Source organism: Agelaius phoeniceus, chromosome 1, assembly GCF_051311805.1.
Source record: "Agelaius phoeniceus isolate bAgePho1 chromosome 1, bAgePho1.hap1, whole genome shotgun sequence".
NCBI classification, from domain to species: Eukaryota; Metazoa; Chordata; class Aves; order Passeriformes; family Icteridae; genus Agelaius; species Agelaius phoeniceus.
Genome location: NC_135265.1, coordinates 118,126,373 through 118,270,551, shown reverse-complemented (window position 1 = coordinate 118,270,551; position 144,179 = coordinate 118,126,373). Strand labels below are relative to the sequence as shown.

At 38.5% G+C, this 144,179-nt stretch overlaps 1 long non-coding RNA gene across 1 annotated transcript; it reads right to left on the bottom strand.

The window, feature by feature from the left end:
* Positions 1-55,202: 55,202 nt before the first annotated feature.
* On the bottom strand, positions 55,203-143,595 carry LOC143695215 (uncharacterized). The gene is made up of 5 exons (XR_013184273.1): positions 143,073-143,595; positions 124,195-124,399; positions 109,347-109,440; positions 105,640-105,770; positions 55,203-58,427 (listed from the first exon to the last, which is right to left on the bottom strand). It is a non-coding gene; the product is annotated as an uncharacterized LOC143695215 (long non-coding RNA).
* Positions 143,596-144,179: the final 584 nt, after the last annotated feature.

Below are 144,179 nucleotides of genomic sequence, written 5' to 3'. Positions count from 1 at the left end.
TATTTTTTTTCCATCTAAATATCAGATTCTTCTAAGAAATATAAAAGCTGGTCTCACATTTACACAAATGAAGAATACCTAATAGCCAGTACATCTCTGGCACCAAAGGGACAATGCACGTCATTGCTGCTTAAAGCAGCATTTTTGTGCCATCACAACTTAAAAGAAAATGTCTAGAATCTATGTAATAACTTCCTTTTCAGGAGACTTTCTAGATTTCAAAATATTTCCTACATAATTAAAGAGATACACCTTAAAATTGGTACATACATATGCAAGAACAAAGTAAAGGGAAAAATCAAGGGTAGAAACAAATTGGATAGATTAGTCATAAATGTTAGATTATCACAGCCACTGAGAATTACACAGAATCTCTTGACAGCATATTTACTCTTTTTCAAAGGTGTTGAGTTTACAGACACAAAGTTTGAAGTTGTTTTTAGAAGTTAGCTGAGGCTAGCTAAAGCTACTTATCTGAAATTGCTTTAGCAAAGATTTTTTGCTTATGAATATGTATGGTGTTTTGTTCAAAGTACTTTTCCAACTGCAGGAATATTAGTATGAGCACACTCCCATCACTTCAAGTCTTTAGCTTCAGTAGCTTGTTGAATTGGTTTTGTACTACAAACTCTTCAGGGCAGGAACCTTGTCTGCTGTGATGTCATGTCATAAAGACCATGGCATGACTTTCCCTCTCCTCCCTTATCAGCTGTATTGAATAGAACTCCTAAAGATGATACAGACCTATGGGGGGTTGTCTGGGTTGTTATTCAAAAATTGATTTAGAGAAGCCAATGTTCAAAGTTCAAAGAATGATTTTTTTTTTCCTTAGCTAGGTGGATTCAGTTCAGCTATTATTTTACACCATTCATTATTTGAAAGGATTTCATAATCAAAGGAGGGAAAAGTTCAGCTAAAGAGAGAAGTCCTCTCCTACAAAAAGACATTCAGATAGGAAGCTAATGTTCAAATTTCACCTTCTCTAAATCTTCTGCTGTGTCTGATTAAATCATTAGTCATTTTTATTTTTCTGTGGCCAGCTGCTCTCTTGACCTGCAGTTTTGGAACATGAAAATTTTCTGACTATTGACCCTATAGCTTGGCTGAATACCTAACTGCAACTTTGATGTCTTTGTCAACAGATTCCTTCATTCTGCCAGATTTTGGATAACTCTGAATTCCACTTCAAATTTATATTATGGCAATACAAAGCACAAGAAATTCAACCATTAACTACATTGACTGTGAGTGGGATTTTTAAACCTGTGAACACTGAGATTTTCCTAAACATATACATTATAAAAATACCAGTATTTATATAAGTTTATACTAAGAGTTTTCATGGAAAATAAATTAATTTTTTACTTAGAATTACCCAGTGTATTTGTTCTGGTGAAGTACAGCACTTGCACCAACATCAGTGGCAAGATAAAAATGTGAAAATCAATGAATCACTGTAGTTTTATAATGAGAGTCAAGGAAAAGGGAACAAAATAAAATTCCAAATTTTCACTCTTATTAGAGTAACTAAATAAAGACAGGAGATTTACCCATGAGTCTTGCATCTTGCTGTAATTGGCAATTGACTCAAGATGCAGTGGCTAAGGCTGTAGTTCATTTTGTGCCAGATTTTTTGTGTATGGGGAGGCCTCTGTGTGGGGTGAGGTTTGCATGAGGCTAAAATCATCCTCTTATTTTGTGCAGTACATTAAAAAAAGATGTGTACCTCTGAACAAATTCTCCTTTTTCTGCTGCAAACAAGGAGCCACCGTCTGAGGACAGCCAAAGGGAAAGGAGGGTTCAGGATGCTCAAATGTCTCACCTGTGTGTAGGAAAGTGAGGCAGTCTGCTTGAGTGTGATTAAACTCACATGATGAATGAAATTTTCAGTTTTAGAGCTGTTGGATGTTATTGACCCACTGACAGTTGCCAGGCATAAAATGAGGGAGACATATTTGTCATACAGCCCTTGCACTTCAGATTGGATTTCACCTCTGAGCCTTTAAAACTAAAAACATACAGTAACTTGTATAGTTAATAAGAATTATGATCACTCTCACCCTAACTTCATGTAAAACATCCAAATGAGATTCAAAAACCACCCCTAAAGAAGAGACAACTACTATGAACCTAAGACTAAGGGACAGGCACTTGAGAGGAAGAGAAATAGTGTTCACCAAAAATCCTTTTGGCTCTTCTTTTAAGAGGAAGATAGAAATTGCACTCTTTTGCACGAAGACAGGAACTGCATACACATAGCAGAAGCCTTTGGTATCTCTAAACTGTGCCCATAGATTCATGCTGCCTCTCCAATACACACTGCCCTCTTTTGCAGTGATCACCTGCAGCTGCCCTGCTGCCTCTCTTCTTGCTCCCCCAATGCCTTTACCACGCGAACATTTCCTTGTTTAAGTCTTTTTCCCTGGGACTCTTTGAGGGGCCAAGGCTAACTGCTCCTTTCTAAGCCCTCTATTGTCTGCCACATACCAAACTCCTTCTCCTGCAAGCCCTACAGATCCCTTTCTGCCTTTGTCTCTAGCTATAAGTCTACTTATCTCATTCTTCCAAGTCCCTCTCCCTCTCTCTCTCCCACATCTCTCCCTCTCTCTCTTTCTCATGGCTTCCTTTCAGGCTGTTCTTTGCTTTAGGCCTCATTCTTGCACAGTGTGGTCTCTCTGCCTAATCAGCCATGAGGCTCATTACATTCAGGAGCCCTTTGCTATCTGTTTGGGTTTTTATAAAGTCTCCTGTCACCATGGTATCTTGCTGTATTCTCACAACTGTGTCCGCTTGCTGTTTTTTGTATATTAATACATACACACATATTATAATATTTGGTACAAACAAGCAAGAAGGTTTTGCTTGGGATGTTTGCTCTTCTAGACCCTTCTCAGTTTCTTTTGGTTGTACAGATAAAGCTTTGCCATTCATGCATGCATTTTGAATCTTCATTAATGTCAGTTTTTCATTTCTATTCTCCTTGTCATCAACATTCATCTGTCCTCAGCCAGGAGTTAAGAGAGCATTTTAGAATGAAAGGATTGTAAAACTATTATTATAGCAGCAGGCAGAATGGCAGCATAATTAATAAAGGTGCTCAAGCAAAATATTTAAAATAATTTTTGTTGGAAAATTTGGTCTTTGTTGTTTTGACAAAACACTCTACAGGAGTGCCACTTTACTTGGATTATTATTGCTTCTTAGGTGGATTCATTTCTTACCATCCCCTTGCCCTCCCCCATTTGATTCCTTCCTGTTTGCTCTGCAACCATGGCAACTCTTCACCCCTACTGGAAGTTGGACATTTGACCAGTAGCATTAGGTCTGCACCACTGAGTCAGCAGCTAAAGTCAGGGAAAGGGGGAAGCTCACATTTGGACAGCCTTCCCTTCTGTGTGCATGTGCATCTGCTTTACCAAATTCTGCCATCCCCAGAAGACCAAAAGGGAAAAGATCTCTCTTTTTTCCTTCCATTCTTTCTCTTACTCCCTCCCCTGGACCCAGAGTATCTGGCTTGTGAAAATTCTTTAGGTTGCTTCAAAATTTAGTTGTGTATCAAGTGCCAGTCAAAAAAGAATTGCTTCTTTGGCTTGTGTTGTTTCTATGGGGAGAGAAAGGACAATCATTAGCTTAAAAAGGGTCATGTTTTTGAAAGCATCAATACAACTTTTCACTAAAAGATCTTTAAATAATTTCTATGCAATTAACTAAGTCTCACAACACTGCCCCAGAACTGATGTTATTGTACAGATGGAGAAACTAAAGGAGATTAAGTGACTTATACATTGTTATGGAAATCTGTGACAGACCCAGTCACAGAACCCAACAATTTTCTTTAAAGTCATGTGACATTTTATTTACATTTGGAAATTTATCATTCTTCTGCAGGAGTCCATTCATAAAGTTCAGTTTAAGATTTTACTGCTCTTCTCACAGTAATGGTCTTCCTGTTCAGCATGGCACTTCAGCACATACTTATCTTCAAGCATGAAAATTGGTCTGCTTAAGGGATTTTTGTTCTAGTTATTCTACTAAAACTTTTGGTTTAATGAAAATTGTCTATCTTTAAAAAAAAAAAAAAGTACTTTTTTTCAAAATTTTGCATGGGACATTGATTTTAGTTGATTTACATTCTCAAACTAAAAAGCAAGCACATCTTTCAGAACTTATAAGCAGATATATTGATCTTCTCAGCACAAGATAGGCCATCTACTTAACTCTATTTTTCTCACTTTGGCCTTATGAACCAATAAAGAACAAAGAGCTTCATTCTGTGCTGGTAGCCAAAGGCCAAGAGACAGTATTGTACAGACAGTATTGTGTATGAAGTGAAAGAAAAAGAAAATCACTTTAAATATGCCAAATGCTAAGTTAGTAACAACTGAGAGGATTGAACATCTTTCAGGAAAATTGTTCAGCACCCAGCAGAATTAGAAATAAACCAGGATATGATGCTGTGCTTATTTGACACATTGTACTATTTGAAGTTTATTACCTACGGTGCTTTGAATTTCATATTTAGTAAATTCTTGGATGTACAGTAATGCAGCATGATACTTCTATGCATCCTTCTAAATATTTATTAAAAACGAATGCTCTTGTTCAGCTAATTAATTATTGACTATGTTTTCCACTTTACTCTCTTTAATTTGCCACTATATACACTAGTACAGTATTTGCTGTTTTCACTGTATCATGACACTGGTGACTCATACTCAGTTTGTGACCCATTATGTCTCCCAGGTTTTTTCTACATATCTGAAACCTAGTCTATTGCTTCCTATTTCCTATTCAGTTCATCATGTCTAAGAGCAGATTTATGTATTCCTGCTTACTGAAATGTGTTCATTTCTTTCCAGCTGATTTCTTCAGATCAATTTAAGTTCTAATTCCATCTCTGGCATGCTTGCAGCCACTCCCACAGTAGTGTTCCCTGTAAATTTAATAAGCGAACTGCTATATTATGCATCTTCCAGATTAATAATGAAAATATGGAGTAGTACCAAACTGGTAAGGAGTCAAAATAATTTTTGATCAGTTTTGCACATGTATGGAGTCAAAGAGTTTCATCTAGCTTCCTTATGAGATGCCTGAGACAGCATTTATTTAAGTCAAGAACAGTAATGTCTACTGTTTCTCTTATATCCAGTACACTGCCCAGGACTGTATCACAGCTGAACTTGACATGGTTTGTCTTTGAACCATGCTGACTGCACACCATTTTATATACTTTGATGTGCCCATGAATAATTTGTTTCATTATCTGAGACCATCTCTCACAGAGAAGTGAAGCTGGCTATCGTAGTTTCTTGACTCTCTTTTTACCTTGTTATCATAGTCCTTACATATGGCCTTCTCAATTTTTCTGAACTATCACCTCTGAAAACACTTGTAAAGCATTGCTTCAGCTACATGTATAGTAGGAATTTCATTACACCCAGGCATTTGAAAATGTCTGTGTTATCTTTGTATGTTTCTAAATGGTTGTCTTAGCCCAAGATTTCATAACTTTCCTTGGTGTTAGTACTAACTTCTTGTCTGGTCACAGAATTTATAGTGTAGACATAAGCAGAAATTAACTATGTAAAATAGTTTCACTTTTTCAATCTCTGTGAAGTAATGGTCTTAATTTCCTTGTCTTGCTCCTACTAAAACTGTTTTCTTTTCACCTTTCATGTTTCTTGTGCAAAGTTTCTTTGTTCATCCCTTGACACTTCTGAATTTGTCTCAATACCTTCTGCAATTTTTTCATATTCATCTACAGTCATTTGAATTACTTCATACTTTCTAAATTCTTTATTTTAGATTTTTACTAAAGAGCTGATGATTTTACAAGATTGGTCTCATAGTTTAGTTCCCACTCTTCCTCTGTACTGGAGTAATTAATACTAATTTTTTACAGGAATTTATTTTCTTACAGATTTTTTTTTTCTTTATCTGTACACCTCATCTTTCTCTGCAACTATTAAGGGCTTCCTGTTTGAATTGCACTACTTTTATATTACAGGGTCACATGTCTCCTTTCCTTAATTATCTTGAACTCTTTCATTGCTTTGCCTCTGCCACTTTGCCTTCAGTCTCCACATTTGCAGTTAGGCCTCTTTGAATGATCAGAACCAAATCTAGAGCAGCCAATTCTCCAGAAAACTTTTTTTTCCCATAACTTGCATACAAAAAGATATGTAAAAGACACTTAGGAATTTTTGAACCACCAGAATATGGCTTGGCTTTTAAGAATGATTATGCATTTGAAGGCCACAAATTAACTCTCTCAGCTTCTCCTAAGGAAAATCCAGCTTTCCAGTCAGCTGCTACCATGGCATTGGTCCCTCAAGAATCCTGCTACAACCTGGATTGTTGAGTTAATGAATTTTTAAGCATCTGCACTTGATGATGTAGACCATAATGAAGATGAAATTAATATTGGCATGTCCATGGTCTACCATAGCCCCATGAAATTGGCAAGAAATGCAGATTGTGTGAGGTTAGATATAAATTAATGGGGTTTGTGCTGATAATATAGCAAATATGATACAGATTTTTGTACACTATTCAAGTAAAATAAAACAACCAATTTGCATTCCAGAAGCTAGCTATAGTTGTGGTATGCTTGGCATTCACTTTTACTTAGTGACCAACATTTCTGTGTGTAGAGGCAGTAAAATCAAGGCTTGGGTAGCTAAAAAGTAAACACCAGCAGGCTAACAAGGATCTCTGCCCCAGCCTTCTGTTTGGTACAGTTTGGTAGCAGCTCAGATACCCTCAAAGTCATCTCTTTTATCTCTTTTGAGGCATTAAGTGCAGTTGATAATTTCATGGTGTCACGTCTGTATATTTACCTCAGTTTTTAAGTACCTGAGGTACTTTTCTTAAGGACTTTGCATAGCAACTACATTTTTCATGAATAATTACATCTGCACAGTCCCAGTTTCATTACTTTTTCTTTCAAAATTAGGGACCCAAAGTACCTCTTACCAAATGAAACACCATTTTTCTGTGTTTTCTGTGACATACTGAATAGCAAATTTTGTTTGTACCTGCTCTTCTAGAGGACAAAATAGGTGACCACTGCAGTCATTCTCAAACGTTTTGTCCTAGTAGAGCAGACTTTTGGGTTTGTTATAGGTTCAAGTGAAGACTAGTAAATTATTAGATTTACTTTTTGGAATTGAAAAAACTATTAAAATACTATAGTTCTGTAAGCCACTCTTTTATTCTTTCCAGCCTCACCAATAGCCCATTAGGACCTCAGTTTGGAAACCACATCTAAGATGGAAAGGGAAGATTTTCAAGGTAAGAGAAACACCTAGCTTCTGACTGAGCTACAGTTATCATGGAAAATCTCTTCTAAAACTAGGTAATTCTATAGCTGTCTTTCAACAGTGGGAGGATTAACCCTGGGAAGAAGAACTTGCTGATGCCACTGTGAATAGTGGTAGTACATAAAGAATGGGATGTCAATGCAAGAAAATTAAAGAAAATACTGATTCTGTATTGCATGGAAATGCAGGGTACTATTCCAAGTTAAACTATAATTTATATTCCTCTCCAGAACGCCTAGCTCTTTTCCAGGGTCTGATTTCTGCTGTCTGTTAATTCTTGATAATTTTTTACCTTCTTGACAAGAAGTAGAATAGATATCAAACTCCTATGTATTATGCATCTCAGCATTTTTAAATTCAAATCCAGATACTGTGTGCTGATTTTCCACTTTTGCTGTATAATTGGGTCATCAGGTTTTCCATTAAAATGCTTAACAGAACATTACAATTAAACTCCAAATCTATTACCTTTTGCCTGAGCATGTTTATAATGTTCTTCTTTAGTATCTTGGATGAAAACTTTTCTTTAAATAAAAGATTAATTAAAAGAATATGATTCAGTTTCTATAGTAATTCACTAAAATCATTTTTAAAAGCCATGAACACCATAAAATGAATTAAATTCATCCTGCTACATTTTGAGAAATATACATTAGTCCAAAATGGCTATATTTGCACCATACTTTGAAATTGGTACCCATATATTATTCTTAGAATATTCAAGTTTCTTCATCTTGTTTGGAGTTGACTGATCATTACGATTAATCAGTGGTTTGCTAATTTAAATTTAAAAACTGGTTAGAATGCCATTGCAGGGTTTAAATTATGACTAGCAGATGTGTTTTTTACCTTACAGAGATTATATGTTAGCTGCTGTTGAAAATGTAGGCTGTTAAAGGCTATTATTCTTAGAAAGGAGGAATGCCTTATTAAACAGCTTTGAAATTCACTGACAAAGTTTGTCCTTTCCCACAAGAGGAGTGTGTGGACACCTCGGTAGGATTCTGCTCCAGCCCCCACTGAGTGCTCCAGAGCTGTCCTCAGAAAGGTGCTGGAAATGACAGAAGCAGGTGGCCAGGTGCACAATTATTTCAGCCTGGAATATAGCATAATAATCAGCCCTCATAAGGACATCATTAAAGCTGAACAGATTTGGAGACTGTGAAACAACTTGTGGAAAAACAAATTTCCATCAGTGTGGACTCCCATCTGAAAAATCCAGAGGGTTTACCAGATGACAAAATTAAACAACAAATAATAGTAGATTACACACACCACTCAAAAAACTTCAGGATAAAGTCAAAAACCATGCAGGTGAGAAAAGGCATGTAACCATTCTATGAATCTCTGATGACTTTTGAAAAACATGCATGAGTTTCAGCTGCTGTATTCTTACCTATAGAAATATTGCATAAGCAGAGATGTATGTACATGCAAAACGTGTATACACATATATTTGTACACTGTGTGCATCTGTGTCCAGGCACATGTGCACAAGTAGGTGGGGAGGAGAGGAGAGTTGTAACAGAAAAACACAGAAAGGCTCTTCACGTTGAGTTGTTTGTTCTTGGTAGAATAACCATAGAAATAAATGAGATGTCCATAGTTTTAGCAAGATATAAAAATTGATTTTCAAATTTGTGGTAAAGAGCTGAGGCAATATTTTACAATCAGATTAAAATACAGACACTTCATAGGCCCCAGAAGATTCCAAGGGAAGATGGACATTCACAGGCATTGCCTTAAAATGTGGATATAGAAACACCCCAGAAAAAGCTGTAAGTACCAAGCAGGACCCTTTTTGCTGAAGGCTTTTCACATTAGGTATGCAATTATTGTTTTGTACTATATGCTGTCTGAAATTCTCCCAAAACCTTTTGCTGAAAAACAAACCACTGTTTTTATGCTTAAAACCAGAATTACAAAATGTGATGTAAAAATTACTAATTTTATTTTACTTAAAGTAATAATTTTCCTCCCTATGTTAAGCCCCTGTGAATAGTGTTCTATATAGCTACAGTTTTGAAGAACTAAATAATGGGGGGAAAAAACTACCTGGCATTAACTGACAGTAAATTAGCCTCATTGTCACTTAGGAAAAAAATACTTTGGAAATTTAATCCCTGATGTTCTTGGTATCCCAGTTTCAAAGAGCATCTAGGAAGTAGACAAAATGCATTGACCTTGAGAACAGGAAATAAAGGTAGGTGAATTTTAGGCAGTGGCATTGAATCCCTCTTGCTGTTGCAAGCCCAGCCATAATTGGAAAGCCATTCTGGCTCTTATAAACATTCATTCAGAGAATTCTGATAAGCTTTCTTAATTTACTCAGATCAAACCTTTTTAAAAAACTGCAAACCTCAGGACAATGGTCTTGTGAAAATGCATGTTGCTTAGTGCAGCATTCTTGCCAACTTACATGCTAATTTACTTTTTCATTAACATGTGAACGAAGAAGATAAAATAAAAAAGATATGTCAAACCAGAGAGTTTGTTGAAGGAGACTGACTTCAATCACTCAAAGTTATCAGAACCAATGTCAGAACTATAGAGAGCAGTTCTAGTCAGAATCAGAGCCATAGTCATCAAAAAACATTTTCTGGACCTCAGAAACGGAAGCTATGCAGCGAAAATAGAGCTCATCATACTTAAAGTGACCCTTTTACAATATCTACTACCTGATGCTAAATCAAAAGATAGGCTTGATTTTTCCTGTTAATGGATAACTTCATTTTACAGCAGCATAATGCCATCACATAAACAAATTAACTATATTTTTTAAAATATAGTTTAAGAGGTTGTAGTATATATCAATGGCTGTAGAACCCTGAATCTTGTCAAAGCCTGGTTTGCTCTTAAAGAATGACATGTACAAGCACAACCAGCAGCAATAGAAAATAGAGGTGTGATAGAAGAGAATTCTTCCATGAAATTCCTATGTTATTTGTGGCAAAACTGTACCTTTACTTTCTCTTACTCCCCTCCATAATTTGTTACTTTACGGTAACACTCATGAGGAGAAGATTGACAATTCATTCCTGCATTCAGTGTGTTTGCAACTGTGCACTGCAGTGTCCACTTCACAAAACTACAATAGCATTTTCAAACCAAACTCTCCTTTGGCAGTACATTAACTATGTATTTTGTTTGCTGCCTTTTATCTTAGATTCCCACTCTTTCGTGCTCTGCAGCAGCCTGGGAAAGCACTGGTTCAGCCATCATCATTATTATGTACTTTTATTTATTAATCACATTCATGATGTGTTCGAGCTACATTCCAATCAAAATTGTGAACTTGTCCAGAAGATGCAGCAGTCATGTCATTTTGTATCAGCAGCTTCTCTTTTATTCCAATACCTCTCTGACCTTCAGCAATAGTGTCATATGCTTCTATAATGGTTCTCATTGCCTCCTTTCTCAAGCACCACAGCTCCCTAGAGACCATCTGCATGGAAAGATAACTTTAGGAGCCTCTAGGGGTCTGCTTTCTGTTTGCTCCCACACTGGCTAAAAACCAGTAAAAATCCCATTTGTTCAAATCCATATTTTCTTTTCTTTCTTTTATTTTTATTTTTTTAATTTAAGAGCACAGAGCAACTCAGCCTCTGCTTTAAGTTTCTCAGCAAAGCTACCGCCTAATTACTGCCTGCTGAGCAGTGCAGTTAAACACAATCAGTCAGAAAGCCTTAAAGATACAATATCCTTTTTCATGAACTGTCTGCTTGTCAATTTGAAGTCGCCCTCCTGCTTTAAATCAACCAACCACAGAGCTGTTGTGAACAGCAACTGATTTTCCATGCAGTGCTGCAAAACAAAATCACACCGTATCCTATTTTTAATGGCCACAGTTTTTCAACTGCATAACAAGAGGTAGCTGGCACTGCTGAGCTGAACCATATCAAAAATGGGTTCAAGTAGAAATAGCACAGAATCCTTGAAGAATACAAGTACAGACCCAATTACATGTGCATTGTGATGCTCAAAGCCAATTACAGGCAAATAACAGTGAAGCATTGATTCCACCTTCATAGCTGCATTGTAGACATTGGTTGTTTTTATTTTTTGTATCTACAGGACACAAAGAAATTATTTTTAAGGCTCAAATCCTAAACATTATTTTATTAATACACTGTATATTTATGTACATTGGCTTTTAAAAACACCAGCCTTTATCAAATTCACATCAGTGTGGACAAAGTGCTATAACTTTGTATTTCTGTAGGTATCTTTCTAATTGAACTTCAGACATACAGGTATTAGGAGCACATACATGGACACAGAACATAAGTTTTTAAAGACTTGACAGAATGGGCATTTTCTAACATACTTGGGACATTGGATGCTTGCCAATCTGACCTGTTCTCATCCATGCAGTTAAGCAATAAAGCTCTTGGTATCTAGAATTTTTTTTTTATTAACTTGGTAACAATTTTAAATACGGTCAGTGAAGAAAGTACGAAGTATACCTAGATTGACAAACAACATGCAAAATCACATTTCCACTACAATTTTGACACTTTAGTCACTATCCTCAGTATTGCTATTATTTTCAAGTACACTCTTGGTTTTTACTCCATTCTAGTGATATTGTGTACCAATAAAATGTCATCCTAATTTAAATGATCTGACTTACAAACTTTTTTGTCTTTGTGAAGTATATTTTTGTAATCATTTACTCTCACAACACTGCCACAAGGCAGAGTAAAGAGATTGCCCCATTTAATGGCAACATTTAGAACATTATCTCCACATCTGTAGTAGTGAGTGGGCAGAGATAGGAGGAAATGGAAAGGGGAAATGTGGAACAGACATTCCACCATCAGACTGGATGGAATAAAATATGTACCAGTAGTTCCAGCATGAGCTACTGGAAGTCCTCTCTTGTACTTTACATTATTTGTCATAACCTCACAAAATCTGATTTTCTTCTAAGAAGAACAATGTCCTTCAATTTATTAAATGTGTAACGCCAGATTTAAAGACAGTAAGTCTTTTCCTCTTTAAAATACTGGGGTTTTTATTCTCATATACTACAATCTCAAATTGATTTTTTTTCTCAGTCTCTATCTCAAAAAAAAAATCCCAAAATACTCAGCCTTGCCTACACATTAATATAATCTTTTTTCGGGATACTCCACTTGTTCAAAACTTATTATATATTTAATATTACAAGAAAGACTCACATAAAAATGTAACCCCCTCCATATTTCAAATAATTTGTACTAGCAATAATGCATTGATTACAGATTACAGTTAAACTAGCATTAACAGAAGATCTACTGATAGGAGATATAAAATCCCAAGAAATTAAGAGGAAGGGTTTCACCAAAAAAGCATACAATTTTGGTATACATTAAAATGTGTACATTAATTAATTATCAAAACTAAACTTTAGAAGGACATATATGCAATGAATCATTTAACTTCCACAGAAGTGCTTGACTAAAGTACTTCTCATCTATCACTAAATCTAGCAAAAAGTAAGAACTCTGGATATTATTGATGTATAATTAGTTGGAAAAGTTAATACCAATGTGCAAGCATGGAACTAATATTAAAATGTAGATACAGAAAACTACTATTTTAGAGGAAATAGTAGGAAAACTAATTAGGAAAACTAATGGGATTCCTTACACACTCACAGAAACACACTTATAACAGCACTCTAATAAAGAGCAGTAAAGAGCAGCAGTAAAGAGATTTTTATAAAGGACTCATAATAATCTGATTTTGTGGTTCTGAAATAAAATATCTTTGATTGAAATATCTATTACTTTTAGAAAACATTTCAAAGGACTGAAAGTGATGTTAATATTACACATCCTTCCAAGCAAGAATATATTAATATATTCCATATTTGTTTAAATTTTCCTCCCCAAAATTTTTAACTTTGCAGAAACTATAAAGGATAAAAGGAAATAAAGACAAGTAACCGTCTTGTATAAGTTTCCTAAAATTTTCCTAGGGTGGTTTTGGACATTCACAGGCCTACAGTAAAGGAATGCAGCACAGCCAGAAGACCTTTCCCTACTACACTGAGCCAACAAACGCATCAGGCAGAATAAAAGGATAAAATGCATTGACCAATCTGTCTCTCAGTATGCAGTTAGTCTATATCACAGATTCATAGAATGGCTTGGTTCAGAAGGAATCTTTAAAAACCATTCAGTCCAACCCCCACACGATGAGCAGCGACATCTTTAACTAAATCTGGTTGCTCAGAAGCCCATCCAACCTGAGCTTGAATGTTTCCAGGGATGGGGCATTATGATTTCAAGTGGTGTATTTCAGAGACCAGGACAGTTATGGGAGAAGTGAATAGCTCAATAATTTGGACCATCTCTTGCTTTCTGTGTACGATACCACTTTGGAGATCCTCTGCTTCTTTGGCTACTTTGGATAATCATGGGGTTCACACTAAAAGTTGGGAATAGTTCTCTAGTCATAAGTCTCAAGGGCCAATTTAACTACTAGGAAGAACTCTCAAGATGTTCTGTCAGATTCCTTCAAACCATAGTTGTGGCAACTAATAAAGTCACTATACTCCATTATCCATCTAGAAGTTACTTAAGGATGCCAGTAGCCTACATGAGCATGACAGCTTGATAGAATAATCATTAATTCTTTTAATTGCGATCTGTGTTCCTAAAACAAAGCAATGGAAACATAGTCATTTCAATAGATATGAAAACTCAAGATTTTGAATTATTTTACTGTCACTTGGGAAGAAAAATGAGGAAAGGCTGGAACAAATGTAAAAAATTGCAAAATACCAGATTTTACATGGTAAAATAATTATCGGATTTACTTTTGAAGTCACACTATACTCTTTATTAAGGATGAGGGATGCAATTCAGGGCAATGATACTCTCTTACATTTATTGAATTCTAGCTTAAAGCAAAAACTGAATGTGTCTTTTTAAACTATGAGGGTATGCAGAGGAACCATGTGATAGAAAGGTTTCAGCAGCACATAAAGTAATTTCTAATAAAATATTAGTGAAAGAATATGATAAAAGAAATAGGAACCACAGTGGTTCCCTAAAAAACATATTTTAAAGTTTAGAGAGAAAAGAAGATTAGCAAGCTCTTTCCTTGCCTAAAATTTACACTTCAGTCATGCAAGACACTGAGCAATTTTTTTCTTATCTGTAAAAGCACTTAAGCTGGAGCTTAACCTGAAGCATGTGAGAAATACTACAGCAATCAATAACTGCTTAAGTCCTTGAAGGTAAACAACTATTAATGTGAATTGCTAAATAAAGCCATGGTTCTCATATATTTTTTGAAGAATAAAGTTTCTATGTTATAACTGAAAAAGTCTTTCTAAAGCACTGTCTTGCAGTTATAAAAATAATGGCTCCAGATCAAAATAAATGAATACTTGTCTCTTGGTTGTCAGAGGGCTTTGCTCTCCCTTGGAAGTGCTGTCTGGTGGGCCTATGGACAGAGATTCTGAATCCTGTCATTAGGAAGGCCTTGGATGAGTCCCAAGACCATGAAATATGCCTGTGAAATCATTAACCTTCAATCATGTAACGATACGTCTGTAATAAGAATGATGAGTCAGGTTTACTTTTGAAATTAGTAAAGACAATAAAAGTCTAATAGCTGAGTTCAAAGATTCAGAAGCATTATTTCTCCCTGATCCTAATTTACAGCATCTTCTAGAAATGAGATTTGAAAGGTAGCTGCTCATTTCCTCACTCATGCTATGAACATCCTGGAGCGTGATGGTTGTTTACAACACATTTACTCATCTACATACCAGTAGGAAAAATTATGTAATATGGTGGTAATAATTAGCTTTGACTGCAGGCAAACTCCTGAATAAAAGGCTGTATTCATGGTATTAAATAAATGAAGGGAGCTGTGACCTTTTTTATAACTTTCTGGGGAAATTTTAGCCTTCACAAACAGTTATAGCTATTAAGGAAATATTTCTCATACAATCACTTTTTTCTTCTTATTGTGGGTGTTAGTGCTACTATTTTATTTCATACAGAGCAGCATATTGCTAAGCACATCAAAGAGGACAACACATATTCAGATGAGTATGATTAGTGCCATTATCTTAATGACCTGGTTACAAGATTCATAGAGTTAAAATCAAAGGAATAAAAAAAAGTCAATAATTGTGTGTTTGGAGTTGGTTTAATTTTCTTTTTCATTATTAAATGGGATTTTTGCTTGAAAACACAGAAACTAATGAATATATCTGCAGATAAATATTTATTTTACTTTGAGATTATAAAATTAACTTCCTAAAATTAAGATTATTCTATTTTCTGCAGCTGGGCCATTCTTACTAGGAATTACTTCATTTCATTTAAACTTAAAGGCCAAATATGGTAATATCATGGACTTCTTTTTTTAAACAAAAAGTTTACTTATGTATGTAAAAAAAATGTGACTTGCCATCCTGGGTCAGAATAATTTCCACCTGTTGTAGTATATGATTTGGAAACACTTAGTACTCCAGAGGGAATTTTGAAAATCCTGCAGAGGCTCATGAAAGCTATCTGCCTCATACCCTAAGTCTCTTCCTAATTAATAACAGAACCAAGCCTGCTTTTATCTCAAAGTGTAAGGTTTAACCCTCATTATATCACATGCTTATAGCTAATTAGGCTGACACTGGACTGGACTGCTCTACTTACAAAGTTTGATTCCTTTCTTAATTTTTGTGAATTCTTGATCTTTATAACATTAGTGGCAATGGGTTTCACAGTATTCATATGGTGAAAAAATGCTGTAACTTTAATTTTAACCTTATTGAATGTTCTCTTGTGTATTAGAAAAGAGGCAATGAATTCACATTGTGTCTCCTCTACATGTTTGATATTTTATTCACTGCTTTCATGTGTTGCAGGCTTACAAATCCATCTGTCAACATCTTTGCTACATCAATGCCACAGGAAATTCTAGGTCTGAAACTGCAACATCTTTTTTCTGTGGCATTAGTTGTTACGAATGGATATGAGAGCTTGAATATTTAGCAGTATACTCCTTGTACGTATTCACTCTGTTTTCATAGTTTTAAGAACCCTTTGTAATTCATTTCCACAGATAGAGTCAAGAGTTTCTTACGCAAGGAAGCTTCCAATTGCTGTTGCTTTCAGTCCAAGAAACAAGAATACAGAAAAGCTATATAACAGAAGTAGAAAGAAAAATAAAACTACCAGAGCATTAAACTGTGGGCTGCATTTATGCAGATAATCAAAACTGATATGGAAGTTCCAAGGCTGAAGATAACTCATACCCTGTTTCATGCACTACTTAGTGGCTCATATAAACAGGCCTCTTCAACTGCAATAATGTTGTTGGTTCAGAAACAATTAATAATATTGGCATCCTTTATCTTGGTCACAACCTGACAGATTAAGGTGGATATAAACCAGAAATATTCACACGGTGGCCAAAGGATGTTCACAGCTGTGATGTATGACTGATGTATGTCAGTCTGCTATTACTGACTCGAAGGCTGCTTTCTTTCTAGAGAATATCAGTTCCAGGGCAATAAACCCAGGCTTTCATGAGTTCAATATTCCTTAATGATTTTTTAAAATAATTATTTGAAATGGAAAATAAAAATGGATTGTATTGAATTAATACCATAGCTACAACAGGCTATTTTGTGTGGGCAGGAGTAATAGGTAAAAAATGAAATCTGAACCCTTTGGATCACTTCAGATGAGAATGTATATAGGTAAATAAAGGCATTCCTAGACATGTGATTTCATACAAAAAAAATTCCACTGTGGAAAAACTGTTATATTTTCTCTAAACATTTCAACTCAAATAATGTTTTACAGGTTTTGCATATGAACCAAAACTGGAAAGCTCTTGCCAAAAGCTTTCTGGTCTTTTTACTGGCACTGCAATTGCAGTTCCAATCCTAAAATTCAGAGTGGCTACATGGCACTGAATTTTTGATGTGCTGATTTCAGACTGGCCCTATTTTGAGAAGGATGTCTTTTGTGCAACTTTTGAGATAAAACATATGCAGATAAGCCCTTTTGGAAGATGTATTCAGTGGTGGAGTGATCAGTCAACATTCATTTTGTGGCTGGTTACGGTACTAATTTCTACATTAAGACCAAATTCTTGTTTAAATTCAGTGTTTCAGGCAGCATTCATACACTGACTCACTGAATGTTAAATGAAAGGCTAATTTGAAAGCAAATGATAAATCTTCATAAATTCACTCTCATTCTACATTCTCATCCTACATTTCCTACCAAATCCTTCCTGGGGTTTTATGGCTGTTTGTTTAAAAACATTTCCATACAGAATGTTGCAATTTTCCATTGAATGGAGAAGGTCTTTAGGTCTTCATTCTTGGTGACAGTGGTAACCATCCCCTCCATGTATCACTAGGTGAGAATACAACTTTGGATTGAGACTGTCAGGGAAAAATAAAGTAATTAACTTTCAGTTTATATCCTAACATACATTACCAGTTTATAATTCCAGCTATTTTGGTGAAGTAAAATCATCTTTCTTTTACTTCCTGAGGCTGAATATCCCCAAAACAACTGCTTAAACCCCTGTCTGAAGGATGATTTGCACAGCTCCATTTATGAATCATCTTTATTATCTCTGCTTAATGGGTTTGAGGGTGCCTTGGATTCTCTTATATTGCTTTAAATCCCGTCCATTCTCTTTTTAGACTCAGCAGTGATAAACAGCTGGAGGCAATAATTGGATATTCAGTCCTTTCGTATGCCCTTCCTAACCTTCACATTCCATGGACAGTCTGCATGCACTGCAAATTGCAGCCAAGTGGATGCAGTCAAACTAACAGGCAGGAGACATGTAACTACCCCAGCAGCACCCTGACAAACAAGGGCTGCTCCTTCTCCCAGCAGAGAGAAGTCTCATGCAGTCTCTTTTATTTACAGTTCTTTGTTCCGTTAAAGGTCATTTCTTTTTACACATGATTTGTTATTCCCGTCTGCATGGAGTGTGTTTCCTTTGGAAATGACCTATTTATAATCATAATAATGCATTCCACTTACATGTTATTGTCCAATAACGGGATGCTTTGGGCTTTAACAGCACTGCTTCTTGCACTTCCCGTCCAACAACTATTGAGGCGTGCCGTTGGATTAAACTATAACAGATACTCCTCTTTAATATAGTGTTGTTTGACCAGCTTTAGATAAACTGCATGCATTACCTGATTGCTTATATATTCAAGGATAATCTCATGAAGTCTATGCTGTCTCAGAGTGGAGTGCAGTATCTGCCAGGAAATAGAAACCATGGAAATTATTGACTTGATAACATCCTGATTCCCAGACATTGTGATTTTAAATATTTAGATTTTCTTCTAAACAGCAACAATATGATTTGAAAATAATCCTGGGAATTTCAGCAACTGAAAAAGTGTCAGGAAAATTTGTCTTTAAAATTTTTACTGAAGAGGTGGGAAAGCATATGGATCCAAAAAATTTCTCTAGTGAGAGAACATGCTAGTCTAGTATCTAAAATACTGACTATTGTCTGAGGTATTTGGGTAAGATAGAATATTGTGATAGTTTTGTTTTCTTTTTCTTTCCTAAACCCCTTTTTTAATTTAATATTTTCAAACAGGGGTAGAAATGAAGCCATTGCTCTTGGCAGAGAAAGGAGGAAAAGAGAAGTTATTTACAGGACTCTGAAGTGGTACTGAGAGATACTGAAGCTTCTCAGGTGTTTTTTCAGAATACAAGATTTAAACACATGAGAGTACCAAGATTGGTCACTTGGAATGAGCTGTCATTCTGTTTGTACCATCAGTTCAGAACAAACATGTAAAAAACTCCACAGGTAAATTTTTCCCCCTTTTCATCTATTTTTGAAGAGGAATCAACACATTATACAAGATTTTTATTTTTCTCTTATTGAGCTAACTGTGTTATAAATTTCCAAAAGAAACAGTATTCAAATTACTAAGAATTTTATTTGTTCATCATCTTATTGGCATATTTCTCACTAGATTTATTTCTGTCATTATGGAAATGCTTTTACCTACTGCAGACTCTTTTTATATCTAGTTGTTTATGTACAAGCAGCTAAAAAAACCCAAACAAACAAGCAAACAAAAATAAAAGGGCTTTTGAGATGGAAAGATTTTAGGAAGAGCCCACAGGAAGAAAAGAACCATTAAGATATATTTTACAAAAGTATCATTTGGAATCTAACAAGGATACTTGAGAAAAAAAAAAACAGATGCAAAATATTTTTAAATAGTGAAGAACCTGGACTCCTCAAACTCATTTTAAGTGTTCTCTGTCTGTTCTTCACATAATATAACAAATGGATTGTGTACTGATTTTAGACTACTCTGTTCTTCTGCTTCTTCAGGGTGAATAGGCTACTGAAACAGAGAGGACTTTAGTTTATAAAGTGTCAAGTACTTCCCTCTCCTTGAACATAAAATCCTCAAACAAGATCTTTGAGGCAAGCATAAAGCTCTTGTACAGCTTGTTGGCTCATAATAAAATATTTTCTGAAAATTTCCCCAGTTTTAATTGTGCCTATAAACACTTTTATGCTATGATGGCATTCTTTAGAGTTGGGATATCCTCTGCATTACTAAATACATAGTTATGAGTCTTGGGCTTGCTATCTTCTCAATTCCCAACATCTAAAACCTTCACAGTCTCAACTGTTACTTCCTTTTCATAAAAAAATATAATCTACTCCATTCCCAGTTTTTGTGCATGTTCTCTTGTACATATTTCAAAGACTGGTTCCTTTTGGTAAGATATAGAACCACTGTTTTGCAAATTCTGCTTGCAGTTTTTATTTCCTTTACATGTTTGGATGAAGAGGCCCCATATGGCCTTATACTTCTCTTGTACAGCCCAGAAGAATAGGAATTGTTTATATTCTTGCTTCTTGATCTCCCCATCGTGAGGCTATAAAAAGACCTGGACCTAGAGCCACCCTCCATTTCTACACCCAAGAAATGTACACAAATGAAAAATGAGAATGGATTTGTCATTTTTGTATTGAGCCTTTTTTCCTCTTCCTGTCTTCTCTGGAGTATGTTGTCAAATCATTTGCTTCCATTTTGGGACCTGGAAAAAGACTTTCCTAGTTTGAGCTGCAATCAAAACCTGCAGCTTTCTGAATTTCTGAGGAACATATTATTACCTTAACACTTGCCTATCTCCAAGTTGTCTCCTGGCTCTTAGACTATTCAGCGTCCTTCTCTCCTTTACATTCATCAGCTTGTAAGGTGTAAAATCTGTAGTCAGAAGTTCCCACTTTCAATCTCTTTGCATTCCTCTCTCAACTATTATCCCCCCTATTTAAAGAAGGTAAACTTTTTAGAATTTAAAAATCTATGCCTGAGACCTATTTTGAAAATAAAAGTAAAGTTTAAAAAGTACTTATATTTCTCCAGAATGAGCTAACAAGATATTAATACAGATTCAGCAGTGGAACACCTGCTGCTTTTCAGAGGATATTTATCACATCACCAAAAGAAGAAGAAGGAAATAAGTTCATTCCCAAAGGGAATTGATGCTTAGTGGTGTCAGGAAGAAAAGAAAGTGTTTGAAAAATTTAATGGTATTATTTTCATTTTTTTGCTTTGAGGTTTCTGAACACTAATGACTTATTAATCTGGCTATGTCCCCTACAATGAGTTAAAAGTAAACCTCTAGAAGTTTCACACCAGAAGTTAGAAGTCTCCCAGTGCATGTTTCAGAGATAATTACAGCCCATGATATATTTATAGATTTTTATGGGACATTGGGATAGAAATCATGACCAAAAGGAAATGAAGGATGAAAGAAATATTTTGCTATCAGTAAGACATAATTACCTTGTATGAGGAAGCAAGACACATTGTCTCACATGATTTTCCTACATACCAAGGAGCTCCTAGAAACACTCTACTTTCCTCTACACTTGTGATACAATATTTTGCATTTCCAAAGTCAGAAACAGAGAAATATCTTTATAAAATTACTGAAGTGTGCAAAGGAAAATTTTTTTGGTCTCCGTAAGTCTTGAGCAGCATGACAAGAAATCAATAGAAAGTACAGATAATGCAAAACCAAACTAAAAATGCTACCACTTCCTACAAATCTTGCTACAACTATTATTGTGCTTTGGCTTAGGCTATATACAGATAAGTTATCTGATTTTCCTCCAGAATGCATTGATTTCTCTTAAAGATGTCTTCTAAAAGATGCAGAAAACTTTCCAGCCAGTCATGCTTCAAAAACTCTTATTAAAACCTATGATTTCTATTGCACTGTTAGTCAGCCTTGTCTTCCAGAAAAGGAGCAAATGCCAAACAAGTCCACTTGCTTGCTTACTTGAAGGGAAAAGGGGTTAAGGAGAAGTAAAAATACGCTTGAACCTAACTAAGGTGAAGAAAGCTAACAGCTAATTGGTCCCAAATTGCTGGGATGCATTTATTTACCTAATGATGGTCTTTATAATCTGTTTTGGCTCTAGAATAAAGGACAAAAAGATCTCGGATAATTAGGATTTTTTGTGACTAAAGATTCATACATACTTCTTTCATTTTTTTCCTGTTTGTCTTGTTTCCATTCTCTTTGTCTTCTGGCTTACCTTGTCTGGAAAAGTCAGCAACTTCAAAAAAATACCTAGGGACAGCTGCACTTCCCAAGAAAGTGAAGTACCAGCCTAGGACATATTATGATAAGAATCCTTTACCTTGTGCTTCCTAGACAGCAGGAATTGTAGGAAGCTAATTTTTACTCCTTTCCTCATTACCCTCTAGTTATATTGATATTTCAATCTCTTAGAAATATAATCAGCATTCTAATCATTGTTCTACCTAATAGCTGAAAGAAAAGTTCCCATACTGGCTGTCAGTCCAGAGGGCATTTCTTTTGTTCTCTGAGGCAAGGAATCCTACTGATTCCACTGATAATGTAGGAAGGCATTTCTCTAGAACAATTTGGAATATCCTTTTGTTTTGCAAGGAAAAACAACTCAATGATCTCAAAGGTCTTTTCCAACCTAGTTTATTCTGTGATTATTCTGTGAAAACTTTGCTACTTCTATCCCTCCTAAAAGTTTTTAAGCATACTACATGTAGAATTATATAGTTATTGCTCTGTTCAGGTAGAAGACACAGTTCTACATGTTAGGTACCATTTGACACAAATTATGATGATGATGGCTTCATGCTCAACCTTCATCACAGGTCTTAGCCAAATTACTTCCAGTTATGTAAGTAGACTCAAAGTCAATGGGAAGGCTTCAAAAAATCAAAAAAGTGAGGAAACATACTCGTACTGCCAAAAAAATTTGTAAGACTGCAGAAATAAACCAGAACCGTAGACCTAACTCTTTTGTTGGCTTTTGGCACATTCATTAATTTAACAGGGCTTTGAAACAAATGCTTCTATTGCTGTTTAAACAACTAAATAGTTTTGAAACTTTTTCAGCTTCCTTATACAATCTAGGCTTCTCAGCTGCTTGTCTGAGGCCCATAAGCTATTTTTAAAGCCTAATTCTCCTAGAGTATTCTATATGTTAGCAGAATGATGCATATTACACTTGGAATTAATTCTGAGCTGGCAAAATAGTAGGAAAAAAGTGTCTCATCAAAAAGATAGTAATTGTAAGATCTTAAAGAAGAACATAAGGCTCCCTTGCAAGATTTTTAACTTCTAAATTAAAAATACAGTTACACTTTTGTCCTATTTTTATCCTCAAATGACACTGAAAGATTTTTATTAATAAAAACTAAGACACATAATATCACAGAGCTGTTATTTAAGAATTAACCATTTATTAAACAATAAGCTCCCTTTCAATGCTAGATATGTACATAATTTATTTATATGGGGATTTACCTGAAAAGAATAGTCTTTGAAGATAAGTATTTTTTAATTGATGGTACTTTTAAAGGGATGCAACATTTTAAATTAAATTACATTAAATGCTTTTGTGTTTACTCTGCATTAAACCCTATTTTATTTATTGTCATCTTCCCAGCATGGTCTCATCATGGTTGAAGAGGGCTGCTAATGCTATTTATATTATGCTGCACTGTCCTCTAATTGACCTTGTTTGTGCAACGGAATGGCTGCTTTTCTCAAGCTGCCAGCTCTTTATTGCTGCATTTTGACCATGCACTAGTGGCTCTTTGTGCTGCTTTTGAGTTCAAGAATCAATACTGCATTCCCCACAGCCAATAAAGGAAGCTGACAGCATGAATTAACTGAGTGTAGCCAGTTGCATGGAGGGCCATTGTCTTTAAGGAAAATCCGGACGATTACAAGCCTCCATTGCTTAGTGGAGATTTTAATGCAAAGCGCGAGGTTGCTGTAATTTAATTTTGGCCTGCTGCTCTGACACACTCCTCTTTTCTACTGCTTCATGGAGTCCAAGCTATTAATGGCTGCAGACCAAAACACATAGGGAGACAAAGGCAAATAGTCACAGTCACACAGTAACAGCAGTTACTTCTGATTTAACAGCAATTTTTCATTTGCATTTAGTGGAATTGACAGAAACTATTTTTTTTTCCTTCTCAGACTTTTCTCTGTTGAATTCATACATGTAAAATAAGCCAAATGAAAGCAAAACATTCAAACAACAGAACCACAATGTGGTGGCATGTCTTGAACCAACACTTAAAGGAAGTTTGCACATGGGGCAAAATCGGAAATGTATGCAATGCCCAGGGATTTCTCCCCTCTATTCTTACTGAATCATCTAGTAAGGGATGCTACTTAGCCACAGCTGCTGCAAAGTGTTGCAAAAAGGTATGCACAAAAAAGGCATGGTAAGAAAATGTAAAGTTAACAGTAGGAGTTCTGCTGCTAAGAGCAGAAATGAAATCCCTTTTTATTTTAAAAGGAGTAATGGCTTTTATTCAAGATGCTTTGATATTAAAAACTGTAGTTCCTTATGACAGATAGTATTGTTGATTCAAATGGATTCAAGCTCAGTTATTCAAAAGGACATGTGTTATGTACAAACCATTTAACTCAAGCTTTTAACTTGTTTTCTCTGTTGACAGTAGTATGAGAGATTGTCTGAGGGGTAATCTTTCTAAAGCAACACCTGAAAAGTTTTATCCACTTACAACTTCTATAAAAAAAAAATCCAAAGCTCTTGATTCCTACTGCCTGGTTACCTGCCATATAAATGTCTCAGGAATTTACCTGAAATAAAAAGCTGAGGCTAAGCTTAATTCAAAGGATATTTCTTCTAGACTGTGGGTCATGGAAAAAACCACAATGCTTTTATCTCTTCTGCCATTGGCCATCGTGGCCATCAAAGAGTGAATCACCTTTTTCCTCTACAGCCAGTGTACAGTAAGGAAGCATTTCAGGAGGATGAACGACCCCACCCCAAAGCAGCAGCTAGAGACAGCTGATGGACTGTGATCAGGAAATATCTATTAGCTAAGTTAGCTTTTAGGAGGGCAAAACATGGTGAGTTAAACTCCAGGCTAGCTTTTTTTTAAATTATGCAGTGTGATAGAGGGGGTGAAGAAAATAATAGCCAAGAGCTTGACAAGGTATTTCTTTATTCTTATTGACACTGCTTCAAAGGTGTGTGAACAGAACTACACACAAATAAGGAGGGGTAGGAGGTATTAGGGCTCACAAAAGGCATATTTCCTGCCAAAATGCAAAACCCCAGGGGACTTTTTCCATCAGCAAAGCCAAGAGATAGGAACTTAAAACTACCCTGAAAAGAAGTTATTCTCTTCATCCTGGAGATGGGAGTTAAGGGTTGATCTTACATTTTAGGAGATACTCATGAATGCTCAGGGTAATTTTCCCTGAACCCTCATATTTAAGTGTCTTTTACTAACTACTCTTCAACTGTTCCATGACCTTCTCATCTTGCAGTCATGTGCCACAGCTCTTCCTCTCTGAAAACACAGATAAATTTACCTTTCATGAGATCCTTCTTGAAAGACCATATTTTGCTCATATTCACAGAGCAAGGTACAAATAATACTAAATTGTTTTCCTAATGTGGAAAGTTTAAAAATTACCAACTGTGAACTCAATTTTTCCACCCTATAAACATCTTATATAACCCATAACAGAGATGAAAAACTAACCAAAAAAAAAAAAAAAAAACCAAAAACTAAAAAAACACCAAAAGAACCCACCCAAGGTAATAGTAATTTGGAATGACCCACAAGTGATCATTATCTCTTGTACTGCAAAATGATAAAACCGAAAATCAATGGATCTATGAAAGAAAGGATCAATAGATACAAGGAATAGTTAAGCACTGTAAGGGAAAGTACCAAGGGGACAATAAATATAATCTAGGCAGACAAGCTGACTCATGGGGAGGAACTCAGTTCTGTATGTAACATCGGCCTGACCCAGCTCCAGCCAGCAATAATTAAAATTATATGACTGACACCAGAAGAATCAGATGTGGATCCTAAATGAGTTTTTAAATACTTTGTTGCTCACTGAGAAGGCATGCTGAATTACTAGCCAAGTTCAGCACTAAGGTACCCAAATATATCCCCCCTAGACTAAAAACAAAGCTACTTGTGTTTATTATTGGATGGCAGAACATGGCACCAGCTGTTGAAAAATATCATCAGTCACAAATTATCAAAAGCTACCCCTATTCACAGAAGATTATTTTTCCAGGCTAACTTATTAATAAACTTGCAAGTATGTTTCAGACCCTGTAAAAATGTTGACAGCTAGGAAGTTGGAATCATTAGCAAGACCCAGTTTTCAGGTAGAAACAAGGACAGAGCACACCTCGCTTAACTTTGAAAATAATATATTGTTAGGATTAAAACCAGAAAATGATATGGAACTAAGGTAAACTGAATTTGCATTCTTCAGTTCAAAAGAAGAGTTGCTTTGATACCACTGTGGTGTATTTACAGTATGTACATATGTCCCTGGGAATAAATGTTTATTACAATTTACTTCTCTCTTCTTTTTTTTTTTACTGTGTGCTTTTTCTCACAGTCAGATTTTCAGTAGTGAAGATATTCCAAGTGCACTTTATGTATAAAAATACTGTTGAGATTTCAAAGGGAAAAATTAATATAGAATTTGGCAAAACAGCAATTTTATAAATGCCAGTAGTCATCACTAAATTCTGTACATTTAACAGGACAGTAATTTCTCTTTCTGCCACTAATGAGAATTGAATCAATGACTATGTTTGCATGCACCACAGAATATAGAGTAACTCAAGCAATGTTCATTTTTAAACCCCAAGCAAATTAAAACCTATGTTTTGCAGATGTGTTTATTTGTTACTTCTTGAAACCTTTGAAGTTAATTTTAGCTAATGAGGCTAAAAAGGTATTGCTCCTGCAATTGTTTTAACCTTTTTACCTATCTCACAAATATTGGTTTTGCTTACTATGCTAAATACAGTACTAATAGGAAGAAACAGGTCCCACCACAGATGCTGTGCCATTTTAGTGAGTACAAATAGTACTTACTAGAAAGTTGGAAAAGAATATTGGTACATATAATTACTACACAATCAAAAAAATTTTAAATTGCCAATAGTACCAAGGATCCTTGTCTATCCCTCAAAAAGACATAATTTGTCTAATTTTTGAGAATCAATGCAGCTCATTTTTGTGAAACCTGAAGGGAGTGTGGGGAGCTTTTGGTATGCATGAAAGGGATCCTTCTCTCAATATGTATTATTATTGTTGTTGTTGTTGTTGATGATGATGATGATGATGATGATGATGATGATGATGATGATGATGTTGGACTCTTCTCCCAAGCAAAAGCTTTATCCCTATCAATCCATAGATAAAAGTGATTTCTTATTTAATGATTTCTCTGTCAAGGTAGATGAGAAGCACATGTTATGGATATCACATGGTCTATTTTCTTAAAATAATTTATAGGCTGTATAAAAAGGTTACTCACTTCACTTGCTACCAAAATGGATATGCAAGGTAGCCATATGGTATGAGTAATACTTTCAGAACAGTTTTAGGAAGGGGAAAGAAGAATATCTTAACATATAAAAGCCATGGAGAACCTAGGAAGAGAGAATATGATCAACTCATTTAGAATTTGGAGAGCATATTAGGGTTAACACCTCTAATGATAACTGCCACTTGAGCTTTCATAATCAAATGCTTCAATTTGAGGTCTCATCTGAAAGGCAGATCACACAGAGAATAGTCTGAAACTCTTTAATTGCCTTGTATAACAATACACATTTTTAAGTAAGTGAATGCATTACAGCTTTGACTTTTGTTCTGATCATTTTGTGTTACAAATAGAAGCACACCCATCGTTCTTCTCATCGGTTAGAAATTTTAATGTTGGTGCATAGGATATTCACTCTGCATAATTCCTTTTACTCATAATAGGAAATGTCTGCTTATGCCTTTTACACTGAGAAGAGAACTGAAGCCATTGTCCTTGAAAAGACTGCCTTTGCTTTGGGTAAAGAACTGTGTCAGTGTGAACTGGCATTTGTGTCCTTTGCAAACTACAAAGCAAAATAACGCGTTTGAAAAAAATGTATCTCAATGACCAGTGTCCACTTGTGACATTTTATGTTAATAAAATGTCTTGCACACAGCTCTTATTTACACCTCAGTGGGTTGCTCCAGATGTGTTAATATCAGGAAAGTTGCTCCAGATTTACATCTGCAAAACTGAATTTGGCTCTAGGTGGGGACACATAGCTGGTGTTATGCAGCCTCTCATCAGAGGTTTTGGAGCATGTACAGAAGCAATGTGTAGAAGCAAATGAAGAGGTAGGTGAGCAAAGGCTGTCCTTTTAAAACAGGGGCAAGTCTAGCAAGCTGACACTAACAAAAAAGTTCCAATACTTGTGCTGTTTGTTGACTGGTGCTGTGGAGAGCCAGCCACCTTTTTCTGGCTGTTTCCCATGTGCTAAACGAAAATTCTGCCACCTACTTCTTGAGATGGTGTGAGACTTAATTAATAGTGTTCTAAAGCACCACATGAATCTTATTGCTGCTGGAATTTGTCCACTGCATACATTTGGTATTTTGAATCAGCTACAAGTATCCTGATATCCATGTTTCCAAAGGAAATTAAAGGAAACATATTATTACAGAAAAGGGAGCAAGAAGTAACAGTTTGGGGAGTGTGTCACAGACTCTCATTGATTTATAGAGGTATCATGTGCATTTCCATAGACTTAAAAATCTCTTCCTCCTTACACTGCTTGCATCCATCCAAATAATAATGGGAAGCATGTGGCTTTACTTTTAAACACTGGCACACATTTCAGTCATATAGGTTGTAAGTCACAGATGATATCTAGTTCTAGAATGATGACATCAGCAAACCAAGGATTCCTTTTGGAGGAGCAGGGGAGGGCATGGGAGAGCATGGCCCGGCTGGATCTTACTGGGAGGAATTTTCCAAAGGCAGTGCGCAAGAAACTGTCTGAGGGAGCATTCAATAGTCAAAGTATTAGGGCCATCAAGGGTGTTTGGGGGGACAGAAGATATATTATCTTTTTATCTTGTCAGACAGAAAAACAAAAGCCATAATCATCCCAATCCCAAAGTATAGGGATTTCTACCCCAAGTAGTTCCATTCAGATCAGTCTACAACTCAGGAGAGATGGAAAGGTAGAACTAAACTGGTGCCTGCACTTGGCCAACCAGCCTGGAGAGTCACACACTGCAAGACTGTATGGTTTTGCTTGTGCTAATCAAAGTACATAAACAATAATAAAATAATACATCAGAAACAAGATTACAAACCATTCAGGCTTATAAAATACAATATAACCTTCCCTTCTAAATGCTAATAAAAACTTGATTTCTTCAACAAATTTTCCTTTGTAAAAATGAAACCAACACTTCTATTAAAAGATTAGCTTTCCGGGCAGCAGATAAAATCTGTTATCCAAAAAGCTGATATTAACAATGTGTAGTGGCTTTTTGCCTTGTCTGGTCTTCCAGAAATTATTTTTTGTGTTTTAAAGGAGCCTATTTCCCTTAATGATTTTGATTTGCATTAGATCATGTGGTATTGATTTTAATTTTTTCCTCATGACTTTGAGCCAAATTCTGTAATCTTGCCTTTTTTATTAAACACTTGTGGACATCCCTCTTGAGCTAAAACATCATGTGGTCATTTGGTTTCTGAGATTTTTAATAATGCATTTTAAGCACAGAATATATTTGACTGGAGAATTCTTTTGTGCCACCATTTTGTTATTGCCTTTTGAAGGCAGAAAAAAACCCTATCAATATTTTATTGAATATAATGATCTCTGTGGTTTTTGTCTGTGAATATGCAAGGCAATGAACCAGAGTTGTCTGAGACAGACCAGTGTCAATGCTGTCAAAACCAATGCAGCACCTCCAAATACAGGCAGTGAAATGTAGAGCAGAAAGCTCACTCAAACACTTTTTTATTGAAGAGTGTGCAGTTTTCAGGCTCACCTTAATCCCATGCTGCCTGCCAAGATCACCTGGGAAAAAATGAAAGACATTTTCAAAAACAAAGCAGGTCTTTCTAAAAACATTTTGAAATAAGTTTCCATTATCTGCCAAAGCTGCAGAACAATAGTAAAATCTATTGGATGGAAAGAGCCCAGTGAAATATAATGAATAAATATTTTTGTGCTGTTAATTGAAAGAAAAAAGTGAAATTTTCAGGTTTTTTAAGGCAAAGGTAGAAAAAAATCAGATGATGTTAAATATTGATTTAGAACCTTCACACTCATCATTCAAATCTGAAAACGTAAACCTTCTTTTTTTTTAACCAGAGTGTAAGTTAGTAATTCAAGCTGTAATTCTGATTCTATGTGTTCACATTATTGCATTATATTCAACAACAAATAGGCTATTTACTGTGCGTATACAATGCATAACAATTCTCTGTCTTGAAAAGCTGATTATTTACAGCTTCAGTCCTTATTCACGTGCTTAATTTTACAGACTTGAAGAGCTGCACTGGTAAAAGAAATATCTACCTCCATCTTTGACAGATAAAGGTTCAATTCTGTGGATCATAACAAGGTGAGTGCTTAAGCAATAAAGGCAGGAGTTAAGAAAAGAGCAGGGATAAGACAAGAGCAGGGCTCTAACAGGAAGTTATTGCAGCCACAGTAGGTGCATATCAAATGTTTTATAAAATCCTAAACCCATCCAATACATGAGATGAAAAATCTTAAGAAATCAACACAAGCCTATTGCTGCACAGTCTGTGATTTTACATGTTGTACCTGAATACCTGGTTGCACATCTGGATGAAAGAGAAGCAAGTGCAGTTTAAAAAGGAAATCATACACCAGGCAGGATTGAAATTATCTATGACAGAAGAAAAATATGTAACAGTGATGCAGAACTGTAATTCATGCAACATGACCTAATTATTTTAAAGGAAATGCTAGCAGCATTTTAAAAGCCTGTGGAAACACAATTGTTAAAATTTAATGCTGGTGTTTCCATGTATCAGAATTTATGGAAATTTAAGTGAAATTTTCACTTCTGCTTCATCCAGGTCGACTCTGAAACAAGACTGTGACCTCAGTAGGGTTATTCAACTTAATAAAAATTTTAAATAAAATAAATAAGTAATGCCAAGTCATAGCTCATTTGCAGGACATCAATCATACATTTGTAACTTGTGGATTAAATAAGTACAAAGAAGAAAAAATAACTCGAGGCCCAGCAGAATTCAACATCTTAGATTTGTTCTATTCATTTCTTATATGAACACAGCACATTTTCTCAGTCTAACCCAGAAATGACCTGGCATTCATCCACAGGTGCAATACAATTCAGTAAGATGCATTTTTCAGGGTCCTTTTTAATCTAACAATAAATGAGTAGAAAATGTCCAGCATATCACTTTTAGTGAGGCATCCTCTCTGCAGAGACGTGCTTCATGGTTTGGCAAGATTCAACTCATCTGATGCCAGCAAGAAACTGGTATGAAGAGCCAGTTCACCAGGCACTCTCTGACTTCTCACTGCATGCTCTGCACAGACCTGCAGGCCCTCCCTGCTCTAAGTAGGTGAGCAGTTTTACTGGCTGCAGTGAAAGAGGCAGCACATTTGAGGCATCATTCTATCTGCCTTTCAGCTACCTGTACACTCCTTTTTGTGACTGTAGGAGAAAATAAACTTGGTTGCTAAGGTTATTGCTAAGTTATGGGCAATGGCTCATGAACCAAATCTTGCTTTCATAGAAAAGACCTCTACAGACACCTGGATCATTCTGAAGCTGCCTGGCCTGACATAGCAGTGGGATTTGACACTGCCTTTACACTTGAACTTGGATGATTCCTAACCAGCAAACAGAACTAGGAAAAGAGGTTCTCAGGGAGGGAAGGAGAGCCCACAGTATGCAAGGACATCACAATATGCAATTTTCCTATTGACTGAATATTTAGATGGAATAAGGTTTGGAGGAGAACTGCTTCGCATTTCAAATACTTCTGTGACACTTTGAGAGCTATGTGTGGAACTGTTGACTGGATTTTATGCTCTCAGGTAGTTGCATCCATCATCTATTGCCTGGTAGCCATCTGAGATGACCATGTCTAGCACCACATGATAAAAGGACTCTGTGATGCCCATTGCCTCCACTGATGACACCTGAATGATCATGGCCTCCTCTCAACCTGAAGAGAGAATGTCCTTGCAAGATAGAAATGAATGTGATTCCTTGTGCCATGGCACCAAATAAAGTCAGTGACAAACCTTTGCTCTGCAAAGAGAGAGCAGATAATTAGGTAGTAAACATCATTGTGACTTTCTCCTGACCCAAATAATCCAAACACTTCAGCTGAAGGAGATCTCTTCCCAAAATTGCAACACTAATGATATGAGCTAAATATTGACACATATATGTACAGCTTGTCCCTCTGCATACCCAACTGATGCTGTTTTGGTTTTTGCCTTTTTTCCTTATATATTCTCTGTGTTCTTTACACATATATTTGTAGCCTGTTGTATTAGTGGCTAGTTTTCCCAGTAATTTTCCATGCCCTTTCCCTAGGCAGAAAGACAAATCAATCTGTAGGGCCCCTATCCTGTCTTGGTTCTCCCTGGCTAACAAGGTCGATAACTCTTTGAGACACATTTTCATAAACAAAGTACAGATAGTACCAGGAGAGGGGTCCAGTAAAAGGGTGTGACCTGGGGGGGGGGGAATTGCATCACTGCTTGTCCTCCTAACTGGTGCTTTTTGTCAATTATGCTAATCCTCCTAACTTACAAAACTGTATTCACCCCTATGGGGGTGGGCTTTTGCAGACCCCCTTGTTATTCTTTCATAATTGCCCCTGAAGCTCCAATAAAGATCCACTTTTATATTACCTCCTGTATTAATATTATCTGTAAAGTGTGTGTTGTTTAATTTCTAGGCTGAAAAAGGCATCACAACCCTCCTCTGGCACAAGAAACAGTGAATGTCATCCAAAGAGCAATGCCATGCAAGACATACAAGGTTGTATCTCCTCAGAGGTGGGAAACTACTTTCAAAGGCTCAAAGACAAGCTTTGCCCTGCCCCTCCCCCCCACCCCAGCTTTAGTGGAACACCTGAATTTGGCCAATTAATGATCAATAAAATGGAAGAAATAAAAGGAACATGAGGACCCTTTAGCTTAGACCTTATAGTGGCGTCCTTTGCTGAACTCACCTAGTAGTTGGCATTACTGCTGAAATGTACTGACCTGTCTACTTCCACTCAATATCTGTGACAACATCTTTCCATTATTCACCCTTAGGGCTGTATTTAACTAATGGAGAGAGTTTTAGTGCTCCTGACACTGAGAGACAGATACCCATGGCTATAGTCAGGCTTGGTGTAGCAACTGTCCATGAATTCTGGCTCCAGTGTATGGGTCAGTTAGCATCAGCTTACAGATTTCTGAGCTTTAATTTATTTATTGAGGCCAAATTACTTCAGTAGGAGCTGCAGCTATTCAACACTTCTCAAATCAGACAATTTTATTAGAACCCTAGAGAAAGGAGTCAGTATCTGGGTTTTAGGCAGGGAATTTTTTGTCCATTGAGAATGAAACTGGTGGTGCAATTTAGGCAGGCATTTTGCTCTTGGCTCCACAGGCTTCTGCTAAACATACTTAGGTCTGACCTGTACCATGCCACAGTTGACTCAGTCTTTGGGCTTTCTTAACTTAACATTGCCAGATTAAAGCTAATTTACACCAGTTGTGTGGTAAATATATTTTACAAAGGGAACAAGATTCAATCCGTGGTGCACCAAGACAGTGCCTGCCATTTGCTGACTGCAATGTGTCGTGCTGACAGTGGCAGGGGTAGGCAGAGCATCAATGGTATGGAAACCACAGGATGTTGAATCAGTATCCTTGTTGCTTTGCCAATGAATCAGCTTTTGAGAGGCAATATGTGGCCCATATTTCCCAAAGCATGGTCTGTCTGGTGTTTGCAGCTCTGGAAGAATTGTTGAGTTTAGCAATTTAGTCATGATTAACCCTGCAGTCAAATATACACAAATCAGAACAATAAAATCATTTAGGTTGGAAAAGTTCAAGATCATCGAGTGCAACTGTTAACTTAATGCTGCCAAGTCCACCACTAAGCCATGTCCCTAAAGTACCACATCGACAGGTCTTTTAAATACCTCCAGTGACGATGGCTTTGTCACTTCCCTGGGAAGCCTGTTTCAATTTGTGGCAATTTTTCCAGTGAAGAAAATCTTCTCATATCCAACCTATCCCTCCCCTGGTGCAACCATTTCCTCTTGTAATTTCTTCCTACTCAGGAGAAGAGGCCCACCCCCACCTGGCCACAACCTCTCTTCAGGTAGCTGTAGTGAAGTTCTCTCTGAGCCTTCTTTTCTACAGGCTAAACAATTGCAGGTGCCTCAGCTGCTCCTTGTGAGATTTGTGCTCCAGACTCCTCACTAGATCCATTGGCCTTCTGTGGACATGCTCCAACACCCCAATGTCTTTCTGTCTAGTGAGGGGCCCAGAACTGAGCACAGGATTTGAGGTGCAGCCTCAGCACTGTCAAGTACAGGGGGGCAATCACTGCCTGGTCCTGCTGGCCACACTATTCCTGATCCAAGTCAGGATGCCATGGTCCTTCTTGGTTCCCAAGGCACATGCTGACTCACTAGTCAGCCAGCACATCCAGGGCCTTTTCCACTGGGAAATTTTCCAGCCACTCTTGTTCAAACCTGTTGTGACCCGAGTTCAGAGCCTGGAGCTTGTTGCCTTGCTGGATCTCATACAATTGGCCTTGGTCCGTCAATCTAGCCTGTCCAGATCCTTCTGCAGAGACTTCCTGCCCTCCAGCAGATCCAGAACACTCCTACCAACCTGGTGTCATCTGCAAATTGATTGAGGGTGCACTCAATCTCATTGTCCTGATCACTGATGAAGACATTAAACAGAACTGGGCCCAAGACTGAGCCCTGGGGAGCACTTCTCTGCCAACTGGATGCAACTCCATGTAATCACTCTCTGGGCCCAGCCATCCAGCCACTCTTTCTTTACCCAGTGAAATTTTTGTCCTTCAAGCCATGACCAACCAGTTTCTCCAGCAGAGCTCTGGAAATCCATGTTTTGGTTTGGGGAAACCAAAATACAAAACGCAAGCTCCAAACTGTTAGGTTTCTTTCTCACTTCACTCCCAATGTTTTCCTGATTTTTATTTTTCCAGTAAAACTGTACTGCATATAAGACTCTGTCTTCTTATTATTGCTGTTACGATGTGAAAAAAAAAACAACATAGATAAATCATTTTTGTATGTTTTAGCTGACCTAAAGATTCATTCATCCTTGTGGAAATTATTACATACACTTATGTGCACACACACCTCAACTAGTTTAAAAATCTGTCCAAATAAAATCTGGGGAGAAAGTACTTTCCTCTTTATACATTTAGAAACAGGATCATTTTTCTTCCCAATTATAGCGACTACACAAAGAAGCAATAAGTCTCAGAAGATTTGTCACAAATCCTCCAAGTCCATGACACCAGTTTCAAAGAAAACCATTGGTTCCCTTCAAAGCAGTAGTCTGCAGCTGCCTGATAAAAGGCCACAACCCAGTACAAGGTAATCATTAGGCAGACATTATTATTATTTTCCTAATTAGCCAAAAATCGTTGGATTTCCTGTGGCTTCTTCCTGCTAAGCAATCATTTGATCTTGCTTATGTTGACAAACATACAAGTCACCAATTGTGCCTCAATTATCATTTGACAAGGACAAAGTTTTCTTCTTCTTGTGTGTAGAAGAGAAGACTAAGAACCAGAAAACAGCCAAGAAGATTCAGAATATAACTGTCCTTTCTTTTCACTTCAACTGATCTGGTGTCAATCCCCACCAAATGAACAAGATGTGCAGAGAGCTATGAAGTTGCTGTTCAGATCCTGGGGGGGAGTGTTACTGCAAAATTCTACAGTGAGCCTCACGTAAAATAGACTGAAAATATTTCTGCTACAACTGAAATGTAGAGAACTCTGTGTTCCCAAAAAGAGACCCCACAGCATTCCCCCTGCAACACTGTCTAACTGTCAAAATGTGGCTAAATTTAACAGAGAGCGCTCAGGGCTGAAAAAAAATATTTTGTGAAATGTAAAGAGTGAGATAAATTTGTACAATTCAAATCCCCAAATTTAGTTTGAAAGGCATTTCAAAACTCAGTTCCCTACATAGGGAGTATTTTTTTAAACTAAGTGCAGGAAAATCTGGCATAAGGATGTGTATATGTGGAAGTTTATTTTTAGTTATTGCTAGTGATGGGTATGAAATATTTTTGGTCTAGATATTTCTCTTTCAGTAAGCTGGTCCTTAGGCTGCTCAGATAATGTTAAAAAAAAAACACTAATGCAAAGTAGACTGTTATACCAGTTCCTGAATATAAAACCAAGCACTGTATTGTTTCTAAGGAAGCTCCAGCATGTTTCTCAAAAATTCTTCTTGGTTGTTGCATACTGCAGCTCTTTTACTTGGCAGTTTAGCATATCACAGCATTTTTTTTTTAATTCATTTTATGAATTAGTATTACCATCCCTCCAGGGAGGAAATAAATAATGGAATGCTGATATGGAGAGAAAATAATCACAGGAAGCATGTAGGAATAAGAAAAAGCATTTTAAAAGGTGTAAAATTGTTAATTTTCGGTATGGATAATTTAGAGGCAGACAGACAAGTATCTCACTCAGTTTCTATATATGACTTAAAATGGCTAAGGCGAGCTGCTGAATTTATGGTATTGACATCTGTGTCATCAAGAAAGCTTCTATGTCAACCTTTAATGTCTTTATATTGAAGAGTTTTCATTACCTAAAAAAAAAGTAAAAACAAGAACAGGAAGGGATGTGTATGAAAAATAATGCATTCTACTACTTTTATGGAAAAGGACAAGTATTTCATTATTAAGGCTTGTGAAAAAAAAACCCAAACAACAGATTGAAGTGGATCTTCACTATTTGCTTAAACATGTATTTTTTTCTAGGGAGATAATAGTGATTGCCTTACTCATTTATTTGCAGGCAGTTTAAATTACCTCTCAAAAATACAGTTTATATGTTGAATGATCTCAGATACTTTGTGAAATTATGGATGTGTTCTTTTTATTGAGGCTTACATATCCTGCAGCAACAGCCCTACCATCTCTTTGCAGCTTGCTGTACTATAGCTAATAATTTAGAAACAGACATGCCAGTTTTAATTTTAAAGAGACTGTATTTTTTCCTCTGCTTTAATAAATCAATCTTGTACTGCAATGTTGGCACTCCTTTAAATAGGTCAGGAAAGAGTGTGTCCTTAATTCACCTCATGCAGCCTGATTGCTGATCACCAATAACTTGATTAGCTGCACCACAAGAAATTATTTGGTTCAATAGATGTAAACATGACCAACCACATCCAAAACATCAAAGTCAAGAAGATTCTTCCTTCTCCCTAAATTCCCTGGAGCCAGAACAGCCTGTCGGGAGACTGCTCCCAGCTCAGGACACCCTGTCCCCTCTGCCTTCAGCAAATTATTTGTCACATGAAAGGATTTGGGGCTGAAATTTTTAAAGGAGCTATGACCACAATCTGACTTTAAGTACAAATACAGAAGTGATTGCCAAACAGAATATTTAGGGCTCTGACTAAGCAAACTCTGGAGGAGTCACAGCCACTGAGCCCAGCAAACAACCTGCACTGCCAGGATTTCCTCTTGGACTTTTTGAGATAGGGGGCACTTTTAAAGAATCTGGAATTTCCAAGGACATTCCTAATAATGCTCAGGCATTCAATTCAGGGATGTAAGGATTTGTTTTTCCCCCCAAAATGCATTTAATTAAATAATGCTTTAATCAAAAAAGTGAGGAAGGCTCGCTCTGTATCTTTGTTGTTTTCCTTTCTCAGGCAAAGCCTGGCTTGCAGAAATGATGACATTTAATATCCCCACTTCTCCACTAAGCATGTGTGATGAAGCAGAGCTCAATGAAACATGCAGACATTATACAGGAATATTTATAGGTGGACTGGCTTGGTTTACTCTCTCCATCCTTCACCCTTGTGCACATTTGCTTCTTGTACAGTGGGCTGCACTGACAAGCCTTGATAAAGCACTTAAGGCCTGTCCTGGTACAGCTGCTCACAGAAACCTAATTTCAGCTCTGCATAAGGGAGTCAATGTGTTCACTTAATTTTTAAATTTTCTCAGGCAGGTATTTGGTTTGGAATGATTTCCTATGCTCACCCAATGAAAGAAAGAGTATTGTGGGATGGAGCTGAGCACCAATAGTCAAGCAGTGAATGACAGATATTAAGTGCTCACCATGACATCAGAGAACAAAAACTCTGTAATTGCTTCAGTTTAATAAAAATATGCAAAAAGTTAGTTTAAGAAAATAATAGTTTGGTTATAAAACTTTGCTGTCTAATTTTTAGAATAAATTATTCATTTCAGATTATTATCCCAGATGAGAGCAGAGATAGGGATTTTTGTTTGTTAAAAGGAAAAAAAGTCAAAGAATAAAAGCCTATAAATAAGTATAAAATAAAAATAAATTTTCTGACTCAAACAAAACGAAAACCTTATATGCTGTGCCTTACCACAATTATTCATTTTTTATTTTCTTCCTGGTAATGCCACAATTTCATTGTTACAAAGATAAAATTATGACAAAATTACTGTATGGAAGGAAAATGGTTCAGGAAAATGCACATTAATCTCCTTCTGGTTTTGATTTTGCTGTGAAATTCCACATTTCTCTCTTTTGTTTTTGTTTTAGAATGTTACTGACTTTTTAAAGATTTCTTTTCACTTCATGCATAGAAATTTTGACAGAGATAGTTCAGAATGTGAAGAACAGCAAGTTCCTAAAACAACAGAATTATGCATCTTAAATATGATTGAGTTTAAGAATGCCAAAAGGACATGAAAGCTCTGTTTCTATCTTGCCTGACAAAGAATAAAATTGATAGCTTGGATGAATGCAGCATAGCCACAAAGGACAATCAGAGTAAATCTATAATGGGCTGAAATTCAGTGAGAGCAATAACGGAGTCACAGTGGTTTGAAGGAAATGAGAAATAACTTGAATTTTTTTTAATCTATAATGATCTTTTTTTTAAAAAAAGATGTATGTTTACTCTTGTATCACTTTCTCTGATATTACTGTAGCAGTTACACTGTCCTTCCTAACATTGCAATGACACATATTACAAGTATGTCATTGCAAACAAAAGAAAATTATTTTATATATTTATCCTAATTTCCAAAAACAGTCTACATAGAAATAGAGGAATTAAAGGAATGGTAGATGGTCATATGAAAGGACATGGTATTTACCATATGTGAATTTTGATTCTCCACATACATTTGTTTCCCACCCACAGTGAAGGCACAGGATATCTGGATGTGTCTGAGCTTGGAGTGCCACATAAGCTTTCTGAAGCAGGACAGAATTGTTGTCAGGGCCCTTGGCAGCCAGTCAACCACCTGCAACAAGAGTTCAGTGTCAAAACTGCAGCTGTCAAAACCTCCAAAAATCTTTGCCCTGCACCTCAAGGCAGTTTTGTGGAGCCTAATTTCCCACACACATCCCTGACCTGTAACGGGGTCACATCCATTGGTACCTCAGTTTGTGAGCACCTTCCTCATCCCCAGGGCCATGTCTGACCCTGGTTGTTTTCACTGGGCCTGATCCATACCCCAACCCACTGACCAACCACCCTGTCCCAGCCTCAGCCCATCCCCAGGGAGATGTTCAGGTCTGGGCTTCCCTGGTGCCTTCCAGTTTTCCTGCTCCTGACTGGAATGATATTGGATGGGCTGCCATGCCACCCCAGAGAGCCCCCACTGCTCCCCAGGGAGACCACAGTGCCCAGAGTGCCCTGGCACACTTGCATTGCAGTAAATTTGGAGTGTGTGATTCACATTGAGGGTTTCAAGGGAGGTGATTCTCCCTGTCTACTCTGCTTTGGTGACACCCCCATGGAGAGCTGCATCCAGCTGTGGAAGGACCTCCAATATAAGAGGGATGTGGACCTGTTGGAAAGAGTCCAGAGGAAGGCCCCAATGATGATCAGATGTCTGGAGCACCTCACCTGTGAGGGACGGCTCAGGGACTTGAGGTGTCAGCCTGGAAAAGAAAAGGCTCTGGGGAGACCTTATAGCAGCCCTCCAGTACCAAAAGGGGCTACAGGAGACTTGGAGAGGGACTGTTTCCAAGGCATGTAGTGATAGGAGAAAGGGAAATTACTTTAAACTGAAGGAGGGTTATGTATTAGGAAGAAATTTTTCCCTGAGAGAGTGGTGAGACATTGGAAGAGGTTTCCCAGAGAGGCTGAGAGTGTTCCACTCCTGTTAGTGTTCAAAGCCAGGTTGGATGGAGCCTTGAGAAACCTGGTTAGTGGAAAGTGTCCCTGCCCATAGTGGGGGTTCAGAACTAGATAAACTTTAAGGTCCCTTCCAGCCCAAACTGTTCTATGATTCTATGAAATGTCAGCTGAAGACACAGCCAGGATGCTCATGTAATGGTAACCCCAACACTGTCAATGCTGTTGGCAGCAGGGTCTGCAAGCGCCTACAATACGAAATGTAGTTTTCACTGGGTTGGATATGGGGCTTTCCATCTGCTCAGACAGACTAACTATCCTCTCTTTCCATTTTGAAGACAGACAACACAGATAAGGCCTTTTGGTGGACTGCCCCGCTTTCCCAGGCTCTCTTCCAGTACAGTGCCATACTCGGCCGGCTCACTTCTGCCTTCACACTGTGCATGGCAGGGGCAGAGCAGACCCTGAACCCGGGCAACAAAGGCAAGGGCAGGCAGCCACCAGACTCCTTCCTTCCCCCAGCAGCACCTGAGCCACCCAAGCCAGGTCTGGGACCAAGCATGCACCAGTTCTGCACGACTGAGGCAGCAGAGCAGTGTAAATCCCAGTGAGTGTGTTGTGCTTGTGCAACCACACATTGGAAGAGCACCTGCAGTGAGACAGAGTATCAGAATACCAGTGCTCACTGCCTGCTTTTAGTCTCTTTTAAAATAAGTCACTGTGCTCATCCTATGCAATGTATTTAGACAGGAAAAAAGTGGTTGTCAGAGACAACGGTTTAATACCTTGTAGAAAAATCATGAGTTGGACAAAACACAATCCATCTCTTTTCTGTTGTGTTTTCTCTGCTGATTTTTCACCAGAAGTCCAGGATTAGTTTAACAGATAATGTGAGATATTGCCCATTACCCACCAGCTGGAAAGGACCAAAGCATTCAGCAACTGGTACAAAAGTGTATTCAGACACAATATTCACAAATGTACATTTATTTATGTCTTGCATAGAAGACAGTTACTATTTAAACAGCAGATAAGTCACTGAAAATTTTATTTTCTTGTTTGTTTTAGTTGTCTCAAAGGGAAGCCATTGGTACGTGTGATCTTTAAACTGCACAGTTAAACTTTATCTACTTTGTAAGATGTTTGTGCTTCTGTGAAACAGCAGAGTGCCAGATAAACCTGCAGAGCAAGTGAGCTGCCATTCCTGCCCCAGCTGGTCACTGCAGTCACTCCATAATGGATAAATGAATGGTCTTAAGGCCTATAGTTGAAATTATTATCATTGGGATTTTTCTGACATCTTTAACAATTCAAAATCAAAATTTTGAAAATTATCCTTTATCTGTGTTAGCAATAGTATCCATCCAATTAAAACATTTGCTGGATTTCATAAGTAGCTGCAGCTGCCTCAGTTTTGATATGAAGTGACTGCACCAAAACTGGATCAGCTATAAACAGCAAGAACACGTCTTGCCAGTGAAGAGAGCAGTGCATTCCTCATAAACTTGGATTTACCCTATAATGACCTGGGAGAAGACAAGATAAGAGGACAAATATGGCTTAGTTCAGTGGGACTGTGTGCAGAAAGGTGAGCAAAGAGTCTATTGCAATTTGGATGGTGTCAGAAAAAAAAGATCAGGAGATCTATGATGTCTGGAAGATCAACAATGCCCTGAAGAAGCAATGGGCCAAATTGCTATCAAGTTAAAGGTCAGAATGAAGAAAATCACTGGAAGAAAAAAAAAACAAAAACCTTTTGCTTCCATACTTGCATTTGGGTTGACTTTTAGACTTATATTTTTAGTAGACAAAGGGGAATAGGAACAAATCATATAGATCCTTAACACAAAACAGTATACAAAATATATTGACAGTATGAAAATGAAAGGAAGCCCATCTTGTTCTTGATAATGTTGTAGTCATTCACCAATGTAAGTGAAGTGTCATCTGGGATCCAGGTAAGTTATGCCCTTGGGATTTTGTTTATATTTGTTCTTGTTTTGCCTTTGTCTGCATGTCTATATGGTCATGCAGTTTCATAAACTTTCTAAAATCTATCTTAAAACAATTTACTTTTGTTGCCTGGGGTATACTATTTGGAAGTCCACTATAATATTTTTTTCCTTCCTAATCTAAATTTATTAATGATAAATGAGCATTCAGTCTGATCTTTGGATCATACTTTTCAACCAGAAATTGGTTTTTTGGAAACACTGAGATAAGACTATAAATTAGGTTTGTTAAAGAGAAAATATACACTGGAAAGCTATGAGTCTGTTGCTAAAAGCAGACAGACATGCTTTCCAAATATAACAAGAGAATTGCACAACTGTTTTCCACAGAGAAGCTGTGGGATTTGAGTACATTTTTATGCTCTGAAAACTCTGAAAATGTTCTGCATCCCTCTAAGGATATACCTTCTCCCCACCACCTCTCTGAGGAATCTCATATACATAGCAAAGGGGAAAGGTAAGGAAAAATCCACAAAAATTTTCACAAGGGAAAATGCTTTGGGAAAGAGGCACAATTACCTGTCACCATCTCCTGGTTCTGTTTCTGAAAGAACTTCTATACTTTTTACCCTTTCTATGTCATGTAAATAGGTCACAAGACTCTTGTGTAGACTTTGGCAAAAGCCACAGAGGGAGGTCAAGCCATCTGAGCTCCAAGGTTTGACTTGAAGCAAGTGATCTGGGTGTCTATTGGGTTGCTCTGTGCTTAAAACTGGTCCTGAGTTCAACTCCTAATGGATCAGGATGTTGTATCCTGATCATTCTTTTTGTCTCCAGGTTCTCAGTGGATTATTGTATATGACCACAAGACTGCACGATAGCAAAGTTTCTAAGATCATGCCAAAAGCTCAGAAGGAGGCTGACATCCATTTAAGGTGATCCACACAGAGGCCATGGCCAAACTGAGACCCCTTACTGCAAAGCTGGTTTGTGACCTACTAGTGCCATCTTGCTTGGCCATCCTACTGGGAGTTTCCAAAGAGCTGACTTGCAAACAGGTCTTTCTACAGGGCATTCACCTACACCACATGTCAACTCAGAGGCTGACCCAGCTCAAAGGACCTTTATTATGACACAGACCCAAATATCCTATGACAATTGCCTTAAAATAAAAAACTGGGTCATTCCTGCAGTCATATTCATGTGAGTGATTGTTAGGCACTGAGGTAAGTGTCATTACAGGAATGGACTATTTTCATGAGCAAGTGTTTGAAACTCTCTCCTCAGGAGAGTAGGTGCATCACTTCAGCTTCTCTCTTCTTCTCACAGGGCCTCTGTTTGGTGTAGCATTGTATACTTGAACTATAAAGGCCACCTTTCATGTGGTCTATTCAGTTTTCCAACTGACTTTAAAGAAGGGTCTTTGTCTAAAAACACTGTAAGATATTTGAACTCTGTCAGGAATGCCCTCTGTGAGTTCAAATCACACTACCTTGCCCACTAGGCTCATTACAAAAAGCAAGATGAACCTACGGCTTTCTGAATGCACCTGAGAAGCCAAGATTGGACCACAATAAAGAAGGGCAGTGCAGTTCTCTTGATAGGCCCAGGTACAGCTCTGTTAACATCCTCAGGAGTTATTGTATCTATAGATAGAAGGAACAATTTTCAAATGCAATGCCTGAAACTCAGGTGTCTGTATCTCTGCCAACTTTAAATACTACATTAAACATAGCTTTATGTGTCATGTGTCCAAATTTAGACACCCTAGTTTTAAAGATGAACTTATAAAGAGGGCAATACATATCCAAGAGAAGACAGAAATGCTCACTTAGAGTACTTTTGACTTAGAAATAGTTTTTAAATCATTAGAAAAGGCCATGGAAATAGTCTTCCTACTTGCATATGAATAAGACTATCTGGTAAGAATAACATTATTAGAATTTAAGGGGGTGATCTTCATTTTGTACTAAAGCAAATTTAGTAAAGTGTCTTCTTGATTTACATAATATCATGAATAGCACTTCCTGAACTATTGAAAATAGAGAACAGGATAACCAGAAAATGGCTCCAATTGCAATCATCATACAATAAAACAGTGTGCAGGCAATAGTTTAGGATTCCTCACAGTTTTGTGCATTATGTCACTCTCACCTAGACAAAAAACCTGAAAACTGCTACCAAATCTGTGCAGTGGTACTTCACACTTTTTCTATGTGGTTGAAAATACCTCATAAAGTACTCAGCTAAATCACAGATAATTAGGCTCCGTTGTTTAATTCAGCACAACATAATGCTATTATATCACTTCAGCATAACTGGTCATCTGGTTTTGTGCAAAAGCAGAGTCACAAAATGCAAATGAGAAAGCAGCCTCATCATGTAGAGCCAATTCAGAGTATTTTGGTTATAATATGCAGATAGATGGAAAGGTTAAGAAGTGTGAGACTTTTATCAGGGAACAAAATCAATTCAAATAAATCAAATACATGTCCATCGCTCCCTCTGTGGGTGTGTGTCTGGATGGGGAGGGTTGAAAGCTCCATTTTTGTTATTTCCATCTCATAAAAGGAAAGCACGAGCCAAGTACTGATCTCATCTGTATGCTCAAATCTTACTGACTCGCTCAAACTCTTCTGCAAAGTTTGCCAACAAAAAGCTGACATGCAAGACAAAACTTTAAGAAAATCAATGCCAAATAATTGTCCAAGCCATAAGAAAGAAAAAGCTTGCCAGTATGTTATGTTCTACCAACACTGTGGTGAGCTGTAAACCTAAAATCTAGGGGAACGAAACAGCTCTCATTGTGCATAGTAGGCTTTATATAACAGCAGGCTGCACAAATCATTTCTCTACTGCAGTTCAATAGCTAGTCATTCCTTCTCTTCTATATTCAATTCTGCACCAGAGCCATGACTTAAATGCTATGCTGCTGTCAGTTAGTTGGCTGTCCTTCCCTGGGCTGCCAAAGGAGATGCTTACAAATGAAGCTATTGCCCCAGTAATCAGGCATCTCCTGGTGGGACAGTATATGATAAATTTTTAAGGACATGGCTGCAGCACAAAACATGCTGTATTTTGCATCAGACATTGTCACACAAGGTTGTCCTTCTTTTTCTTCACTTTTAAGATTTCAGTATTGTTGGACAAACAAAAAGCATCAGAATTGTAGGAGACTCAAGGCACACCTTGCAATGTAATATTGCAGGCTTATAGATAATATCAACTACTAATTGCAAGGATACAGATAACCTAATTCAATTGAAGCAAGTCTAAAAGGCATACTGACTATTGACAGAGTTTATTAATTAGACTGTACTTGCCCTAAAAACAGGGATTCCTTTTAATTCTGTTCCAGGGAAGTTTTTTCCCTGGATAATGCTTTATCCAAAGTTAAACATCTTCCCATATTTAAGGACAAGAAAAAGGCTATTGTTTGATATGTTTGCATGGTTTAACTAGTATTTCAGGTACAAATCTAACATATGTGGTAGTTGCAAATTTCTCAAATAAAAGTGTTGAAAATCACAAGGGATAAAACTCATTTGAAAGTCAATATTTCTTTCAAAGAATATTGGTTCCAAACATGAAAGCAAGGCCCGGATACCCACTTTCTATCTCCATGGCAGCCACAGTATCTAGGTCTGGGTTCCACCAGTAACAACCCCTCCTCTCAGTCTTAAAAGCAATTTTTCCATAAGCCACTTTAGCAAAAAATATTACTCACTGATTAAAAAAATCTCTATTGTCAAGACCTTTCAAAATGAGAAATAAGGGCTGATCAACTTATTCAAGTAAAATGGATCATTATACAGAAACACAGAAGGTAGTCAGTGGCTTATATTCAGTCAGTGCTGGACGTAGCAAATAGTACCATGGATGACCCTGCAAGAGTGCCACAGTATCAGCTCCTGCAAGTCAGTGGATATAACAATTTTTGCAGGTGTTTGGTAGTGATATTTTGATTCCTTTATTATTGCTTTGTAAAACTATATTAAAATACTTTTCCTAGTAATTTTTTTTTCTTCAGTAATGAGCTTCCTCCCCTGCAGATAGACTGGTCACTTCAGGTGTTCCGATGTGAGATTCAACAGGAAGAGGGTAACGCCTAAAACCGAGTGCTGATGACCCAAACTGCACTGAAAGGCATAGAGGGAAAGAAAAAATTCTGTTGTGTAAGACAAGAGTTATATGTACTCAATAGATGTATTTGGGATGCCAGCTCAAGCTTTCAGGACATTCAGTGCAAGAGTCTGCTGGGAATAACCTAAAACTTACACTCATTAACATCCTGAAGTTCCCCTGGGCATGTGTACAAGCACAATCAGATATGAAGCAGAAAACTGAGACCTTGCAAATTGTTACTTGAAACCAAAATATTAGGAGTACCACCATGTTCTGTGACTCTAACCATGACAACATCTGGAAATTTTTAGAACTTCTAGTTCAATTTCTATTCAACTTTCAGGTTGACTTTATGTCTCAGTATTTTCTGACCAATGTTTTCTTGTAATCTTCTCGCCAGCTCTATGGAAAGACGCTTATTTCATTCTTGACTATTTTCCTACTGCTTTATGATGCTGAAAAATATACTGATAATACTCTCTGCCTTTTCTATTGCCACACTGTCTGCCTGAGAAAAATTTCTAAACAATGTGTTCAGTTAAGATTTCAGAAGCAAAGATTTTTTTCTGCACCAACAAGCAGAAAAATTATTTTGTGATTTTCCTCTACATATTTGCTGCTCTGATTAAATTGGTAGATGCATCTTTGAATTCTCATGAGACTATCTAAGAGCTTAATAATGCAGTTACATGTGGGTTACAAAAGCCAAACTATTTTTTCAATAGGTATTGAAATAAGTTTCTTCAGTTCTTCTAGTTACTTCTCACACTTCTTAGCCATGTTCCCTACAAGTATCATACCCACAGACACACCACAAGTTTATAGAGATCCTGACTTATTCATGTGAGTGCTCCAGGACAGCTGTGTTGAAAGTCATACACCCATTTGGTTAAGCATGAAGTAAGACAAGAAAGGGAGAAATTTTTAAATAGACAACCTGTCTTTAATAATGAGTCTTCAGCATCAAATAGCAGCATATGAGCACTCTTACTGACATTTTAGTTCAACATCTCAAATATGACAGACCAAAGACATAATTTATTAACAGTTGGCAGTCTGGCACTGACTGTGGTCCAACTTTTACTGCAGTGTGCTCTGATTTTTCTCTCTGTTCTTTCAGATTATTTTGACTTTCAGAAGAGCTTTGTCATTTGCTAGTAGACTAATTCCAGACTTACTCCTCATTGAATATTAAATACACTACTTAGAAAATTTAAAAATATTTTTAAACATTACTGTAACAGGAAAAAATAGGAATAAGCAATCTTAGGCAAAGTTTAATTCTTATGTCTTACCTTCCTTTATCTTCCAAGGGTTAGTGTTTTTGTTAGACTTCTCATTGTGTCCAGCTAGATTCAGTTTTGTACTTAAATTATTTTTAGGTAAGATTTCTCCCCAAATGTTTCAAGATGTTCAACCTCGAGACTGTGGCAACCTACAGGTCTTTCAAGAATAATTGATAGTGGAATGCTACAATTCCTTTTTTCCTCTCCTGAGATTAAAGTTTAAGCAATATCTCACACAGAACAGTAGGATTGTAAAGTCAAATGAGGATATAAATGACAATCCTGAATTAGATAAGGACTGAGACTATTTATGAACTCACTGTCCTAGCCAAGCAGAAAAGATCAGGTAAACAATCTCTCATGGGGCTTCAGATCCTGGACAGGCTGCATTATGATATCTCAATATCTCTTCATACATACAGAAAGACCTAAATGACTTCAGAGCTTTAAAAGATTCTCTTTAGACTAAGAAAACACATCTCCATTTTTGTGAGGAGTCAAAGGGGAAAATGTAAAGGTAAAGCTCAAACTATTCAGCAAAAGGCAATATAGGAAAAAAAATGTATAACATTTCTTTCCTTCAGAGGCCACTTTTTTTTTTTTTTTTTAATCATAGGGTATCGAAAATTTGGCTCCTAAATCCCGAAGTTGACTTGCCACAAATTTACTGGCCAAACAGTTCTCAGATATCCTAGCAATGCCATGGGTTCTTATCCCTGAGCAGTAAAGAATAATAAAGGCAAGTGCAGATGAAATATACATGAGTGATAAATTCTGGATTTGCCACTCTGGCAGCATATTGCTTTTATGACTGAGATCCAGGTTACTTTAAGCCAGGCCATTTCAATTCAGATTGCAGAAGAAAGACTGTGAAAAAGACTGTTAACCTATTTTTCTATCCTGATAGAATTTTTCTATACTGATAGATGAAACAGCTTTGAATCAACAAGTTTAGGACACTTTGGTTTGATTTCTTTTCATTTTACAGGGAGGGAGTAAAGAGCATCACCAGTGATTTGCAATGAGGTGGATCAATACAAAACAGTAGGCCAGGTCCATTAAATGATTGAGGTTCAAATATCTGTGTTTGAAGTGTCAAAGAGCACCACAAGAGTGAATGATACAGTGAACATATCAATTGAAATGCTTTGTTTTTATCAAATGGTGGCAAGACATCAGTGCCTTTCTCATTCTTTAACTATTTATATTTGATTTTAACCTTTTTTTACTGGGTGTACCTTGCAATTGTTTTTTTAATGAGAGATCTTAAGAAACATTCTTGAAAACATCTATCTGTAGTAGAAGTTGAAAGCAAGCTTGTGAAGATCCCTTCACAATTCTATTAAGCAAGAATTTTTTTTTGGCTGGGGCAATATTAATGCTTGAGAAAAATTACCTCAAGCTTTTGTGCAATGGCCCAGCCTGTGCACTCTAAGACCAAGCTCTCCACTGGTGTACAAAGAACCTGGGGGACACCTGGACTTGTAAGTCTTGGGCTGAAGCCCATTGGTCTTGTTCATCAACTCTTTCCTTCAATTAAAAGCTCCAGGTCATCAGAAATCTTCCTTAGGGACCTACTGCATCATGTAAAGTATTGTTCCCTACAAGGGAAGAGTTGTGTTCTTCTTCTAACTCATTTCCCAACTTCAGGAGCTTTAACAATTTTCTGCTTTAATACAATATAGCTTCCTCATTTTTCAGCAAAAATATGATGTTCCTAAACATATTTGAATAGCAATTCACTGAACATCACATTACTATGAATATATCAGCTTCAGAATGCCATTACAGAGGGAGTTCCCAGTATGGTGACAAACAAGTAAGTATGTGTGAGTGTGAGTGATGCAAGTAAAAAAGCTTCTGTTTTAGTACTCAACAAAAACCAGACATCAGGTCTATGAAGTCACACTCTACCTAGTTCAGGCAATATCAAGAATGTGAATATATCCCTGTGCTCAACCATCCACTCATTTTTCCATATGTACACAGTGTACTTACATCTACAATGGTTGTACACCCTCAGGAAGTAAGCCCTCCAAAAATTTGAATACATCACAAGGCTGGAGTCAGAATTGTCATCTATGAGGTGAAAAGCAGATCTCTGTTGCTAGTGGAGTACAAGCAATGCATTAGAAATAGGCACTGCAGATAAGGAATCTGTAGTAAAAATGGAAGGAGAAATGCTGTCCTCATTAGTTCTACATATAATTTATTTTAAAACATAAATATACTCTATACTTTCACTTGACTGAAGCTTTGAAACTAAGATTCAAATCTGATAAGTACACAGTTGCAAATACATATACTAACAAATATGGTTCTCAGTTAAATTTTTCTACAATCATTGTCTTTTCATGACATAGCATATATAAAAATGTTGAATTTTAAATTTTTCTTGTTTCAGACTAATATTGCAAATGTAGCCTGGTTTGAATACAGTGGAAACATCTACTTCTTACACAACAGAGGAATTCAAGGATACATATATGACTGTATAAAGAAATATATACCTATGTGTGTATATACACACAAAGATTTTGGAAATTCCTCTCATATGCAAAGATTTTTAAAGTATTTTTCTATGTTACATGGTCTCTAACAAGTCAATGTGTGCTTCTGCATTTTCACAGTATAAATGCATTGCCTTAAAGTACAGAGATTGTACAAGTAGCAGAGATATTAAGAGATGGAAACAATCTCAGCCATCCAGTGCATCTTCCAGATGATACAAGATTATTGCCTGCATCATGTTTTTTCTTGTTTGTCTAAGTCTAGCTAAGTATCCTTCCACCATATGCTACAGATTATTACATTTCCTAATGGACATCACTCAACTTTTAGCTTTACATCCAGAAGTTTCCTATTCTTTAAGTCATCCTCATCTCTCACTTTATTCTTTTGTGCTACTCAATCTCATCTTGTCTTCAGTAACAGAGAGGCTGTATCCTTCTTTGTTTTCTTTTCTTTCTTTCTATTTTTTTTCCTCATCCATCCACCAGTTTCCCTTTATCCATGTCATCATTCATGGCTCTCTTCTATTCTCTTTCAAGTCTTTCACAGCCTGTGCCCTGGCCACCCTGTCATTTTTCATTCAATGAAAGTGGATACACTTTCTTCCAATCAACACAGGGTGATGGTCTTCAGCACCAAATTAATGATTTTCTTCGAAGGTTTTCATGCTTCCTGTCTTCCTGGATTCTCCCTCTTTTTAGCTTACTTGGAATGTGCTTCAGACAAACAGAAAATCCTCATAATTTCACTCCTTTAAGCACTCTTTTATTGCCACACACAAAAGGCAGCAGGGAGAAGGGCTGTGCTGATTGATATAATTGCCTTTTGTGCCACTACTATCTTTATTATCCTTGATCCTCATGCTCCTCTCTCTCACACCACTTTTTGACAACCTATGGCCCCTGTTGCCTCTTAGCCATTACGGATTTTGGAGCAAGGTAAAATTTTTTGGTGTTTTCCTCACTGATTTCCTGGGCAGCAATCAAGACTGCTATCATTTCAATAAAAAATAGAAATACTAATTATTAATATTTATTGACATCTTATATTTGGAAACTTATGAGTACAAGTCATGCTTACCATGCACTATAAGCAAGAAAAAAATTCTCATCCCGCTGATGGCAATAGGATATTTCTAATCATCTTAAATTATAATTTTCATACCTAATCTAATGAGGTAGAACCTTGTTAGTTATCTTCTTTTACTTTTCTTGCCTTTATGTTCCTGTGGACCTTTTGAGGCGATTTGCCAATTCCTTGTGGTTCCACATTAACTACATTCAGTCATCTAACTTGAACATCCCCCCTACTTTAGCTAGAGGAAATCCAGGAAATAAAATATTTGAAATTATCAGTAGTTTGTAGCAACACTTTTTCCTCCCAGCCTGAAAGGAAATCTAATGAGAGGCATTAATAGCAGCACCACTATTTCCCCTAGAGAACATGGAAGTGACCAATGTCAATTGTAAGTGAATATTCTTTTATTAGATCAGGGAAACTTTCATGAAAGAATCTCTAGCTGGACTAGCAGTGCAAGTGTTGCTTGGACTTTCACAAGTATTACTATTCACATTCCATTGCATCACTTGCCACTACTCAACTCTGAAGCTGATGGATCAAATAATTATCTTTCATTCAGATTAAATATAATTAAACTTATTACACAAACTAAGATATCTCAACAAGAGCGAGTCACTTTCCAATACCATTGCATATGCAGGGAATTTCATTTGGGAAGTATGCAGTGATATGGGAATCAGATTCGAGTAAAATTATATGGTTATTTGGAATAGAAGGAAACTGAAGAGATGTAAAACCATTCAAAAAAGTTTGTGTAAAATGAGCAAGAGATGTTACCTACGTCATGGCCTTGCTTGAAAAGGCTTGAAAAAAATCCCTGGGAGAGTGCTTTGTGGCAGAGTATGGGGAAGAGCAAGTCTTGAATCATAGGGAAATTATCTCCCACTGTTGTTTCTCCCGTGTTCAAAAATCCAAAGCTTGACACACAGTAACATGTGGCATAGAGATAACATAAGTAGAATAACTGAGTTGGCATGAAGCTCCATCTAGGCAATGTAACTCCCTTGGGATTAACAGGATCCCATTAAAAAATAACTTTTCTTCTTTCCTTTTTTGTTTTTCTTTTAATGGAAGACACTGCACATCACACTCAGCATTGGACAGCCCCTGAGGATGTTGTGAGTGACAACTGTGTCATATTACATGGTTTACAGTGCCTAGCACAATGTGGCCCTCAACCCTGAAGGAGGCTTCCAGATACTACCTAAGGACAAATAAATTATAACAAATACATGTAAATAAACAGTCATTTAACGGTAGTCGAGACACATTGTTATGTTTTCTCCATCTTAAAAACCTTCACTAAAAAGTATTTTGAACCATTTTCAGGGAGTTTTTTTGTCTCTTTCCTTATAAGCAATATCAAAGAGACATGCCAGAGGATGCTGTTTAGGCTATCATGTCATATTTCCTATGATGCCAAGGAAATGCTTTCTTTTCTGGCCCTTCCACAGCTGGGGGCAGGGTGGCCTGCAGGGTTTAGCAGGAAGGGCAAAAAGCTCTTTGAATATTGCTTTTCTCTTTTTTTAATTTTACACTGCATATTGCCTCATGCTCACTTGTCTGAGGATGCAATATGCAGAGCCACTATATCATAGTTTCAATATGACACATTGTGAACCTTCTGGCTTTCAGTCCAGGAGCCAAATGGCATTGTGTATTCCCTCCATTTGGCCTCATTTTCATCTTCCCCCTTTGCACCCAGGCTGACAAGAGGAACATATGAAGCTTTGTCTCGCTGCTGCATCTTGACCTTGACCTTACAGCTTTAGAAAAGGGTACTTGCATGCGCAGGGCTGCTATTGTCTGCAGCCGGGTCCCACTTTCTTTTGACATTAAGCGAGTAAAAGGCCACGTGACAGAGTCCCTTCACAGCCCCAACATTTCTGTCCTGTTTCTCCTTTGCAAATGTTTTTGTACTGACTTCTTTTTTCCCCCCTCTGGTCAGGCTTACAGCATCTTTTGCTTTTTTTTTTTTCTCTCTGTTGTTCCTGTCCCCCTCTCCTTTTCCTACACACACGCGCGCGCGCACACGCAGACACGCGCACAGACACACACACACACACACAGAGGAAAATCTATATGTGTCAGACATTCAGCAAGGGAAAGACAAAGGCACTGAGTTAATTACCCATCATTTACTGCTGCTGAGAAGAACAGATGGTAGCAGGCGATATGTAAATGGCAAGGGGCAGTGAATTATTCGATTTTTTTAGATTAATCGTCGATGACAAAGGAAGTGATTACAAGCTGTGACATTTATACAAATGTATAAAGTACATAATGCTAGAAAAAAAAAGGGCTTAATATTATTATGAGGATGTCAGGCTTGTGAACACCATTGTCATAATACAAAGCAACACATTTTGTGAGATCCAAGGATCTGCTTTTCTTTGATTTGCAAACTTTGGTAAGTCCTAGCCTCTGGAAATATATATTTCCCAAAATGAATCCATGCCTGACAATCATGAAAAAAAAGAGGTTTGGGTGCTTTTGCATATTTCCCACAATGCATGACTCTGCCTAGTCTCAACAGTAGAGCTGATGAGGGATGAAGCTGATGTCGAATCAGTGTGGACTGTAAAATAGAAAAAGGTGCTAATAAAACACATAGACAGGAAATGGAAAATAAAAGGAAAGGTGATGTTTAAGCTGACAGGCACTCTGTGAGGACAGGAGGGCAAACAGTAAGGTGGAAGTGAAGACAGAAGAGAGTACTGTTTGTTTACTGCATGTCTGAAAAATAATCATTTTAGAGACTTTGAAGGTCAGAATGACATAATTTCCAGGCCAGGCCTTGCTGTTTTTACACAAACATCCAACCTGCTCATCCTCAAGGTAGTCTACTGTATTTTCTGCTGTATAAATAATTAATTGGTACATGAGGAAAACAGATGCTTTCTTTTGCAGATCATAGAAAACGCTCCATCATCAAAATGTCTTCAATCACCTAATTATTAAATCTATACGGTGCTAATAATACAGATGGGAGATGAAGCCAGTGAGCTGCAAATTTTTTCCCATTGAAGCATCCCAATCTACTGCATTCCTTGTTTCACATCTTGCAGTGAACTACTCTCTGGAACATCAGCAAGGCAAATAGAAGGGAGAGTTTGGAGGCAAGTTTATTTATCCCCCTCAGAAATACTTTCTAATCAAGCAAGGCAAAACACCACCAAAAATTACTGTGAAACAGTCCACTGTTGTTCATGCTTTGTTGATTATAGAGGAGTGAGGGAGGACAGAATAACAGTATATTAGTCATCAGTACCTTTAAATCTAGCAATCTATTTAATATTAATATTTTCTCAGGAATAAAGTGCTGGCTGTACCAATATGCCCTGAAGAAAGAGAAGAATAAAATGCAGTAGCACTCCAGTATTTCCAGTGTGGTACTTTCAAAAGCCAGATACTCAAGCACCAATAGCTAAGCTATTGGTTTCTAAGCTGTTTTTCTTTTACTTCCTTTTAGGTAATGTTACCTCCATGAGATGCAGTTACTGCACTAATGCAGTTTCCACTCTGTTCATTGGTGCACATGCAAGTTTGGTTGGTACATTTGTCTTTCTCTAAGCAAACATAGCATGGACCCCAGAATAAAAACACATATGCAGTTATTGAAACAATTGAGCTGTCTCCATTTCTCCTGACTGGAGACACTAAACTGAAAGCATCCCAAATCAGTTCACATTGCACATATCATGTTATCTACTCATTTCCTTGGGATGGGAGGATTATGAGTTAAAGTTGTAACCTGGAGGTGGGGAAAGGCAGTCATTTCTCTCTTACAAGGCTAGAACGCAGAACAAGATTTTCCCTTCCTGAAAATTATAGAGAAGGAAAACATCCTTCCTATTGAGGAACAGGGAATGGGACATGACATTGTGAAAATATCTAGGTAAATGTCAACAGCAGTATTTCTTAACCCTCCCTAGATAAGATGAAATGGTTCCAGTGAGAAAAATCATCACTCCCTGCTCCTCCCCCACCTCCTTCTTTTTTTTTTTTTTTAAACAAAGGATGGATGATTTATGACATGGGCATGAGCGTATACAGCTTTCTTGTACCTATAGATTCATATTTATGAGATTTTTTAAAAAACATCATAGGTAGACCATACATTACTGCAGACTTTCCATTATTAATGTGTTAATGGATTCCAAAGGACAAAAAACAACATCAAGAGGGAAACATATGTTTTTATTTGGAGAAAATGGCTGTATCTGAATCTGCACCATATCTAGACATCTATTTATACACATTCCTGCAACACAACAAATTCATGAGGGAAGAGAAAATAAAATATCCACACATTTCTACAGTTTTCCACTGCTTTAGAGATATTTATTTATGAAAACCACAGGTAGTCATTATTTATAGTCCTGATCTTTTTGTTCTTTCATTTTTTTTACTAAAACAAAGATGAAATTGGAATTGATTTTTTGAGGGACATTTATACTGAAAGCAGGATCATTTTATATTTTCACAAGTTGAAGTCTGTATTCATTACTACAAAAAAATGTAAGACGAGCAAGCTAAACTATTTTCTTTTGCTGCCCATATTTATTTTACAGGAAGCTTGTCACTGCACCATTGCATAAAAATGGAACTTAAACTATGCTTGACAATAAAATGAACTTCAGTGCACTGTTTTCATACACATTGAAATGATACACCAGATATATATTTTTCTTATGTATGTATGTATGTAAACACACGCTTGTGTAGAGGGGGTTTTTTGCTTGGTTAGCTGTAGAGTTTGTGTTTAGGCAAGCACGCCTAACAATCACAGTCTCCCATTAAAAAGATATACATATATAATATTTATGTGCAGATGTGTGTGCTTGCCATCATGCATCCACAAGCAGGTTTGTTAGCACTGTTTTCATTTCTTCATTCCCGTGCCATCCACATTAAAATAATGGTGAATTTCATCTGCTGGGCTTTGTGGAACATTTACACTGCAGTCTGTCTAACCTGTGAAAGCAAGATGTGCTGGGAGACCAGCATCCTTCCAATCACTGGGAAATGGGGAACAATAACTAAAAAGTGGAATGGGAAGGCCTATTGTGGCAGTGAAGAGGTGAGTCAGGGCATCAAGACCTTGTTTAGTGAGAGAGGTCAGGCACTACTGGATAGCAGTTAAATACCCCAAAAGACTCTAGGTTATTTTTCGCTTCATTTGTATGGCCTCCTACAGCTGAGCCAGTAATATGTTCAATCTTAAGTGGGATGTAATAAAAACCCTAACTAGCTAGGAAAGCAAATATTTTCCCTTAAGTCACTTTCATATTTATTAACACAGATTTTCATTTTTTCACTAACATACACATCTATCTTTGTGTGTTATGCTTAAAATATATGTTGTAAGAGCAAATATGACTAAAAATATTTGGTAAAGAAGTTACAGCCATAAAATTTTATTTTTGGTAGGTTTTAAACATTGCAGGTCATTTAAAATTATCACACTGCTAATATAGTCCTATTCCTAAAATACCTCACAGCCCTCTGGACTGTGCCTTTCCAAAAGCGGATAAGCAAGTCCACCAGCATCAGTATCTCAAAGCACCAAAACAAACCAACAACAAAACAGATAGAGTAACACCTAAACGATGTCCCTTTAGGCATTTCTTTCAATGCACTTCAGCTGACTCCACGTTTATATAGGTTATAGGATTTACTATAGCAACCTCATCACCCTCTCCAAAAAAAGTCTGGCTCCCCCTTCTTTGTGACTTAAATCAAACCAATAGAGCCCTCTATTGGTAAAACCCCAAATAGCTACCGAAGTTCCTTTGCAATAGGGAGCTATGCCATCATGTTGCAGCTGAAGTCAATGGCAGATGTTTTTAGACTTAGACAGCATTAGCAAAAGGCCCTGAGAGAAAAGGTCTGTGTTATCCCCCAAGTATGAAATTTCGTTTTTCTTATTGCAATTGACTTATGCAAGTGGTAATTTTGAAATTTGAGCACAACATCACTGCATAAACCTGTAGCACACCTAAGAGCACTTTGTTCTCCTCAAAAACATTTCATTTTCTGGAAAGGATGCAAATATATTACACCTGGCCCTGATTCAATATTTCTGCTTTGATAAGTACAGGATTTTGACTTGACTCTCAAAAGGTTTTTGGGACATCATCTTCTGTACAGTCCTACAAATTAATTAAGGCCTTGGGTACATTATAATTAAGGGGCCTAAGGCCAAGTCACGGCAGCAACCTAAAGATTACTTTTTTCATTAATGGATGAGAGAGTGTACCAGGAATGGAAGTTGTTTCTGTGAAGAAAAGCAAGGAGATAAAATGAGGAAGTCTTTACAGAGAAGGACTGCTAGGGGGACTTCAGAGATATTTTTCTCAGTTCAGACAGCCAATGTTGAAAACAAACATTGATAAGTCCTTATGATTTGGCCCCTAATTTGGATTTCACAGTCCATATTTCACAGCCCAGCTCAAGACAAAGCTGCTGCTTGTAGTCACACGGATCCAAGTACTTAAAGATGCTATTGGCTTCACAGATCTCTTCATGGGGCAGGCTGGAGGGAGGAAGAGATTTTGGAGGAAGATAGACTCTAATATATGTCTGGGTTTTGCTGAGGTAACTGTCCATATCTTGGCTTCAACATAGTGGGATTTCATGACCTCCTTACCTATTTATGTTTTCACGTAAAATTATTAAGATTAGCACTTTGGGATTATGAAGTGGTTGTGCTTCCTGCTTAATTATTAAGGAATGGCACTGGCCTATCCAAAGTTGAAAATTATAATTTCTATTTTGTATTTTTATTTTTTCTATTAAGAACCAAAGCAAAAAAAGCTGATATAGGCTGCCACCAAAGTGATCTGTGAATCCACAATGTGGCTAGACCTGTCCTCCAGTTTTTGGAAATGGGAACTGGTAGGAGAACATATCACTCCAAGGACTAACCCAGATATGGAGCTCAGACATGACCATATCCAACATACAAGCTAAAAATCCTGCAGTCTTCCCGGGTCTCAAAGCTCAGACATAGTCCAAGGTCAAGGTCACAAGGGAAGGCTTTAGCAGATGCAGTTCCTGAAAACAGAAAATGAAGTCTGGTGCTTCCAACTTTTTGGCAGCCCACATGGCCTCTGGCTCCTTCTGCCAGTCCCACATGGCCAAGTCATGTTCTCACTGAATCCAGTACCTTTCTGAAAGTCAGCATCAGTTTTTCCAGCTGTCTGTGAAGTTGATCTGATACATGGAGGTCTGTCCTGTGCCTGCGTTAGGGCTGCACGGGTAATATTAAACCAGTAGCAAACTCATCCATCTTCACGCCCATGTGAGTCATTCCTTCCTCCTTTCATGTCACTCATGCTCTGCCCTTAAGGTCAAACCATGTTCTTTCACCTGTTTATTCCATGTCTGTTGCTTTTTTTCTCCTTTCTGCGGGCAAGAAGGAAAAAAAAAGTATGAACAATTCTAAGTGTACAAATTATGTACAAACATCTAATTGCTCAAACAGTGCAAAAGCTTTTTTCGTTTTTAAATTTTTGTATTTTACTTGTATGAATTCTCTTGTGCAGCAATAATTAAAATAGGCTGTGGATACTCAGTATACTAAAATGTGCACAAGTAATGCCTCCTTTCAAGTTAAGTTTGGGTTGATGCATTTCCAATGTCTTTCGATCACCTTTCTGTGTGACATAAGGATAAACTAGCTCTGGAAGGTCATGGCATCTACCAGAAAAGGTGACATTGTCAAAACATGAGAAGTCCTTTATAATAAAGCCTCTGTTCTGGCCTTATTATCAAGCAGTGCAAGATAGCCCTGGAGCCCAGTCCTCAGGGAGACAGGGTGCCCAAAGCTAGGCTAGCTCGAGACCAACACCACGGGCTAACCCCCTTAGCAAGCTTGGTGATCATCAGCTCTCTAGTGATCGCAAGCTCTTAGGATCTCAGCTCTTGCTTGCTAGGTAGGGTGCCCTTGGCTGAGGCTGCAGCAGACACGAGAGAGGAGGAGAGGTCCTGGCGTTCCACAGTGATGGTTTTATTGGGGGAGTCTGTGAAGGGTCCAGCAACAGCTCTTCTTCTGTCGAATGGGCTAAAGCATGCCCCTTTTATAGGGTTAAGGGGAATCCAAACTTGACCAATAGTAAGGGTTAGGTAACACAGCCTATAGGGTTACAGAGATAAGCTTTGGGCGGGGGTCAGGGAGACAGGAACTTATGTTGCTGTCTCAGCAGTTCCTATTGTTCGATTCTCCATGGGGCCTTACCCAGGTCCATGGGATTTACTACAGTCCTTCACTGGACATTTTCTGCCCTTCTTCCCTAATAATTGATGAACACCATGTATAGACTGTTTAACAGGCATCTCTGTATAACTGTGTGACTCAGTGGGAATTATTTAAATTCTATTTTGGAGAGACAAAGCCCTGCTATACTTCTGTCTGAGTGCTTGGTTATCTCTGTAAGAATTACATGAGAAAGTATGAGGGGGAAGGTAGAAAAGGAATAAGTCCTTGTGAACTGTAAGCCAACCTGCTATAACAAATCAGTCTACTACTTTCATGCAAGACTCAGGTCTTGCAAGTCCTGCTTCAGTCTAAGCAAGGTTCTTTGCTTTTCCCTGGGCATGGGATCTCTTCTGCTATGCTTGGCAGCACAGCAGTATGACCAAAAAGGGAAAGAGAGCAGGAGCTAAACTGATGTGTCTCATTGCATTTTTCCTCTTTGTCTTTGATGCTATATATTGATTTTCCTTTCTACATTTTCCAGACAAAATAATGGCCTTTAAAACATCTGAAGTCTTGGAGAAGTGATTTTTACTTTTTTTTAATTATAATTCACAAACACCTATTATTTAACTGGGCAAAGAAGCCTAATTTTTCTATGAAGAAGTAATGGCTTTCTAAAAATTATGCCACTCCATGATTAAACAGAAGAAAATGCCACTGTGTTAAAAACAGCTTGCCTCACACCCCGAAGCTCTTGCTGCTATAAATAGAGGAGGCTGGCAGCCTCCAGCTCGCCATCTTCCCCTACACTGACACGCCACAGTGCTAGAGAGGGGTGTGATTGCTACCTTCACCTGAGGAGAGAGTACTCTGGTGTCTTGTCAGTGTCTGCTGAGGAAGGGCTCCCAATTGGCTGATTTCTACCCTGTTAGGAATATTACAGCTGTCCTTGTTAAATCTCTTCCCTTCTTTTTTGCCCAGAGTGGCGCAGGTAACTGATTCGAATGGATACATTTTGGGTGTGACTGCTAAAGAAATGCAATAACAATGACATTAAAGGGAATATAAACTCAAGTCCAGTTTTACACAGAAAAAATAACAGGAATAAAAGTAAATTAATGCAAAAACTGCATGTAATCTCAGATTTGTAATGCACAAGAAAAATAATTCTAAAAAATAATTACAGGATACAACCTTACAGAGGAAGATACCAAAATTATTCTGAAGTTGTTTGACTGTGTATATAACTGATGAACTTATTTTAAAACTGTGAAAAAGAAAGGCAACATGAAGCACGCATTGCAAGGTTGCACTTGTCCTAGAATAAAATGAAAGAAAGGTGTTGCCAGATGTACCCCCTGCAACAAAATGTTATGGAACAAATAAAGGTTAAATCAAGTCACCTGGGTGTGATGTGTGCTCAGATCTCACCTCTCTGAGTGCAGGAAGGTTCATGTGCTTCAGCAGACATGACCCTGGCTCAGACATTGCCAGCAGGGTGCCGAGAACTGGGACAAGGACAGGGACTGGCTGGCAAGATGCATCACTAAGCAGCCCCCAGATCTGTGCAGAAAGGTCCTGGTGGGATAGACTGCCCTTACCCCTGCCATCACTCCATTCGCTCCCAAGAGTGCAGTGCTGCTCTGTTGCCCTTCTCTTCCTGACTTGCTGGAATGGGCATGCTGGAAACTTTTATCCTCCAGACTGGGGTATAACCAGCTTCAGAAGGATTAGACACATCAGTGTCAACAAAATCCAGGAAGAGCCAGAGCTTCAGTGAGCAATTTACTGAGAGGAAAAGAAAATTCTCTTTATTACGTGCAGTGACAAAGCACCAGGCAGAGGCAGCAACTGAGCTGCAGATTTCCCATTTGTGGCACCACAGCAGCAATTCAGCTCAGCCCCTCTGCACCTTCCTACAGTGTTCCCTGTCAGGGTCATGCTGCAAAATATGGCTGCTTCCAAGAGAGGAAAGGGGCAGGCAGGAAACCACAGCTGAATTCCCCCTGGATCCCATGCGGTTTATAATTGCCTGTTGGTAGGTGTGTTCTTCCACCGTGTGCCTGTCGCTTAAAGGTCAGTGCAGATCGTCCTTAAAATTTCAGGGCACATTTGTGCTCTACTGCATGATTTTTATTTCCCTTAGAAACTGGCACAGTTTCTACAGGGGAAGTAGAGCTGACTTTAGGCTCTAGGAGCAGTGTCTGCACCAGGAATTATGACTATTTTTTCCCTTAGGACAGGTAATTTTCTTTTCCAGTCTTCCCACACTTTGTGGACTTTTCTCATCAGCTTAGGTAAGAAGATACCAAGTTGGAAAATTTTCCCTGCTGCTTTTTTTTTTTTTTTTTTTTGTTTAAATTGAAATCAACATTGTTCTAACATGTTCATGAGGTTAATACACTGCACTGAGAAGCTAAGGAGGAAAAAGAAGGGCAGTGACCAATTCACCTGCCAGCTTAATAGGCTGTTTGGATAAGGCTAAAAGCAAACTGTGGTTTTGACTGCAAGCAGCAATGTCCTCAGAGTCAGAGATGTTATTACATACTTGTGATCAATATATGTTGCAAAGCAATGTCTTTTTTTTTTCTGCTTTAGCCTTCAAAAGTGCATGTCTCCAAAACACTAAAATAAGTCACAATATTGATAATTACAGGTTCTAAATTATTTACCTATCATGGCTAAAATATGAATGTCATGAAGCCTAAAATTCAAATTATCAACAAGTAAAACATTCAGAAAAAGAATAAATAAAACATGATCACAACAGATAGGCCTGAACCAAAGCTTACAGCAAATACAAACTGAAGTTATCTTGAAGCTTGGGAAGTGTAGCAGTCTGTATTGCCTATTTTAAAAAAAACTATTCCATAGGATTTTATTGGTCACAAAATATTTTGGCAAGTAGCTCTAAACACTTTAATTGTCCATGGAAACTATTCATATTTAACCATTAACCCACCCAGTGCTGAGAATTATTGCATTGATCAAAAGAAAATTGGCATTTAAATCAACATTTTCATTTTAAATAATCTTTTGTTCAGTGAAGATGAGACAAAGAAAACCCAGCAGAGACAGCAATGGGTTTGTATCAGCATTGATAATCTCATTTTAACCACCTCTCTCTTTACTTTATTTCCACAAACCTGTCCTTTTTTTCCTGCTTCCAGCTCTTCCTCAGAAACCACCACATATTCCAGCACTCTGCAGTTTTTCCACTTCTTCATGAGGAGCACAAACCATTTATCCCTATTAGCCATTTGTGCAGTTCCCATCAGCAAGGTTCAGACAGACTGAAAGCTCCAAGTCCCATTGCCAATTCACTAAGTTATCCCGTGCCAACTTCTTTCTGTCTCTAACTTTGCTACTCTCTTTGGAACTGGCCCTTAATTTAATTTTTTTTTAAATTTGGCCACATGCAGGGCCAAATACAGAAGAAGTAAGAAACAGTGAAAAAGTAGATCCACACAATATAAAGAATATCCATAAAGGCATAATGTTTCAAACTGCTTAGACTGTTTTTGGTACATAAATTTTGTGTTATTTTTCTTAAGACAATGTTGTGATAAATTAAAGCTGTTACTATGTGCCCGATTATATCCTTTTCTTATAAAATTCAATTGTCACTTGCAAAGTGATACTTATCCTTTTTTGTTTTATGCTGTCACGGAGACTGAAGTAAAGGCTGCAGTGCTTTAAATTCCAGCTTTTAGTTTGGGAAAATACCAGCAAAAAGACAAATAGAGTTCAGTAAGGCTGCAGATCTGAGTGTCTGGAGCACCCAGGTGAGCTGTGCCGCTCCATCTGCACTCTGCTCTCCGTGCCAGGCTGCTTGGCAGAGGAAAGGAACGGACAGGACCCTGCTGTCCAAGCATTGCAGAAGACATGAATCTTGTCAATTTTGGACTGAATTCCCTGCCAGTTATCGAGCAAGCAGCCAGCAAACTGCAGCACAGCGCACAGCAATGTGCACAGCAGCGTTTCTGTGCCTCACTGCCCTCCCCTGGATGGCGCTTGTTAAGGCATTTCCCTGGGCTCCAGGTGCTGCAGAGACCATCACCACCACCACCACCACCAATTCACAAGCTGAAACACGTTACACCAGTTGAAACACAAGCCTGTGTTTACATACAACATATCTCAAAACAGCTTTGATGTGTGACTCAAAATGAAATCTCTTTCACTGGACAAGCTTATAGGAGCTATAACCTGGTTTCGCAAGGTTCGGGTTGTTTGGATTTCTGTTACTTTAAGGTGCTGAACTCTAACATTGTCAATTGTTTTCTCAAGGGTTTGAATCACTTCCAAGAGATTTTATCACTGTATACTTCACATTAGGCAGGACTGCAGTCATATTCAAAGCATATTGTGGTGGTTAACAGGAAAAAAAAACAAACTAAAATACATATTTCTTTGTTTCTAACAACTTTTTTTTTCTGGATTAAATTCATATTTGGCAGCCAGTAAAAACATGTTATTTGCTTTTCTCTTAAAATTCTTCCTTTAAGTAACCTGATTCCCTAAATTGTCTCCCTCACTTTCCTCCTCTAATTTTCTTATATTTCTTCTTCAGTTTTGTTCTATTCTTCACCTTATCCAACAATTTCTTCCAGTCAAAGCATGAATCAATAACTAGAGCCTTTAAGAATGACACAGAAATGTATTTAAAGGGGGAAAAATATCTTACTAAAAGATAGAATGTCTTACTGAGATATTTACTGTCATTTACAGATTATATTCATTCAGTTTTATCAGCTTGCAATCAATGAACCATGGGCATGAAAGTTTACATATAAGTTTATCTTAATGGGAAGAAAATCAGAGAATGGAACTGTAACACTTTTACAACCTCCAAAGAAGGCTGATTAGAACAGTCACAAACAATATGGATTCTCTGGGGTTCTCCATAAGGGGCTGTGAAAAGTTTAGATTGGCTCATGAATCTGACCAGATTTTGCATCTCTCCTCTCAGATTAATTTAGCCAGGCTCTGACGATCTCCAGAGCTGCTATGGAAATAGTCAGGGACCAGGTGCTCCAGACCAGAGCAATCCCACAGCTGGGTCAGAAAGGTGCTCCCTGGAAGCTCAGCAGCAATGACAATGTGTCACCTTTATGCCATGTCCTTATCCCTGGCTCCAAACAGGACACCGTGGCTTCTTCATCAAAGAAACAGAGTCTTCAGTGTCACCCCGATTTTTTTAAGATTTTCTAAGCCATCTGATGTCTACATTCTTGTAACAAACTTTCTCACACACTTTCTGTAAATAACTCATTCTTTTGCAATTCTTTTATGGAGGAGGAGAAATTTGATGGGCTATTGGTTTGTACAGTGTCATTGGAGAAGTGGCACTGTCACCCTCCAATCCACTGTCACTTTTGGAAAACTATAAATATTGAAGTCAGAAAATAAACTTCCCTTTTTTTCTTCACCTTGAGAGCAGTGGCGTGCGCTTGTGTTCTTTCATGTCCTATAGTGACACTTCAGGGTCATTTATGAGGGTGACCTAGGGTACCTGAGTGCATGCCTGTGTTTGAGGAGTCTGCCAGCCTGTTGTTTGTAGGCTGAGCTCCTGGAATCACTGGTGGATGGCTGTGAGTGTACAGTTAGCCCATCCCAGGTGTAAAGTGATGCGACTTAATTGAACTTTCAATTTAAAGTTAATTGAAAGGGGTTAATGCTAAACCATATTATCTCACAACTGGAATAGGCCAAGAATGGAAAATTAGTATAGCTCAGCAGATGGGCAACAGTTTAGTAAACCCTCTTAATTTCATTTTGTTCTCAAATATATCTGGCCTGACAAATATCATGACTTCACACAGCAGCTATCTTGCACCAGACCAAAGAAACTTCTGTGATGGAAAAATTTTTAGTGGGCAAAGTTGGACCATTAATGGTTTACACACCTGAAGTTTGTTCCTACAGGACTCCAGAATGGCATAACCATAGGAAAAAGGGTAAAATTTCAACTACTGAAAGCAAAGCTTTCCCGTGTATCTCAAAATAGTAATTTAAAACAGTGCCAGAAACTGATAAGAAAAGCAGACCCCAGACACCACTCCCATCCCTGTTAAAAAAAAATTTAATTTGAGGCCTTGAGCACTCTTTTTTTATGGGAGAATGAGTGACATGATTCAATGAAGAAACGTGATGCATTTCTGGGAAAGACCCATTTGCTGCCTTTTGGTTGGAGTCTGAAGCTATGTTATTATGATGCTGCAATGTGAGCAATCATTTAATTCCCAGGCTTTTGTCCTGTACTCACACAGAACATCAAAGCAAGCCTAATGCCATTTGAAAGATCATAATCTAAACTAGAAGATTTAAAATGATGCCCAAGTCAAACTCATCTGCAAAGAAGATAGGGAGAAAGTGTGGTTTAATCAGCTGGCAGATTTTTAAAATATTTGTTCAGCATCTTTTTTTCTCCTAATCAAATTTACCAGTAGCAGGGGAATTAAAATAAAAACTGTCTGTACAGATATAGATCTCGCTTATCCATATTTTCCAGAAAAAGGACACACATAGCAGAGATTTTGTGAAAACTCAAAAGAATATTAAGAGCATAAAAAACCCCAAGCCAAACCCAAACAACCCTACCAACCTAATGCAGGTACTGAGGTACCAACATCACTGTATGAGCCAAATGGTTTAGTTGGCACACAGCCATATCAGAGCTCTTCCCAGAGGAGAGGGCATCCTGACTTAGGATGCAGTTCAGGGAAAGTCAGGCTTGTTTATGCTGCTTCTGTCTGCCTCTGAGAGAAGCTGTGGTGCACCATTAGGACCATCAGCAGGGGATGGGCTGTGTGCCTTCTTCCTACCAACAGTAGACAGATGTGTCTCTTTTGTTCAGTCACTTTCCTCAGTCTGTCATTTTTCCCAGGGACCACGACCATTTGCAGGAGCCTGACACGAAGGTCACACAAGGAAATAGAGCTGTGAATTTGAATGAATTTTGTTTTTAATTGGGTCTCATTAGGAATGGCAGAGGGCTGGGGTTTTTTTGTTTGTTTTTTGGGGTTTTTTTGTCTATTAAGTTCTGGTGAGTGAAATCATCCCAAATACACAAAACTTGGATTTGATACTCAAGAACAGGCACTGGGGAAGTAGCTCTATGGTGCTGTTGGAAAAACCATGTGCAACCTAGGAAGTACTACTTCTAATTCTAATTCCTAGCTGCCCTTTAAATTCTGGGATAAGCACAGGAGGGAAGAAACACAAAGACTTAAAATCTGTACACTCACTGTATGATAATGCAGAAAGGGGGCAAGATTGACAAGCTTGTTTTCAGACAGGAAGCAATGAAGGTTTCAAAGAGCCTACAATATTTTTTAATTAATAAGGGATCAGTAGGAGCCAATTAAATCATGGCCATTCCAAATAGAGAAGATTGTATTGCTCTTTTTCCTGCGCTGCTGTACAGTAGAGTCTTAAATTTGCCAGTTCCTTCAAAAAAAAAAAAAAAGGCTCTGTGCCTTTACAAATTACTTTGCTGTTTTCAGCCATAATTAAATGACAGTTAAGAAGCAAAGAAAACTTTTTGTTTTTCAAAATGTACTCTTTAGTTATCTGGGAAAAGTTTTCATCATCGGACTTTGTAAGGGTGCAGGGAGAACTTCAGAACATATTTTGCTCACTACCCATAAATATGTAGTCTAGCTTATTGACACTCAAATAACTTGATGCCTTTCTCATGTCATACTCAGAAGACAGGCAGTTTAGGAAAAAAATAATCTGTGTAGCTCCAGGTTATTTAGTCTGCTCCAGCATATCAATACCCTTGAAACAGTAAACTATAATATATTCTATCTGTCAAATCAATTCCCCCAACCTCTCCCAGGCAGAGGCAAACCTTACCTGAATTCCTAAAAAGGAGAACTCCCCCTCCTGCTTCCTTCAAATAAACAAATTCAGCCAATTCATTTTAATTACCTTGGAGTGACCAGCTGTGCATCTCAATACTGAAGTTAGATTGTTCTTCATTGCTGGAGTTACATTTAGATGCCACTCTAATTCTGTGCCTGAAGGGCTGTTACAGACCCTGCTTCCTACCCCATCCTTCAGCCTGGGAGCTTAGAAGCTACCCTTCTTTCCTCTACACTTTATTTTTGCCACTCCTGCATCATTTCTGCCTTCTTATCCTACTCTTCCATTCTCATACTAATACTTAATAGAAAAAAAATAACACTGCTTGCCCAGACTTTTGTTGGCATGCTACTGTGCTCACCACTTCTCCTGGTCAGCCAAAAAAATTGTGTGTTGCCAGGTTTGTGTTCTTACGCATAATTCAAGGAGCTTTCATTTTAAAATATGGGTCCCACATGAGTGATGTCTATTTCTCAGGATTTTATAAAGTCATGAACTCCTCTGCATTAGCAAAGTGACTGTTCAGACAAAAAAATTCCAAGCTTAATCTGCATTGTGCATTAGAAAGGGGTTTATAAAAAGAGGAGAGTTTTAGATTCCATGCTCATTTTGCCTTGCTTTGCCTCAGAAGGTGCCATCTGATAAAATCAGCAGAGATGGCTGTTGACTTCATTACATATCTGCTAATTTCAGAGATACTTGCTGAGGATGTCTCTGACTTTAATTGCCATCTTGATTTACATAATTTTGCTCCTTTACCACCTTTACATATACTAATTAGGAGGCTTGGCCTACACTTTTGTATTTCACTGGTCTACTTAAGAAGGTGGACGTACTACATAGGAACAATTATTTTTTCTGGTACCCCATTCCCTTAGGGCACAGGGCATCACCATGTGTGTGGGCATGATAGAAAGCTGACTCACAGGCTGCAACCTTTCTAGTCCTCATTTGTTTTCCCTCAGGAAGCCCCAGTAGCTTCACATGATTTCTTATCTTCTATTCTTAGGATCCTTTCTGTGAGGAAAACCATCAGCATCAAGAAGCAGGTGTCTCCTGAATTACCTAATAACCACAACTGTCCCATTTCTTTGCTGTTTCAGTAAGAGAAAAGTGGTAGAGAGGAAAGGGAACTCTGCCAACTTGAGTAATATTCACAGTAAATGTCTTTTTAAAAAAGTACCAAAGTCTGCTGACTGCGGAATTTTTTTTTAAAGCCTGCTGTCAGGCTGGCAATGGAAAAAAGTCCTTCTCAGTCTCTCAGATGCACACTCACAGCCCCAAAGGATGAGATGACTAAGCTGTATGTGCTTTACCACTTTAGGATCTCATCTTTACCAGAATCATTTATGGATGGAAAATTAATCACTTTACTGCTGAAAAGAATTAGTATCAATGAGATTTGAAAATGATGACTGAGTGAATAGATTAAACCTCCTGGAAAGACCCCTGGACATTCTTGAAGTAGCTTTTCTACCTTGTTTTCTTTACACTTCTGAACTGATTAGCATTTTACATGTGATTTTTTAATATATTTTGATTCGAAAACAGTGGATAATTTTTTTTTTCCATTTTCTTTCTTGGACCAGACCAGACTTGATTATATGAACTCTGCAACAAGATGGCCTGGCTGCTGAAATCTGCATTACTTTGATGGTAGTACCTAAAACTTGGTGGAGGGTTTTATTAATGGTAATGCAGAATGACATAAAGCAACTGGTGCAATTTCCCACCATTATTTTTGTACTCTGCTTTTTGAATCTACTTCTTAGGAAAATAAAAAAAAGCTCTTTGTGATAGGGATTATCTCCATTATATGGTTTAGTAGTGAAGTAGTTAACCATGTTGATTTCTGCAGTGCTATATTTAAGTTTCAGAGTTAACATCCCTCTGAAACAAATAGAGCTGATTATTCCTTTTAGAACAAATTTTTCTTGTTCTGCAGACTGAGGTATTGTCTACATTAAGAACATTTGCACCATTATAACTACTCTAATTTTAGTCACATCAATCCCACTCCTTGATGTAGACGAATTATATGTAACCACATCAGATAAAGCATTATTTTATGGCTGTGCAGTCTGCTCATATTGGGCATTTTCAACAATGAACAATTGAGTTCCATTACTGCAAGGTTCCCCAAATAGGGAAAGATTATATTAATCACTTTTCACTGTCTTTATGCAAAAAAAAAAAAAGTGGGGGAAAAAGGAAAAAAAAAAAAGCTAAAATGTTTTCTGAAGAAAGGGAAATAATAATTTAAAAACTAAAACCACATAAAACTCTGTGCCTGTCTGGGGCAGCCCCAGCCCAAGACTCTGGAGAGAGTAAGTTCCTGCTGCAAAGGGCTCTGTGTTTAATAGATATGGGTGCACGGCCAAAGGCTGATACCAACTTTCAGAGCAGACTACTGATACAGCTGAAAATGCAAACCACTGCCTTCCACAGCACCAGCCTCATGCTAAAGAGGCTTATGTTCCCTTGAGAAGGAACAGATATTTTCTGTTTGCATACTACCTAACACAGGAGGGTCAGCTACCACAATATAAATATTTAATCCTAATAACTAGGGAGGCAATATCAAGGGGATATGTTAACATGATGCCTCTCTAAAGCTTGCAGTTAATAAGCAGCCACTCCTCTTTAAGAGGTAGCAGAATAGGAGTTGGATTTTAGAATACAGAATCAAAAGTTGACCAAAGCCTGAATTTCCATGCCCATTTATGCTGTAGCTGAAGAGCCCATATTTTTAGCATAAGGCATACCATGCAGCAATTTTGCCAGTGTAAGGAGTCAGACAATGAAAGAGGGGCTGGCAGCAACAGAAATGGGGGTTTGCCTCTCTCTCCCTCCCCTTTCCTCCCTGGAACACAACATATTTTTATCAGGAACAAAAATAAACACATCCTCATTTGTCTTGCTGTGCCAAATTAGTATTCCATCCATGAACTGTCCCATCAGGGAAAAATGCCTCCCTCACACACGTGTTCAGGATAGCACTGATGGATCTGAGGGCCTCTCCAAACACAGTGACCATCTGCTAGGCAAAACATAGGGGTCTGACAAGCAGGAGCCATTCAGCCCTGTTGTTGGGCCACATTATTACATATTTGACAAGGGTAATGAGAGGCTGTCATTAACCTTACATGACAGTCTCCACAATGACACACACTAAAGCAAGAACAAAGAGCAGAACTCAGTAAAAAGGCACCTACTTCTCATTTAACCCCGAAATTGTCAGACACCATTATTGCTAATGGAAGCTGGTGGTCCTGGGGTTAATTTCCATCTCTGTGCTCTGCTTGTTCTCTTTTTGAAATGTACTCCTCATATGGTTAAGGAAGCAGTTTTATCAAGGCTATTGGGAAGGCAATGCATTATTTATCATAACACACTGAGATGTAAGAACAGAGAGGGTCTCCTGGAGGAATGAACAAACAGACATATTTCATGAACCCTTCTGATGGTCTGAAAAAAAATTCTGAGCTCAGTCTCTGATATTTAAGGTTATCATCGCCTAAGTGTGACCTTTCTCTCATCTGCATTTCCTGCCAGGTTTTTGTCAAGCTTGAAATCACAAGGCTGGTTTTCCTGGTGACCTTGTCACAGTCACCTGGCTTTAAAATCACAGGGAAATCCCATCGAGAAAGTTAATCGGTCGCCTGACTTTTAGTTGAACAGATGTAGGGTGACACAGCACTTACAATTTCAGGAAATAAAAGGTCATCTGAATATAAGATCTCTGTCTCAGGTGTGATGAGATGAGTTACAGTCCTGCAGCAAGTTATGAAGATCTCGTAATAGAGCTGCTTACCACCCCAGCAAGACGAGGAATGCATCTATTCCCATGGTGACCTGCGGGCTTAACCTGGGACAGGGGTCTCTGGGAATGAATGCAAGCACTTGTTCAGATGCCTTGGCACATTAAGGACAAATGATAGAAGTGAAAGTGAAGATTATGCCCTACTGCAGGAGACTCAGAGCCGGTACAGCTGGGCGTTAGCTCACAGGAGTCACAAGGTTTGGGAACAGCTCGAGCCAATGAGAAAATAGGACATCAGGTGGTGGGTAGCTGCAGTACGAGGATGCTCAGAGCCATGGAGGGGGGAGGGGATGTCATCTCTGTGGAGAAGCTCTCTATAAATAGCATACAAAAAGCAAATCACTTTCTTTCCACACAAAGAAGCAAATGCAGCAGCACGAAGCTATCCTTCCAGAGGCACTGGCTGGGAGGCTGAGAAAGAAGCTGTATGAACAAAAGATTAATATTTCCATGGAAAAAGTGGAAGGTAAAAACTGTCATTAGAAGACAAACTACCCAAGAAGTGAGTCCAAGCAACACCGTATTTTATTAGAAACAGTAGAATATATGTTGTACAAGCACATTTCAGATTATTGATTGCTTTTCCAAATGCATTGTGGTGTTCCTTTACAGAGCTGGATGCCAATGTCATGTGCTACCTTTTCTGCTCTCTCACTGGCAAATCTCTTTCTCCCAAGCCACCCACAGAGGAGTCTGATGCAAAATTAACTAAGTCTTGTTTCCATTGAATCAAACCTCTTTTGTTATCTAGCTATCCAGAATTCGTTTTCCATTAACATCTGCATGATCAAACAGTTATTTTACAACCAGTCTCAAAGAGCTACTGAAAGGAACACAGAACACACATGAAACTGAGTTCTGCTTTGAAATTACAAAAATGCCAGTGAAGCATTTTTTTCCTTTGCTCATCCTGGTATACAGCTACAGCTACTAGCATTCAATCAGCAGTGGAAATACTCAGTCCCACTTGTCCTACCTTTTTATCACAGGATAAGTCTAACCAGCTAGTACTCCTCCCAAGGAGATCCTCTTTCTCAGCTAGCACAGGACTCCATTCATTAATTTCCTCAGTAAATGTGCATGTCAAACCACTAAGGATGACTGAAGCATTTGTGCTGCAGTACCATCAATATATGGATTGTACACTCTTCTCTGTCTTTCCATCTCTCTCTCTCTCCCTGCCTCCAGCTCTTACCCACCTCCATCCACTCCCTCTTGTTATTTTCTTAATCCATAGTCTAAAAAATTATTGGCTTTTTCTCAAGACAGAGTAATATGGAAGTCTACCTTCATCATCTGATCTCTAATAATAATTGTAAATGGCATGATCTCTAATAATAATTGTAAAACAATATGGTTTGGAACCCATTGATGGGCAGCACATACAATGAGAATGAACACAAATTACCCCAGACTTGTTAGGCTAAAACTGGTGGAGATGCTCACCTCTTCTTAGTTCTAACTCTGGTCATATGCTTGTGAACAATGGGAAATGGCAGTGGTTTGAAAGACAGTAATTTCTTGCTAGTTTTTCTGAATATTTTATGTGCTAAACTTATGATAGGCAAAAATGATTTATGAATGTGGAGATATCATTGCTCCTAAGGAAATCTTCAAATGGAGTATGTGCATAATATTCTAGTGGCTTTTATTTCTGTAGAGAATTTGAGGAGTCTGTGTTATCAAGATCCCTCAGGACAACAAAGAAAGATTTGATATGTCTTTCCTTAAAGGGAATTTTAAAAGGATTCTTTAACTCTAATTAGTGAATCTACTTGGGAATTCTCTGAAATAGTATTTCATGCTCATAAATGAAAAATAAAGTATAATTTTCAAACAAAACAAAGTTGATTTCCTGTTTCAAGCACAAAATTCAGACTTTACAGAAGACCAGATTTGATGGCTCCATATTACCATACAGTGAGTTCCCTCAACACATCTAGACTTTAACCTTTTATGAAAAGGTCATCACATTTACCTATAAGAATTATTTCCTTATGAATGCAATTATTTATGGGTGACTCTCCTTGTGAGGCTATATAAAACTATTACATTTTCATTTAATATGATAGCTGGCAATTAAATGATCATACTATTAATTGCCAGATTTGCTCTTCATTTTCTTTTTCTGAAGCTGAGACTAGTTGCTATTTCACTCCAATATTTTGTCAGTTATCCCATTTTATATAACTTTTCAAGAGATATATATATATTGGTTAGGATTCTTCCTATGTTATGTTATTAAAGAAAGAAAGATCATCATTATATAAATGGTAAAACTGCACTGCTCTGCAGTCACTTAACATTTTCTAAAAGCTACAATCAACTTGCTACAAAGCCAGGGAAATGATCTTAGAAGCATTGAATGGTTTGGGTTAGAAGGGATCTTAAGATCATCTGGTTCCAACCCTCCTGCCATAGGCAGAGACTCCTCACACTAAACCAAGTTGCTCAATAAGGTCTAATACTGAGCTGTGACTGGAAAACAAATGAGGAATACTAATAGAATGTACCTCTGTTGTATTTTGCATCACATTCAAGAACAGAAATTATTTTTATCACTTGTCCAAGTCACCTTTACATGCCCAGCCTTGGACCTGTAAATCTATTGTGTAGTTCACTGCATATGAAATAGATGTAAATGGAGGATTTACATTATAACCCTTTCTTGCAGTTTTCAAAGAAAGAAAAAAAGGCAAAACGGAGGGGAAAGAAGAAACAATTATCAGCATGAACAGAAATGTCTGCTATCCCAGAAAAAAAGGAATTTTCAATTTTTGGAATATGGAACTATATAAAAGGGTTCATATTTTAATCAGGAGAGAGTTCATTCCACATCCCTGGCATATGCTGGCAAGTGGTGCCAGTATGATTTTCTGCCTTTAAATTAGCTGCAAACACGATCACATGAGTCAGACTAAACTATGTTTAATCAGATGCCTGATGAATTATGAATGGGTCTACCAAGCAATTGGACCATTAAGCATTAGATGAGACATAACTGCCCCAGATGCTTCACCTAGGGTAAACTCAAGTATTTGTATTCCAACTTTCTAAAAGTGGAAAGGCTTAACAACCAAAATTTGTTGATAGCTCAAGAGGCTCCAGGACTGGAAATTTGCTTGCATTAAGACAGGAATTGCAGGGTTGCAAGATGTAACAAAACAAAAAGGGCATATATGAAGAAACACACATTTTTTATCACCTCTGACAGAAATAACTTGACCACAATCTGAGTAACAGAGTTCCAATGAAATAAGTGAAGAAGGTAGTGAGATAGAAGTTGTCTCTCTGAGGAAATGGCAGACAGCTTGGACTTAGACCATATTTCCATATAAAATCATGAAAATTATAGTCCATTCTGAGCCAAGAATTCTAAGAAAAGACAATAAAACAGCACAAGGATCCTGCCAGGCACTATTAAAAGATTAGCAAAACAACTCTGTCACTAAAATCATGATTTTCACTTTCAAAACAGTAGGCAGCATTGCAGATTTTCAAGGTCAGAAGTAAAATGACTGATTGACAGTGAAAAAGTCTGCCCTTCACTGTGGTGAGCAATGACTGCAATGAGGAAAAAATGATCTCCCCATCCTGGTGTCAGGGCACAATTTTATCAAAGAGTAGTGCAAGCAGTGCAGAGTTTAGGCTGTATTCCTGTTTTTCCTCTCATGGCTCACAAAGGACTATTAGCTTTTTATAGCAAGTAGCTGTTGGCAGTCCTGCACATGACCTAAGTACAGCAAGTGAGGCAAGTCAGCATGGCAGAACAGTTTGCTTATTATGGTCCTAATGTATAAGATTCAGATGCAAATACAAGATAACCAGATGCTGTAGGAGTGCCTGAATTCAAGGCTTTGAAGAGGGAAAAGTAGGTAGAGCCCCAGCAATTAGGTAGGTAGCAGCAATTGACTAGAGAGGAACGGTGTCTTACAATTCAGTAATTCTTTCTGCTAGTGTTGGATATTTGCCCTGGAAGAGGAGCTTACTGGAGGCTTCTTTTATGTATCATATCAGTGCAACTGTCCTGGTTCCCTCAAGCTGTGCTGAAAACTCTAGAGGAAGCATCACATTCCCCCCCTTCAATCTTCCTGTGTCTCATCACCTGAACCCTTGATAGCCCACAGGGATTTGTTTCCTTCCACACAGAGGTCTACAACAGTACACTCCCTTTCCAAACACTTGCTGTGTTTGCAACAGCCCTCCACAATTTCCCTCAGCCTAGTCACATGTGTTCTCCTCCTCCTGATCCCTGACAGCTCCCTCCAGCTGCACCTTTTCACCATGTGTCAAGGTGGAGGGAAGTTTTTGTGCCTGCAGCCTCTCAGACAGCAGGAGTTTCTGACAATCCTTGGCTCACTGCTGTGCTGAGGTCAAGGGTAACAAATTGCTTCTCTTGAGGAGTTATGCCTCTAGCCCAGTGGGAGTCCACAAGGACACTGATGCTCCCTGCTCTTTCTCTTGGGAGGTCTGTGTGGTGCAGGAATACCTGCAGCAGTTTAAGCCTGCATGGAATTCTCCTGCTCTAGGAAGAAAATAAACCTGATCTACTGAGTTCTGAGGACATTGCATAGGAAGCATGCTTTCTGGTGTTGCCTGCTGCATTCAAGGTTCTAGGACAGTGATATCTTTTAGTTAAGCAAAACCGGTGGTCTATCACAACTAAACTATACAGGTGGAAGCTACTACAAAGAGAAAAATAGTCAAGAATTAGATAAAGGCCCAATGAAATGTTCTATGAATATCTACATTGTACATACAGGAAACAACTTGTTCCAATCAGGGCTCAGAAGAGGCCTGTAACCTGCTCCACCAGGGTACCAGAGAATTGGATCAATTATTTTTGCCCTGAGGTTTTTTCCTTTCTAAAAAAATTAAAATGTACAAGGAATCATTCAGTTGACAATAAATGATGGGACTTCCAAAGGTGGGTAAGCATCACTTTCTGCTCATGCTCATGTTTCCAAAGCAGGTCACTGTCCTCTGCACATGGAGAACTCTGCAGTCCTTTAGGGAGTCACAGCTGTGCTGGGATGGGTTTCTTGTGTCATGAAATTAAGAGAAACACAAAACACACCCAACCCTTTCTAGTAATCAAGGCCAAATTATTGCTGTGGTCAAAAAGGAAGATAAGATACCTCTCTCCAGTTTGTTTCAATAACCCACATTCAGTCTCTTACACATCCTTTCACTGTCAGGCAGGCATCTCATTTCTGTCCTGGACACTTACTCATACTGTAGTTTTGTATGTACAGGTACTTTATGGATGGTATTTACACATCTCCCTACTCTGGACCTTCTCCCAAGAGACTACTAGGGCCCATCTAAGTAGTGACACATCATAGTCAAACAAATTTGTGACCTTTTTAGTGAATTATTGTTTATCTTCTCAGGAAGGCATAAATAGCTGTATTGTATTTCCTGTCCAGTCACAAAAGGCAAAGTAACTGTGTACCATCTCAAATAATCTGTGTGAGCTACTAAATCAATTCTCTTAAACCTAATGCCAATTTGCATGCTGAAATAAGGATTGTCAGCAGTTCTGTTGCTTTGAATAGGAGAGCCAACATGCTACCCCTACTCTGCCCTATTACATAAAAGACTGTCACAATCACACAAATGAAGCCTGATCTCTTTCCCAAGAGCCATCTAATACTGCAAAATAAATTCTGGGACCACAAAGGATCTTCAGATTTCTTCAGATCCAGTTTCCAGGAATTTCTTTTGTCTCAGGCTTCGCAATTCAGTGCCCTTTTCTCCTTCTTCACCTTGCCAGAGAAGTCATTCAGAGGATGATTGCTCAAACTATTACAAGAACAGAGGCACCAAAACCAGAATTTGGGTGAGACTGAGTGCAGACACCAAATAATTTCTCTCCAGACAGGCTCTGCTCAGCTTCACCTTCCCTCATGAGACTTCGACTTTGATTATTTTGGATCTGCCTCTGTGCATCCTCCAGAGTCTTCACAACCTCCAGAAACCTGTGAGGCTCAGTCCCAGAAGAGTCAGAACTTTGGCATACTGCTCCCCACACTACCCTTCACAGGGCTCAATCAGCACCTGCTTTCAGAGTCCAAATGTTGGTCCAAATGTTTTTGAGTCCACAGTTGGGTTCTATGTAGCACAGTTACCTCTGGGGTGTTTTAAGAAATGGTCCAAGAGGGTAACACATTTTGTTTGAAAAGGCATGGAGTTAGAAGTCTGACTTAGCACAGGCAGATTGCAGCTTTGTCACTCCAAGAGGGCAGGACTCAGTTCTCAGAAGGTTTCCTAAACTTTGTAGCAGTGAAAGGCAGGAAAGCATTTACCAAAATCATCTCATTTAAGCTCTGCCTCCATTCAGCAGCAAAGGCAAAATGTACCGCACCATGCTTTGGCAAAACAAACCCCCTGAGCTCTACAGGTATAGATGACTTTGCTTCAAACTGGCTTCTTGGATTGCTGATAGCAACTTTTCCTCATGGGAAAAAACAATGGCAATACTTCTTTTTAACAAGTAAACAAATTTTTAGCACATACAGGAAGGTCTGGTACCTTCATTCTTCACCTTTTATTGTATGTTTGTATGTTCCTTTCTGCCAGTAAAGCACTGTGAAGAGAAGATGGTTGTAATCAGATCATTGGCTAAAACAACTGATCAATAGCAACTGCATATGCTGCAAAGAGCCTTTAATGGCTCTTAATCCCCATTAGGCTGATCTGGAGGAAGTTGAAGGGGAAACTGCATCACATTTCAACCATTTATAGCAGCATCCTGGTACTTGAGCAGCTTTCAGGGAATGGGAGCATTTGTTCTGAGGTGCTCTGGGACAGTCATCAATAGGTAGGAAACTATTGCATCATTATTATTCAGGAAATGCTTTGGGGACTCTACAGGGAATTGACTCCAAGGGTTATAATTTTTTAACAGGAGCCTATGTTGGGTCAACCAGCAAAGAAGTACCATGTGAAGATTTTCTACCATCGGCAACAAAACATGTTTTGGGATGTATTTGACAGTAGGTATAAAATCAAAGAGGCTAGTTTTAGTTATCTAAGCCACCATACTGTCTTTAGGAACATCTTCCAAACCAACATTATTAATCTTCCTGACATGCTACAGTGCAGCCACATAATGACAGAAGTTTCAACATATTCTTGGTTTGCTTCCTCACTAAACCAAATAAAAAGTCCACACCACGCCCTACAATACACCCATAAGTGGTTTGAGAACATTTTCTTGTGTATCCCATGTCACTCCTCTGTGCTGAAACAAATCTACATGTATGCCTTTTCAGCCTATACATTTTGTTTTGCAAAGAGAAAAGACCAAGATGAGGAATAAGGACCTAGAACGTGTACCACTCATTTCATAGCTACTAGGCATTATCACAGGGTTCAACAGGAATTTGTAATGAATTCAGTGTTTAGTTTACCCAGTGATGTATCTTCCCTTTACTGACTTTGAGAAACATAAAGCCTTTGAAAACCAAAGTTGCGAGCTGCTTAACCTGAGCAGTGTGCTGTGGGCAATAGCCCTTGGGAATGAGCAGGTTTGATTCCAATTGCACTCAATGTGCTAAGTCAGGAAAGCTAGACAAGCTTGTCAGGGCTGTGGCTGGGATATAAGGTTAAAGTAACTCTGCTCCCCACGTCAGGGATCTGTGCATCTCTTTCCCCTATGCATACTTGGTATGTATTGAAAGAAATTCAGTGAAGCCTGTTTCACTGACGAGATCTAGAGCTGTATAAATTGCTGTTTCTCTTTACTAAGAGAATTTTTAGCAGCAAGTAGACTCTTGGGTACTTGGGACTCTGTGATTCTGGGGTAAGTCTAGTGTTAAATGACATCTTTTATAAAATGGCACCACTGCTGCAGTTGTCTTGAGTATTGCTTTAAAATGACAGCATTGAAAAAGCAGCCAACTCTGGTGTTCTCAGACATCCTAAAGTTTTGCTCATCTTCAGTGTCTGGAAGTGTGCAGGAAACAAAGAGACAACTCTGCATCAGTGCAATTCTTCTGGCACTAATGCAGGAAAACACAGCTCATAGAGCTTACCTTAACTATCATCTAGCCCCAAGAGGCCCCAGCACATTCTTGTGAATTGATTTTGCAGCTGGAAGGATATTTCCCCTTTGCAGCTCCAACCACCTCAGAGATACCATCAGATAAGTATCAACTTAGAGAAGAACATATGTACTTCTTGTTTCTTTAACAATTCATAGAAAAGGGCCCAAAACCAGAGAGGATAGGTGGTTCTGTTCTTAATTTCAGGCACAGAGATGTTAAGTAGTCTGTAGTATCAAGGGATTAGTGTGGTCTCAGTGAAATTTGGCTATCATGTCATGTTTTTCAGAGCAGTTACACATCCACTGCTCTAGAGCAGCACTTGGGAAGTCATCCAGTTATTGCTCTGCACTTTCCATTGAAGGCTCCTATCAAGGCCTTATGAAGTCAATGGAAAAGCTTTACAGTAGACACTGGCTATAATACAGATGAGAGGCATCTCTTTGGTGAGCAGACTGGGTTTCTTTGCCTTTCTTTGCCATCATCCTGCAAAATCAGAGGTTCAGAAACTGAGAATTTCAGTGCTCCTAATGCTTATACTGGCAGTTTTACCAAAAAGACTAAATATAGAATTTTGTTAAATTGAGCCTTCTTCCTAAGGCTTCTTGTGTGTCATTCAAGATTCTGATGGCTAAATAACAGCTGCAGTAATATGAAGAGATTACAGAAAAGCACCAGCCACTGGAAGCAAAGAGGTTATCCCATGGTGCTTTTGTGCAGCTTGTTTCATATCTGCCTCATGAAGTCCTCTGCCTTCATAAAATAATATGTAATTAGCATTCAAGACACATACTTTCTACTAGCAAATGGGAATAAAGAATAGCAGAATTCTTTAAGAGTGCTGATTCTTTTTTTTAGTGGTTTTCTATTTTGAATGACATCTGCTTTGTGAGAGACTTAGGAATCTGGAAGGAGGTTTGCAGAGGAGAATGAAATCATCTTTCTGATCCTTCTGTATTCTATCAGCTTCAAAATAAATACTTGTACTTGCCCTCCTGCAAAAATCAGTACAATACCAACTCACTTTTTGACAGTTTTATATAACACCCTGCTTTGTGGAAATATTTTGAAGTTTATTTTGGTGTTGTATTTCAATTAGTCTAATCAAAACATTTAAGCATTTTAATAAACATGACTGAATAAAACCACACATCTGTCAGAAAACACCAATGATCCACTATATTATCTGCAGTTTTACATACCAGGAGTTGAAGACAGCTAATATAGTAATTTTCTAGAGATTAAAAATAAATAACCAACAAAAAAAAGCCAAAACAAAACACAACCTTTTAGCTAGATTATGTATTTCCAATTATTCAACCTCTTCATATTAGGGACAAAAATACCCTCCTTATCTGTGTGGCAATCTGAAAGGCTTTATTTGTTTAAATTACATCCTCTGCTGTAAGTGTGTACAGAAGAGGTGGCTGGGGTCTTATAGTGTGAGGATGTATGAAGACACAAACTTTAATCTTCTAGCTCATCTTGAGCTCCTGAGGGTAAGATCTGGCTCTCAAATTTCATCTCTGGGCTGCAGGGATGCCTGGTGGTGGGCACTGGTGAGCATCTGTGTGGCATCAGAGGTGAGGAAAGAGGTCTCCTGGATCTTAATGGAGTTTTCACAAAGTCCCAACACTGCTTTAGTGGTACGACCAAAGCTGGTGATGCTTTGATGGAAGCACCAAGGGAAGTGCCAGGGACAGCAGTGGGCCACCAAGGCACCTTTGCTGCCCTGATCTGGTGTCCAGGGAGTTTTGACACTTACTAGGGGCTTGGATAAGGAACACTGTGGAGGCTTATCTGGCCCTCATGCTAGAAGTCACATTGTTCTTCTACCTGGGCACTACCTATAGCACTGCCTATAGCACAGATGAAGTCTGAATCATGCCAAGAGTGATTGCAGGGCTCTAGAATGAGGGTCAAGGATACAGACATTCTTTGGTGTCTCCTGGACCTGCTAGAGAAGGAGAGCCCAGGGAAGATCAGATGGATTCCACAATTCTGTGCGTTAACAAATGTTTGCATAGCTGGGGTTGAAAATAGGGATTTGAATTCTAGGACCTGGTATCTTCAAGAACTGACAGGAAAAGACTGGACACTTGATGAGGCAGGGAATCTTTGCCAACAAACTGGCCAATCTGGTAAGAGTTTTAAACTGGGAGAGATGAGGATCATGATGACATTGTCTACTGGAAGAGGTGGACTGGTTTGATAATCAAAGAGTGCAGAGAGATGTGGAAATTTAATCATCAAAACAGGGCAGAAGGGAGTTCAGCCCAAGTACATGCACACAGGGAAGGAAGTACCTACAGAATATGGAAGAAATTGTCTTACCGTTTGGGGGAAAATCAGCATTACTGAGTGCCTCTCAGTGCCTGTACACTAACACATGCAGGATGGGGAGAAAACAGGAAGATTAAGAGGTCTGTGTGCAGGTATAGGATTTACAGGGTTGTACAGATCTCACTGGAATAATGATGTGGTGAGACAGCTCACATGATTGGAACAATGCAGTGCCTGAATAAAAGCTCTTTGGGAAGGATGTTGAAGAGTGAATTTGTTCTGTACATGAGAGAGAAATAGGGATCCACAAAACTCTGACCTGGGATGGGTAAGGAGCCAGCTGACACCTTATGGATCTAGATTAGAAGACAAAATTTCATGAGCAACCTTCTCACAGCTGTTTATTACAGAACCACAATCAGTATTTGCAGGCCCTGGTACTCATGGGAGAATAACCAACTCAGTGTCTTCCAGAGGGGTAATACAGCAGGGCAATCCAGAGGGTTTCAATGATGGTGAGTGAAAGGAGTAAACAAGAAAAATACAGGCTCTTCTCAGTGACACCCAGTGGAAAGATAAGAAGCAACAACCACAAATTTAAACATAGAAAGCAAACTTGGTTTTTGCTGTAAGAATGGTCAAAAAGTAGCACAGGTTGTCCAGGCAAGTTGTCAAGTCTTCCTCATTGGGGTTATCCAAAACCCCTCTTTGCCAAATTCTAAGCAACCTGGTGTAGCTGACCCTGCTTTGAGCATGGGGCTGGATTTAAAAGTCCCCAGAGATGCTGCCCAACCTCATTATTAGTGTGACTCTCTGGGTCATTAGTGTGGGGGCCAGGGGGCAATTTTTGCCTTTTGGGAGGAAGTGTCATCGGGATGGAGCTTTACCATAGTTACCCTAAACTGACAGACCCAGGAGCTCCTCTAGGATCCCATTTCTGTGTGCATATCCTGGCATTGGCTTGGGTTAGGGAATGCTCCTGCATCCTCCTCCTTGATTTCTGCTGGAAGGGAGCCACACTGCAGCACAGTGTTCTGTGAACCTTTGTGCAGTAATGATCTCATTTTCCTTCTAAATCAGGGAGGTTTTTAGGGTGTCTTGCTTTTCTTACCGAGTCCAATATAATTTCCTTGAAATTTCCAGCTGGAGGGGCAAAAAGCAAAAATTCCTATGCAGTTCTATTTCATTCCACAGAGGAATTGACAAGGCTGAGAGTCTTAGATGAGTCCAACCCAGACAGAAGAGCACCAGACTGAAGTACACACAGCAACCAGAAAGCTGACAAGCTGTTGCATTTTGTAGCAGATGCAGCTCTAACAGGGTATGTGGCTTCATTCCTAGATATAATGAGTTGCAAACGCATACTGGGAATGCTGTTTTTGTACAAAAAATATCTCCTCGGTTAATATACAATATGTGCACGGATGATTGTGTGCTTCTATTCCCATAAAGCAGTGAGAGATCACAGAGAGGAGCTGTCACACTTTGCTGGGCTGATAGTGATTGTTTTGGCTGTTCATATTGTTGCTATTTCTCTTCTGAACAATACAGTTAAAAAGCTAATGCTCAGAAATCGAATTAAAGGATGTTTCTTCTACCACAAGAAGTACAGTTCCAGGCTGTTTAAAGGGATGTATATTCTGCCTGAAGTTCAAATTGGTAGGATGTACTCACACTTTCTGTGCAGAAGTCTGAAGATTAAGTCCTGTATGCACCAAAATGCAGAGGAGTTGTTGTACAGATGAGATGAGATCAGATCATATATGTCTCTTCTGTGTGCTCGAGAAAGGAAGCTGAAAGCAGAGGGAACAGTGACCACACATACTGGGAGCTCCAGAATGGATTAAATGTCATCAAGAGGGTGTATAGAGAGTAAAATTCTTCCTTCGAGACAACACAAAGGCAAGAATGGGTGATCAGGTACCAAAGAGGTAAAGAGATAAATTCACTAACTAAACATGAACTTGATATCAGGGCAAATAAGCAGCACACTCAGGCAGATACCCAAGCACGTATGTAATTCTGTCAGCTTCATTTTACATCACTAAGATATATGAATGACAAGCTTCACAAGCATTAAAGACAAGATGTTCAAAGTAAAGTAAGTTTCTGATCTGGAATAAAATGAAATATGAAGGAAGAATTTCTACCAGAAACAATGCTGGTTGAGAAGGATGTCTGGGACTTTAAGTATGTACACCCTGGATTCAAAATCAGAGGTAACAAAATAGCAAAATAACAAATTAAGGAAAGTTATTCCCTTTTTTCCCTTCAGTTTGAGGGTCCAAGAAGTTCACATGCTAAGCAGCAATGCCCACTACATTACAAGCCTGTCCTCCGCTGCAACTTCCATCTCAATGAATAGGAAAATAATTTGAGGCAGTAGCAGTATAGAGAGACAAGCCTGTGATCATAAACTTGTTTTCAATGTTGCCATTAGTGTTCAAATATTGAATTTTTTATTAGCTTTTGTGAGCTAGTAATGACAGAATTAGGCTTGCAGTGTTTGACATAGGATGTCATTTTTCTGCTGCCACAACAAATTGCAGAATCATGTGCCTGTTGAAGGTGCTGAAAGGATCAAAGTGAGTGCAACTTCCTTGTCAGAAGCAACTCTTAAAATCAGATTCTTAAGGATATTCCTCCTACTGTGCCCTTATTTTAACTGTATTTTGCATTTAATACTGCCAGCTGGCCCATTTTGGAGCTTGCTACTGGACTCTGAATCAGATTAAATGGTCTATCCGGTACAAATAAGAAAGATGGAAGAGGAATAAACTAGGTAAACATTTAAATTCATGGTCTAGTGCTACTGATAGCTCAAAGAATTAAACCAACTGTGTTTTTCTATGAAAAGTTCCTGCTGATTCTGAGAGAGGGAAAGGAATAAAGTGATTGCAGAAGAGATTTTTTTTTTTTTAACTTGGAAAACAGTTATTAAGAAGATGAAAAAAAAAAAAACAAAACCAACGACAAACTAAACCACTGCACTACTGGGAAGTTTGCAAGGCAAAGAGCTCAGAATTATGAAATGCCTTAAACCATGTCTATAGATAACCTACAACCTGCACAGGCACATATCCATTATCAGAGTACATTTGGTTGTATGACTTTCTATGATAAACACAGTGTGTTCATCCTGCAGTACTCCTGCCTTGTGCAATTTGCTGGACAGATCATGTCCTAAGGATGTGTCAAAGTGGAGTGGACAGTTATGAGAAGGACTCCCATCTCTGGCTGGTTTCTGAGATCAGGATTTTCTTCATGAAACGATGAAAATTTCCAGAAGAGAAACTATCTTCCTGATTAAGTCCCTGGACTATCATCTTGATCTCTGATTTTTTTCTCTGTCTAAATCATAGTTTTTCTGTGTGATACTGATCATAGCATTTGTGGAAACTCTTTCTCTGTGATCACTCCTGTTTCATTTTCTGAGTGTCCAGCCTGAAACAGCTGAAGTATTGAACTCATAATTGCAAAAGTTTGATATGAACTGTGTCCTGAACATATAAAAGGCAGCAAAATGCACAGAAAAACTAGGTTCTATTCTTGAAAAGTAGACTCTAAAAATGAACTGATATAGGACAATTTTGGTTTTAGTGTCAATGGCTTTGTTGCCAATTTGTAAACCTGAGACACCATCCTATTACCTGGCTGAAGTTTTGTAGAAGTAAATTCATTAATATCTACAAAGATACAGATATCAGAATCAGATTAAAGACCCAGAAAAAGGAATGTATTTGTGCTCAGTACAGCTTTTGGATATTAAGCATTAAATGACATATGGGACCACTCACAAATGAAGTAATAAAAACTGTTGTGAATCATGTGTCTTTATTGTAGTGTATGAACACAGCTGGCAAATACAAGACTGTAGGATACTTTAACTGGTTATTTCCTGGCTGTGAAGCTTCACCAATCTTTCCAGGTAAGATCTTTTATTTTCTTCAGAGATATTTGTATACTTGTAAATTTCTGAAATTTCTACATGGACAGTTAAGAGCCAGTGATATCAATCCCCACTGCATGGACAAGGACTTTATCTAGGTCATGTGAATCTAGATAGAGGAAAAAGATCTAAATAATTTGGAAAATTCTAATTTTTTTTTTTTTGCAGTAAACAAAATTCACAGATTACCCAGGTTAAGGGGAAATGTAAAGAATTTTTTTTAAATTCTCAAATGTCAGTGACAGAAAACATGCCCTGGGCATGCACAGTTGTGTGGGAGACCATGATATTCTTTTTTCATGGTGCCCTTATTAGGTCTTTCATATCTGAAGAAATGCTAGTCATAACACAAAGGTTTGAATCATTGTATAGTTCAGACAAAGTATTACAAAGAAGAACTCCAACTAATATTATTCATCTGCTCTGCTCTATTTATTTCTCCCTGAAGTCAAGTCAGAGTTTATTTTCAAAGCCTTTGATAGACTACAACAAAATTTATTCATAAAACAAGTCTCATTTTGGCTGCCCTTGGCCACTTTTGAATTTTCTTGTGAGAAATGACACGTTCATATGCATGGGAGCAGAGGCTCAGCAGATGTCTCAGCAGATACACATCTGAAGTTCACGTCCCTTCAGAAGGCAGGCAAAATGCTCTATGTTTTGTGAACTACCTAAACTTTGTGTATCTGCATGTCTGCTGCATCGTTATCGTTTTTGTTAAAAGCAAATATCTTTGAAAGTCTGTAGCTGAAGTGTGCCATGAGATAAAATGTGGACTTTGGGAATGGCAGGAAAACTACTCAGCAACAAGCTGAATATCAGAGTGATGAGCACTGTTTCACTACATCAGGATGGAAAAAATCAGGCAAAAATGAGACAGGCTACCTCACCCCACCTGAGAGCATTCAGAACCAATCTGCTTATGTTTGGCCCTCAGGTAACATCACAGTAGCTAGGGAAAGGCTTCTGAGCTATGATATGAATAAATAAACTGTGGACAAGATCCATTTTTCTCCAACTGAAAAATAACTCTCATCAAAAGTGCAACAAATTTCTGTTTCAGAATTTCTTATGGTCTTTGCCATTAGACTAAAACCCCTATTTGATTTATAGAAAATAAATAAATAAACCTACATTCTTGATATGACTGTTATTTTTCTCTTTTTTCTTTTTTTGGACTCACTTATATATCTATATCCGATTATTTTCTTTACAGAGCTTTTCACTTGATGTTCTGTTTTCTCTGCTGAAGTTCAGGCATATGCAATACCTGTTTCATTAGTGTCACTTGGCTTTTCATTAGACAAAGAAAATGAGCCTCTAAAGCATTCAAGGAAGAGACCAATAAAGATATATTACTGTCACTTCACTCAATAAGAGCAGATGGGTCATAATAGTCAGGCTGATACTAGTACATTTGTAGAGTTATTCTTTCTTATCAGGCAGTTAATGAAATGAATTTCTATCATAGCATCTTTAAAATATAATACACTCACAACTGTCTTTAAAGACCTATTTTGAGCCAAATATGTTATCTATCAAAATATTCATTAAAATTAGGTGCAGGCCTACAGGAAGAGACAGATTAAATCATTGAGGCATCTGGGCCTCTTATTCCTCTAATGTGACCTCATTATATCCTAATTTGTTATTGCAGAAATTTAATTTTCTGATGCCATGGAATTATTGAGGGTCTTCCCATTTCCAGCATTTTCACTCTACCTAATTGTGAACTTCAAGATCATTTGATATTTGATACTGTTTGTCTCCAAGATTGGATAGGAAACCGATAGCCTGTAAATGAGGAAGCACTTAATGAGGAAAACGTGATGATATCTATTGACTATATTCTAAAATAGGATAAAGAAATAACAGTTTCACTTGAGATGCCCTCAACTTCTCCCTGACACATTTATTAACTCTGTTCAGAGCAGATTCTTAGTTGCCTCAATATCAAGGAAAGAGGCAGCTTCAAGAGAACAACCAAGGCCACGAGCCTACAGGCCCTACAGCTGAGCAGTGACTAACCCCATGGGTATGAAGGAGAAATTACCTGACCTGAAAGCCTGGAAGCTGGACTTTGACTATCACAGGATCAACATGACAAGCACTTCAGCTAAAAAATGCACCCATGTGACTTCTTCATGCACTTTCAGGGTTCTTCGTTGGGACAGTCTTCCCTGATGCTGAAATACACTGGAACAGCAAATTTCTTTCCTGACACTCTAGTAATCCTCCCCAGATGAGGCATGACATTGGAAGACTTCAAATTTTTCAGAAATTCATGACAAAGTTCTATCACCTACCAGTTCTTTATGGCAGAAAATCTCATGTAAACAATAGGACGACTTTGCCCTACAGAGAAGTTTCAGTAAGTTTTGGATACTGCACAGCTGTTGCATGCAGGACAAAAAACCAAAACAGCTGTTAATGCCCACAATTCTGTATTCAAAGTCACAGAATGGGGTAGAAAAATGAGAAGGACATACCCTCCAGTGTTCCTATAATTTCCTGCACCAATCACAAAATGCCCTTTCAGGGCTTAATGATCAAAATTGGTGCTTGATCACTCTGGGACAGCTTCTCCTGGTGCTCTGAAGTTTGAAAAATCTTTGTGCAAGTCCAAGTCAAAGAAGAATTCCCCTTTCAAGTTTAAAACCAAAATAGCCTTTATTAAGCAATTAAAAAAATTTTAAAAATCAGGTATAAGCAACTGAATTGAGTTCTCTACAAGTATAGCAATGAGAAGAATGCATTCAAATTGTATGCAGCTTTGTCATGTACTAATTTACACATATACCTGTGAAGGCTAAAATTAAAAATCTTAGTTCTAAATCAACAGAGAGTGGGTTAACATCAATATTCATGTGCAAAATTTGGCCAAGGTATTTAGCTTCATTTTCTATGGTACATCAACTTTTAATTTTTAGTGAGTGAATGAAAATACTTTTGCAAGGATGTTTCAAATTACAAAAGAATTCACAATACAGAGGTTATTACTTAACCTCAACACACCTCAAGAGGAATAATCATCAGCAATGCTCAGATTTTTTAAATGAAAACAAAAAAATCTTTCGTTTTTCAGTCTGCAAGTGGATACAAGAATTCTAGATGTTAAAAAAAAAATAACCAAAACCAAAGGACATCTCCCTGAGGTAGCTTCTGAAGTGTGTTAAGTAAAACCACTTTTCTTAATTATCTCATCGCTCAATAATCTAATACTTATTAATTTCAGTAAAACCATAAATATAACTTAAAAAACAAACTCCATTTTAATCAGTGAAAATGGCCATTTGTTGCAAAGGTTTTTTGAGTAATAACTTTGCATTCTTATTAGTAATGTGGAGCGATAGGAAAATCAAAACTATATTAATTATACCATATCCTCATTATATTTTAATAGACTCAGAAACCAAACATTTTGTGCCTTGCAGACTGAGGTCTAATCCTTACATGAGGCTTTGCAGCAGCAGCCAATGTGGCACTTAGCTCTAATGCTCCTACTTTAGAGTATTGACTTGATGCCCCTGGGACCCATAAGCTCAAATCCAGCAGGGAATGCAGATATGCTGCACCGAGTCCTCAGAACAGTGTCTTGGGGTTTTTCACTTCTCACAGGGGGCCAAATAATGTCAATGGATGCAGTTTGTATTTTCAGACATCAGTATCTGAATGCAATATGTGTGTCACATGTCTATTCCAGGCAAGGCTAGAGAATTCTCATGCTCTGATGGGAGAGGAGTCTGAGAAGATGCAGCCCCTCAAGGTCAGCAATATGCAGCTCTTTAAACACAGGCATGCACAACCCTCACACCAAGCTGTGAGCTGAAGCAAGATATCATCCTCAGAGCAGAGGAACAGGAATGCTGCTTCTTGCACTGCACACAAGGTATTTGCCCCACTGGAAAGCCTGGTTGCTTTGGCAGCTGGTGGGATCTGGTGTTTGGGTTGTTTTCTGGGTATAAGGTGAGAGGAAAATGACTGATCAATTGCATCTCCATGACAGCAGCCTTTGTAGAGCAACTGCTTAAGCCAGATGCCAGACTTGTGACATTATTTGGTCGTCGATGGTTTCTGTAACTTAACTTAGTTTGCTGCTTTTTGATCAATTTGTTTTGTGGTCCAAGTTGTTTATTTTGAAGACTGCTAAAGATGACTGAAGATGCCAGACAGATGAACTCCATTATTGTCCATATGATTCTTACCTATGCTGCTTTACACTGCCAAGGATTTCTGCATGTATCCCAGACCCAGGAAGCTCCATGGAGAGAGACATTCCTCAAAAACAAATTTTAAGGGAAAACACTTTGACTAATATGGAGTAACAGAGAGAACCACTCCCATCTAGTTTGCCACACAAGACTCACACAAGAGAGTGGGTGCCCATTGTGTCACTGGCTCTCCCTGCCATATCTTTTCCATGTGTGTGGATGGCTCCATATGCCTGGAGCCCCATGACCTTGTGAGATCTTAAAGGAAAGAGAGGTCAAGGATATGACCCAGTCCTTTCTCTAAGCCCAGGAGACTTCAGAAAAGGCAGTGTCATTGCTGGAGGCTCTGTGAATTGCTCTGTGGGGCACGAGACCCATTGGAAACTCCCTCCTACCATGACCTAGGGTGGCCTCACTTACAGGTGAGACCTAACAATCCATGCTCAGGGAGAGGCTTCAGCTCTCTCCCTTACGAAGACCTACCCCAGTAGCAAATCAGGGAGTGATGCCCCTGCAAAGAGAGCTAATTCCTCCCTCCCACAAAAGAAATGGCAGATCCTCATGCCTGGTGACTGCTCTTCATCTGTTTTTAGCTTTTCTAAGTTCATTTTCTTGACTGCACCATCCTCATAAGTGTTTGCAGCTCAAGCTGTGTCATCTGAATATGTCATTAGTCACTGAATAGCCGAGTGAGGAACAGTCAGCTGGGGAGGATTCAGAACTGTATAGTACTGATCTCTGCCCTCTGAGGATTATAAGCATTTTTCTAAGTGCCTCTAATTTTAATCTCCCAAGCTGTGGCTTGTACAAAAATATATTCAATGGCCTACTCTCTATTATAATATCTTTATATTAAGGATTTTCTCTTTCACCTCAGGAAGTCAGCTTTGTAGCAGACCATCTCATTTAAAATCTAGTGTAACAAGAGTGGCATTTTTCTGTGTAAAATTGGAAGTACCACAGGTGATAGATTCAGCTTTTGCTTCTGTCTGGTTACAAGTGTTGGAGATGGAAAAAATAATTTTGAAACACATTGTGGAAAGTTCAGATCTTTTCAGTTAGTGAAAGTAAGTAATTTACTTCTGTCTGTAAGTAATAATTATCTGTGTAGAAACCATAGTGATAGAGAAAGACAGCCCAGCGGGGTAAAAGGGGAAAAAGAAATCTTTGGATTTTCTGAAAGCATTCAAAAGGATCAGTAAGCAATTTGTCTATACCTCCTTCTTGGCACCGTGAACACAGGATAAGAACACAATAGGGAAATAAATAAAAAATTCAATAAAATAAAGCAGACACCCAGCAAGTAGAGCATAGATGATTCTCTTGTGATTCAGGTAAGGCCAGCAGTTAAAAACAGGATCCAGCTGCAGGGAACAGGAAATGGGTATGCAGACAGAAGCAATGTTGGGTTTAATACTGATCTCAGGAAAATCAGACTGTGTTGGGCTGGTGTTGGGGCTTTGTAATGATCAGACTTTGTGACAATATGAAAACATCAGGGTAGATGTGAACGAGTCAGAGCAAAGGTTTAGAAGAATGGCTGAACTTTTGTCCTTATTTGTTCATTTCCACACTTCCCACACAGCACACCACAAAGTGAAGGAACCTTTTCATGGGCTTCCCTGTGGTTGCTGACCTACAGTTCTAGGTTGAGGAAGTTCAATGGCTCCTGGTGACCATGAGGACTATTCTCATGTCCTGCGATAGGTCACCACTGTGCAATTCCAACAAGGTCCATGGACGGCTTTTGGGGAGCTTATTTTTAGTAGAGGGCAATCACATCCTTATATTTTTTTCCCTCTTTTTCACCCTCTGCACTGGTTTGTTTATTCAGCAACATACTCCTTTCAGACAGACAGGAACTGCCATTTCAGAGGCTGGGAAGACAGCAGAGGCACCAGCCACGAGCAGCAGCTCATGGGAAGACCTTCCGAAACAGAGCAAGTAACAACACTTCCCAACTATATACTGACTATCTGATACTTTTCCCAGTGCTTTCTCACAATTTTTTGTTGTTGTTGTTGTTGTGTCATGAGCATTTTTTCTTCAGTAGACACTCATTTTTTTAATAAGTCATTAAGCTGCATTTACCCATCCTTAGACTTAGAGCTTTCTGTCCAGTGCCTTAACCAAAACATCCTTCACACTGCCAGAGCTTCCTGCACGAATTGTTTCTGATCAGCAGTACAGCTTCATCTGCAGTCAGTGCCCTGAGCACTGTGCCTCCCCTATCAGCCGTTTCAGGCAGGAGTGAAAACACACCCTATCCGCCTATGATATCCTCTTTATTTCCTTGTTGCAGCCCTTTTCATTTCTCCCTGGCTGTTCTCTGACAGCTGCAGCCCAGGCTCCAATCTGCTGCAGGTGGCTCTTTTTGCCCTTCAGGCTTTCTTCACCATTGTGATGCATTAATGAAGTAGAGCTCCCTGTCAGACTTCATCAGCAGTCTTGTGAAGGCAGAATGAAATCACTTCTATTGACCCACTGGCATATTTATAGGCTCCTTCTTTTTTGCTGAGTATGGCAGTTATCACCTTTCCATCCCCATGTTGTGTTTATTCAGCAGAAAGCTAAATCACATCTGTGCACAAGTGGAACATTAATCAGTAAACGAAAGCCACTCATAAAGGCTGCTGAACCTATCTAATTACCAGAGCTGGGACAGCTCACAACACCTTCCCCTCAGAGGGGTTTGCAACCCCATCAATCCACAGGCCTCAAACACAGCCCAGCCAGCTCAGGCACTTTTTCTGCTCTCCTCTTGCTAGACAGTCCCCAGAAAGCTGCATTTTAAAGTTTTCCTAGGCTTGTTCCTGATACTTCTCTTGTCTCCTACAGAAACAACTAACCCACTTCAGGGCAATGTTTTTTGGTTTTATTGTTGTATTTGGAGGTTTTTACTTTATCTCTGCTTTCCCCTCTTCTATTACCACAATTGCTAATTACCAAAATCAAACACCCTCCATGTTATTGGCGTTGGAGTTTGTCATTTAGGTTCATACTATATTACAAGATGAAGCATAATACTACACCGATATAGTAATATTTTCAGTAATTGTGCATAAACAGCCAGAGCAACTGTTAAACTTTGCATGAAAATAAGTTATATGTTGTATGACTGTAAGATGGAAAAAAAAGGTGCTGTCAGACAAAGTTTGTATCATTTTTGATGAAACTCTGAATTTGGCTGCCTAAGATTTCTCTATGGATAGATATATGTTAGTGTCTAAAAATCTTCTGACACAGTCTTGCTTAATTCTGATGAAATTAGAGGCTCTCTAGTTTTAGGTGAACATTTTGTTTTCTGTTTTTTTTTATGGGCACTATCTAGAACAGATTAAATGTGTTAAAAAGTGATAAATCTACAAATCTTTAAAAATGGAAGCATCATCTTCTGGTGATATTCCAGTCAGTAACCTTTTCTTTGTCCAGTGCTATATTCAACACTCAAGAGGAAAATCTTGGAGGTAGATTTTGCCAATCATATAAAAATCCATGGAGTAGTTAAAAAGAACAGATAAGTTTCAAAGAGAAAACTGGCTTATTTTAGCAATGTGCATTTTAACAAAAGTAAATCTAAGAATCAGATTGATTGATGGTATTTATAAGAAAGAAAAGCAGTTAAGGAAAGGACTTTGGGGCCAGGACAACCAACACAGTGCTTCACTGCAAGAGAGGATATGGCCCTTGACTGAGGGAGCAAGGGTACATCAGTTAGAAAGTGAGAGTGGTTTATACCACAGCAACATAATTAGCAAAATCCTCTAACTGGTAATGGCTTCTAAGTTTATCATCTGTGAGAATGTAAAAGGAGAGCTCCAAGAACTGTTTCATAGAAAACCTTGATCACTGTGAGAAACTGAAGTACTCTTTTTAGTGTGTGTTACTCAGAAGAAACATGATCATGTAGTTACTCAAAGAGGACAAAGGTTTCAGATCTAGTAAATTTATTTATCTAAGGAGATGAAAATACAGCAAGAGATTGAGCTTGGTCACTTCTGCGGAATCAATGCAGTATTTCAATGACATCTAAGATAATTTTAAAATAAAGAAAAACTAGAATTGAGAAAAGCTACCTGGATTTTTATTGTTTTTTTGTCACTTATTTAAACCAAGATAGCAAGTCCTCCAAAAATAGATACCACATTTCAGCTAAAGAACTTGATAGAGAAATCATTTTGTATAATTTTAGGTTAGATGATTTTATATCCAAGTAGGTAATAACTCAGATCCTTTGGGGGTGGCTGAACAGTGATCTGTCTTCATGTTCAGTAATGGGCCTCACTTGAACTCTTGGAAATTTTACCAATGGCAAAATGGATAATTAAAATTTTAGGGGCTTACCTATGTTATTAAATGAAATTATTAGGCCTGGGAGGACACAGCTGAGAAATTCATATTCGCATCATTAGAATACAGGTCAGTAGGGATCAGGTGCAAGAATCATGTAAATTGTACACAGCCAGAAATTCAAGAAACTCAAATGTAGGATACTGAAATAATTACTTAATGGATATGCAGTCTTCTTTAATTTACCCGACAGCAATTTTAAGGAAACACGTGGTTCTAATTGCAGAGCTAGAAACGCAGAAAAATTCTGATCAACATCTTTATTATCTCTGTATTGAGATGAACTTTGTCTTTTTTCATCTGAAGGAATGCATGAGCTCTAGTTCTCATGAACTCTTTCTGATTAGCATGTTGCTTTTTTCATATATTCATAGTTTGTTGCTTTTTCAGGAAAGCATCACTGAACTATAGCCAGAAAATAGCAGATGATCATGCACCATCTAAACCTCTTTTACAAATACCCATTGCTAGGGATTTAATATTGATAGATTCATATAAGAGTTTCTCACCAAAAATGTTTATTTAACAGGTTTTACTTTGTTTATCCACAGGACAAAAGAGTGGTCTAGCCCTTGAATTACACTAGTTCAAGTGATTTTTCAAACTTCAGTTCTGTAAAAAGCTTTAGATATTTCCTTATAAATGTAAGATAGAAATCCAAGATAAGCCTTTATTTATGCCATCTGAAATCTTTCAAATTCAATAGCCTACTAAGTATGAATTAACAAGATTTATTATTTTATTGTGAGGACTAAGATTATTCCAAGAAAAGCCATATGAAACTAGGAGATCTTCCTCTGGGATCTGAGTACTTAAAAGAAGCTCATTGTGTATGAGGAATTCATTACGCTGTGTTGAAACAAAATGAAAAAATCAAACAATACATATATTTTTCTATTGGGAAAAAAACAACAGCGGTTTGCAAGTCGCCTGTGATCTCAACATCCATGTCGTCTACATATAAGATACTTTGACTGCCTGCTCCCACTGGTGAGGGTCTATGAAGCAGAGGAACAGACACAACCTAAGATTGTTTGTGTTCCCTTGTTCCCTTTCCTAGCAGATAATAGAGGGGAGACTGAGTCTGCATGAATGTGTATAGATACAACTATGAAATCAGAAACCCATGGAAACCTCTTTGCCATCATATTACTACACAATACAGTCACCACAAAACCAGCAAAGACCTCTGTTTCATGATAACCTTTCCCAAAGGCAATGTCAATTAATTCAGCCTTCAAACAGTGAGGATGTCAGGGAGGCAGAGAAGGCTCCAACTGAAGACAACTATTTCTAGGAGTCTTCATTTCTCCATAGATCTAAGTATCATAGAACCATAGAATCATTAAAGTTGGGAAAAAACCTCTGAGATGATGAAATCCAATTGTTAATCCAGAATCACCATGTTAACCACTAAACCATACTCCCAGATGCCACATCCACACATTTCTGAACACTTCTACACACAGTGACAGTGATTCCACCACTTCCTTGTGCAGCCTGTTCCAATGCCTGACACCACATTCAGTAAAGAAATTTTTCCTAATACCAAATCCAAACCTCCCCTGCCACAACTTGGGGCCATTTACTCTTGTCCTGCCATTATTACCTGCAAGAAGAGACGGACCCCCACCTGGCTGCAAAATACTCCCAGGATGTTGTAGAGGGGGATAAGGCACCCTGTAAGATTCCTTTTTTTTTTTTGCAGGCTAAACAACCCCAGCCCCCTCAGATGCTCCCCATCACACTTGTCCTCCAGACCCTTCACCAGCTCCATTTCCTTTCTCTGGACATTCTCCAGCTCCTCGATGTCTGTCTGTAGTGAGGGGCCCAAAACTGAAAACAGGATTTGAGGTGCAGGCTCACCTTGCTGAGTGCAGGTCTGAGTAAAGTCCCAAGTATACATACTACAGCTTTGGTATTAGAAGTAATTCTTCCACTGCACACTTTCAGAAGAAGACCACTGAAGAGTTGCTGAGATCAGGCACTATTTCCTGATCTCACAATTCCCAGCTACCAAGGGAAGGGTGAGTGTACATATGTATGTGCCCACATGAGCTCAAGTACTCTTTTACCACTTTCCAACATGCTCTGGGACCAATTAATTCAACAACCCCCTCTTCCCTACATGGTTCAAGAGAACTGGAGACTTGGAGGTTGTTTTCTTTGTCCTCATTTTATTGTTTTGTCTCTACCTTCTGTCTTTGAAAAGTATGTCAGGAAAAAGACCTTTAGTGAGAGATCATAATTCTCAAGATCAGGTGTCTGGATTTTTCCTGTCAACACTCATTTTACCTTCAGCAAGACAAGCATGCTGTTAGCCGTGTCCTACAGAGAGCTTGCATGGCCTCAGCTTGGAAGATCTGGTATTCCTGTTGCCCAATACATCCTGGTTGCTGTTATAGGGTACAGCACTTTATTATAGCTCAGCATCTTTCCTAGACCCTTTCAAAGCCCACAGACTTTAACACTGCTGTTACCAATGTACATACTTCCTATAGCATCAGCTCTTCAAAGGGCAGGTTTTCCTCAATGCCATATTGACTGATCTACAGCTGTCTTACAAAGTCAGACTGTTGCTGAGGCAGTGAGGGTTAGTGCCATATGAGGTATTTTGACTACAGGGGAAAAAGGATAGGGGTAAAAGGGATTGGAAGAAGAAGAAGAAGAGAGAATAATAGCAAAATTTGACAAATGCTTTTCTCAGCATTATGTCAAACATGTTTACGGAACTGCACAATTAATTAAAAGAAAACCTGCACTAGAGTCTCTAATTATTATTCCACACAGGGTGGAACACTTCTTCATTATCCCTTTTTGAATTGATTGTGTACATCAAACAGTCAAGATATAAATAAAATATGCCTGCATGCATAATACCCTCACATTAAAGCAGAAGGCAATTAACCTATGATTTTTCATTAATTAAATTAAAATAGCCCTCTGAAAATGTCTCAAATCAAAACAAGTTCCTTACAGAGTACTTTTTTCTTGCTATGATGCGTAGACCCTGCTTGCAAAATCATTGGTCCAATGAAATCACAATTTCATCAAAGTCTACCAATTTTCTTCTGTGGCTTCATTGTTCAAAGTGCTAATCCCAAATACAATATTTGTTTTATTTTTTAGTCTTTAAAATATTTACTAATGCTTGTTCACTATTTAACATATTGTTTACATTTTATTTTTGCTAATTATATTGATGTGCTTTGCAGAATTACTGTACCAATTAATCTGTTCAGAAATTTGGCAAATAAGACTTAAAGAGAGGGTTGTTTCTCTCCTCTTAAATTTATATAAATAATAAACTCAGTTAGTGTAAGGTTTTGTGAGTGCTTTATGGTTATCTCCATTTAACTGAGTTTAGTTTATTTTGCCACAGAAAGGTAAGAGTCAGTCTGCTCTTTGCCCCATACACAAACAAATTCCTTTTCAATCATTCTGTTCAGACAGATTGAGTTGCACTAAAGATACCTTCAGGTGTCTATTTGCTTTGTGGATTGTAAGCACACATGACTGAAAAACAAAGGGAAGACGTACTTCAGCCAAGAATACACACTGGATGATAACAAAATGTCTATTGCAAAATTGCCGTTTCCAAGATATGTCTACTTCCATTCCCCAGATATATTGATGCCTTAAGAGGCTACCTAGAACAGAGGCTATAGACAGTGTTAAAGGAATAAAGCAGATATTTATTAAAAAGGCCTTCAAAGGATACACCTTGGGCAGTACAAGAGCCTGGCCATGGCTCCACCCAGGTTAGACGAGAGGTCACACATTTTCACACTTTTATAAGTTTTGGTCTATTTACATATTGGGGTTAATTGTCCAATTATGGCTTCAGGTTATGAAGTCCTATCCTCCCAGACTGGTCTCCTCAATTCACCATTGTTTACAGTTTTTGGGCCCGAAGCTGCAATGGTATCCTTGGTTCTTAAGCTGGAAAAGGATTGTTTTGTCTAACTGTGAAGAAACCTTGCTAACACTTGATATGAAGTTCAGAGTTATGTATTAATGCAGTACAGAACCTGGAAAATATGGAAGCTAAAACTTAAAGGCATCAATAAGGGAAACTACGAAGGTCACAGATCTCAGTGGAAAACTTGACTGAATTTGGTTTTGTGAGAGATTTTTGGTTTTTCCTTGTGAAACCTGAGGATAGAGAATTTTAGATACCACCAGTTATTTATAAATCTTTGATAATAAGAAGCCACAAAATAAACTACCTCTTTGTTGCCTTGTAAAACTAAATCTTCACACTCTAGAAGTGTTGAATTATGCGTCAGTCTTATGAGAGAGAAAAGAGGTTTTCAAGTACAGAATATATGAACAGTGAAGCTTCAGAACCAGTGTGTTTCCTTTAAATCAGAAGTCACTTAGGGCTTCTCAAGGACTCTGTAAATTTTGAATTTACAAGATTTTGGCTGTTTAATAGACATAAAAATGACTTGCTACATTAGCAACATTAAAAAACAGCCTTTGGAATGACAATTTCTTCAGTACAGATTGTACATGCCAAGGTAACAGAAGCAGGAAAATGTCATGTTCCCTTTCTTATGTGTTGTTGAGAGCCTGGAGTCTATGGATGAGAAAAGAGACCAGGGAGCATCTACTGCAGGGAGGACACATTCCACATTCCAGCAAAATCCAGCACATTTGTATTCACACCACACGTGTGGAAAGTTGTATACCGAGTCACAAAAACATGAGGACAGATATTTTGGTTCTTCTGCATTTTCAGATATCACAAAGTGGACTGTTTTGCCTGAGGGAAGGGAATCATCTTGGTTTTTTGTTCCTTTGTCCAGAAAATGGGGACTATATTGACCTCATCCAAATGCTGTGAGAATGCATGTATTAGATTCAAATGCTGAAACAATGAGTTAGTAAAGCCAGCAGGGCAGGTCCTTCTGCTGAGTCATGAGTCCCCAGGTCAGACTTGATAACAGACTCTTCTCAGTCTTTCACAGACCATGCAGGCCTCAAGATTTTCACTTTCTACTAGGCAGAGTCACAAATAGCCTCAGAGCCTTCAGCACTGTTTTCTCTTCCTCTACTTCTTAGCTTTTGGAAGGTAACACCCAGCCAGTGCTTCCTTTACTGGTCTAATTCCATTCATACTTTGATAGCTCGACCACTCATGCACTCCTCTGTGTTTTTGTGCTCAGCACTTGTAGTGTGTCTCTGGAAGGAATTACGATTAAATGACCAAGGTCCCCTAATCCTGATTGAAGTAGACAAATAAAAGGATGAAACACATCAGGCCTATCTTTCCTGACAACAGTACAGAAATTCTTTGCACTTTATGTGTTTCAGATTTGAGATTTCATAATTTAATGAGAAATAACATTCAGAAATTTCACAGGAAGAACTGAAATTTCAGCTACCAATTTTCTTCTAAGATGCTCCAAATGATTAGCGACCAAATTTGACTCAAAATAACCCTGCTTCATGTCTATTTAGCTTTGAAGATAACTGCTTTTATTTCAGACCTGTAAAAGGGTTTATGGGCATAAAATCCTGTTTGTTTTTTCCAACTATATGACTTGTTCTAATAATAGATCTTACTTCTTCCACAAATTGTAAATAAATAATCATCATAGTGATGGAGAAATTAGGGAAATTAGGGAAATTCCCAAAATTAGGGAATCCTTATTAAAAGGATTAAGAGTACAATTGACATATGGTTTTCTATTTAAACCAAATTCATTCTGTAAGCAAAAAAATAAATACAAACTCTCACCAGGTTACAGTAGAGACCCAGCTGGAAAATTAATTATACTACCCTCATGTCTGAAAAACCTAGCCTATTCCTAAGCTTGAATTCTTGCACCATTTTTTAAACTAGCTGTAAAAAAAAAAAAAACTTAGTGGTTTAAGAAGCATAAGGTGTTAGAAGTTGGCCAGAAAACCCTATAATGCACTGCCTTCTTTTCGTAGCAGGTATTTTGTCTCCTCCTACAAAAGTTCTTCAAGACATTCATTCATCTTTCTCATGGAATACAGCTTTCAGCTCCTGAATTGTCTTTCTAATCTCATTCCTAACAAGTAAATTGAGTTATTTCCTTCATCCTAATGTTATCTGTTTGTGTTCTTCAGCAATATGAGCCCGCAGTGCCAGAGAGGAGCTATAGATCTGTTGCAGGCCTTTGGCTGATGCTTTCATGCTTGGTAACTGGCCATTCCTACAGAACATTTTAAATGGTTGCATACCTCTATTCCTCAGTCAAAATGCACATAGTATTCAGAGGAGATTACAATACAGATGCCACACTTTGGGGGGGAAAGAAAAAAGAGGAGATCACAGTGTATTTTTTTTTTCTTCAGCCAGATAGAGTCAACTTACAGCCTCAGCTTCATCTCTGTACCTATGCTATAAATATGATTAGGCCTGGAAAATATCCCCTGTGAATCCAGGGCTGAGCTTATTGAACTTCTGAGGGATTTGACAAGAAAATGGTTTTTGTGTCTATAAATTCTAGGAATTATTTTTTAACCTAGACAGGAAAGATTCAAGTGAGGACAGAATGGAAAGGCATATGCTGCCATTACAGATCATCCTTAGGGAAAAAAAAGAAATGAAACCAAATCCAACAGCAACTTTTAAGCAGGACATGGAATGGGCTAGCATTTTTCTTTCAGTTACCTGTAATTTGCATTTCACTTCCTGTAACACTTTCTTCCTCCCATCAGTTGTTTTTCTTCTCTTGATCTACTCTTTCCCTTAAAGAAGCCAACTCGAGAAATTCTATTTGATACAAGTTTGTGATATGTAAGTATCTTTTAGGAGTGAAGGAAAGCAGCTGAAGGCCAATGCCTCAGACACCACAGGTGTAAATGAAAGAGTGCGTCATTCTTGTTCAAAAATAAATGGAGACTATTGGCTTTATTCCAAGCATGTGAAGACATTTGTGCTTTTCATGAAATAGTAGGGAAAAAACCCTATAAATTACCCCAAAATATAGGCAATTTTCCCACTCTTCTCCTCATTGCTCCAAGAATAAAGACCTTGTAAAAAGATATATATTAAAAAATGCATTGAGATCCAAATGCACACAGGGTAATTCTTTCTGGCTTCAAAATGTTCCCTCACCAGTGCCCCAGAGGGCTTGCATAAACACAGAAAGTAGAATTGGCAACAGCTGTGGTGTCATAGGCTATCACATGGATTCCAATGATTATCACCTAAAAAAGACCAAAAAAAACCAACAAAAATTCTTATCAAATTCAGAAGGGAAAAGGTGGGGAGACTGCCTGACATTTTGCCTTAACAGAGCCAAGACAGCAGCTTTGCCCAGAGAAACTCCAGTGCATTGAGCAGCTGGGCTAGGCAGACAAATCACATGCAAGGGCACTACTGGTCTGAGATTTTCTTTTTTATGTCACAGCTTAGGATACTTCAAGATGAACTAAACATTTTTGCAAGCTTATGAGTTGCAGATAGCTAACTGCACTGCATTTCATACATTATTTTATAGGCTGGAAAGAAACAAGGAATATAACATAGACTGAGGACACTGGTTACACAGCATTTCCTAGGGTAGGAGTCTGAAGATGTGCCATAAAACTCCTGCTGTTTTTCCAAGGCCAACAGGAGCCAGGAAAATAGCCACTTTAAACAGCTGCCAGCATTAATCATTTCAGTAAATGTGGTAGGGGAAAGCAACAACATAAGCACCAGCACCTAAATATATTTTTCAGTTGTAAATGTATGTAAAAATTAAATGAAATTATCTGCTGGATTATCACAAAGGCACATCCAAGAGCTCCCCAGATCAAAAACTGACTACAGCATCTGAGAAAGCCATGCATAATTTCAGCTCAATGACAAATTGCTGCCAACTGGACAGTTATTCATGTAAAATTTCCATTTAGAAGCACTGGACTGGATTTACTATTAAAAACAAATAATGGATCACTGGCATTTCTTCATGATACCCTTATGTCATAAGAAGGCGGAGAAAAAGCTGACAGATATGAAACTGTTCTACTATGAATAGCCTGAACACAAGCTCTTGTCATCCTGCTACTTGTCAAGAGAGGAGAAAAGAAGTAAACACTAATTTAAGTTAGTCTAAACTGCCTAAATAAAGAAGTAAATAGATATGATTCCAACAAACTGTGCATTTATTAGCTCTGTCATCTGAAATCAATGCTTTATCTGCCTCTACAGTTTGAGAAAAGCAGAAGTATAGGATTTCAAATTACAAATTCAACTCGTGTAATGAAACAGATATATTGTGTCTTTCTCACAAAGAGGGATTGTGATGGAATTCAAAGCTGTTAAATGAGCTCAATTCTCGTCTTGTGCTCTAAGGATACACCTCTAGTCTTTGTTCAGAGCAGGTCTCTTGGAAGATTTGAGTGCTGACTTCCACAGGCTAGTTTCTAGCCCGTGTTAGAGTGCAGTCAGGTTGTGTCCTACGCATTTACACTGAAATGGAGGCGGGTCCAAGCACCAGATATATATCAGTTATTGCTTTATGCAGCAGTACACCAGTGTTATCAGTTGAGAGTACGTAAATGAAGAGTAAGAGGCACAGTGAGGTGCTGACAGTGGTGGAGTATCTCACTGTGAAGAGCTCTGTGGCTTATCCTAAAGAAACAACTTTCCTGCAAATAATATGGGAACTAAACTATCCTGGTCTCAGAAGCCACAGAATCACAATGCTGAGCTGGAAGGAACCCTCAAGGATCATTGAGTCCAACTCCTGGCTCTGCAGCATCATTCCCAAGAGTCACACCATGTGCCCAAGAGTATTGTCCAAAACATCTTGAACTGAGTCAGGCTGCTGCTGTGACTTCCCTGGGAAGTGTGGTCAGCTTAAGCAGAATGGATACCTGCTAAATGGCACAGAGCTGAACCTGTACTCCAGGGAGAAAGGAAATTATTCATCTCTTGAACTCCTGCCTTTACTTTAAAATCCAGAACTATAGTGGGCATCTCTAAAATCATTAGGTTACTCTAAGTGTGTTACATAATTTACAGTAAGTAGATTCTCTGGAGGTGAGTAATTTTGCACAGAGCTTCTGCAGAAGAACTGCCACTAGAGTTCTAGGGGAGCAGGCAGCTGATGGCACACAGCCCCCTTTGGTTGCAGCAAGGGACCAAGAAGGGAGGAACAAACTGCTGGAGGGGAAGCGACTGTGAAGCTGGAAAGCAAATAGACTTGAAACTCTCTCTGTTATGACAGATCTGCTGTAGGACATTTCTAATTTTTGTCCCGAGCTAAGCATTGCTGCCTCCATCACCTCTAGAGGTTTCCAGGTATTTGCTGTGCTGGTGCAGGACAGAGCACAACTGTAGCCTAACCATGGTGGGTTTGGGTGGAGGAGAGACTCTTGTTTTTAACCATCATGCTTGGTTTAACATCAGCTGTACCTAAGGGGCAAGATCACAAGCCTCAGTACTGAGGAGCACACAGGCAGATTCAGGCCCCAGGGTATCATGCATGCTCTATGACCCAAGCCTAAAACACATCCATAACTCAGTGGCTGCAAGGGTTATTTCAGTCTATAAGCAAGAAGAGAGGCAGCTTTTATGAAAACACGCTGGGCAGACAACAGCTCTCCCCCACTCCTTAGCTTTTTTGTATTGTTCTTTACTTTGCCTTGCATGTAAACATAATAAATCACAATCTAAGGCTCTGAAAATGCAAATGCCTAAAGGCATTTAGAGCGTACAGTCATTTCTTGTGCCATGGAGGCAGTGTAAGAGGGCTGTGCTCCCTATGGAGCCCTCTGGCACCTATGTGCTGATTCCTATAGACAGTCTGGGGGAGTTTCAGGGCTTCCTCCCCCCGGTCCAGACAGGCACAAACAGTAGCCTTTTGTTCAGGGAATACCTCCTCCACTCTGTTCTCTGACAGAGGAGCACAGAGTCTTCCAAAAAAAGAATTAAATTGTTCCCTCTGCAATGGAAAGGTCCTTGGGCAGGAAGGCTGTCTCAGGCTCCTTGTTATAGCACATTTCAGCTTGGGGTTGTTGTTGGGTGAGAATGAACATGTCAGTCTGTCTCCATTGCCCTGTGAAAATCAGCTTCTCAGCTGACTGTACTTGATATGTTTTCACCACAACAAAGCATTATGTTCCAGAAACAATAGGGTCTCCACTTTGATTCAGGGCTTTTTTATTCTTTAACTGAATGTTCAGAAAACATACTACCTCTCCACAAAGGTGTGTATGCATGAGGGCTCCCCTTGGACCTTGAGGTGCTCTTCCTCAGGTATTCTTTATCTTTGCAGCAGAACTTTAAAAGGACATAGGAGGGCCAAGCTGGCAGCTGCAAGTACCAAAGGGAAAAGATTTTGGAGTAATTACCATGTAAAGGTCTGGAGAAGAGTACATACAGTTTGTGCCCATTTGTGATGGACAAGAAAAGATGTAGCTTGAAGATGTTCTGCAGCAGAGACCTTTACTATATGGTTAAAAGATTGGGCTAGAGGACTCTGTAGGCAGGCTCAGCCCAAAACCAAATGTACAAAATGGAAAACGCCTTGATATTTTCCACAGTGATAGGACTAGGAAGGGATGTACCTGTGTGAGTGTGAGCAGGAGCAATAATTTTGGGAAAACACTTACAAAGCAGGGACAACTGAGACATGGAGATCACACAGATCTGTGATTCACTGACACAGACAGTTGTAATAATGCTTATAGGAGGTAGATACAGAGCAAAATCAAGGCAATCTGAAACCAAATTAGGGAATCCTTATTAAAAGGGTTAAACAAAACTGAGAGAGAAGAGGAAAAAAACACCATGAAAAGACACTTACTATTTTGTAGGGCGATCAGAGTTTGTAAAGAGTGCTCACAAAACTTGAGAACACTGAACAAATATTTCCTGGGATCAGTCAAATGGTTAAGTTTTGATTATTTTTGTGAGGGAAAAGAGCCTGTTTTCTCCATGAGATGTTAACTCACATTACACAAATATAAGCTTGCTGACCAAGGTCTTTTTTTTCCTGATGAAACAGAATTTTCCAGAGAACAAAACACCATTTTCTTACTGGATCTTAATAATGCCTTCAGGATATTTCCCATGCTTATGTAGATTTTTCTACAGCAGCAACAACAAAATACAATGTATAATTTCTGATCTTGTTGTCTTATAAATAATAAGTGCAAATTATATACATATAATTCCATACTACAGCAGTTGTTTAGGGCTTTAGGGAAGGAAAAAATACAAACCCAAACCCAAAAACTAGACAAGAAAATCCGTCAAATATCAATAACTATCACTTCAGATATAAGCCACCTAAGTTTAAAAATTTCTTCATCACCCTGTGAAATTGCCACAAGTTCCAGGTGAAACCAGGAGCTCCTGTTATGGATAATACATTTCACTGCAGCCCAAGTTTGGGCAGAGAAGTAATGACCAGTATGAAATAGCAAATGATAATGAAAAGTTTATTACTTTCACAATGCAAAATATCCCAGTATCTGAAGATACAAATGGTTTAAATGTAAGCAATAAATAAACCAACTTTATCCAGTGTTCAAAGTGCCAGGCTAATGAAATTAAAGGATTGTTCACTAACCTCTCAGAGTCCATTCAAAAATAAGGAGTTTGGCAGAATTAAATCCCTCAATGACATATACACTTAAACATATTTCCTCAGCCCTATTCCATTTAGTTCTTTATGAAAAGGTGTAATATGTAAAAAGCCTAATTGCTCAGACTCAATCAACAATAATTACTATTCTTGGCTATCATTCTTTAAAACTTATTCCTAATCTGGCATGTTTTCTTTATGAAATCCCTTGTGGCCATCTGTTGAAATGAACTGAAATATTTTCTGAGGATGTATATAATGCAGAAGAAACAGTCACAGTGTTAAAATCATAAAAATCCGTAAAAAAGAGAAAGACACAAACCTGTGCATTAGCTGGTATGACATTGGCTCTGATTCAGCCTGGAAAGGGACATTGAGAGGAGACAGGAGAGAATGGTACCAGGAAATAGTAAGGTACACAGCCAGGGTTACAGCTCCTTCATGGCAGAGTTCCTGTATTACAAGAAGTGGAAACCAAAGTGTTGCTGCTTTTTCTTCTAATGCCCACTTTATACCAAGGACAAGCCTCCACCAAAACAGTCTGTAAATTATTCTTTATTTTTTTTATATCTCATTGCTCATTCTTCTCTCTGGAAAAGGAAACAACTCTGGGTTCACCTACTGCATGCATTTTTGAAAATATTTTTGTTTTATGGTATTTAAAGTTATTTTATGACTCATCATGTTGAATGTACAAAACAATTTTTCAGCTACAACTCTCCCTCCCACGTATTTTTGAACAAGCTGACTTACCTTTTAGATGCACTAAGCAAAAAACTTTATGCTTTCTGACAGATCCTCAACAAGACAGCAAATTCAGAATGAAACCAGTGTAAGGCAGTCGTACATTCTCATACTTGAAATTTATGCTCAACTAAGCAACTAACAGTGTTAAATTTCTTCCAAATAGTTGGACATATTTAGCTGCTTCTTTTGTTTGAAAATAATTCACTGAAAGATCCAAAGCTTTGCAGATTTACTTGTCAATAAACATTAATCTGCAAATGGTTCATGGAAGCATCGTGCAGCCAATGGGTGGCTCACAATCTGTTTATTGCTCCTATTGCCTGGTAGCTGTTATCACTGCAACTGCTTCCTCATACAATGACTCCTAAAGAGCTTCAGAAGGCCACCAAACAGTTTAATTCAAATATCCCTGCAAAGCCACATACCATGTTTGTTTCCTGCTAACACCCTTCTGAACACAGATCCACTCAGAAAACATTGATGGAGGCAGGAGAGTTGTTTTTGAAGCATTTGCCTAAGGCAAAAAATTTCAGTGGTGACTAATTATTTTGGGTACTACATCTTCAGCACTTCCCAGACATGCACCTGCAAGAGATCTGTGTATAGAGTGGTGGAAATCCACAATAATTCTGGGTCAGACCCTCTGAGAATGTCTCCAGGTGAACAGCCAAAAATTCAGGTGTTTGACATCCTTAGGCATTCTTGAAAATTGTAGTTTACTGTGGGGTTTTCTTTGTTGTATGTTTTCTTGTTTTGGTTTGGTTTTTTCCCCCTAACAGAACTTGAGTGCTCTTTCCACAGACATCTTTCTCTTGGTTTATAAGATTTCCATAACATACAATTTTGAGATATTACCTTTCAGTTGTAATGAAATTCAGATAACATGTATCTCATTTTTTTTTCCTTGGGGACAGAAAATTTATGGTAAAAAGAAAAAAGAAAAGAGGAGAAAGGGGACTGTGCATATTAAATGACAGGCAAACTCTCAAATTGCCATAGTTATAACATTTTTCAAGGTCATGTGTCAAATACAAATGAAATAATGAACCCTTGCTAGTCTGTGGTATCCTATGTCAGGCAACTTAGGCATCAGCATCAATACAACACCTTTGATGAACTACACTTCTGTGCCCTGCTGCTCTAACCTGGAAGTTTAAAAGGCAACAATTAAGTTTTCTAAAAAGAAGCAGGAAAAACAGGAAAAATGGGGCTAAGAGCTAGTAGTATTCTTAATTGTGGAATAGTTATTTAATACCAAAGCAAAAGAACTAAAAATGTGCAGACTGAAGGTAAAAGGCAAGGAACAGGGGTGTTAATGAAAAGGTTGGATAGGCTGCAGCTATGAGACTCACATCTGACCCATGAGACATTTCAAGAAAACAACAAGGTGGGAGTGTGGGGGGAAACATTAGAGGTGAGGGAGCTGTTATTTACAATCCTATGATAGAGTGTAATGCAAAAAAAATGCATCAATTTTTTTTTTCAAAAGACACAGGACTGCATGAAAAAAACTGCCCAACTTGGATGATTCATTTTATTCTAAACTATGTCACTCTAAATCATCGAGTTCCTTCCAGAAAGGCAAATTATAGTTACCTATACACTGCAAAGGGGATGTACATTATAATCCAATTTAGGACATGTTATATTGTATTATTAGAGAACAATTTTCACTTTGCACAGCTCAAAATGTCTTAATGGGTTTAAAACACATGCTTCTTTTCCTTTTCTCCCCTCTCAGCCCTGCACAAAATGAAGCTATGGTAATATTTCTGTTCCATGTGCCTTCCTGGGAAGTATATGTTACTGAAACTGAAATAGGTGACTCCAGAGTTGTATATGTTACAGCCATATTTTGAAACCAGTCATTTCAGGAAATGATTAAAATTTTCAGCCATTTCACAAAATGGCTGTTTCATTCAGTTATTCTGCGAAATAAGAGAAAGTTTCACACCTTTAATGAAGTTTGGGAAACAAGTAGGGGTGCACCATGTGAAATACCTGATACTTTATGACAAGAATTAACTTAAAAAGACAACACATGAGGTATTTGTAATTTATTTACTTCTAAAGCCATACTGAGGTCTACATTTATTCCTGAAATCTTCCAGTCTCACATGCCAGAACTGAACTTGCCTTCATAACTAACGTGACTGTAACATCAGTATTTTCTCCATTTTGCTTTTCAGTATTTTCCTCCCTGTGAAGACCGTGCTTTACTGAGAGTCCTGCCTGCAAAGCCAGCACTACCCAGGCTCCTTCCTGCTGGCCAGAGCAGCTGACAAGGGCAGAGGGCAGCACGTGGGGCAGGATTGTGCAGGAAGTGGCTGGCAAGGTGCCTTAAAAGTGAAGGACCAGTTAGCTCATGGGTATTGGTGGGTGGAGAGTTTGGTGCATCTGGATGAATCCATTCTGAGACAGCTTGAGCTATAGGAATTGATCTAACCTTTAGATTAGTTTAGCAGTGCTTCCCATTTGATTGCCTAGCACTGTATCAGGCATGGGGAGCAGTGTGTCTGCTGGAGATGTGGGGCTTCAGAAAGAGCACTGAATATAAATTACAGATTCTGCTGACTGTGGAGGTGACTGATGATCCCTGATAGTAGAAAGGCAGAGTTATTCCCACATTTGGGATTGGTACAGAAACAAGCTGCATACAGTGTGAAGTTTATTTCAGATTGATGGGTGGTGCTTTGAGAACTGGGCAAAGTTGGTCCACAGTCCAGTCCCATGAATATTGTCTGACATCCATGCCAAGACCATTTGCTTATCATATCCTTTGAAAGACCCCTGAATTTGTGGATATTTTGCTTTTCCATACACCAAAACAAGTGTAGGCCACAGAAGCTTCATTTCTTGGATGACTTCAGCAGCAATTTCAGTTCTTTCACCACTCTGCAACCCAACCAAGTAGGGTTACCAAGACCCAACCAAGAGTTGCCAAATAGGAGAAAAATACTGAAAAACTGAAAGGCTGTTTCTGGTTCCCTGTGAGGTAAAGACTCAGAGAACACAAAATCTAAGAAGGTGGTCTTGGTGCACCATTACGTCCTTAAAATTGCCTTGAGATGAAGCTTGCAGATCAGTAAAGTCAGCCTGGCCTCTGATGAGTACTCATTGCTCTAATGGTCAGTTTTATAGCAAGGCCATTAGTCAAGGATTTTAGCACCCAAAACAGAAAAATCTCAAGACCTGACCTCAGCAGTCTGTCTTTTGGTGTTTGCATATTCACATGATAAATGCTTTATAACAAGAACAGGTAACAATTCTTACTTATCATACCTCTCTTCAACATTCACACAGTATGTAGGAAATGCTTCTTTAGTCCAGTAGTTTTGATTAGCTGCTTCTTGTCACCAGCCATAGAATTTCACACCTATGAGCAGTGGAGGAAATATAAAAGAACTAACCAGCAATTCCATAACCAAAGAAGAGACAAATTACGATGAGAGCAGAAAGAAAAAATAACAAAGAAAGAAAGGAGAGAGAGAAAAAAAAAACAACGTGCTTTTTCAAACTTTACAAGCAAGTAGTGTTCAAGTCTTGAATTGAGTTTGGGATCCTGGCTTGCCTTTTTGATCTCAGCGATAACTGTACTATGCTTTTCCTTTAGTATCAAGCACTTTGGACACTTCTCATACTTTTTGGAAGGTTCATTTCTGAACCTACCTTCAAAATACAGAGTCATCTCCAGCAGCCAGTGCAGAAAGAAGCAAAGGATCCTTATCCAATAACACCTCTTTTCACAATATGCCTGTTACTGGGTGAAACAGTCAAACAGTCTGGCGGAATTTGCAGCACGTCAGTCACTTTGTAGAGCACACGAAACTTTTAGTCATTTTACCAAATGAGTGACTGAAGGAGTCATTTGAAAAATGACTGAAAATTTCAGTCATTTCGGGAAATCACTGGTTTCATGATACTTCTAACATACCGTGTGCAGAGGGGAAGGCTCAGGCTGGAAGTGGGAAGCAGATTGCGTTCTTCAAACCCCCTCTTGTGGCTGTGGAGAACAGCGCCACAAAATACCGCATTTTACTGTGATCTTTTGTTTAAAGACTGCAGTGATTGCTTAGGAAGGAAGGAGATGTGAGAGACCTTGTTTTATCCCGATGCTAATATTCTTCCCTGAAAATCTCTGTCAAGGGAGGTTTTTAGGGCTTTTTCCTCAATTCTTAAGAAATAGTACATTCGGTTTGAGCTGGATACCTCTACAGAGATCCAGTACAAAGCAGTTACCAAAAAGGTTCCATATGGATGAATCCAGTGGCTATTCCATGTGACTGTTCAGTTTCAGTATAGCTGTATCTGTCTCATATGGAAGTAAAACCTTCACTTTGTTTTCTGCAAAGTATTTTAAAGCTTCACAGCCTTCAGGTAGAGCTGAAATAAAATTAATGTGCCCATAGAATACTTTCTTAGCAGATAGTTAGCAGTGAAAAAGCTTTCACAAATGCAGGTGAGCAGCTATTCAAATCCAAGCAACTTAGAACAAAAGCTGTCCTGAAGGACAAACTCCTTGCTTTTCTAAGTAGAAACCAAACAATTGATCTTCTTGTCTGAATGGGACTGAAACAAGGAGCTGATGGGAAGGGAGGGCAGGGTAAGGAGAGAGGTGATTGTGGTTTACTCTGAACTCTAAAATTCTTGCTTAATTCCATAGTGTTATAAAAAGAGTGATGCAAGTGATGGCAGAAATTTTTGATCAATACCATGTATCTGCAGCGCTGCCTTCACATTGGCTTTGGGATGTTGCATGTTGAGCATGTCTTTGCAGAAATAGTACCTTGACTCCCTGGCAAAAGGATAATGCCAGACAAGGAGTTAAAGCCATCAGATCAGATCCTTACTTGGTTTGGAGCCACTCAGACAAGATCGGCACAGGTGTCCTCTGTAGGACTTCAACACAAAAGCCTTTGGACACTGTCAAGGTCTGTGATTCTTCATTTTGCCAGCATTCCCCTCTTCCCAAATACCACATACTTCCCCTTTCTTCCACTATTGTTTCAGAGAATTCTTTTAAATAGATTTTTTATCTAATTTAAGTAAACATGGTATTTCAGCATAACTACTGCTATTCATTTCTCTTTTTTTCTTTTTTCATTTATCTTAATTTTGTATTTACAGTGATATTGAGAGTCAGCAGACTCATAACTTCTGAAAACATAGTCTGAGAGAATATGGTAGAAATCTGGTTTTTGTACATTATAATCTGATAGACTGAAAGACTACACAGATCAACTACAAAAGTACTTCATACCAAAACTTAGAGGAAGTGTGTTTGATCAAAGCAAAAGAAAATTATTAAATTGCATAATTTAATAAAGGCTTACATTAGAGTGAAACACCCTGAGTATATAATAGTTTAAAAATATAACATGGTAAAACATTACTTAATCAACAGAAAGGAAACAATTGGTTGTGCCCTCCTTGGATTTTTTTCCCATTATGTAGGCTGCCCAAAATAATGACCATTATTAAGTTCAATATACTTCATTTATTGTGTTAGGGAAACAGCACAGTGAGTTTCTGCTATACAGGTCTGTAAAAACTAAATTGAAATTCCTTTTTACATGAAAAATTAGAGACACTTTTTAGGGAAACATTTTAATATTTCATTTGGAAAATGCAACTATGAAGTCAGCTAGAAAACATTTTTCCCTAGCTAAAGCTGTCATACTTCACAAAAACCACAGTATGAATACTGGCTACACATTCTTTTGACAATAGATACTTCAGCAGCATGGTTTTATACATGTGTCTACATATTTAAAGACCCCAAGGTTTGGTTCCTGGTTCTGGCACAGTTTTTGCAAGTGCATTAGGTCAAGGCGAGGACTTGTAACAGTGACTCTGAATCTGAGTTTGAAACCAGTGAAATTCCACTGTGCTTCATTTCAGAATGTCCTGATGTGCCTCAGCTCCCTAAAAATATCTTTCTGGAAGCGAAAATTTATAAGCTCTTGTGAAGAACCCTTATGCTGTGACAACAGGGAACAGACAGGAGGACAAGGGCAAATCAGGACTGGCCAAAAGCTCCTCAGCAGGGTAGGACAAAATTCATTTTTTCCATTCTTCAACTTATGTCATACTCACAGGTAGTAGGAACACAACTTCTCCATGTAGCACCCTTCCTAGACAATATGCTGGCCTAGGGAAAGATCAGCCTTCCCAGGAGGCAGCAGCCAAAGCCAGAGTTTGCCACCTCCCCAGACACTTGGGGCTCAGCAGCTGCTGTCCTGGTCTGATCCCAGCCCCCTGCAGTTTTTCTCTATAGCTGCAGGTGGTTTTGTCACAGATGGTTGTGTGGCACCTTGAAAGGTTGGCTTACACCTTGCCTTGCTTTGAGTGGTGGCATGTGTTTTGGGGCTTTATAATGATCAGGCACAAACTTTCATAGAACCTGCTATGAGCCTGACTAAGTCCTCACACAGCCATAAGCTTTTCTATCCCAACAGTTTTAATTAAGCCAGCCAGTTCATACTACATGTTTATCACCATTAAACCCAGTATTATTTGCTGAAGTGAATGTAGGCATGCAGAGAAGTCAGGTATTTGTCATTACTGTAAAAGCGTACTATATATACATTTACTTTATTGATTTCCAATATTCAATATTCCACTGTGACCAGCACCAATCCAGCTACACTAATGAAAATACTAGTATATTATTCTCAGTTCCTTAGCCAATATTTAAGACTTTTTCTATTTACCTAATACTGAAGAAAATCCCTATCTCTAATAAACTAATCCAAGTGAGAAGCTACTTTCAAAGACCACAAGATGTTGTGGTCTTTGAAAGTATGTATGATGCAATGTATGATGCAAAGAGCAATGTGTTTTCAAATGTGACTTGTCTACTTTATTCACTTTTAAAATATATTTCCATTATTTTGCACCTCTGCTATGTATTTGGTTATTTTGCACTGTTTGCATAGTGGATGGTTTCATGGTTAGGCTGAGGAAGCCGGGGCTGTTCCACCTGGAGAAGAGAAGGTTGTTTGGAATCCTCATAACACAGTTCCAGTATCTGAAGGGGGCCAACAGGGAAGCCTGAGAGGCAATCAGGAACTGTAGTGACAAGACCAGGAAGAATGGCTTCAAACTGAAGGAGAGTAAATTAGATTAGATGTTAGGAAGAAATTATTTACTGTGGGGGTGGTAAGGCACTCAAACAGGTTGTCCGGAAAAATAGAGGATGCCCCAAACATGGCAGTGTTCAATGCCAGGTTGGAGGGGACTTTGAGCAACCTGGTCTACTGGGAGGTGTCCCTGCCTATGGCAGAGGGGGTTGGAATGGGACAAACTTTAAGGTCCCTTCCAACCCAGAGCATTTTGTGCTTCTGTTTTGCAGTTCAGTTGTGCTGAGACACGCCATTGTGATCACATTTTTGCAACAGAACATGACAGGTTGGAAATTCTTTCCTTTTACTTTTGCTCACTTCATCAATCAGTTTCTACTAAGTTAAATTAATTTCATTTCTCAAAGATGGATAAGAGGTGGACTTCTAAACCTCCTGACCTTTCAGCTCTGTGTTTCTGATATTAGTTTGCTAGGGAGGGGATCAGATCTCCCCCATGCTCTTGTTTTCAACCTTATTTATACGGGGATTGGATTTCAGGAAGGCAGATTTTTAGAGAGAACTTCATTTGGGTTGGTCTCAGAGACAACAATTTTTCCTGTGAATTCTACCATTGCCTTCCACACAAGTAGCATCTGGTGAAGACTGAATACATTTGAAGCTCCTCCTTCAATTCAGTGTTTTTCAAATGGTATCTGTGACTAGAAGAAGCCAAGCTGTGGGTTCAGGACCTGTAACAACTGTTCACTTGATTCAAGACTATAGCATTGATAGTAACTAGATAGTAGACAAGAAAAACTGCAATGTGGAACAGACTACAGGAAAAAAATGCAGCTTTGGCATGTTTAAATACAAATATGAATGTGAAAAAAAAGGTTTTAAGGTAAGTTGTCAATTCACTAGAAGATACAATACTTGGCTTTCTTAACCTTTCCAAAGCAAGTGAGGACAGCCAGCCAACCATTTTATGGTAAGTTGTCAATTCACTAGAAGATACAATACTTGGTTTTCTTAACCTTTCCATAGAAAGTGAGGACAGCCAGCTGAGAGATTTTTTTATGAGAAAAGAATTTAGTGAGTTGAGATTTCCCAATTCTAGGTCTTCTAAAAAGCACCTCAAACTGACATTATTTGTCTATCGCATCCATTCGCCAAGTGAGAACATCTTGGCTTTTTTTTCTAAAACAGCTTACAAAAGCATTCAGTCCAGTCATCATATCTACTGCTTCTCTTTTAAGTTTTCCTTCTGTCATTTCCACAGCTTTATGTTGTGACACTTAAAGACCCACACTTCCTCAGAAAATGATGCTTCAAGGTACAAAATGCTTCTTGAAGATCATTTTTCTTTCAATCTCTGATGTTACTCCCAGTTGTACCACCCTTCTGTCCTGCCTGCTGCACCTTCAGTAATAGACAACACAGAGAGAATTTGCAAAACATTAGGAAACTAATCACCAGGAACTGGATTTGTCTGACCATAAGGAAAATTCTGAAGAGCTATTTGCTTGGCAAGAAGCAAATAGAGAAGCTGAACAGAGAAGCTGAACAGTTAAAGATGTCTTAAAGAGATCTATTTTTTAAAACTTAATATGTTTAAAATTCACATTAAATTTTATGAGAATCACTTTGTTCTTACTATTGATAATTAAATAATCTAATGCTTTCAAGTGTGAAAACAGTAATGTCTCAAGTAACAAGTGACCTCTGCTGCAAAACAAAGACCGGAGACTTTACAATGTTCTCAGTCTTCTTTCCTGGCAGAGATCATGCACTACCAGATGGGGATCAATTAAAGGAACATGGAAAATCTGACAATTGGCTTCTTGGCTAAATTTAAAATGTAAAAAAGAAGTTGTTTCAGATGATGTCAAAATGGCTAAGTTTTACTTGGGAAGTGGAAAATTATTGAAAAAGGTGAAAAACTTTTCAATTTTTTTATTTCTCTCTGGGGTTTTTTGTCAAGAAAATTCTACAAGTTTATCACAAACTTACAAATAGTTTTATCTGACCTGCACTTACATTTACAGCAAAGAAATCACTCAAGCAAAAGACATTCATCACCTCTGGGAACAACGCACACCTTTTTTTCCGTGCAGCTTTCCTGAACACTAGTAAGCCATTAACTGTATTTGCTGCCTCCTGCATTCAATTACCAAACACGACGTGTTTGCCAAACCAGATTTTTCACATGAAGGTATTCTACACACAGATTTTTTTTGCCAATTCTTGTCCTATTCTAACAAATTGTTCTGTTTTAATCTGAACGAGGAGTGAGTTCCATGATGAAGGATAAGAAATGCTGTTTCTACATGCTAAATGCAAAAAGCTTGAAGGACTCAAGATCTGTATCCAAATTATAGCACTCAGACTGATTCTCAAGAGGGCTGAAGTACAGTTTCTTTCCATATTTTTAATTTAAAAACAATACCCATATTGTATAATTGTACTCTTGGTTTTTTTCAGAGCTACTGTTTCAACAGCAGAAGCACTCCAGCAATGACAAATACTTTAAAAAACAATAGGACAGGTACTTTAATTAATTAATGCACTGTTAGAAACAGTTCTGGATGCAGAATCTATGGGGGAAGTTTATGAATATTTTGTCTGAACGGTTCTTCTGTTTTCCAACAATTCTGTAAATATTTTAATACTGTAGCAAAAATGATGCATCCCTGATGAAAAGTTAAGAGACAAGAGAAGGAAAAAAAGTGTTTTCAACCTTTCAACCAAAGTATTCCCACCCCAAAAATAGGAGATGTAGCCCGGGGCCAGGCAACTTCAACCTTGTTAACTGAGCCATGAGCATCCTCTTAGGAATGACTAGAATTTATTGCAGGCTCACCAGAGCCCTGTAATGGATTCAGCATCAGGCTTCAAATGCAAGGGCTGAGCTTCATGGACCAGCAAAAGGCATGGGCTGCAAAACAGGCAAGAACAAAAGTTCTGTGTGCAAATTCCTCCCTCTACCTTTAGAAACTGTTTTCTGCTGATTTTTTCTTTCTGCAAGAAAAACCATCTCTTTCAGGATACATTGCCTTCCTAATTCTACTCAAATTAGAGAAATTATCCTGGGAGAGGGGAAAACATATGACAAGGTTGAAAATATAGCTGTGAAATAGCAGTAATGTGTTACTGGTTTTGCAGTTTGGTTTGGTAGTGGTGGTTTTTTGTAAGTTTTTCATATTGTTGTTGTTGCTGCTGCTGATTTTTTTAATAAAAGCTTTCCATTACCATTTCCTTTACTACCCTCTCCAAAAAGAAAGGGTTTAATTTTTCAGTCCGTTCTTTGCTGAAATCTATGGAGGCAGATTTCTGTGTACCTTTTCAAGATACCTTGAGCTTTCTGGAAGGAAACAGAATATTCGCTGTTAACCTGTAGTGTGTTAAAAAGCCTTATGGTACCTCTCCTGTTTTCATTTTCAATCTGCTCTTGCTGGAAGGGATAATCAGCTTAGTCTCTGTTGAGTAGGATAGGAGCTTGTGAGTTCCTACATTGCTCCTTGTCCTGCAGTTTCCTGATGCTTTACCCTCTGAAATTTTGAAGGGTCCTGCTAAGAGGATTGCAAACCCTTCCCCAAATCCCATTTTTCACCTGGTGTGACACAGCACTAAATTGTCCCATTTATGTAAATCTGTTCTCTGAGATCATTCATGGACTGCCCTGCTCTCAGTCTGGCACTGTGCACCACTTGCTTTACCTTCTTGCCCTAAACAACAGTAAGAAGCTACAGACAACCAGGGAGTTTTCTTCAGGCGGCAAGGTACTAAACATGAATGCTGTAAATATGGTTCTCCTAAATCCCTCCTCCTTTTTTTATACACACACACACCCTTTCCCTATATTTAAAATCATGTGGAGGCTGTTGGCCAGCTCTCTTTCAAGGTTGTTTGGAAGGCCTTCACTTTCCCTGAGGTCAGCAACCAGACATGAATCACAGCATTCAGTGAAGGAAGGGCTGCCTGTTGGCTAAAGCATCCCAGAATATTCCTTTCAGACTCACCCAGAGCACTGCCACAACATCTAATATTAAATCCCAGTGATAAGCAAGAGGTGAAACTAAACAATGTGTGTGTCAAAATCAGTTGGATCTGTATAAAGGCAAAACCAGTGCACTTTGAGAAACCCTGAAACAGGGGGGAATACCAGGGGAAATCGGTGTGTAAGCTGTCTGACCTCTTATTTTTTCCCCCATTCCTCCCTTACTGTCTTTCTCCTCCATCCCCAAAGGAAGTTAAAGATGTTTTTATAATGTGGATGATAGAGATGACTTATCTGCATAATGAAGCTGAAAACAGCCTGCTTGTGTGGAAGCTCCTCCTCTGCATGTTACATGCCAGCAGAGATTTGCTGCGAAACAGGAGAGCTGCAATGCAGCATTTTCCTCTGGAACTTTGCAGCTGTATTACAGTTCCAAGCAGACCACAAAAAGACTTTTGTTTACAGTATTTAAATTCAATTTAAATGGCAGCTGTTAAAAGTAGGCAGATGAATCACTACACATCCACTAACATTGTAGTGCTCACCCACTCTAAAGCTTTTATTCTTAACTGAATTACTTTGTGTTCTCTTACAATTAATTTTCCTATTGTTTTATCATACTACCTGCCTAATAATTAATGGTCCTTAATATTTGGCTATTAGCAGTCCTTAATACTCAGCAAAAAATAAGATGCCTGGGTAAAAAAAATAGAGTAATAAAAGAGCTCAAACTACACAAAACCACTAGGTAGGGATAATGAGGGCAGTAGCCTCAGAAGGCAGAGAAACTTCAAGGAAAACTTGACATGGAAATCATCTCTTACTTTCCTCAAGCACAACAGTGTCAGTTCCCAACAGCATTCACCATTCTGCTTCCCAAACTGTGCAATGTCACCAGAAGGTCAGTCAGGATGGCAGGATCTTACCTCCAGAAGTCAAAGCTACAAGCACTCAGTGACTCAGTGACTGCTGTTCCTCCTTCAAGCCCATATTGCCTTAACACTACCTAGCTTATCAAGGCAAGATATTACAACGTTGTTTCCAATATGCATCCCAAGCCCCAAAGCACTGTTCCAATTTACTTGTGAATCTGAACTCCAAATACCCTAGAAAGAGTTAAAGTCTTGGTCCAAATTTTCCTCTCTTAGCCCCTACACAGAAATATTAGTTTAACCCACCAGTATTTCCTTTACAGGTTCAATATATGCTGCAGTTGCAAGTGAGAAGAATAACAGTGCTCTTAGACTAGCTCTCCATGAAAATAGTCACCAAACCAGTCAGCATAATTATCAGACTCTGGTGAAGAAAAATCCTGGATGAAAAATATATCAGTGACAATGATAAAATTCAGCTGATGGAAAAACTCTGACTGAGCTCTGAGGGAAAACTATTCCAATACTCTCTCGCTTTTGACATGATATGAAGATAATTCATATAGAAGAATTATATTTGCACAAGGTTAGTAATAAGAAATCTCAAATTGGATTTCTGCTCTTATTTTTTTTTTATACCCAACTTCCTACATGCTGGATTTAACCACTGATTTCAATAAAGCTGGGATTTAACTCTCATTGACTGCAATGCAGCCATTTCTCCCTAAGCTTGAAAAATACTTAGCTTCCCACACATGTGCACGCAAACAGAACAAAAGAGCAGAAACTACACATCCACATGTCTCCTATAATATCTTCCATCAATTGCATCTTACAGAGTGATGGCTGCAAGAGTGCTTTGCACCAAGCTTTCACTCTGTGTTTGAAGCTATAGCACACAACATTAAAGCACTTGCAAACACCTATGACTGTCACAAATGATAGAAGTATCTCTCCCCTTCATCTTTCTCCTGCTATTTCACTAGAGAAGGCAGGTTTATGATGGGTCCTTATTTGAATGATCATACTCTGATTTTCTGCATCTTCTGTTGCGATTGACTGGAGATCGATCAGTTGTTGATAAGTGCTGGGAATGTTAAAATACCTCAGGCCAGAAAGAGGGACAGATTTCTCTACTAGCTGTGTACATACAGCCCAAAATAGCAGACCTCTCTCCCTTGCAAAACTTACACCTTGCTGTATTGTAAATATCAAACAGCAATGAGTTATTTATTGCCCAGTCTCTCACTCTCAAACATGACAAACTCTAATGCTTTGCCTGAACTGACCTCTGATGGAACAAAATTAATCTCTCTGTTTCCACAAAGACTGTACAGATGTCCAAAATATGGGATCTTCCTAGATATTTTATTGTTTTGCTGAGCAGAGTGCTGAACTGGATAATCCCTAAATCACTGACTGTTGAGAGGTTTTAGCATTGGAAGGATCACTATTTATGTTCCTATACACCCCTAAGTATCTGCCCTCACTGACTGCTAGAGACAGAGTATTAGGCTAGAAAGACCTGTAGCCCAACCTCCATCTTGTGATTATAATCACAGTTTAAATTCACAGTACAGTTTTTGTACTAGAATTTGCATCTAATTTAATGCTGCTCCATGCTGAGAAGAGAAGGTACTGGAAATTGCCCTCTTCCCTCACAGACCTTCCCCCCTCTGTCCCCACACTCCCACCACCAGCACTGGGTGACCCCAGACTGGGTGACCCCAGGACTGCTGCTGGGGTCTCACCAGTCCTGCCACAGTAAGCAAAGGCCATTTCTCTGCAAGGTGCAAAGCCATGTTTGCTGCAGCAACAGCAGCATGGATCCTACAGCTTCTCACTGTGCTGTGGAGATCAGGTTCTTCTTACCCTATAGCATCAGAGCTCACACGAGCCCTAAAAACTTCCTTCAGCCCCTCAAACTACATCACAATTAGGGTCAGGGGAGACATCAAATTTCAGATGGTTGGAAAACCACTGTGGACTTCAGTGTAACCACTTGGACCTAGCTGAACTAATGTAGCCACTGCTCAAATGCCAAGCAACTTTGATTCTCAAAAGACTGCTCCATAATTGAAACTATTCAACAAATGTTTTCTGCAACTGTAATTCAGCCAATTGATTGTTTATAATCTTTGGCTGTGACTGCTGCATTCAGTACAGGGAGAATTCCTTTCTGTACTCATTTGCATCTGAGGATCAGCCTTGCAAACAAGGGTATATTGTTTATCAGAACATTCACAAGAAAATGTTAGAGGAACAAATCAATACTTCTCAATTACCTGGAAAACATATCCTCAAAATCACCTGTGACTACTGATTTTATACAAACAACTATTTAAACCCAACCTTGACCCTTGGCAACTACAGAGCTGCTCAGGGCATGTTAGCTGGGAAACCTTACCACATTAAGATAGCTATAATGTCAGCAATGAGCTATCCTTAATGAAAAATAAAAATTCCCATATGAAAAAAAATCCTTACTTTTCACTGCTTTGGAACTATTCAATAAGTACTGGCTCAGTACAAGACTCAACACATGCATTAGTGAACTCTGACCTTACTGCATAGTACAGTCATAAGTGTTGGGCTTTTATTACAGAGGTCTCTCACAGTCAGTGCTGATAAAGTAGGATCCCAGTGGCAACAAACCATTAGAGAAACTTTCTTTTTCACCTGTCTAACAAACCTTGAACCTGCAAAGTACTCAGGCTAGTGAAGAGTTCCAGAAAAACAAGGACATATGCAATGAGAGTGCTGGACACTTTAATTACAACAGTCACAAGACCAAAAACAACTCTACAAACCAAATAATTATTTCATGCTCGAATTTCATTCCTCTTTATTCCTTTATGTTGTTGCAATTAAACTGCATATTACTATTTAATTTCCTTAAATGGGACAGTATTTCACACAAAATGGATATCCTTCTGGATCTCTGAACTCCTCTCTGAGAGTGAGTAACTGTTATTAAAACACTATTAAATAACCCTGTAGTAGTAATTAATCAGCCTCAGGTCTAAGCTGTAAATGGCAATAAAGGAAGATTCCACCACCACAGAATATTAGTCCCTACTTTAAAAATCTGCATTGCTGATTGGATTTAGGTTTTGGCTGGCTTGTCACTACTCCTAGTCTGAGCAACAAGAATTTGATCAAGAAGAGGAAGTATGGGGAATATAAGGGGAGAACAGCATACCCTCATCAAGCAAGAGGCAAATTAAACATTCTTTATTCTATTTGCAGGAAGTTCTGCTAATGAAAACATATAAAATCAGAATTTAATCAAGTCAATACAAGCTAATATACAGGTATGAAGTCCAGCTGTATAACTTAAATGACTTTCATTAAATGGTCAGCTATCTGGGAAAAGACTGATATTTTCAGTAGAATTTTCTGAATGAGATAAGAGAGAGAGAGACGCCTGTTTTTCTAAAATGTAAATAAATAACAATAACTAAACTCAGGCAAATATCACATAATAGACAGACAACATAGATGGGACTGGGTGCTTTGACAGGGCAATGATACTCCTCTGACAACTTGAGCTTCTTTGTTTCCCTGTGAATTTCTAATGCTTAGTTAAACCAAAGAAGACACCACTTTAAAAGCCTTGTGACTGCCTTAAAATTGTGTTTCATTAATCTGTGTTAAGGCACAGATGTGCCAGACCTTTCATTCTTCACTCAGAAGGAATAAGGATAATCCATACTCAGGGCTGCTCCATCACTTAGCCAGGAACGGTCAGTTCTACAGTGCAGTGTAGGCCAAATGATAATAAAAATTCATGCTTCTAACCCTTCAACAGTCACAAATTTCAGGATGTAAAAATAACACACTTGAGATGCATTAAATGCTCATTAAAATTAATGAGAATGATGTGATTCTTACAAAAAGTGCAGCATTGTCTAGTGAAGGAACTGTTTAGTCTCACAAGTGAACTGAGAGTGTTAAAAAGTCTGGTGGTAGCAGATAAAATCCACAACAAAGCTGTATAGAAAAATTCACATGGCCACCTGGAAAAAAAATCACGTTTCTTTCAGCTCTATTTTATCAAAGATTTTGACACTGTTTCCACATATACTGTGGGTAGTTTTCACCCCATACCTATTGATTTCTTTTTCTTTTTGTGATTTGTTTTCCTCCTTTCATGTAGTACAATCTCTCCTCTGTGTTTCATGACCTAATTTTACCTCTTTGCCCTTGAAAGTCTGTATTCGTTCTGACAAAATAATGACCAGGAGTAACAAAAGTAGCATGCTACAGTTCTCATGCTTGGATGGATGTAGATATTGATAACTTTGCTGCAATTTTGAATAGTATTTAACCCCTCCCATATCTAAAATCTCGTAAAGAATTATCCCAATAAATGAATTTTTAAAGGAAAAAATCTAAGATCAAAAATGGAGGTTCCAGGACTGTGGGAAGTATCTAGGAGGCAGAAAGGAGAGTTGAATTAATATTAATAATTTTGACAATAACAAGAGACTTTTAGAAGTTGCCTGCATAATTACATTAACTCCTGGTTTGGCAAAAGTGAACATGTTAACAATTATCACAAAAGATGTAGAAGAACAATAATTAATATGGAAAACAAAATCTAGAAATAGAAAAGAAATACATTTCCTCTAGAAAGGATTAAAAGTGTTAGCACTGCAGTGACACAGCCTGTACATTCTACCTAAGGCAGGTCTGCAGTAATTGCAAAATCTCAGGCCAGACTGCAGCCAATTAATCCTCTCTCTCCTTTGAATCACTGGAGTGTCACTAGAGATTTGTATCCTAAAATGATGCCTTGGGACAGTCCCACCGTATAGCTGGTGTCAAGTTACCTGATAGCCCAGCAAGAAAGGACTGTCAATAATCAGATCTCTGGAAGAGAAGTAGTAGCTTTGAATTGATCAAGCACAAAAGAGCTCCAGTAGCAGCCATTCAAAACATTAGAAAGCCTGAGGAAAATGAACAGAAAAAAAACCAACAACAAAGAACAACAGCAGCAAGTGAGGTTTGCACAAAGCCAAATGGAAAATTACTAGATTCAGCAGTTGTTTTACTAGGATGTTAGATCTTATATTAAATTTCAAAAGCTGTAGTATCATTCATGTACTGATAACAGTACAACAAAAACAATATGAAAAAAATCCAAATGTGAATAAAATAATATTTTTTATTACAATCCATAGGGGAAGAAAGACTGATATACACTGCTTAGTTTCATTCCCACTGACATTTCAGTTCTCACTCTCTACTATTGAGTTATCTTAAACAAATGCAAAAAGTCAGCTACTTTAAAATGCTAAAGTAGAATATTCTATCTGAATTCTGTGTAGAAAAACAGGTCACAGAATGCAGTCCCAGACTACTAAATCTGCTTAATGCAGACACATTCCTTTTCCACTTTGAATCAATACCATGATTTTCAGGAGCTATGGAATGTTCTGCTGCTAAATAAATTTCCTTGTATCAGTAATGCTGAGATCCTATTGTTTCAAGAGAGTCATGGAAGATATAAAAGATATGAATTTGTAGGGCCAAGGGCCAAGTTGCCTATATGGATATAAAATACTAAATTGCATTATATAAATAATGAAGAGAGATTCATACAACAAAAAATCCTTAAAGAAAGCAAGAATCTAATTTCTGCAGTTTTATTACAGATATTCCTCTCTTCCAAGAAGAATGCAAATGACAGTGCCTTTTTAACTTGACAGCTTCCCTTAAAATAGATTTTTTTTTTTGTTTTAGATTACAAGGATGAAGGAGAGGAAGAATTGTTTTATGCTTCATTTTGATTTTTTAAATATTTCCTACTTGATAAATCATTTTTCAGTGACGAGTTTGTAGCACTGGGACTAAAATCTAAGTCATCACAGGGGCATTATTTTTCCTTTTTCAGAATTACACGTGTTTAAAAATCAATGTTTTAAAATACATATTATTACCACACAGTAATAAAAAATTCTCCTGTTTATCATGGAGCCTGTATTCATAGGCTTATTTACAAAATTCATAGTCACACAGGGATGCAACATCCACCATAATTAACAGTTACATGGCCAAGAAATTATAACCATGGTTTCAGAAATGGGATTGACTGAAGTCAGCAGAGCAACACCTGAGTGGGAAATAGAAGAGGCTGCAGGGCAAGGAAGAGGTAAATGCTGGGAGTTCTCCTGCAGCCCTGAGATACTCACTTGTGTGAGGTTTGGATGTCCAGCCCAGGGCTCCTGCAGCTCTTGCACTGGGTAGAAGAGGCTCTCCAATGAAAACATGCCTTGAGAAACCTGGATATGTGAGCAGAACCAGGTAACTCAGACTTCCTCTTGCCTGTTCCCATGTGGAGACCAACTTCACCTGTTGTTTTCATCATTTTGGCACCCAGGGCTATACAATGGCCAGCTGTAAATAAAAAGAGTGGAGTAAAAAAACAAGCTAGACCCATTAGTAGTTTGGAAAGAGCCTCCAATAAGCCATGGAGAAACTTGTACGTGTGCATTTTCTTTCAACCATATGCCTCATCACCTGCTTGACACTGAGCTATGGCAATCCTGATTTTAGTAATAAAATTTACTACTAATTTGGGATTATTGGGAAAAATCCCAACAATTCTGCATATGCTTTTCCTTGAGGTATCCAAATTCCCAACTTCAGTATAGAGCAATAGGATGCTCCTGAAGAAGTAGATTATGATCCTTCAGCTACATGAGCAGAGCACATGCAACACAGTGGGTCATGCAGCCATTATTCTTAAAAGGCTGTAAAGAATCCAACCACTTAGAGAAATTGACATAGCCTGGATCCTTTTCAAGCACTAAATATGAGGAGCCTATGGTCTTCTGTTTTGTATTTGTCCTGTTAAATAATGGACAAGGTCAGCTACATTGGACTAGGTTCAGTAAAGAAATTAATGTTTGCCTTTATGGTGCCAATAGAAAGAGAAATGCAGAAAAATCACCTCCAGTTCTAACATCTTATTATGACCACAAAAAAACAGGAAAGACAATAAACATATTTTAAGTGCCATTTCTATAGCATTAAGACTATTTCTGACTTCATCAAGCCTTTAATATCCAGTGGTCACTCTGCTGATGAAATTGCCCACCTGGTGAGTACCACTACTCGATGAACAAGTTAGCACTACTAGGTAAAATTAAGTCTTTGCCAATTATTTCTCAGTCACTGATTGAGAATGTATATCTTTTCCCTGTGGCCCATGTGAGGCAACTTACCCTCAGTGAAAGAGGCACTGAACAGTTCACAGACAGGCGTTAACCACACAGGAGCTGACTTACAAGGAGACCACGCACTATTGGGCCTCACAGCAACTTGCTTTCTGACCATGATTTAAAAACTCAGTATCAGAGAGAAAGTACCTCTCTGCAGCAATTTTCTCTAAATTGCTTTCCATAGAAGCTAAGCACAAGACCTGTGCCACAGTGGCAGATAAATGTGAATGCAAGAAATGCACAGTTTAAATATCTACCGGTACTGAGAAACAAACAATAGTTTGATTTCTGAGCAATGCCTACTGGGATGCTTCTAGTGACCATGTCAGTACTGCTGCAGCACATTTGGCATTTTGCAAAATCTGAAACAAAAACTTGCACTCTTCCCAGATCTCCTTTCCTGTCTCTGAGGGGATCAAATGCAGATGAGGACAGGAGAGAGAAAATGCACAAGCTGAATGTTTACTAAATACATGCAAAAATGAAAGCAGAGCTTATTTAACATCAACAACCCAAAATTTATGTCTGCTGAAAAAAAAAACCATGATAGATAGGTGTCATGGTTTCACCCAGCCAGCAACCAAGCCCCACAAAGCCACTCACTCACTCCCATAACCAGCAGGATCAGAAAATGAATTTGAAATGCAAAAGCTGGAAAACTCATGGGCTGAGATAAAGACAGTTTAATAGGCAAAGCCAAAACTGCTCAAACAAGCAGAGTAAAACAAGAGATTAATTCAGTGCTTCCCATGGGCAGGCAGGTGTTCAGCCACCTCCAGGACAGCAAGACTCCATAACATTTAACAGTGACTTGGAAGGACAAATATCATCACTCCAAATGTCCCTCCTTCCCCCTTCTTCCTCCTCCCCCTCTGCCCCCCCTTTATATACTGATCATGATGCCATGTGGTCTGGAATGTCCCTTTGGTCAGTTGGGGTCATCTGTCCCAGCTGTGTCTCCTCCCAACCCTCCCAAGCACCCCTAGTCCCCTCACCAGCATGGCAGCAGAAAAAGCAGAAAAGGCCTTGGCCCTGCTCAGCAGTAACAAAAACATCTCTATATTATCAGCCCTGTGTTCAGCACAAATCCAAAACACAGCCCCATACCAGCCACTGTGAAGACAATTAATTCTACCCAGGCTGAACCCAGCATAACAGGAATGGACTGAAGGCAGGATACTGACTTTTAGTATGATCAGCCCTAAAAATAGCAATTGGCACTATCTTTCCCTGTTCTGAAGGGAAGATACTTATATCTCAGGGGAGATACCTATTCTTACAGGCATCTAAAACCCCAAATTAGGAGCCCTCTGTCAGAAAAGTAGCAATGTAGAAGAGAAGGGAGAGCCTGGGCTGTGATATGACATGCAGCATGTAGATTCTCTTTAATTATCTTTCTACAAATTAATACCTCTGTCTCTCATAACTCCTTAACATAACCATATTCACTGGACTCTAATTTAAGGTGTGTGGCTGCTGTTCTGTACGACATTTCTTCCAGATAAGAAAAAGGGCTGTAGAAAGGAGTTGTATCAGACTGTGGCAAAAAAAAAAAAAAGTTTTATACTATTTCCTGGGAGTAGTGGTATTATTAATAAAAATAATAATGGTAATCATTATAGAAGATATGTGTACCTTTATTTACTTCACCTGAAATCTACTATGGTTTTCTCAAACCTGTCAACATAACATTCAAAGAGCTCTTTCAATTACTGAATTATTTTCTATTAAATTAGAAGCAATGTACTTTTCAAAGAAATCATCTATTATTTATATATAAAAGGCAAAGAAACATCTAACTCACAACGTCTCTACAAATCTTACAGCTGAACTGTTAGGCTGTAAACACAGCCATATTAATGGGTTTATTCTACAACAAAGCACTTAAAGATAGCACAGCAACAACAATGATAGATGCTAAACTGTTTTAATAAAAACACAAATCCAAACCATTCATGAAAAAATGTTAGACATACAAGGGAAATTCCCCTGCTTGTAAGCATCACCAAAATGTCTGGTGTGGAACTCAAGAATAATTCATTGCCTCTCTACCCCAGATTCCGACTGTTGAGATGAAAAAGTCTGATATTTATTGACTCCTGCTAAAATATTCTACATATATAATAGGCAACAATCAATATTTGCCTCACAATGAAGGGACAGGAACTTCAGTCCTATTTTATTGGAAGAAAAATAAGTAGAAACCTATAAATCGTATCAGCACCTAAGACCCAGTGTGAAAGGTTTTCTGTCACTGCTATTAGCCTAAGTTTAGGCCCATTCTAATAAATCCTGCTCAATAAAAATCCAAGGTTAAGGGCATTTATTGAAACTGTTAATTTTCATTAACAAGAAGAAACTGAGGCAATTCCTTGGAGTCCTACCAAATAAGATGACTCTAAGACAGTTCCTGGAAAAACCCTGGATATACCAGTATATTGTGAGAGGGAAAGCCTGCCCCTGAAACTCTCATTTGTCTCTCTTTCTCTTCTTTTAAGCAATAAATATAAAAGCTTGAAAAGGAAAGCCTGGAAGAGGCCTCCAGACTTCATCTGGTTCATCCCTTAGCCTGATAGTCCTGTACTGCTTCAGACAGATAGCTTTCCAATATCTTACAAGCTTTTTAGAAGAAGTTCTTACAGATTTCCAAGAAAGCTTCTGCCTGGGCTTTGCTAGTCTTACTAGTTTTCCTTGAGTCTTAATTGAAAAATCCCTTGTAGTATTTTAAAATAATTTTTTTTTCCTTTATCTATACAGGAAGTTCCAATTGGAACTCTAACCCTGCTCAAGCAGCTTTACTACTACTACTGCTGCTACTAGTACTATTATTATTATTATTGTTGTTGTTGACACAGTGACCAAAACTAATAACAGACTGTTCATCTTGCAAGACCACATCTAGCAAACAAGATTTATAAATCCCAGTGCATTTGCATTTTTTTGCAACCGCAGCTTGACTCATTCAATTTGCATCCACTACAACCTGTGGATCCTTTTCTATAGATGAGCTTGTTCTTCCCCTTGTATTTAGGCAGCTGATTATACATGCCTAAAAGTAGAATTTGCAGAATTGAATTGTATCTTACTTTTTCTCTTAGCTCATTTCTTATTCTAATTCTCTCCTCCAAGGTCTTCCCACCTTGATGTCATCTACAGATTTAATAAACAAACTTTTCATTTCATTAGCCACGTAACAAATTAAAACATTCAGCAAGTTAAAACGCAAGACAGGAACAAAACAAGCCCCCAGAGCAATGCAAAACACAATGTTCTATCTTGAAAACAAACTACTATCAGCACAATTTTTCAGTGTTTACATCTGCAATATAGTAGTTTTACCCGAAATGTGAATCTGCAGCTTAATTTTAAACATCATGCAAGTCAACATCAGAGGCTTGAATCCTGAAAGTTAGAATATCTATGGTTCTCTCTCTCCCCAGAATATCTGTCACTTTAATAGAAAGATATTAGACTGATTTGTGCACATTGTTTCCAACAACTCTTCATGATGATTCAATTGCATCTCATTAATACCTTGCAAATAGCTATATTATCATTTCTGTTTGTTTGCTCGCTTGTTTATTTTACCAGGAATTGAAATTACATTCATTTCTTTCCCACAGGCTCCTTCTTTATGCCTTCTGAAAACAGAAATTTTATTTGTCCTTTTCCAAACTTCTAAAACCCCAAGTCCTATTCATGAGATTTCAAAGGTAACCTTTCACTTTTTGGGACTTGCTTCATCTTGCACTCTAAGGAGCTTTGGATAAATGTTAGATCCTTTTGAATTGAATGAATCACTCTTCTGACTACTCTTTAACCCGTACTCTCTTTAAGTCTGCAAAATACTTCTGGTTTATCATTCTTTTTTGTTAACTGTATTAATAACCTGAGCAATGTCTTTTTTTGGAGAGAACTAAAACAATGAAGTCCAGAATTTCAGACTTCATCACATTTGATAGCTTTCGCTCTGTTTTGAACAGTGACAAATTTTTCCTTGACTATCTTCTTACTAATAAAATAATCTCCTGTTATTCTTTACAGTCTAAGCAATATGCATCTTGATTTATTGATCTTGTCTTTTTGACTTTTTCCTTTCACGCAAATTTTATTGTTTTATACTTATGTTTAGCAACTTGGTCTGTTTTCTGAATCTACACAAGTCCTTTTTCTGCTCAAGGTCATCAAAGTATTCAGGAGTTGGACATACTTGCTTTTTTACCCTCTAGCCTCCCTCTACTTTCAATTGTAGCCTCAGAGTAACTTCTTTAAAGGTCTGCTGTCTCTCATGAGAAACATTTTCCTGAGACTTATTTTCTATGAAGTCTTATCAGTCAGTTTTCTGAGTTGACTCTGTTCTCCTTGCCTTACCTCTGTAAGTTGCTTCAGGTTGTTTGTACAGGAGCGCATCATAAATCACCAAGAAATACAGACTTGAAATTTTGTCCTTGTTATAATGTGCTGCCAGTGATAAATGTGGCGCTTTTTTTTTTTCCTTTTTAACATGTTTTCTGATTTTGGGTTTGGTGGGGAATTTGGTGGGCCTTGGTTTGTTGTTGTTGGGGTTTTTTTTATTCTACTTTTTATCCTAGGTAAAAAACCAAACAGAAATGGTTATAAGCAGAGAAACAGCAGGATGAGGGATCATTTTGTGAGCAGAAACAAGCACCTTCACTCTCTATCTGTCCACCTTCAGACTTAGGATATGTTTTAGAAGGTCAAGGAACAGGTATCGAGAGGCATAAAAGCAAACTTTATAAACATATCAAGGCAACGATATCACATTAGCAGTCGCAGCTGGGAATGGACTCGTGCAACCAAACACATCGCCTCAGACAGCCCTGCAGCACGGGCAGCTCTCGGGCAGTCTGCAGCAGCCTCTGCCGCAGCGCCATGCACACAGCTGCACGGCAGAGCGAGCAAACGCCTCCAGCCAGCGCAGGCTTTTGGTACAGACACACAGAAATCCAGCCCAGGAATTCTGCAGCATTTCAAGGTCAGTCTCCGTGGCAAGGGCGAGAGATTTCCGCAGCAAACGCTCGTCAGTGCTGCGGCTGCGGTAGCGCGGTGCCATCTGCAGCCCCGCACCCCCCGAGTCCCCTGTCAGCTGCTGCCGAGCCGGAGCAGCCAGGCCTTTCCGCAATTCCACGGTCACACACGCGCTGCCCGACTCATTTAACTCTTTCTCTGCGCTTTGCTACCGAAGCAGTGGCAAAACAACCTAAATGCGCGGAGCTGGAAATGCAGAAAGAGCTGAGCAGCGGAGGTAAGCTCTCCCTGAGGTGAGCTGTCCCTGAGCCCTGTCCTCTGCTCCCCCCATCCATCCAGCCCCGGACGGGGCTGAGCTCTGGCAGGATGGATGGGGGAGCAGAGGGGAGCTGTGCCATATGCTCCCGGCACAGGGAGAGTCCCTACTGACGTGGCAGAGGCTGCTGGCTCCCAGGGCCTGCTGAAGCCAGCAGCTGACACCAGTTCAAGAGTCACGACCCAGACAAGCCCATGCTGCCAGGCTCAGGCTCCCGTGGCATACCACAACCAAGGGAGAGACAAGAATGCCAGCACAGCGAGGTTGTTCACTCTCTTTCCGCATTTCAAAGGCGTTTCGTTCTGCCCAAATCTCCTCGCTTCCGTCTCTAAGCCCCCAAGCAGGCACAGGCTATCTCACCTTTATTTCTAGTGTGATGCCATCCTGGAGCCTGGAGCTGGGAAGTTTGCCCGCTTCTTTGCAGACCCTGCAGAGCACAAGAAGCAGCACGTAGGTTTTGCATGGCTTTAGCCCAGAGCATATCCACTCCAGGCTCACAATGGTGACAGCTATCCCACAGCTTGCCACAAGCTGGTTGTGAGAAAATTAGAGGTGGAGGTACAAGGCATTCACAACCATAGCCAAGCTCAAGTTCCCCTTAAAATTTGGATGGATACAGAGAGGGATATAGAAGAGGGGTGGGAAGTTTGTCACATGGACAGTTATGAGACACAAAGAAATGGTTCACATCTGGCTTGAACCAGCAAAAGGCCCAAATTTTCCCATCATCAGTATATTATCCAAAGACAGAGAGTCTGTCCTGCTAGCTGGGAGAAGTTCACTGCATCATTCGCTGCTCACTGCAATTTCAATGCTTTTGCACTTTCATCAGCCTGGCAACATTCAAAAATCTCTGAACTGACCTCAACACAAGCATGGAAGTGCAGAAGTATAAGCAAGGGGGAGTAGGAAGCCTTGTAGCTTCACAGTAAGTTCTAGTAAGTTCTTCTGTCTTCAAAGCATTGCCTTAGAATTGGCTGGGTCTTTAAATGTGGGCAGATATTTCTAGCCAGTTCATTCCAGCTCAGCCACTAAATACATGAATTTTTACAGCATTATTCCACTCTCCAGCTCAGGCACCTTTGCCTTAAAAACCACTGGGTTTGTCACTGCTATACAGAAAGAAAACAAGGACATTTTTCTTTTAATAAGAAGCCTTAAATATCACAAATGGGATGCCATTCAGGACAAAACTTTCAAAAAAATCAGCTCTACTATAAGACAAGACCTGAGCTAAATGAACACATTTTCATATATCCAAGACTTTCTTCAATTACTGAATTTTTTTTTTCTCTTTGAAACATGATGACAGTTCCTGAAATAGCATTTACTGGTAGTAAATTCTCCTAAATTATCATACCAGCTATTGCAACTGATCAATTTAATTTTGACTGATATGTTAAAGTGATTATAGAAGGACCAGGCTCCTGAATATAATTGAATTTCAATAGAACTGTGGCACTTAGTTCCTTTCAATATGTAGAAGATTCCAGACTTTAAGACTAAGTATTAAAGCTGCTTAAAAAAAATGCTACAAAAAATTTCCAAACTACTTTGCTTTTCACTTCAGAAAGTGCTCTCAAATTTACATCATTTTCCACCACAAAAAAGATGACATTCTAAAAAGAAAATCATAAGAAGCCAGGGAAAGTTTTTATTGAATATGATTCATGAAACATTTGTTTAGCAGAACACATACAGGCCACCAATTTTCACATTTTTGATTAAAAATTCTCACCCAGTAATGAAAAATTAACAGATACCTGATCTAGATGAATTTAAAGGTAAGATTAAATATTTAATAATTATCATAACATACCGTTAGAGGGTTGTACAAGTTTCAGAGCTTTCTTTTTCTATCACATGAACTGAGGTAGATTAATGTGGGGTTTTTGGCACTTAAGAAAATTGAAAATAATTAATCTGTAATGGCATTGATGGAAAAAGTGTTCAAAATGTCAATAAAAGTGCTGCTTTAACAGTACTTCAAATAGTCTACTTACGCAGCTTAAGAGACACATTATCTGCCAGACTACACACTTTTCCATTAAAATCTATGAAAATCTGCAGGTGTTTAATTACCTGCTCTCCCATTGTTCCTTGGCTGCAGCAGGAGTAGTTTGAACACTGTGTAAAAATTAATGTACAATTTAACATAACAGTTATGCAGATTAAAACTTTCCCTAGTTTCTGTTTTGTATGAAGAGTCTCAGACAAATAAACCATAAGTTGCTTTTCACCAGAAAGAGTTGTTTTATTATTTTCACTAATTTCAAAACATTTTGGACTTACAGAAAGAGTTAAGTATCACAATTATAATTATCAACATAAGAGCATAAAATACCTGGGGAAATATTAGAAAGAAAATTACATCTCCTGAGAACAGTCTAAATACATGCTCCTTTTTCCCAAAGCAGGAGACTGTTCAATAAATTCTTGTTCAGGAGTTCATTTAAGCTTTCACAGAATCAAAGCACAACTGAAGTTGGAAGGGATTTCTGGGGACATTTGATTCTACTCCAGTGCTTGAGCAGGGCCACATTGCTCAGGCTGATGTCCAGACAACTTCTGAATATTTCCATAAATGAAGAATCCTCTACCCCTCTTGTCTCAACCTATGTCAGGGCTTCATCACCCTCACAATGAAAATGTATTTCCTGATGTTCAGAGGGAACCTCCCACATTGTAGTTTGGGCCCATTGCCTCTGGTCCTGGCACTGGACAGCAGAAAGAGAGCCTGGCTCTGTCCTCTTTGCACCTTCACTTCAGATGAGATCCCCCTGAGCCTTCTCCAGGCTGAGCAGCCATCACTCTCTCAGCCTTTCCTCATATGAGAAATCTCTTCACCATCCTTTGGGCCTTTGTTAATTCTCTCTGGTATGTTCATGTATCTCTTGTACTGGGGGAGCCCAGATGTGGGCCTGGCCTTCCAAATCACCAGCACTGAGCAGAGGGCAGGATCATGTCCCCTGATCTGCTGTCATTGCTTGGCCTAACACAGCCCAGGATATCACTCTCTTTCTTTGCAGCAAGGGTGCATTCCTGACTCACATGCAGCCTGGTGCCCACCAAGACCGTGCCAAGCTGCTCTCCAGCTGGCAGAGAGCAGCTAGCTGGGTGGCCTCCAGCATGTACCAATGCATGAGGTTGTTCTTCTCAACATGCAGGAGTTTGTACTTCCCCTTGATGAACTTCACAAGGCCCCTGTTGGCCTGTTTTTCCAGCCTGTCAAGGTCCCTCTGGAAGTCATCATGATTCTGAAGCCTATCAGCCAGTTTGGTGCCATCAGCAAATTTGCTGAGGGTGCACTCTGCCCCACTATCCAGACAACAACAGGAAATGTTAAACATGACTGGACCTAATATTGAAACCTGGGCATCACCTCTAGTCACTGGCCTCCAACGAGACACTGCACTGCTGATCACCCCCCTCTGGGACAGACATTCAGCCAGTTTTCAATCCACCTCAGCACCCAGGCCACACATCATCCAGGCCATGCAGCAGCAGCTTCTCTATGAGACACCTTAATGGTGTCAAAGACCTCACTGAAGTCAAGGCAGACAATCTGCACTGCCCACCCTTCATCAGACTAGTTGCTTCATCACAGAAGTTTATCAAGTTGATCAAGTCAGAAGTCAGCCATGCTCACTACTCCTGATGATTTTCTGATACTTAATGTGCCTGGAAATGGTTTCCAGGATTAGCTTCTCCATCTCCTTCCCAGGGACCAAAGTGAGGTTTGGTCTGTAGCTCCCTGCATCTTCCTTCTTGGTCACCTTGCAGTGCTTCTAAGTCTTTTCTGTTAGAATTTCATCAATGTCAGAAGGACTCACAGTTTGATGTTTTTGGCCAAGAGCATCTAGTATCTTGGGTCTGAACAGCATACAAAGAAGGTCAAGAAATCTGGGATTTCTTTTGGCATTTTTCCAGGATCCAACCAGCTTTTTTGGCAGGCTTCTTATTTTTCTGTTTCATGCTTCATCCTTTCAAGGCAGGCCCACAAAAGGCAGCCAGTATTTAGATGTGTAGTTCATGAATCCTGAATCAAATATACACATATACTCAAGGACCATGAAGGGCATTCCACTACATCTTCAATAACTCTGCCCATTGCATGGTCTTTAGTACCATGCTTCACCCATGATCAGCAGTCCAGGACCCATTCTGGGACCAGGCATCTGCTTTCTTTCCTTACAGAATACAGAATACTCTTCTAATTTCTAACACACTGTAGGGTGAGAAAGCAGGAAAGAAAACAAGCCATATTTTGTGGAACTGCTCCATGATGCTGAGTTGCATTCACTCTGCAGGTTTATGTGTTAAATTCAGAGTATCACTCTCCAAGCCAACTGTTGAGGCATCCTCCACCCTTGCCATAGAACCTATCCTACACTACAAAAGAAGAATTAATTAGCAATGGAACAAAGGTAAAAGGGACTGTGGATAACAACAAGGAATAGTCTCCAGGATGCACCTGGACCACTTCAAGGATAGAAGTCTCAGGTCTCACTCACTGGTCCCTTTTAAAAATTTTTTTATCTAACCAAGGCACTCCAGGATTTTGCAGTCTCTCTTGAAATTAGCACAAGCTATCTCTTTGCCTCTCAAGTGAACATGATGGGATGCCTGTCTAAAGGGACAGAGCTCATTTCTGTCAGCCCAGGTCCCTGATGCAATGCTAAAGAACCATGTTACATTTCACTTGTCCTGATGCTACACACTAGTTCCACAGCATCTTGCAACCCCAATCCCAAAGTTTATATTCTTCCTGAAACTTTCAAGATGCAGTCATCCCACTGCATCTGCATTGCAGACAGACAGGCAGGTCCCTGGGCATCTGTATATTTTTGCAATCCTTTGTGAAAACAGCTCATTGCATTCAAAATTATCCTGGAATATATTTTACAGTATTTTTGCTTCTTTAGATAAAAGGGCACAATTAGACCTTTCACTTGGCAGATGTCTCTTATGTGGCTATTGCTGCCCAGCACTCAGGATGACCATCAGAGGTAAATCATGCCCAAATCTGTTGCAAAAATGTGAGATGGATGAGATCAACTGCTTTGTTATCCATGTAGGCTGTCTGATCAAAGTACTATTTTCCCTGCATAGAGAGCACAACATGTCCTATCAACACCATTACAGTTAGTGATGCTAACTTTAGTTTTATGCAAGTTATTTATAGCTTTCCACATAACCATTAGAAATTGTAGAACTCCTACTTTCCTTGTTTCAAGGCAAATTTCAGCTTTTTCTATGCTCCAGTCTAAGCAAAGAAAATAACCTGGAAGCTGTGTGGTCCTGTTAGCAGGGGATTGCACCCCAACTGAGAAGCTCTAAAAGAAACACTCCAAAAGGCAATCCAGACATTCCCCAGTTTAGGTGACAACAAGATTTTTATTAAAATCCTTGACCTAGAAGTAGCACAGTCTTTGCTGTTCAGGGCTGAATGTCACTCTCAGTCCTGAAAAGTGCTAGTCCCAGGCTTCCCCACAATATGTCTGATAGCACATGAATGCTGCATGAGGCAGTAGTAAAAGTCTCATAAAGGGAATTTCCTCCCTCTTTATACCTGCTGCTGCTCACCACCAACCCTGACCAGCTGAAAAGACATCATTTCATAGGAGATTTCCAGATTTTGCTGATTTTGCAGAAGCAAATTGCCTTATGTAATTTCAATATTTTCACAAAGCTAAAAATACCAAAATAGGGAGTGGAAGGGAAGTGATGAGGTAATCATGTTGAGAACGTTAAATATATAGAATAGAACTAAGAGAGCAATACTTGTATTTAGTATCTGGAAGAACCTGGAGCATGAGAAAGAAAGAGACAAAGACTTAAATTCAATTCTCTTCTTTTCCTATTATGCAGGACTGCAGCATCAACAACCAGCAATTGAGAGAAGAGATACATCATTAAACTTATTTATAGCATTAACTACTTTGCATTCATCCACACAAGTGAAACTGTAAAAAGAAGAAAAAATTATAAAGGCAGTGTGTGGTTCTTTCATTAGCTTGTCTGTAATGTTGGATTGGTCCATAAATTAATGTGTAAAAAAGGATGGGGAAAAAAAAAGAATTCAAAGCTTTGCCATTGTAATTATAGCTCTTTAAATATCAAAAGACACAAAGAAAGATTCCTTTTGAAAAGAGTACCGATTCTCTTGGCAAGCCACTATTAAATACTTGCATAAATCTATGGCCTGTATCCTGCAAGTTGAGGTGACATTGCTATCATGGCTTACAGGTCTCTTCACATGACTATTGGTGCAGTTCAGTGTTATTTATATTTATATTTATATATATATTATCAGGACACTTTGATGAGATAAGATGCCTTCTTTCTGTCATGAGTGAAGGGCTAGTAAGTAGCAACTGAGAAATCTTGCAAGTAAAAGGGCCTTGATGAAAGGTCACCTAATTGATTTGGGCTGTTCCAGATACAAGCTCTGGAAGTATCTTTGGTACAACTCAGACATTCAGGAGCAGTTTCATCACAGATTTACCAGTAGCTCCTCCATAGTGTGCACCACATGCAAATACCATGTCACAGCAGCAAGAAATCTGTCTGCATCCCTCTGTCTTCAAGTTCACACAGTATTTGAGCCCAGAGAGCCACCAAAACTAACAAAATATAGTAGTAAAACATCTTCTAATATGCAGAGCAGAGTGGATTGTTGGGCACAGCTGTTTCTAAATTAAATGCCACAAAGCTCAGTTCTCACTCACAATTTATTCACTCACAGGCAACCTTTCCTTACAATCTCCCAGCAAGTCTTTTGAAGGGTGCCACAGAGAAAGGATCCTATTCTTGATACCTGTCAGGATAAATCAGTGTCCTTTGGTCCTTAACAGATTGCAAGTTTCTTCAGGTCCAGTCCCATAACAGGGCAGTAGCTCCAGGTATTTTCTAAAAGAGCCAAATCCCACAGTGCATGGGGTCTAATCATGTACTGCTCCTGAAATAAATCAGAAGCAGGCTTTTGATGAAGTTGAACCACTGCTCCCACAAGGTTGAGATCAATACCTTTGTGAGCAGCTGCAGCCCCTGTGGGTTTTTCAAGGTCTGATTGTTTCCTCAGGCTGCCCAGAAGTTGCCCTGTTGATGCTCAACAGTCATAGATAGAGCCCACATGGAGTTTGCAGCATCAGTAAGCCTTAGTTATGGCACAGCCTCACTTCTAAATTGACACTTTCAAACAAAATCCAAGACATGGCTCTTTAAATACACAAAGGAATGAGAGAATTCTTTGGTGAAACTCAGCAACTTTTCCCCAGATGCTAGAAATATAAGCCAATGCCCAGAAATGGGCACTTGCAGGACATTTTTTATGAAGCCATAGAACCTGGGTGCTCTCCTCTTCCTAGTCCTCAAGCACACAGTCAGAGGCACTATCCTTTCTCACTTAAAGGTATTAACTTTACTTTAAAGGATAATCCAGTTGAAAAGAAGCAAGGTGACTTTGTTGGTCCCTTAATGGGAATGAACTGGACTACAGGAGGGGAATATAGGAATGGGCCATCTCAGATTTCATAATTGGGGCATGGCTGAAATGTAGAGCGCAGAGGAAGTGTGGGACACACCACACAGCTTCTTCCCATAGCTCCTACTGAGAAACTCTAGGTGAAACAGCTGATTTCTAAGTGTAATACTTTTACAAAGCCAGCTACATGGTTTGGGCAGTCTCTCTGCTGGTGGTTTCATATTTGAAGGAAACTGGATTTAAGAATCATCAGGAAGAAAAGCAGATGCTATCACAGATGCCCTAAACCATCCAAAATACACAGACAGACTTGCCTGGTTGTGATGAGGAAGAAATTCAAGAGCAGACACTTGAGGTACAATGTGATTCCTCCTAAGAGTGACTTGACACCATTTAGCACAACTTATATGCATTCTTCTTCATGAGCTAACAAGCCAATTAATTATGAAATGCAACAGGTTTTGGCCTAAAGCCAAATTACAGTGGTGTCATTAGTCTTTGCTTTGTAGCAAAATCAAGAGTCCTGCCTGGATTACATTCTTTGAACTCTTCAGTTCAAGGATACTGTGCTGTAGAACTCTAAGTAGGTGCTGACACTTACACACACATCATAATAATGGGCACTATAATAGCAATAATCATCCACATTTTTAAAGGATTTTTCATTTTTAAATGTTCAGAATCTCTTGTTAAAACATGTGACCTCAAACAAACACCTTTCCTGTGCATCTACCCACCTGAAGATGAAGAAACAGTACCTATTATTAATACATAAAGTTTACCTGGAGGAGCTGGTCCACCTGCAACACTCCTACCCCATCCACAGCAACTTGACCCTGCTCTCAGTACTGCCCCTATTTCTGACTGTCTACACCTTGGATTTTATGCAGATTATCCCTACAGATTGATTGCTCACAAATATAATTACAAGGAACAGTAGTTATACAAAACAGATGAAGGATGTTTACCTGAAAAATATTTTGTTTCAATGAAGATATGTTAAATTAGAATAATACTCTAAAAAGCAGAACTGCTGGGTCTACAATATACATTTTAAGGCTATAGATGCACAGAAAAAAATCAATAAGCTCTGAAGCAGGGACACAATTTCAAGAAAGATGGTGATCCCCTAAAGATTTTCCCCAATTAGGCTACACCTCTACCACAACACTTTAAGGTCTTCCTCCTGAGATATCTTCACTTTCCACCTCATTTCATCACCCAGCACTGCTGTGCCACCCCCTGGAGTCACTCTTGAATTGCTGAGCAGGCTGGAGAAGCTGCCATGAGCCTCCCACCCCATCAATGCAGCATGCATGGCTCAGTGGTGCGAGTGAGAGAGCTGCAGCCAGCCGAGCAAACGCTCGGTTCCGAAATTGGGAAGGCTCCGTCTGAATCCCATTCAGCATTATTTATTATAAAGCCTCATATTTAAGCTAGCAGGATCAATGGCTCATCTCATCAGATTTCTGTATCATGTGAAACAATGAGAATTCACCCTGTGACTTCTGTGGTGCTGTTGCTGCTTCTGATAAAATATTATACAAACACATTAAGGAAACCAATAGAAAACACCTGAGATATCTATCTACGTTAAAGTTTTATTACTTCTGGGATCTCAAAAGGCTTAGGAAACATCACTGAACATTGTTTCATACATACTCATGAAAGGGTAACGTAATAAAACCAGGTCAAACAACACTGAATATTAAATTTAATATAAAGTATGCAAAAGAATGAAATACAAGAGGTGTTGGAAGAATTATTAAAAAATAAGGAACTGTACTTGTGCTTGGGGGGAGGGGGTTTGGTGAGGATTTTCTGGGGTGGTTTGATGGGTTTTTAACTGACACACAAAATTATTTTACATCAATAGAAAGATGCAATTAATTTTTACTTTTTTTTCTGACTAAATTTGGAGCAGCTGAGAGGTTGGTTATTTCTATCTTTAAAAATGGACTTATAATGTTGCCATCTGTTGGCATATGACAGATATAGCATCCCACAATTCCAGACAGAGTCACAAAAATGCAGAAAATTAAAGGGACAGATGTGAGAAATACATGCTCTCATTTGGTTCCAGTGTTCACATCTGTTCTCCTCAAAGATTTTTCAATCATTTAAATCTGTCCACAGAAGCTAGTACCTTGAAATGTTATGGCATTTCTGGTAATCATAAAAATCATATTCTAGTAGAGTTTATTGCATTCCAAAACATCACTGGATTCATAAAAATCTGGTTTCCATCAAGAGGACACAAAGTACATAGCAACATTACCTGTCTGCTTAAGTTACCTCTCCTTCACAAACCATGAGCATATCTCATGCAGCTGTAACATCATGGCAAGAACAAAATTCCAACAGGTGTCTGCAGGTACTTTGCCCAACACCAAGAAGGGAAATTGGCAGCTCTTTCTGATGGTGCCTGCACATTGCCCTGTCCCTGTGGGATCCTGGAGAGTGTGACCCCTGTGCTGATGGCGTGAGGGCTCTTCTTGTCCATTGAATATTTGCATTCCATTGCAAGCACATCTGCCTTTATTTGCAATGTCACCCATTTCTTTTCACCATGCTTTTTACAGTCTGCTTGTTAATGCTTCCAACAACAACCAAGATTTTTCCCTCTGCCTGCTTCTCTGTCCCAGCTCCTCTAGTCACACAGCACCAGCTCCCTCCGGCTCCCTCACTGATTTGGAAAGTGTAAGACCTCACTGCTCCTCACAGAGAGAGATGAAATAATCACAAAACCAGTCACAAAGGTTATTACTCTTCCCTCTACTACCCCAATTTTCTACACCTGTTAGCCATTTTCCTTTGGATTTGAACTTTGAGTATCATTTCCATCCAAGAAGACAGAAAAAGTACATTCCCTACCCTCCTCCCCACCCCTATTGCCTTCATGGGAGTGGGGACTAAGCATGCTTGCATATTTGTGAGACACACATATTCTTCCATGGGCAAACTTATACCTCCTTTTTTATTCATGGATAGGTTTTAATGGAGAACAGAGAAATGATGCTCAAATTCTTATTTTGTTTTTGGGTACGGTGAGCCCATTTTCATCTTAAGTACAACACACCTCCTCTGTAATACACTGCATAAATCCTCTCTCAAAATGGCAGCATCATCAAAAATTAAAAGGTATAGTACAAAGCAAACAATATTGGAACTACATAAGCATGTTGATTATTCACATGAACAGTTTTTGGTATTTACAGAAAGCATTGACTGATGCAGCTCGCTGGCCCTGTGAGCACTATGTTAAATCATTAAATTGCAAGCAGCCTTTATTTGTATTGCAGCAATATTCTGTATCCCCATCCCAGAACCCCAGTGTGCTCAGCACTTACAAACAACCACCAAATCACGACTTGTATTTGAGAATTAATTTTTTTCCTTTAAGAACTAATTTAATCTTTGACAACTCCTCATTTTTCTACCTATTTTCAATTATTTTGAAGCACAAAATGTCCTGCAGGCTACCAAGTAGAAGACAGAATTGCTCCACATGCCTCCTGGATGAAACACCAAAATAAGTAGAAAATCCTAATTATTGCATATTCCGGAAAGGTCAGTGACCTGTATAAAATTCACAATACATAAGCAATTACATGTTTGCCTTTAGCTGATAAGTGATAGTTGAAATAGACTTTCTGGTCCCTCTTGCTCCTCAGGTAAATGAAAAAGATTGTAATGAGAACATCTTTTCCTGAAAAAGATTCTGAATTTAAGACCAAAGCAATTTTTGTGTCAGCTGGTACTTAGCACTGCCTATCTAAACATGATAGAAGTTTAAAAATAACAGAAGCAACCATAGATTCTTAAATTTCAGATGCCAGCAAGCAGTAGGACCAGTGATTCAATATTCCCTCTGTGGGTTGCCCTTTGCTTAGATCTTGTGGCCACATAGCAGGGCCATGATTTGTACTGCTATGAGAAGCCAACCCAGGGAATAAGGAAAACACAGAAAATTTAAATAAAATTAGGGCTGTCATTGTTAATATGGACTCTCTCAGAAGCATTTTGTCTCATATTTAATTATACTAAAAAGGAAATTATATTTGTATACTTACTACAATTCAGTCAGAAAACAGGTTCAGGCTAGGGTTTTTTTACAGAGAAATACGTGCTTGATCTACAGTTAGCAGTTGATCTACAGTTAGCAGTTTCTCCTCTTTTTTCATGTTTCCCTCCAGACCCTCTTTTTTCAGAATTCCCTCCAAAAATTCTGTGCTAGACATCTCACTTCATTCAATTACTTATACAACTGTTTGACCCTCAAATTTCTTCTCAAATTAGTTGGGGGTTTTTGTTTTTGTTTGGTTTTTTATTTGGTTCGGTTTTGGTTTGGTTTTGGTTTTGGGGGTTTTTGGGATTTTTTTTCTAAATTCTAGAACTATGAGAAACAGCTACACAAGTTAATTTTCTTCACTCAAAATCCTAGCTGTGATAGAGAACTATATCACCTAAATTCAATCATCTGACCAAAAAGCCTACACCAAAATTCTAGAGACAAGTAGTTCCAAACTTCTTTACACAACAAAACTGCAAGAGCCTCTGGGAGTTGTTTTGATGTTCTTATGACCCTGGTCATGACAAACTGCCTCTTTCCTCCATCCACTGGGAAGCCAGCTCCTGACCAGCTATAGTGAAGCTCAGCTGCTGACTTCAGGAGCTTTTGAGAAATGCCTGGCTTACTTTTGAAATAAGATGTTACAGAAAAGAGAGTCACCATGATATCACTCTGCAGCTCTTCAGTAAGAAGAAGAGCAGAGGCAGCAGCCAAATTTGTGAGGCACCCTATTCTGTCAGTCTTGCATCTCACCCACTGTCAGGGACATAAGCAGAAAAACAGTCAATACTCTGAATCCTGAAAAGGCTTGAGCACAAAAAAAGGTAGGGGAATGCCTGGCACTTGCAAAATGAGAACAATGCTGGACTTGCATTGAATGCATTTTAATCATTTTGAATTAACATACAAAAATCAGTAAACTTGTAGAGTGCAGATTTAGAGAGCGGGGGGGGGTTCAGTGTGAGCCCAAAACACTTACTTACTTCTGCCTCTGTGCATTGAAGGGCATGACTCATCAGCAGAGCACACTGTGCCAGCAGGCACCCTCCAGCCCTGACCTGAGCAGGAGGAGGCTCTGGAGTCAGAATTGCAGGTGGAAGCAGGACCACATCCACTCTCGAAAACAAGGGGTTAACAGCTCGTTCTGTCCCCCTCCAATCAAGCCGCTGCTGGTAAATGCAGAGCGACACTTCCTTAGAAATCAAAAGTTACCAAAACAAGTCAATTCACATCCTGCACTGTGATGCAAACAGATTTTTTTAAAGACGAATATACAAATCAAAAAATGTTCATCTGGCCATTTGTAAGAGGAAAAAACGCTTGAATGCCCAATGCTCCTGTGTCACTAGGGAAGGGCCATGTAAAAAGTGCTTCTGTTTATTTCATTAGCATCCATTTTCATCAATACCCAAGATGGTATCATTTCACACACTAGAAAGCAATTGCCAGAAACACGCTTTCAAAAATGTATCAATTGATCAGAAAGTGCTGATGAGATGAATCAACTTATGCAGACCAAGGAGAAATATGCTCATAATCCCCTCGCAGCTGGAAGAAACTGAGTGCACAGCAGCCTGCAGACAGCCGTAGCAAAGCCCTTGGGGTTTTTTTGCTGGTCATGCTTAACACTCCTACACCACTGCCACCTGCCGGCAAACAGCAAGGCACACATTTCATTCTGAAAAAAAATAAATAAAACATCAGCAGTACTTTTAACCATGAAGTGCTAAGGCTGGAAGCAAGGCATTTGGAAGATCCAGAGCTGCAGCAAGGCACCTGTGTCCCCCTGGAGACACCACAAGCTTGGAAAGCACAGCACTTCCATCAGCAGCATCAGCAGCACTGATTGATGTTACTGCTCCCTTTTAGGAAGGATTTGCCTTTCCACAAGAAAAATCAAGTCTTAAATGTTTCTTCATTAAAGACAATGCAAAAACTTCCATTGACTCTGGTGGGAACCTACAGGTGACATTTACAAAGCACTGACCTGTTGGATAATATTTTCCTTTTTTTTTTTTTGACAGTTTATCTATGCAATCAAAAGAAGAAACAAAAATAAAAAGTGCAGTGCAAAGTCAATACTCCACAAC